Consider the following 144,179-nt stretch of genomic DNA (forward strand, 5'->3'; position numbering starts at 1 on the left):
TATGGAAAAGTAGAGGTAAAAAGGGTATTGAATTGGAAAATGAGGAAAATGTAGGTATAATGAGGGAAATTACATCTCACAAGGAAGCAAAGAAAACTTATAATTGAGGGAAAGAAAGGAGAGGGATAAACATTTTGTGAATCTTGCTCAACAGATTTGAGTCAAAGAGGAAATATCAAACATATTTGATTTCTCAGAGAAACTTGTCTCACCTTATAGGGAAATGGTCAAGGAAAGGAGAAAACTAATAGAAGGGAAAACAGAAGTTGTAGGGAAAAGGTATAAGAAAGTGGGAAGACTGTTGGAGGGAGGTGGTGGTCAGAAGCAAAATACTGGAGAGGAAGGAAAAGGGGAAAGGAAAGAGAAAAGCATAACTTAGGGTAAATAAGATGGCAGAAGATACGGAATTAGTTATTTTACCTGTGAATGTGAATAGGATGAACTCTCTCTAAAATGGAAACAGATAGATGACTGAATTAAAATCCAGAATCCTACAATATATTGTTTGCAAAAAACATTTAAAGCAGAGTAAAGGTAAAGGGCTGGAGTAGAATCCATTATGCTACAGGTGAATTTAAAAAAAAAAAAAAAAAAAAAAAAAGCAGGGGTAGCAATCCTGATTTAAGATCAAGCAAAAAAGATCTAATTAAAAAAAGAAAAGCAAGGAAACTATATCTTGTTAAAGAGTACCATAGATAATGAAGTAATATCAATAATAAACATATATGCACCAAGTATAGCATATACTATACTATACTATACTTTAGTATAGCATCTAAATTCCTAAAGGAGAAGTTAAGAGAGCTGCAAGAAGAAATAGACAGCAAAAGTATGCTAGTAGGGTATCTCAACTTTGCTCTTTCAGCATATCATATCGTTTTTATTTTCAGATCATGATGCAATAAAAATCACATGCAATAAAAAGCCAGGGGAAAATAGAACAAAAATAAATTGGAAACTAAATAATCTAATTTAAAAGAACGAATGAATGAAACAACAAATCATAAACACAATCAATAATTTCATCCAAAAGAGTGACAAAAATCAGACAACATAACAAAATTTGTGGGATGTAGCCAAAGCAGTTATAAAGGGAAATTTTATATCTTGAGATGCTTACTTGCATAAAATTGGGAAAGAAAAAAATCAATGCTTGTAATTTAAAAAGCTAGAAAAAGAACAAATTAAAAACTCAATTAAATACCAAATTTGAAATTCTGAAAATGAAAGGGGAGATTAATAAAATTGAAAATAAGAAAAGTATTGAATTAATAAATAAAACTGAGTTGGTTTTATGAAAAAAAATAGATAAGCCTTTAGTTAATTTGATTAAAAAAAGGAAAGAAGAAAATCAAATTGTTAGTCTCAAAAATAAAAAGGGAGAACTTTCTACATATGAAAAGGAAATTAGAGCAATAATCAGTAGTTATTTTGCCCAATTTTATGTAAAATAAGTTTGATAATCTGAGTGAAGTGGAGGAATATCTACAAAAATATAGATTGTCCAGTTAACAGAAGAGGAAATAAATTATTTAAATAGTCCCATTTTAGAAAAAAAGAAATAGAATATCAATTCCCAAAGAATAAAATCTCCAGAACCAGATGGAATTCCATGTGAATTCTATCAAACATTTAAAGAACAATTAATTCCAATGGTATATGAACTATTTGAAAAAATAGGGAAAGAAGGACTCCTACCAAATGCCTTTTATGACACAGATATGGTGCTAATACCTAAACAGATAGGGTGAAAACAGAAAGAAAATTATAGACCAATTTCCCTAATGAAAATTGATGTAAAAATCTTAAATAAAATATTAGCAAAGAGATTACAGAAAGTCATCCCTAAGTTAATACACTATGACCAAATAGGATTTTTACCAGGAATGCAAAGCTGGTTCAATATTAGGAAAACTATTAACATGATTGACTTTATCAATAACCACACTGACAAAAATCATATGATTAGCTCAATAGGTGCAGAAAAAGCATTTGACAAAATCCAACATCCATTGCTATTAAGAAAACACTGGAGAGTGTAGGAATAAATAGACTTTTCCTTGAAATGATCAGTAGCATCTATTTAAAACCATCGGCAAATATCATATGTAAAAGGGACAAATAAAACCATTCCCAGTAAGATCAGGGGTGAAACAAGATTGTCCATTATTACTATTACTATTTAATATTGCATTACAAATGTTAGCTTTGGCAATAAGAGAAGAAAAAGAGATTAAAGAAATTAGAAAAGGTAATTAGGAAACCAAATTATCATTTTTTTTTGAAGATGATATGATGATACTCTTAGAGAACCCAAGGAAATCAACTAAAAAAACTACTAGAAACAATCCACAATGTTGCAGGACACAAAATAAATGCACATAATTAATCAGCATTTTTATGTATTATCATCAAAGTACAGCAGTAAGTGATACAAAGAGAAATTCCATTCAAAATAACTTTTGATATTATAAAATATTTGGAAATCTATCTGCCAAGGGAAAATCAGAATGAATGACTACAACTACAAAACACTTCACACACAAATAGTCAGATCTAATCAGTAAGAAAAATATCAAGTGCTCATGGGTAGGTTGAGCAAGCATAATAAAAATGACAATATTACCTAAATTAATTTACTTATTTAGTGTCATACCAAACTCCCAAGAAATTATTTACAGATCTAGAAAAACATAACAAAGTTGATTTGGAAAAACAAAAGGTCAAGACTTTCAAGAGAATTAATGGGGGAAAAAAGCCAATGAAGCTGGCTTAGCTATGCCAGATCTAAAATTATATTATAAAGCAGTGGTCATCAAAAACACTTGATTCTGGCTAAGAAATAAAGTAGTAGAACAGTGGAATAGGTTAGGTTCACAGGACAAAATAGTTAATAACTAAAGTAATCCAGGGTTTGGCAAATTTAAAGATCCAAGCTCATGGGATAAGAACTCATTATTTGAGAAAAACTGCTGGGAAAATTGGAAACTAGCATGGTAGAAACTACGCACTGACCAAGACTAATACCATATTCCAAGATAAGGTCGAAATTGGTTTATGATTTAGACTTAAAGAGGGATATTATTAGCAAATTAGAACATAAAATAGTTTACTTATCAGTGTACATATGTGGAGAAGGAATTTGTGACCAAAGAAGAACTGAAACTCATTATTGACCACCAAATAGATCATGTTGATTATATTAAGTTAAAAAGTTTTTGTACAAACAAAACTAATACAGACAAGATTAGAAGGGAAGCAATAAACTGGGAAAACATTTTTACATCCAAAGAATCTGATAAAGGTCTCATTTCTAAAATATATAGAGAATTGTCTCAAATTTATACTAGTTCAAGCCATTCTCCAATTGATAAAAAGTCAAAGGATATCGACAATTTTCAGATGAAGAAATTGAAACCATTTGTAGCCATATGAAAAGATGCTCCAAATCACTATTGATCAGAGAAATGCAAATTAAGACAACTCTGAGATACCACTACACACCTGTCACATTGGCTAAAATGACAGGAAAAGATAATGATGAATATTCGAAGGGATGTGGGAAAACTGGGACACTGATTCATTGTTGGTTCCAAATTTTTCCCTTCTTCCCCTATCCCCCTCCCCTAGATGGCAAGTAACTCAATATATGTTAAACATGGTAAAATATATGTTAAATCTAATATATATATATAAAATATACACAAATATTTATACAATTATCTTGCTGCACAAGAAAAATCAGATCAAAAAGGAAAAAAAGATAGGAAACCAAAATGCAAGCAAATAACAACAAAAAGAGTAAAAATGCTATGTAGTTCATACTCAGTTACCTCAGTTCTCTCTCTGGGTGTGGATAGCTCTCTTCATCACAAGATCACTGAAACTGAACTCAATCATTTTATTGTTGGAAGGAGCCAGGCCAGTGTTGAAAAATTATCCATGCATATGGTTTGAAAATAAAACCTTTAATTAAAAAAAAGAAAGAAAATGGGATGATTGTCATTTATATTATGGAAAAATTCTTACCATATCATATGTGGAGTCATGTGACCTGTACTCATGCAAAAATCATCTATCTGAATATTGAGATAGAGCATACTGATTTATTAGGATTATGACTAATTATTAATATATTACTTTAAATGTGGAATCAATTACTTTTTTGCATGCATGACATTAGTGCCTTTCATAATTGCGTCATGTTTGTCATTGAATTTGTGTTCTTTGAGAAAATTTTCCTCCTGAAAGAAAAGAAAAATATACTAAAAGATAAGCAGTTACTACAACAATTTCATCAAGAGGCAACTGTGGAGAAATCCTACACTTATACATAACACACTAAAAATCCTTCAAACATAACAGCAATAATTACACATTTAACAATTTCCATCCCAAGTCTTAAATACAGTAATATTGTTAAAATTCTAACAGTTCAGGAGCAGGGGCGATGGTTTTCTCAAAAACTGCTTTCTGCTAAAGATGGGCGGAGATGCTCAGTCCAGGGAGTGGGATGGGTGTGATGTGGCGTGCTGACAATCAAAGCTGATCCTAAGTCTCAGAAGCAAGTCAATATATTTGTAATTTAACCAAATCTAGAAATAAACAAACAAACAAACACAAATCTAACAAAGAAAGGTTAGAATAGTCTGAGATAGAAAGACCGATCCACTAGGACTGCTACAAGATATAGCCTCTTATTAATTAAGAAACCTTAAAAAAGAAAAAAATTGGAATATCCAGACACAATATCTAGTAACAGATAGATGACCAGACTAAATACTTATTTGCTCAAGTATTTAGGGTATAATGATTACAGATAACCAGATTGGAAACAGCAAGGTATGACATAATTGAATTGCATTAACAGTTTCCTATTGACCATTACTCTGATTACAGAAATAAGTTACAGGAGGAAACAATGCAGGGACATATTAACTACAAACCCAAGAAATTTTACCTCCAATAACAAAATCCCACTAACAAAGTTTCAGATAAATCCTAAACAAATATTTACCATAACCTTATATTTATACAAATCAGTTTGCTCCTTTTAGCCAAGAACCAGGTGGCTACAACTTGATAAAAAAACATTGAGAATAGTTTAGAGGGAGGGGGGAGGAGAGTAGAGGATTCCACATGGCTGCTCTTCCCCCCACTCCACTTCCAAAGAGGCAGGGGGAAGGGAAGGTGAACTAAACTGCGACCGAGGATAACTAGGTACTCCATAGCTGAAGTAGCAGAGAGCAGTGGTGGGGGTGAGTTTAAATCTTCACCTTTGAAGACAAAGGATCCCTACACCATCCAATCTTTACAGTTGCAGAAAGCAGTGGGGGGGAAGGAGGGACAGAGTGAGATTCCATAAAACCCACATGTCCAGCAGAGCTGGATTTAAAGCATAACTTACAATATTATAATATAGGTAACAAACTCTAAACCAAAATACAGCTTTAAATTCTCAATAATATAAAACTACTTTTCTTATCAAATTTCAAATAATGAAACAGCATAGTTTTTCTTTCTCTCTCTCTGGCCCTGTGTGGCCATTATTCTCAATGGACTCCTCCTAAGCTCCAACATGGCCAGAGTTGAAATCTTCACAAAAGTCAGATCCATTTTGCTACATACTTTACCTAATTAGAGGCACATGACTCCTTTGAGGCAAGTTAACAGAACTTCTTTAACAAGCTTTTGTTCTTTTAAGATCTTATCCTTAAAGATAACTAAATCTAGCCTACATAGGCAATAGTAAAATTATTTCCCAGTTTTAAAACTGCCCAAAAGAATATTCAGAGCAAATCTGTCATGCAAAAGCAATAGTAACATTATTTCCCAAATTTAGAACCATCCTAAAATTCCTAATCAAATGTTTTTTGTTTTTTTTTTTTCCAGCTGGAGTTCAGAGGTAATTATACTAAGTGTACTTGCAACATTGAAATAACCACTTTCCAAATTTCTTGATCATTGTTCTTAAACTCAACAGAGCTCTTAAATGAACAAAACAAATAAATCACACAGAATACACATAGACTGTGCAGTCAAAACATTTAACACAGACCAGGAGCTATCTGGAAAGAATAGCCCTGAGGGAAGTTGTCAGTTCCAGAGTCTTTCCTCCCATAATCCAAACAAAGCCTTTTTAATTTTTAATTTTTTTATTTTTTTAGCCAGATGGTGTCTTAAAAAGACACCCAGATTTATACTCTGGAATGCCCAGAGTTGTACCAACTGGCACACAGAATCAGATGTGTCTTAGACACCCAGGTAGGGTACCCTGCGTCCAGAAGACTCTACTCCCAGAATTTATGCCCATCAGCATTTTATAATTCTGGGAATCCAGATGCTAGCATACAGAACAGAACAGAACAGAACAGGTCTTAAAACTTAACCAGATGGTACCCCAAAAGGTACCCAGACAGACTTACTCTCCTGTGGCTGAAATGGGGTGTCTACCATCAGGCTGTTGTGGCTGGAAACTGCTTTCTTTCCCAAGGGCTCTGGAAAAAAAAAATCCAGGGGGCCGGCCTTTCCAGGCCAAGAATTCAGATCCCCAGCCATCCTGAGGCCTAAGCAGAGACCCTGAAGTCTCTTATTTCTAATCCTGCTCATTTTCTAACATCTCAGTGGGAAGCCTCCAAAATGTAATGCCAGAGAAAGTGAGGCAAAATAGAAATTAGAGAACAATTTAATATTTTATTTAAAAAGGAGAGATTTACTGGGACCAAATGGATCCATGGTTTGGTCTCAGGGTTGAATGAGACTATCGCCTCCAAGAATCCAGCAGTGAATGTCCTATACAAGATTCTTTTATAGGATAACAAGAACAATGACATAATGGGGGAGGTACCTGGATGGGGATGACCTAATGGGGGAGACATCTAGGGTGAGGATGACATTATGGAGGGAAGCACCTAGGATAACAAAAGGGAGGAGAAGCTAATGATGTCTAAAATGGAAAAAGACCTTTATCCCATCAAACATTAAGAGGGTAGCCTAAGGCAGAGGTCCTCAAACTACAGCCCTGACCCCTTAGGCCCTAAGGTCTAAGATAAAAGACCTTTATCCTATCAAAGGTTAAGAGGGAATGGTTATAACCTGAGGCAAAGTAACTGAATAGGACAATTAGGGCAACTGGATCAGGACATTAAAAGGGAACTGTGACTCAATAATTCTGCCTACCATCTTTATTGACAGATCACATTTATGAAATGTACCTTTACCCCCTCCTGGTAGACATACATGTTTTGAACCATATACTATACTGGAGGTTGCATTGACCTTGGGCTCAGAAGATTCCTGAGTTCAAGTTACCATTTTCACATTTAATATTTATGTCACCATGAGTCTGTTAATTTCATATCCTTGGTGTCCTTATCTGCATAATACCAATATTACCTATAATTTCTGCATCAAAAGAATTTTGTGAGGATTAAATAAGATCTTTAATGTAAAATATTTTGTAAACATTCAGATTCCATATAAATATCAATTAATACTACAACTTTCTACCATTTATAGAAGATCATACTATTAGACCTCAATAGTTCAATATCCTTCATCTCACTTTTGAGTAGAGATTTGAGATTTATCCTCAAGTATTTTATTGTCTTTTAACTTTTTGTTTAATGATGTGCATTTGTGGGATTAGTGGCTGAAAACTGGGGTGTATTTTCTTCTCTCTCAGAGGAATTTTCTCAACTATTCATACCACAAACTTGTCTTAATCAGAATTATGTCACCACTAAATGAATTAGACATGGCCCAGACTAAACCTCAAAATAAACTGCAAAGAATTGTTTTGATTCAATGGCAGAGAAACCCACTTTTCTTACCCTTAAGCAACCAATATTGCTAATAGCTGCACATAAATCTAATATGTAAGAAGATCTTCCTGTAGAGGTTACATCTGTTATAAGAACTGTACAGTAATAGCTTTGTGAGATAATGTGTCACTTTCTATAGATAAGGACAGGAAGCATAAAAAAGTAGACTGAGGAGAAAGGGAAAGGGAGGGGCAGAATGGGGTAAATTATCTCAAGTAGAAGATGAAAGACAAAGCTTTTAAGGTGAAAAAGATAGAAGTGGTGAAAGGGGGAGTGGGGAATAGCATATAAATTAAATTTGGTATAGAAATCTATCTTAATCCTCCAGGAAACTGAGAGAAAAGAGATAAGAGAAGGGTAGGGGGCTAACAGAAGAAAAGGCAAATTGGAGGAGGTGGTGGTCAGAAGCAAAACATTTTGAGGAGGAACAGGATTAAAGGAGAGAGAGATTAGAATAAAAAATATTTAATTAAAGCAAGTTTATCTGATAAAGAATTCTCATTTCTTAAATATATAGAGAACTGAATAAAATTTATAAAAAATAAGAGCCATTCTCCAACTGATAAATGATCAATACATATGAATAGTTTTCAGATGAAGTAATCAAAGCTATTTATGGTCCCAGGAGAAAGTGTTCTAAAGCATTTTTGATTGGAGGTTCGCAAATTGGAACAATTCTGAGGTACTATCTTTTATCTTTTAGATTGTTACTAGGAATAGAAAAGGAGAATGACTAATGTTGTAGGAGTTGTGGGGGGGAGGGGGGAAATGAGATATTAGTATATTGTTGAAGTTGTGAACTGATTCAACCATTCTTTAGAGCAATTTGAAACTCTGCCACTCTGCCTAAAGCACAATAAAACTGCACAGCTTTTGATTGATCTAGCAGTGTCACTACTTATTATATATCAAAAAGGAGAGAGAGAGAAAGAGAGAGACAGAGACAGAGACAGAGACAGAGACAGAGAGATGAGAGAAAGAGAGAGGAAAGGAACTGTATATATGAAAATATTTAGAGCTGTTCTTTTCTAGGGGCAGAAAGTTGGAAATTAGAAGGATGTCCAACAACTGGGGAATGAAATTATTGTATGTGATTATGATTTAATATTATTGTGTTATAATAAATGATGAGCAGGTTGCTCTCAGAAAAATCTGGAAAGATTTCCATGAGCTGATGCAAAGTAAAATGTACAGTTTATAAAGTAACAGCAATATTATAAGATGATCAGCTATAAATAACTTAGATATTCTCAAAAATAATGTGATCCAAGACAATTCTGAAGGAATTATGAAAAAATATTATCCATCCCCCAGACAAAGAACTGATGGTGTCTGAATATAGATTGTAGTATTCTTTTAGCTTTCTTTCTTTCTCTTATTTTTTCACAATGCAACTAATATGGAAATATATTTTAGATGACCACACATGTATAACCTATACTGGAAAGGAGAAAATTTGGAACTCAAGGGTATAAAAAATAGTGCTAAAAATTGTTTTTACATTTAATTAGGAAAAACAAAACAAAAAAAAACAAAAAAAAAACAAAAAAAAACATTTAATTAGGAAAATAAAATATTAAATAAATTAAAATAATAATAATAAAATTAGGTTTATAGCCTTCATTTCCTTCTATTAAAGACTTTCACTAAGTGAACAAAAAAAATTTAGAAGTGATTTGTTACAAAGTTTTAATTAGCCTTTTTTGGTTATTTTGGGTATATTATTATACAGTAATGTCAAAGATTTACATGCACTCACATAGATATAACACATATTTGCATGTATGTTTGTGTATATATGTATATAAACACATATATGTATGGATATATAATTCATTAATATATTTCTTCAGTTGTTTCAGTCATTTCTGAATGTTTATAATTCCATTTAGGACTTTTTTCTCCATTCTTTTTTCTTTTTCTTTTTGCAAAAATACTAGAGTGGTATTTTTCAAAGTGAGGACACTGGGGCAAATAAGGTCAAGGGATTTGCCTAGGGCCACACAGTTACAGTATCTGAGTTTGGGTTTGAACTCAAATCTTCTGACTTCAGCCTGGCATTCTATCTATTGCAATACCTAGTTACCCATATATTTTATCCTTATTCCCCCCTGGAAATTACAATTACTGATAAGTCTATGGCTATTTAAAACCAAGCCAAGTGTGACAGCAGTTTGTAATGCTGAGATGATGTATTATGCCTGAAAGAGTATAATTATTTCATTGGAAGGCTTGGATGATTCATAAAAAGCATTAGAAAAGGATTGAAATATTTTAGCTGTATTACTACGATCGAGACCCTGAAGTAATAGCTACATAACCCAAGAGTCATGGGGTCAACATATTTGTCAGGAAAGGTAATGTCATATGTGTTTTACTGAAAATATTCCTTTAGGCAATGATACTTGATAAGTTTATGTGGCTTACAGGGCTTACTTTCCAGATACTAAATTCAATCATTTTATAATAGATGATTGCTAATATTCATTGCTTCTAATTATTTTTCATCTTTGAAGATATAATAGGCTTGACATGTATTTATCTCTCTCTGTAGATTTATCTTTTTTATATCTATATATGTATTGCAGAGCTGTTATTGTCTCTCTTCTTTTATTGTATGATATTTGACAAGATGGGGGAAAAAACACAACACTTTAATTGCACTGGCATGATACTTTCTCTACCAGCCCCGATCATAAAAATTATCAGCTTTTTCATATTTTCTCATAAATATTCTTAAAGGTACCATCGAATGTATTAGAAGTCTCTAGCCAACTGAAGAATCTCAGAGTAGAAGTGTGTGTGTGTGTGTGTGTGTGTGTGTGTGTTAAGGGAATGAAACAAATAATTATTGTATCTATTATTTACTCAGTGCTGCACTTAGTAATTTACCAATATTATATCATTTGGTCCTCTTAACAACTTTGGAAAGCAGGTATTATTTTCATTTTATAATTAAGGAAACTGAGGCAGTAGGATGATCCAGCTAGTAAGTATTTAAAGCTGGATTGGAACTTCTAGCCTGTGTAAAAGTTCCCATGTATCATAAAGGGAGTATTTGTTCTTCTGTAGTGATAAATGACAAACTTACTGCCTTGTCTGGCTACACATATCTTTGAAAATGTTATGTGCTATATTTCTTCATTATATTACCATAGCCAACTTACAGTCACCATGTGTCTTTCAATTGCCTTTGAAGTCATTTGCAATTTCATCTCTTTTTAGATCATTGTTTTTCATGGTTTTCAGTAATATAGCTTTCTTGAGAGAATACTACTATTAAAGATGAAGACTTTTGCAATAACAAATAGTTCAGATTCATTGAAAGTACTTCAATTTGCCCCAAATAACCTCTTGTTGTCTCCCCTCGTCATTGTAAAGGAGAAATTATAAAATATAATGTAATATTTGATCTTATTTTAAAAATCATTTTTTTTCTGGCAAAAATTATAAAAAATTAAAAAAAAAATTATATAGCCTCTATCTGATCTCCAGCTGCAAGGGCCCATGTTTCATTTTCTTGTTTCATTTAATTGTTTAACTAATGATTTCCCTTAAAGCTTGCAACTCTACTTCATTCTGTCATCAAGGTTTTATTGAATTATACAAATATGTCCATCAGACCTGCAAGTTACTTGGAAATAGAAGTTGCCCCCATGATGTTCTTATTTAGCTTCATTTAAAATATTTCATTTATATTGCATCCAGTTAAAGATACCTCTGAATTGATAAAAATCATGATATATTCCATAATAGTATGCCCTCCTTTGATGTACTAAGGGTAGCAAAGGCAATACTGCTTCTATGACAGAAGATAACATATTCAAATTGTTCTTTAAATTGTTAACAGTTGTCAAATAAATAATTCCACTACAGCAGCAGCATAATTTTATAATCTAGTACTTATTCAATGTTTATTGACTTGACTGTTATACCAAAAACAAAATAGTTATCCTCTACAAGTGCTATTTGATCAACATTTGTATTACACGATTCAGGCCTCTTTAGGGGTATGAGGAAAGTTTTCTCCACAATTTCAATTTTTCTAACTTTGGAAATAGTGAAACAACATAAAGAAGAAAACTTCCATGTCGGTAGGTCACATAATCTCTTCCAGTCTCACTTTCCTCATTTTAAAATGAGGGATAATAAAAGCATCAGCCTCACTTTCTTGTTATGAGAATCATATATATTATTATAAGAAACATGATTTACAAACCTTCAATCACTCTATAAATGTTTGATATTACTATTATTGTCTTAATGGGTCTTCCAGTTCAATGTCTTTATTTCACTCATGAGGCAACTGAGGTGAAATGCCTTCCCTAAAGTCACATAGGAAGTGAATGTTAGAGACAGGCTTCAAAGTCAGGTTCTTTGCAAATTAAGCCCTTTACATTGTAATGTTGGGTCACCATTCAATATGTAGACCATTCTTTATTTGCATGCTTAATTCCTGACTTTCTGTCAGTTTTCCTTCTACAATATCATAGTACCTTTCCCAAAACTAAATGGATTTGCATTGTCCAAAAAGAAAAAAAGGAAAAAAAAAACTACATTACCCCCAAGAGAAATGAGACTAAAAGTGAATAATCTGAACCATTAAAAGTTCACTTAGTAGATCACTTTTAGACTTTTAGATTTTTAGAACTTCAATCTGGTTCTAGTAAATAATCTAGTAAGTAAACTGACTGCTTTTGCTGAAGGTTTTTTTATTTTCCCCTTTTTGTTTTTGGATGATAGGTTTCCAGTGAAAGAGAGGAATGAATCTAGCAACTTTACTTTGTCCTATAATTCTTATATCACCTATAGTACATATGCATATAACCTCTCCCCAATGAAAAATTTTACTTTTGAAACTTCTATTCTCTATTCCACTTGAAAAGTAGTCTCTTCTCCCAAAAGGGTTGTGATCTCTACTCTGAAACATTTCAAGTTTCCTTTATTCTTGCATTATCACTGTTATGTAAAAGATAAAACTCTTATTTATTTCCTAGGCAATTGCAAATTATAGCTCAATTTCAGAAATATTTGGGAAGCCAGTAGGAAACATCTTGCATGATTGTCAGGTTTCTGAACCACAATTTATGGACTGCCTGTTTATCAGCAGGTTGTGGTTATCTCAATATTTTATCAGAACATTCATATTCAGCCTTGCCAGTCAGACTGTCAGTTGTAAATGCAAGTTTAATATGCAAATAAAATGATACAAAGTTGATATGAGTTGAAGAATGAATACATGAATATTTATTTTCTAAATTTAAAATTCTAGTTCAAAACAAATAACCAAAATTTGTAATACAACTTCCTCCTCCCCTATTTAAGAAACTTAGATATAAAACAATTGAGATCTCTACCTCATTTAGATAAAAACCTAAATAGAAAACAGCAATATTATCTTCAACCTTTTCAATATCTCTTTCTTATATGTAGTAGTGTTTACTATTTGATATATAATGAAAATAGTGATGAAGATGTTTGTTTTTCTATGTCCATTGTAATGAAAATTTTTAAATTTGGACAGCAACCTGGTTTTTAACTTATAAAATTATCAGCATTTTAATGTTTTCTTCCACAACATAAAATATGAGACAATGAAAAAAAAACCCACATTGATTTTAAAATAATAGTCAATTCAATAATTACAAAATGATATACATTTAAGGTATATCCTAAATCTGAAAATTCTGAATAAATGCTATTTAGTTAATGAAAAGAAAAAGGAAGAAGAGAAGAAAAAACAAAGGCAGATCCTATATCAGGCTTTAAGCCAACTAGTTAGTACAGTGTTAAGTCTGGAGCAGAACTATCCAATTTCAAATCCAGCTTCAGATACTTAATAGTGGTGTGATTTTAAGCAAGTCACTTAACTTCTGTTTGCCTCAATTTCCTCAACTATAAAATGAATAAATAAAATCACCTATCTTCCAGTCCTGTTGTGAAAATCAATGATATAATATTTATAAAGCATTTAGAACAGTACCTGTTAAATATTAGATGTTTAATGAAATGTTTTATTCTTTTCTTAAAGGTTTTCAAAGTACTTTGCATAAATTGTCTCATTTGATCCTCTTATGGGGATCTGTAAAATTAACTCTGTGAAATTAAGTCCTATGAAAATTCTAATGAAAAATCTAAAACTTAGGGTAAGTGACTTGCCCAAAATCACACAGGTAGTTATGTGTTAAGAGATGAGATTTGAGCTCAGGTTTTCCCAACTCTAATTCAAGTGCTATATCCTTGACATTTTGCCACCTATTATATTGTCTATTCTGTTCCTTATCTAGAGCTTAAGAGGAGTTTTGTTTGTTTTGTTATTGTTGTTGTTGTTGTTTATAATGGAAATAATACCAGATTAATGTCAGGAGATCTGTGTCCCACTTTTTGACTATAGCACTAACTAGATCCTATTGACTTGCCTTTTCTGGGCTTGATTTCCTTCATCCTTAAAATTAGGAAATTGAATTAGAAGGTTACTACAATTCCATTCTAATGTGTGATTCAATTTTCTGTGAATTTAATTGGACTTTTCATCCCAACAAAAATTAACAATATATTATTTTCTTTGTTTTTGTTTTTTAAACTAAAACCTCAAGACAATAGCTTTCAGTACAAAGTGTCTTTCAGTATCTTATTTATTAATCATTCTGCATGAGAATTGGGAGATTCCATTGGCTTAATTTCATCTAAATTTCAGGAATACATTTTGGGAAATTTTAAGACTTTGTAAGATATTTAGCGTTGTTATTGTAGAGATAAAACCATAAATAAATTATTTCTACCTGATCTAAGAATCTCTCTAAATATATAGTTGATATTTGATATTATATGTACATGAGTTATTTTATAGAATTCTCATTTGGAACAATTCCACTGAGGAAGAGAAAGAAAGATAAACATGTAGTGCCAGATAAATAAACAAATACAAGTTGATTAATTAGATGTGTTTCACTATCAATGCACTGTGTTATACCTACCAGAAGCTCTTCCATATCACCACCTATTCCACAGTCCTTGTACTTTCTAATTCTATTTGTTAGTCATCCATGTTTCCATTAAAACTATCTGATGTCAGATTCTTTTTGTACAGCAAAATAACGGTTTGATCATGTATACTTATTGTGTATCTAATTTATATTTTAATATATTTAACATCTACTGGTCATCCTGCCATCTGGGGGAGGGGGGGAAGGAAGGAGGGGAAAAATTGGAACAAGAGGTTTGGGAATTGTCAATGCTGTAAAGTTACCCATACATATAACCTGTAAATAAAAGGCTATTAAAATTTAAAAAAAATTATCTCTGATACAACTGTTAGGTTCTGCACACATATATTGTATCTAGGATATACTATAACATATTTAACTTGTATAAGATTGCCTGCCATCTAAGGGAGGAGGTGGAGGGAGGGAAAAATTGGAACAGAAGTAAGCTCAAGGGAATATTGTAGTAAAAAATTACCCATGCATATGTACTGCTATTTAAAAAACAACAACAACAACAACAACAACAACAACAAACTATCTCTGATATAAAGTATGTAAAGATTAGTTCTTCCCTATTACAATTGGACAGTGTGTCCATATTCTCACCCATTTGGGTATTTCCTGCAATAAGGGAATTCACAACCGATCTATATCTACCCATTTTGTGAGTCTCTTCACTAAGTTCATTCCAGCAAGTCCATCCAGCATTCTAAGGCTCTTTATTTCTCCTGGAATTGCAAGTGTATCACTGGAGCATAAATGTTATAAGTGAGTTATACTTCACTTTTTCCTCAGAATCAGTCTGTTTTGTTTTTATATTATAAATTATTTGATGGTATTCTTTATACATCTTCTTCATAATTCTTTTGTATCCACTAAGTATTGTACCATTCCATTTTGAATGATGTATAATTTCAAATCTTTACATGCTATGGAATTACATATGTAGTAGCCATATAATATCAATAAAATAGTGTTGTATTAAAAAAAAAGATGTATCTTTATTTTAGTAAAAATCTTGGAATATTGCTTTCTTTTAGGAAGGAAAAAACAGATTTTTTTTTTCTATCCATAAACTGTTTTTGTTATCGCCAAAACAAAATTTTAAAATAAAATCAATGCACCGCTTACTCTGGTTATAATGCCTTCTTGGTTAATTTCCTAGGTTTTAACTTTGGTTGGTGTTGCTGAGGACTGACGTGCTACCTATCTATGGTCTATCATGAAGCAATAGACATGTTTTCTTCAAATATAAAATAGGATAGATAAATCTTAGAAATGGATATTTACTCTTATTGCCCCACTGGCAGAAGGCACATGCCTTGTTCTTGAAATGAAGTTTGTACACACTATGCCATGGGAACCCCCAAGTGCATAAATGTTAAACTATTTAATCATCTCCAGGCATATGTCACTTAATCCTGGAGCCAATGTAACCATCTATGGACACTTAGAGGTCTCCAGAAGAGAGAGCCAGGGAAGATGAAAAGACAAGGTGAACTTGTATTTGCCCTCTCATTAAATTTTGCAAGTTGCTATGTTTAAATTTCTGTTTTATGGACCACTTAGGCAACTATTAACCTTTTAAAAATACATTAGCATTTTTATTTCACTCTTCTCTGCTAGTGGAAAATTCTGATTTTTAAATTAATCAGTCACCCATGCTTTAAATTTCCAAGGTTTTGTGTCCTCCCTCTCCATAATTCCCTACTGATGATCACTTAGTGAGCAACATTCTTGATACCTCCATGATATCTCTTTCATTTATTCATTTCTTTTCATTCTCACTGCCATCACAAGTGCAAGCCCTTATTCTCTATTGCCTGGACTATAATAATAAACTTCTAATAAGTCCCTCTGCTTTTAGTTTCTAGCTTTAGAAGCCTTTTTTTTTTTACACATTCTTGCTAAATTCAACTTCATGATACAAAGTACTGATCTTGTAACTCCTCCAGTATACTATTACTACTACTACTACTACTACTACTACCACCACTACTACTACCACTATTACTATTACTATGAGAGAAAGCTTAGCTAATAGAGTCCTATATCTAGAGACAGAAAGATATATGTTCAAATCCAACCTCAGACACTCATGAGCTATATAATCATGGGCAATTTCCTCAATCTCTACCTCACTTTCCTCATCTGTAGAATGCTAATAATAATAGAGTCACTCACCTGTCAGGGTTGTTTTGAGTATAAAATGAAATAATAGTTGTAAGGCTTTGAAAAACCATGAAGTGCTAGCTAATTAATAATTTTCAACAGCTCCCAAATTACCAATTGAATAAAACCCAGATTTTACATTCTAAAATTCAAGATCCTCCCAAGTTGTTCCAAAAATTATCTTTTCAAAGATTTTATTTATCACTACTACCCTTTAAACATTCTATCCTGTATTCTCACTGAACAATATTCTATTTCATAAACATGAGATGTGATTAACACTTTCAAAGGATCTAGAATAATGTTTCCCTTTACCAAGTCAGTTGTTGTTTCATGGACTAGTTGAAATGTCATAACTTTCAATTCAATTAGACTCAATTGTACCAATATTTATGTGGTATGTTTCATTAGTAAGGCATTATGTTAGTTGCTGATTATACAAAAAAAAAAAAAGTATAACAACAACAACAATAATAACAATAGCAATGACCCAACAATCCAATTCCTCCAGGAGCTTTTACATTCTATATGGCATGGCATGGAGATGAATATATATGTATGCAATACATACATAATAGTAGGGAATAATTATTAAGAAAAAGACAGTGTGACCTACCAAGGAGGGGTTTGGAAGAAGAGGAAATTCAAGGAAAACAGTTGTAGAGGAGGTGAAATGAAATGAAATTGTTTCTTAAAGAGAGATAGTGATTCCAAGAGACAAAATAGAATAGGGAGTATATTCTGGAATCACCAGTAATAAAGTAGAAAGGGAATAGTGGAATTACATACATGGAAAAGAGCTTCATTGGAAACCATTTCCCTAGAATTAAATTGAGTTAAAGAAAGTAATGTGAAATATGACAGTAATGATAGATGGGAATAAAATTGTAAGGAGACTTAAATGCCAGATCCTTATACTTTCCCCAATTTACATTCTACCTTGTATAAATATTTTACAATGCCCTGCATTATAGTCATTTTTACACGATGTCCCTTATAAGCTAAGGATCATGTCTTAAATTTATTTTATTCCTCCATAGTACTCAGCACAATATACTTCACATAGTAAATCTCCAACAAAAAAATGAATTTAATAAAGCATATGAATAAGTGAGTAAATGGATGATACACATATAAAAATAAAAAAAATTGCTTTCTACCAATACAAGAAATCCATGGTCTGAATAGCTCTCATATGACTCTTTTCTGTATAACAACTCCCTATACTTCTGATCTAAATGCTATTTGTATTTTGTTAAGTATAGTGTTCTTGCTTTAAAAGCAAAATTAGTGAAGAATTACTGATATTCTATCACATCTAAATTGAAAGATGATAAAGACATAAATGAGCACTGGGAGACTCATTTAACTAAGTGGAGTAAAAACAATGGAATCTCTTTTGCCTTGCTAAGAACATAATTAAATTAGATTTTTATTAGACCTTTTAAAATTTCATTTTAAATTTTTGCCTGGACAGAAATTAGTGTTCTATGCCATAGATGTTTTAAGCAAATTATGCAGAAATCTATAATTTAGTGTATTTGTGTATTAATGAAATTATACTGTGTCAAAATATGAATTATCTCACAATTTTTCCCTCCAGATTCTCATATTAGCTTTGAAATAATTTTAAGGAGCTATGAACAAAAATTTTAAAGGAAACAATTATTCTCTCTCAAATATTTTAATTTTTTAATTAATTACATGTATTTTCCATTGTTTTTTAAAGCATTTTATATGTAGATATTCATTTGTATGTATATTCATATTTGTATATAAAAACTTGAAAGTAAACATTCCAGCCTCCCTTCTATGCTCATTATCCCCTTATACACTCTACGATCCATGCTGCTATTATTTAGATGCAATGATTCATCTTCTGTTTTTATGTCTTTGAATAGGCAGTGAATTATGCCTGGATAGATGGCATCCCTTTTCCCCTCCACCTTGCATCACCTGAAGGTTCCTTCAATGCTTCTAAAAAGTTCTGACTCTTACATCCATCTTTTTTAATTCCCATGGTTTTCAAGCACCTTCCCAGATTATTTTGTATTTCATCAGAATGAAAATTCTTTGGAAGTATGAACTGTTTTATATTTGTCTTTATATCCATTATCTAGCCTAGGTTTGATACATAATTCCAGTAAATGAATACTTCTAATTCAAGCCTTGACTGACACCACTTTCCTCAGTCTCCTAACTCTTGTGATTGGAGGATAGAGTATCAAACTCCTCCTGATGCCTTCCTTTTTGGAGAATAGAAACTTGATTTTTCAGCTCATAATGCTCTGTATATGCTCCTTAATCTCATTTTCACTGCAGGGAACAATTGCCTCTTGGTTTTCTCTTCCCCCCCTTTCTGACTCCTTTTGTATGTTGTCTCCTGTGATTAGATTGTTTACTCATTGAGGGTAAGGATTGTCTTTTTAAAAAATGTATCTCCAGGGCTTAGCATAGTGCCTGTCATATAGCAGATACTTAACAAAGGTTGATTGGATTGATATTTACATGTGCATGCACATATATCTACATATACATGAATGTACACATGCATATTACTCTATTGACATATACATGGATAAATAAGATAAATGCATGCAAAACTACAATTTCCCCAAATGAAATGCAAGCTTCTTGAAAGTAGGAACATTTTTGTTCTATAAGTGAAATAAAAACAAAGCAAAACAAAAAATCCCAGTGCTTTACAGATAGCAGACATTTAATAAATGCTTGTTGATTGATTGACAGATTGCTTTGGGGAGGAAACAAGACTCCCTAAGGAAAAAACATGCCATAGAAATGCATTCCTTGATGAAAAGTCTAAGTTCTCCTGTTCCCAATCCCAACCATCAGCTAGTTATTCCTCTGCCTGGGGGTGTAGGTAATAGATTCAGAAACCTATTCTATGACAAATGAAGGGGACATATTTTCTGGGTAGATTTTCAATAAAGCAGCTATGCACTAGCCTCCAGAGCTGTATTCAAGACCTTTCTGTTTAATTCATGTAAGAAATGGTACTCCTTCAGATTTCACTGCAGTTTGCAGAAAAGTTTGGCATTTTATTTTATCTCTGTATAAGTTACTAACTGTATTCTCAGTGTTTCGTGTATAGCATAATAAAACAAAGCAAAGGCAAAGCTGGGCTTATGATGTCTTCTTTTGTTGGAAACTGTTAGACTCTGAAAAACAAAAACAGCCTAAAAATTCATCACTGTTTAGGTTTGGCCTAAACCATTCAATATGGCTTTAATTAGTTTTCAGAGTGTGAAGACCAAAACAAAGTGGTGGCAGAAATAAATTGTTTAAAGGAAAAGTACAGACTATGCTGAATTGTGTGTGAAGTTTGAGCTACAAGAAATACTATACTCTAAGTGCAATCTGCTGTTGTCTTTGATTTACTTTGGTCCTGTTTTTATTCAAAAACTAATTTTTTTTCCATTTTCTATAAAATATAACTAGCTTTAGAAGCTTAAGGTTAACTTTGAAAGCCATGATTTGCAGTATATTTCCCTGCATGTTTGTGAATCCACTGTTAACCATGCAAGTAAGGTAGTATTAGGTAAATTGGTCTTTTTATTTCATTTTTAACTTTTTTTAAATTTTAAACTTGAATACAAAATGGGAAAAGAAAAAAAATTGCCATGAATACTGCAGACTATAAAAGAGAATTCAATATAAAATAATAAATGTACATGTCAGGACAGGAAAACCTATTACAATAAATACTATAACAAGTGTCCCCAGCTTTTCTTTTGTTTTCTGTTGTGCACGTTTCACTTTTTTCCTTATCCTCCCCCCACCATTCTAAAGAAGGGGAGGAAGAGGGAAAATAAAGGCAGGGAATGTGCAGGGGTCAAGGAGCAGAAGAAGTGCTTAGAGTGGGATTAAAAAGGAACCAGATGGAATACCCAGCAGACCAAGTCCCATATCTATCTAAAGATATACTAATCAATATGTCAAAAAGTTGTTTAAAGATACCCTGAGATAAGATGCAAAATGTAGGCTGATTAAAAGTTCCTCACAATCACTCTAAACAAATAGGGTAGTCTGGGTCTTCCCGAAAGGTGAAGAGATTAAGTCCACATCAATATTATTCTTATTTCTATCTGTCCTCTGTTTTTCTCAAGGTAGATAACATCTTCCTTCATAGGTTCAAGCCTTTCCATGTATTTCTAAATCAACCAACTCATCATTTCCTATACCAGAATAATATTCCAACCCAAACACATCTTATCTGAGAGATTATGATTTCCTTCTTTCAACCCCAATTTTTGGCATTCCTTCTATTCTTGGCTACATAGGTTTTATTTATATAAGAAAGAATAATTTTATTATACATATATATAAAAAGAAAATCTTATTAAAATAATATTAATTATACTTTTTACACTTCAACAGTGTTCTCCCTTATAATATATTTTAAGGTCTGATTCTGCTGAATATTCTTTACATCTTGTTCTTTTGGTTTCTTTGAAATTCCTGACCTTTTGCTCTTCCAAAAGAACTTCTTATCATTCTAACTGAGTAAAATATTTTTTTTCAAGTGAGTTGACATTGAATAAATAGGTTAGGTAAAATTGTCATTTTAAAAATTATATTGGCTTTACCTACTGTGAAGGATGTGGAAGACCCTTACCCAAAATGACTACTCAGAGATCATTCAGTAGAAATAGAAAAGTTGTTTATTGGAAACCTCGGGAGGATGAGCCATCCTATTGCAAGATAAGAAAGAGAAAGCTCCTGATAGGAGGGCTAAAGAAGTAGTAAAGATACTTAGCTTTTATACAAATAATTACATCACAAGTAAGAGAGCATTGAGAAAGGGAGAGGGAGGCATCTAATTGGTTGTTGCTATTTGGAGAGATTGAAATGGAAGGTTTCAGTTTCCCCCAAATCTCCTGATTTCTAGGAAACTGAAAGTCAGGCCTTCAGACTTAATCAAGCAGATAGTGGTCCAGCTAATAGACTAAATATCAATAAATGTCAAATACTAATAAATGTCATCAGCTCAGGTTAAGTAAATATGTTTCTAACTGGCCAAGGCTCAAGTAAATATGAGCCTGCACATATTATATAGGTCATAGGGGAAACACAGAAATAATGAAAATAAAATACAGAAAAAGAATTCATACATTCCTGGAAGTTCTTCACCTTATCTCTTTCTATTCCATACACTACCCATGTACAACAAATATTACTTTAATTATTTGGATCTGAGTTTATTTGTATAAAAAGTGTTTTGTATTTGTGTTCATTAAATCTCCATGCCTGTTCTGGCAAGTATACATTCATATTTTATACTACTTAGGTATATTAAATGGTCTAAAACAATATTGAATTATATTGCTGAGACACAGAATAGTTTCTCTGTTCTTTTTTTTTTTTATTAAATCTATTTTAATTTAAACTTTGCCAAAGATCATGATTACCATACCTGTTTTTTGTTTGTTTGTTTTTGCATAATAACTTCTGTTTCTTATTTCATCTCTATGTTGTCTCTTATTTTTAATAATGTTTCCTGAAGGCAACATCTAGTTGAATTAAAATTTTTAATCTGCTATTCATGTCTGCTTTATGGGTAAATTCATCCCATTTATATTCTCAGCTTCAATTACTTTTGTATTTTCCTCCTTCCAATTTTCCCCATTCTTTTCATCCTGTTTACCCTCTCTCTCCTCATTCTTCTGTTTTATCTCTACACACTACCTTGCCCACCCTATTCTTAATTACCATTCCTCTAAAAGTCCCTACCTTATCTCCTTCCCCCTTGCTCACTTATTTCTTTCTGATTTAGAAGACTTCTATGGCGGCAGCTAGGTGGTACAGTGAATAGAGCACCAACCCTGAAGTCAGGAGGACCTGAGTTCATACCTGATCTCAGACACTTAATACTTCCTAGTTGTGTGAACTTGGGCAAGTCACTTAACCCCAATTGCCTCAACAACAAACAAACAAAAAAAGATTTTCATGCCCTTCTAAACATATATATTGTTCCTTATTTAACTTATTCCTGATAAGAATAAGGTTTCAGCACTACCCCTCCCTTCACTGTTTGCTTCTTCTTTATCAATTATTTTTCCTTTTATGCCTTATTTATATGGCATAAATTGATAAATATATACTCCTTTTTCTCTCTCTAAACAATGTTTTAAAAAGAATTGCTAAGTTATACTTGGCTCAGCCCATGCCTTTTTTTTTAATTATCCCAATAATGATGACAATCATAAGAGTACTGTTAATTTTTTTTCACATATATCAAGTAAATAATTTGATTTTATTAAATCCCTATTGATTACTCTTTAATGTTTACCTTATATTTCTATTGGATATTATATGTCAAATTTCCCCTTAAATTCTGCTGTTTTTGTCACAAAAACTTGAAAGACTTTGTTTGTTAAATATGTTTTCTCTCCTTTAGGATGATACTTTGTTGAATGAGTAGCCCTTGGTCAAAACCCCTGCTATTTTGCTCTGGAGTATAGTACCTCAAGACCTTTGGTCTTTCAATGTAGTAGCTAGTAGGTCATGTATAATATTTATTGTAGCTACATGATATTTAATTTTTTTCTTATTGCTTGCAGTATTTTCTCCATAATCTGGAAGATTTAATTGGCTATTATATTCTTGTAACTTTTTCTTTTCAGATTTTTTTTCAGGTCATGATAGGTGAGTTTTTCTCTTTCTGCTTTGCCTTCTTATTCTAGAACTTCAGAGCAGTTTTCCTTAATAATTTCTTGTAATTCTTTTTTGAAATCATATTTTCAGTTATCTGACTATTCTTATATTATTTCACTTCTATTTGTTCTCCAGATCCATTATTTTTCTGATGAGATGTTTTACTTTTTTGTTTTGCTGATGCAATTGGGATTAAGTGACTTGCCCAGGATCACACAACTAGGAAGTGTTAAGTGTCTGATGCTATTTTTGAACTCAGATCCTTCTGACTTCAGGGATGGTACTCTATTCATTGCGCCACCTACCTGCCCCTTGTTTCCCTTTCTTTTCTATTTTTCCCATGTTTTTGGCTTTGTTTATGATTTCTTGGCCATTAATTTCACCTTGCTCCATTGGAGTTTTTAATGGAATTATTTCTTTCTTAAGCTTTTGATTCTTTATTTCAAGTTGATTGCTTTTCTTTTCATATAATTTTTTTTAGATAACTCTTATTCCCCCCCCCCCCATTTTTCCTTTCTTATTTGATTTTTAAAAGTCCCCTTTAAATTCTTTCAAGAACTCTTTGTTCTATGGAACATTTGATGATTCTCTTTGAAAAAGAACTTTTTAAGCTCCATGTTTGTTTCTGCTGCTCTGAGGTGATCTTCTGTTTTACTTTGGGAAGGAAATTTAGAGAGTCAAAAGTCTTCTGACGTATTCCTGATATTGCTAAAAATTCTCTTCATAGGTGAGTTGGTCTAGAGAAAAACCATCGATTTAGAATTAGAAGAAATTTTTAAAAGGAATTGAGATACCTCCTCTTGCCTCACTTCACCTTAATTTGTTCCTCTATAATGAGGTCCTGAATGGTGGGTGTAGTGAGCAGAGAGAAACTGAAGAATTGATAAAAAATATTCCCTGGGGCAGACAGGAAGAAAACTCAACCAAGATCAGTTTAATTCCGTGGTTCCACCCTCTGAAGTTTCTCTAGTCAGAAATCCAAATTATGTCAAGTTTCTGAGGCTAAATTTTCCCTATAAAACAACTTCTGGTATATTACTTAGCTACTGCCCTCCTTTGCTACGGCATTATATCACTCCTGGTGCCAATTGTATCCAATTGTAAGCTCTTCCCCTACATAAACCTATCTTTTACCAAAGAAGGGCCACTGTGAATTCTTCTTATTACTGGACCCCAATATTTGGTGTCTCCTATCATCTGATGTCTACATCAATCACATCACTCTACATATATCCTATATCTCTTTGATATGTATTTTACATATTCTATATATTTATGTGCTATCACTATAGTGATGTGTGGGAAGTAGCAATCAATAAAACAATCAGAAGTCCCAGTATGACCATAGGGAAAAGTTTATTCTTTTCTCAAGAGCAAGGATGTGCAGTCTCTGACACACAAAAATGTGATTTGAGAGAGATAGAGACACACACACAGCTAGGTAAAGAGCATTCTCTATTTTATTTTATTTATTATTATTCTCTTTATTTTATTTTATTAATATTCTCATATTCTATTTTTTATTTATATCTCCAACTTCCTAGCTCCTTTCCCATTGGCTTGGGTTTATAAAGTGCAGTTTTTAAAAATTATGTAAAGCCTAAGCTTATCAAATGATTGAGTAGAAGATTCTCCATTCAATCTAGTTAATTGTATTAGGTCATTCTAAAGTCATTTGAAGAGCCTCTGAAAATAATATTCTTTTTGGTCCTTTTGAAAATGTTTCTGTTATACACAATATGTAATTTGGTGAAGAATGATTAACGGATCTAGTCTGACTCCCTCCTTTTTAATAAATTGACAACAATAAAAACAAAAACAATAAGAGCATTTTTAGAACTTCGTAAGTTTTCTAAAGCTTTGTACAACAATCATGAAGTTGGCATTTAAATCTACAGTCATTTATTCATCTTCTCTCTATATATTGTATTTACAAGCCAGAATATTCAATCTTCTCACTTTTTCCTGCCACTCTCTCTACTTTTATATCTTTGTTCATTTGATCTCCTAAGCCTGGACTCTCTCCAACTTAAGCATGGCCTTTTAAACTTCTCATCAATTATTTAGGCATGTTTCTTTCACATCTATTGTATAATAATCTCTTGGAGAATAGTATCTGCTTTGAAGTTATATTAGCATCCTAAGGAGTTTGACATAGTGTCTTTCACATAGTAGGCATTTTATAAATATTTGCTGAGGTGAATTCAATTCATTGCCCTTTCCCTTTCTATCCCCCTTCCCTCTCTACTTCTGTCTAATTTCTACATTTGTAAAATAGGGTTAATAAAACTACCTCATGGGGTTACCATGAAGATCAAAACAGATTACATCAGATTGGCTAAGATGATGGGAAAAGATAATGACAAATATTGGAGGGGATGTTGGAAAACTGGAACACTGATGCATTATTGGAGGAGTTGTGAACAGATCCAACCATTCTGGAGAACAATTTGGAACTATGCTCAAAAAGTTATCAAACTATGCATATCCTTTAACCCAGCAGTGTTACTGCTGGTCTTATATCCCAAAGAGATATTAAAGAAGGGAAAGGGACCTGTATGAGCAAGAATGTTTGTGGCAGCCTTTTTTGTAGTGAATAGAAATTGGAAATTGAATGGATGCCCATCAATTGGAGAATGGCTGAATAAATTGTGGTATTTGAATGTTATGGAATATATAAGAAAGAATATATAATATTTCTATAAGAAATGACCCAGCAGGATGAATACAGAAAGGATTGGAGAGACATACATAAACTGTTGCTGACTGAAATGAGCAGAACCAGGAGATCATTATACACTTCAACAACAATACTATCTGATGATCGATTCTGATGGATGAGGTTCTCTTCAACAATGAGAGCATCCAAATCAGTTCCAATTGATTTTTAATGAACAGAGCCAGCTACACCCAGAGAAAGAACACTGGGAAATGAGTGTGGACCACAACATAACATTTCTACTCTTTTTGTTATTGCTTGCTTGTATTTTTGTTTTTTTCTTCTCAGATTACTTTTACCCTCTTTTTAAATCTGATCTTTCTTGTGCAGCAAGATAACTGTATAAATATGTATACATATATTGTATTTTATATATAGTTTAACATATTTAACATGTGTTGGTCTAACTGCCATCTAGGGAAGGGGGTGAGGGAAGGAGGAGAAAAGTTGGAACAGAAGGTTTTGCAAGGGTCAATGCTGAAAAATTACCCATGCATATGCTTTGTATATAAAAAGCTATAATAATAATAATAAAAGACAGACTACATATATTCAAAGGTGAGATCTTAGAGTTAGTATTATTAAGATAGAATGATAATGTAGGACATTGATCTTCCAAGTGGTGTGCCCATACAACAACCAGATAATGTACAAAATTATTCTTTGGGTTGGACAAAGGGAAAACAAAAACAAAAAACAAAAAACCCCTCAAAATGAGGAAATTAGGAAGGCTATTCAGCCTGTGCACAGACAACTTCCCTTGTCTGTCCTTAATCAGGCTGGGTGTTTTTCCTCAGTAAGGCACCTCCTCTTTGTTCCATTTCCTGACACCAGCCCTCTCTATCACTGAGAATTTTCTTCCTAATTCTTCCTCTCTCACCTCAAAATAAACACCCACATTTTAAATTGCTTGAATCTGGCAAGAAAAGGGAAGGGAATGGAGAGGAGAGAGGGGAAAAGGAAAAAAAAAAAGTTTAGGTAAGAACTTTTATCTATAGATCAATAACTAACCCTAAACCATACCTAATTTAAAATATAAAGAAAATTATTTTAAAATGTGTCATCCTTGTCTTTTAACTTTTTCTTCAGATTTTATAAAGCACATTCTATATTAATACAGTTTGGCATACATATCAATCAATGGACCAGCATTTTTTTCCCCCTGAGGCAATTGGGGTTAAGTGACTTGCTAAGAGTCACACAGCTAGGAAATGTTAAGTGTCTAAGAGCAGATTAGCACTCAGGTTCTCCTGACTTCAGGCCTGGTACTCTATCCACTGCACTACCTAGATGCCCCTTGTACCAACATGTATTAAGCAACTACTATGTAATAGGCACTATACTAAGTGACAGTGATACAAAACCAAAAGTGGAGGAGGATAGAGATGCAAAGTCTTGGAGGAACTTACCACCTATATCATCTACAGTTATACCTATCATATCACTCGGTTAGGAGCATGGTGCTCTCACAATCTGAAAAACCTGTGTAAACATTTTTGTCCTTCCCTTTGTACTAGAAAAGTTAAATTACTGTGGTATTAAAAGATAAATATTTATACCATATAATACTATAATCTGTATAATATTATATGGTATAAATATTTATTTCTGAATTTCTAAATTTTTTATCTGCTAGCATTTGTATGTCATCTGAAATGTCTGAAAAACTCCCCACAAATTCCATTTAATTTCTTTTGCAGCCCAGAGATATATAGAAATTGTAAGTGGGAAAGTCATTATAGGGAAGGAATAACTATATATCTGTCTACACATAATTATATATGTGTCCATGTGTATACACATATATACACACATGCTTATACATACATATACACATATATGCATCTATTCAATATAGTTATAAAATAGATATAATTCATTTGTGGGAGACAATACAAGTGATCGGGAGAAGGGTTAGAGATCAGTAAACACTTTGTAGAGAAAGTAGGACTTGAAATAAAACTTAAAGGGAATTAGACTTTTTTAGCACTATTTATAAGGTGGGTATGCATTCTAGGTATGAAAACTCAATGATTGATTTGTTCAATTTCATCCCACTTAAAGTATGTGACAAGATGCCCAATCAATCAATCTTACTCATAGTCCTTCAGGGTAGTGTGAAAACTCTTTGAAAGTCATTTGATAAAAATGAAATGATGCCAAACAGGAAGTCTGTTCTGGATGACTCAGAGATTTCTTTAGTCTTGTATAAAAGCACTTTGTTAGCTGGAATTAGGAAGTCTAGCAACGTATGAGAGTATGAGAGAGGTTTCCAGCACACTACACTGACAGAAATTTGGCTCTTTGGAAGAGGGAGAGTGAAAGCTAGGGATATCGGGGGATAATTTTTTGACCTAAAGAAATAAAATATTTCATAAAATGCATATGAAAAAACAAAAATATAACAAACAAAAATCCTTCACAATATGGTCTCAACCAACCTTTCAGCCTTATCACATTTTGCCATGTATGACATATTAGATGGTTCCTCCAAACTAACTGTTTATTCATTTCTTATACTTGACGTAGAGTCTAGCTAGAACCTGGAGAGAAAGATGAAGATAAAACTAACCTTCCCTTGGGATTTCTCTTAAGCCTTGACTTCTGCTTTGAGCTGCCTATAGATAGTGAGGAAAGGTTTTGACTCTATAAGTATTTAAAAATCCAAGTCTGGGGCCAGGGAAAATTCACTTAATTTATATAACTCAATTTGTTTAGCCATTTCCCAACCAGTGGGTATCAACTTCATTTCTAGTTCTTTGCTATCCAAAAAAATGTTGCTATAAATAAAATATGTATGGAAATTCTTTAAAAAAAGCAATGGCCAATGTATGGCACTAATACAGTAGTGGAAATCACTGGACCAAAGGGTATATGATGATATTGGATTATTTATTTATATATTTCCACATTTATTTCCAAAATGATTGTACTGATTCAAATTTCCACCCAAGACACTCATATGCCTTTCTCTTCAACCTTGATCTGTCCCATATTTTGTTGTCTTTACAACAAGCTATGAGGTCACATCTTGAAATATGAAATAGGATTTATCCTTAATTCAATAAATATGCATATATTGGAGTAAGGTTTTTTTTTTTTTGTAAATATATTCATATGGAGAGTATGTTATTTGAGCAGCTAGATAACACAGTGAATAAAATCCTTCTACTAACACTTAAATTGCCCCATTTCTGGTCCCCAAGTCTTGTTTTCTAGAATAGTGGTTTCCACAAAAATGCAAAAGGCATTGAGGAAAAGAGAATAAAACCCTTGAGTCAAGAAGAGCTGAGTTTAAATCCACTCTTGGATGCTAATTGTGAGACATTTTGAAAATAATGTCCTTTCTATTCCTAAAATATAAAATTGGGATAATAATAGAAGGTATTTCTCAATGTTGCAAGAATCAGAATTGATAATATTTTATATCATTTAGTACAGTACCTAGTATATATTAGGCATTTAAAAAAATATTTTTTGTATTTTTGTGGAAACCACTATGCTAGAAAACAAGGCTTGGGGACCAGAAATGGGGCACTTTAAGTGTCAGTAGAAGGGAGAAAGTGAATTTGAGAGATAGCACAGAGGCTGAATTGGCAATAAGTGATAAGTAATTGAATTGGTAAAATGGGTGGTAAAGGCAAAGAAAGTATAAAGAAAACCTTTCCTGACAGGAATCCTAGAAACCTGGAAGCCTCAATTTGGCCATTAAAGTACAAAAGACCAGCTGGAAGAAAAATTGCATAAAGCATTTTCATAAAGGAAGTACCTAATCTCATATCTTCCTATCCATGTTCCTGTCCTGGAAGTGCCAGACTCAGCATCAAAAACCAAAATAAAATAGAAGTGACAACTGATGTAGGCACATTCTATTCTATAAGCACATCCAAATATACCTGGGAATTTTCACAGCTGTTCTTTGTGTTGTTGAAGCCCATCATGAAAAATAATAGATTTTGTTCCTTCTAAACTCATTCTATAGGTACAAAGTTCAATTGTATATTCTTGTTGGAATACAACAAGTGTTGCTAGTGTCTTCTAAATTTCATTACTCCGATTATAAAGCCCCTATCTTCCCACACTAATTATGGTTTTACTTTGATGTCCAAAATCTTAATTGAAGTCTCAGCTTTGACATTTTATTTGCTTGGCTGTGGGCAAATTGTTGAATTTCCCAGGACCTCAGGTTCCTTATCTGTGGAATGACAGTTTTAGACTATATAATCTCCTTCATCTCTTCCAGTTTTAAATGTTAAAATGCCTACATTTATGGCTCATTTATTCATTTCCCCCCTCTATTTTGGTGCTGCTTATAATTAGATTGGGTGGATTTAATTTTTTGATTGTTGGATTATCTGTGATCACAAAGGAAATGAATCAATAAGAACTCCTCCTACCCTTTCTCACATCTATTTCTATTTAGCATGTTATTAGAGGTGTGTCTGGTCTCACTGAATATGTAAGAAGGAAGAAGTGTGCTCTCACAAACAGGAAGCAAGAAGTTAAAAGTATTTTTATAGGCATTCAACCCTCCAGCACTACCCCCACTGTTACAGAGTAATGGTACCAATATTTTAGTAAGATTTTTTTTCTTTTGTGAATTTAAAATCAAATGATAGTATGTAGGCTAAAAAAATGTATTTAAAAATTCTATTTACAAAGCATATGCTAATCATATATTTTGAGAGTTTTGAATTGTACTATATTAGAGTCCCTACTTTTGGAATTCTTATTAGTCTATCAGAGTATTCAGTTCCTTCTGCCTATTTCCCTAACTGATGAGACTCATAAATACTGAGCCCACATGAATTGTGCTGATTATAGTAACTGTGCTCAGAATTCTTACTGTTAATTAAGCAATGAGACTTGTAAATTCCAGGCCATGAATGTCCGGAACCTCAGCTTAGAATTCTTATAAGCCAATCAGGTCACTTGATTTTCTCTTTTTTACTCTAAAATGATTAATAATGTGAAATGCTATTAGAGTGTATATTTAAATCAGAAAGACATAAACTATATAATAAATATGCTCTCCATTTTTTGCTATCATTGATACATTAATATGTTACATAATAACTAGTTCATGACAGTTTATTTGACTTGATTATTTTTATTCTCAGGATATTTTGGGAAATTTATTAAGTAACAATGATTCCTAATTTGCTATTCTGATCCAGGAAAATAAATATTTGTGGATTCAGAAATATTGTCTGATGCCTATAATAATCTAACAATTTCAGGAGGAAAACTAATTATTGATTACCCTTAGGGACTTGGAGAGCAACTATGCCTCTGTATACTTAATTGTACCCCCCTAGTCCTACATCACATTTTTTTTTGCAAGGTTCAGCTCAATTTATTTAGTGAAAGTATTACATTGTAAGATTTGTAGATAGATCCGTTAGGCATTCATTAATTGGGTGACCATTGGAAATGTGAACTTACCCAGTTGGGAAATGGTAAATTATCATGACTAATGTTTATGAATTCTAGCATTAATGACAACTCAGCATTCCTCCATTTATCTAAAGGAAAACAAATCAAAGAACCATTTAAGGAAAAAAAATAGATTCAGCTGCATTTGGAGTTTTGTTAGCAGAAAGATAAAGGTTCCCTATTTCAAAGAATATAAATTAATGTATCATGGGCTCTTATTAAAATACACAATATTTTGCTGGATTAAAAAAATATTTCATAGTGGAGCTATAGCTTGTTGTCATTGTGAAAATGCTTGTAATTTTGTTGGGAAAATGTGTGTATAATTTTCTATATGTATACGTATTCTACATCTATATAGTCTACATTTTTTAATATATAATTCTAAATCTGATATCTAAAGGCAATTTTTTTATTATGGAATATATACATAGGTGTTTATAGAAATACATAGAATATTGCAAAATAACATGATATATCCATATATTTGATAGAATACATATAAAGATTATATATATATGTATTATAAATGTGATATGTATACTTATATACACACACATATATATATATATATACATATATATATATTTTATATTTTTTTCATTTTAGAATTATGTCATGCTACCCATTTTAGGACATTAAGATGAAAATACATTATCCAGTTCTCCACTGGCTCCACAAAGACAATTTCCAATTAGTATAATTACTAAAATATGGGTGGACCCCATAAAACAAAACAAAACATGGAGAATATTGAGTTAAGTGCTTAGTAATAAACAAAAGAAATAAAAGATATGGTCTCTTATGCAGTAATATTATTGGTGATACAGAAACACAGACTTACACAGTAACCTATTGTTTAGAACAGATTAATACACAAACCCCAGACTGAACATTTTTCTCTAAGCTTATTTTGCTTAGATCTTGAAACATGTTTTTGGGCACAATTGGCAAGACCTGACCCAATGTTAAATGATGAATTCACTAAAATTATTCAGAGTCATCTTCTGGTGTTTAGACAGATTATCTATCCTGCCCCTTTTTGCTTTTTCTATTTTTGACTTCCTACTAAGTCATTTGGATGCCCCATTCTATATTATGCTCGTCGTCATAACCATCACTCTTTTTTCATGCCTCTGAGCAAGAAGATGCTTTTAACTCATCTGTGATGATATTCTATGGAGTTCCTCATTTTAAAGTTTAATTCAATTCAATAAACCTAGCTTAAAATATATGATGTTGAATAATATGTAAAAAAGGCAAGAAGAGTTCTTATATTGTTCTTTTTTTGGGGGGAGGGGGCATCATTCGATGTATAGATTCTTACAGAAAACACTGTGGAGTGGAATAGTTTTTCCTAATCCTCATATATACCTCATCATTTGTCAATTTAATGAATATATATGAAACTAATCTTGACCATAATGTGAGTTTTTCTTTAAATCAATTTTCCCATACATTCAAGCCACAATTCTGTGAAGTACATGGTTAACTTCTTCTGTCTTCAAAATTGTTTTCTATGGGAAATATTCATTGCACTTCCACTTTGTTTTATTGAGTTAATAATCTAATTTTGTTAATTTAGATACCCTGTGCAATTTCTATATCACCCAGAGATCTAGAATTTTATTCTCCAAGGAAAAAGCAAACCTATTATCTACGAAAGTCTAAAAGGCAAGATTTTTTTTTTTAACCATCTATTCTCCTATCTTCATGGCATTTGGAAAACATATCACAAATAATTATGCATAATTTTAATGTAGATCATATTTTCTTATGGAAATCCAAAATCTCAGAGTTGGAAAAGACCTCAGAAGATATCAGTCCAATATCTGCTTGAAAAAAGTATGTTCTGTACCAAATACCTACCCCCATGATTATTCAGACTTTGAAGACCTCTTCTAGGAAATAGAAACCTGCTACTCAACCATTTGCAAATAACTCTGATGATAAAGAAATTATTCTGTAGATCAAGTTCCTCAAACCACTCAGAAATTTCTGTCTATTTTTCTATTTTTATCTATTTCTATTTTTCCCCCATTTCTACTACCTTTCAGATGACAACCTTTTAGATGCTTAAAAATAATTATTTTGTAGGCTTTTTGTATGTCTAGGTTAATTTTTCTTAATTTCTTCATCTACTTCACATCTGACATACTTATGAGAGCTTTCCCCATACCAAGCATGTCAAATATTCTGGGGGGAAGGGGGAATCCTCTGAGGAGTCAGGAGTGATTCTCTAATCTATTAGCTTAAGCATCCAATATTGTATTTTCCCCTCTCAGTCATCTGTTGTGAACAATTTTAGACAATATTAACTAGATTTTTATAAAGACAAACTTAATAAAATGTTAAAGTATGAACATTTGGCACAATATAGTTTACTGCCTCCCCTTACCTCCCATACTCTCATTAATATAGAATCTAGAGGAAAGGGTATTCAAGTTTGAGATCCTGGGTTGTTCAAAAACTTCCCCTTCTCCATGTATAATTTCTTACTAAGCTTCTTATAGGATTTTGAATCTATATTAAGTAAGTTCTTGCCATATACCAGTTTATCTGAGTACAATGCTGAGAAAAACAAAATCTTTCATACCTTTTGAATCTGGCAAGTTTCTCTCCTGAACAAAGTGGGATGGGAGAGGGGATGTGGCCTAATATTAAAGTGAAGGACTGTCCTTTTTCATGTTCCTTTTCATGTTGTGTAGCTAGAATGTCAGATTAATTCTAATTTCTGGAATCAATTCACTTCTAACTTAATAATTTATAGACAAATCCTGAGACATAATCAAGTTTTCCAGACCTAACATGATTTTTATGTGCCATGTCACTCCAGTTCAAAGAGTTTTGACACTTAGTTAAAGACTGATATTGATCGGTTGAAGTAAATTCTAGTGAAATTGGGTGACTTGATTAAAAATCAACCACTTCACTTATATGAATATGAGTTAGATAAGGGTTAAAGTATTGTTGATTTAGAGTTGAAGGAGTTCTTAGAAGTCATCAAGTTTACCTCTCTCATTTTGTAGATAAGGAAACCAAAGAACAGAGGGGTTAAGTGTCTTGCTTAGTATCACAGAATTAATAATTATGCAAGGTAGGATTGAAATCCTTGTTTTCCTGACATCAAATCCAATATTTCTATATGTCGTTTATTTACTGTATCAAGATGCTACTCTACAACTTATCAAGTGTTTAGGTGACAAACTCAGTAGGGATAAATAAATACACCAAATTAAAAAAAAATCAAGCTTTCAGTGATATTGGCCAATTAGAGTATTTGGTTGAATCTAATAATATGAAATTCATTTTCATAAAATAAATTCATACTTTGGCTTACACAATAAACTTTAAAAGTACAAAATCAGAAAGTCGTGGTTAGACAACAATTTGTCTGACATAATGAAGTGGAAAAATGGATAGCAAGATAAATATTCCTGGTTTCAAGAAGATGTGAATGCAAATACAGCCTCAGATATTTACTGCCTGTGAAGCTGAACAAGTCCCTTAAATCTATTTATCTCAGTTTCCTCAGGTGTAAAACAGAAATAATAACATCATTTAATTCAAAGGATTGTTGATAGAATAAAATCAGGTAAGACCACAGCTAGAGTATTGTATTCATTTCTGGGTTTCCTATTTAGAAAGAATATTAATAAATGGAGACATTAAAAAATGGAGACAAACTAGAATAATGGAAGAGCTTGAGTCTAGGTCATAGGAAAATTAATTGAAAGTACCAGGTAGATTTAGTAGCCCAGAGAAGAGAAGACATGCAAAGCAGTATTGGTAGTGATGGATTGGAGAGCTTGAAAACTACTTTTCAATATTTGAATGTCAGTTATATAAAATATAGATTATATCTATACTATTTGGCCATAGAGGGTAGCATTAAGAGGAATGAGTAGAAATTGTAAAGAAGCAAATTTAAGTTAAATGTTAGAAAAAATAAGCAAAAATATACTCCCAATACTTAAAACTATCTTAGAACTATGGAACAGATTGTGGAGTCAGCATTTTCTCCAGTTTATAGAGTAGTGCAGTGGCTAGAGTGCCAGGCTTTCTTGAGTTCAAATCTAGCTTCAAACATTTACTAGCTATGTGGCCATAGGCCCTCTTTGCTTCAGTTTTCTCATCTGTAAAATGATCTAGAAAAGAAACTGACAGACAACTTCAATATCTTTGCCAAGAAAATCCCATGAAAAATGAGACAGAACCGAAAATGACTGAACAGCAAGCAGTAGCAGAAATACATTTTCAGAGTATCCCAGGTTTCACGTTTATGTGACATCCATTATTACTGGTACATGTTCAATAGGAGTAATAGAGGCTGGATACATTAGATATTTAAAAGATATATATATATATATATATATATATATATATATATATATATATATATGTGTGTATTCTCATTCTCTAATCCTTTTTACATTCATATGCATTTACACATATATGTATGTGTATACATATATATACACATGTGTATATGTATGTATAGACACACTGATTATTGAATTCAAAAAGCATGGCTTAATCCTATGAGAATAACTTATAAGAGAAATTAAATTTTAGGATGAAGTGAAGTTGGCAATCAATGTTCCCTCCTCTTTAACTAAAAGAGATCAATAACATAAAGAATAAATTTGTGTCTAGGTAGTGGTGGAGATAGAATGATTACAACGAATAAAGGAAAGACTCATCAAAACCCAACAAACATTTATTTCATTAATGTTATTTGCTGGACAGTGTGGTAAATGTTTGAAGTAAAAAGAAAAAGCAAAAACAAAAGGCAAAATAAAAATTTTGTGTATGTGGGAGAAATGTTAGGATTATTTAGATGGAAAGAGGCAGAATACATAGAGACTTAAAATGCACAATAAGTATGGAAACACTATTGAAGTTTCTCTAGTGTCTAGCACAATGCTTGACATATAGTGAATTTCTTCCTTATTTCTTTTGTTCCTTCCTTTGTTCTTTCTTTTTTAATTTCTTTCTCTTTTCTTCTCCTCTTCCTCATTCACTTTTTACTTTTTGATAGATCACTAATTCTGAGCAAGATTTTTATTATGATAAAATGCCCTTCTTCCTACCTCTTCTCTACCCCACTTTTCAAATCCCAGAAAAAAAAAAACTGATTATTTTTTAGACCTATCTAAAGAAAAGAAAATAGATAACATGCTTAAATAACTTCTTATGTATATACACATACATTAAAAAGAATGGGGAAGAATAAAAAAATTAGTCATAGGAATTAAAAGTACAACTTGAGGCTTGGGTTGAAGGGATCACTCCTCACTATCTGCCATCAAAGGGAAAGCAGTGTCTGAAGACAGTCACATTTGCCTGTTGAAATCATCAAATGGTGAGGATGGCTTATATACATTCTATAAATGATTATGCAATCTATTTGAATAAGTCTTTCCAGGAGAGAAATACTTTTTAGTCTCAGCTTTCCCAGTAGTTGGCATGCCAGCTTACTATTGGAGGCATTGTGCTTGCTGCAGCCCAGACTGAAAGTAGTCAGCTTATCTTTTCTCCAAGGGAGATTTTTTTTATTTTTATTTATTTTTTTTTTTTGCCGTGCAGCTTAGAATCTTAAATAAAACATGTTATTCAGCTGTGACTTTGCATGCAAGGAAATCTTCTGTAGAGCTCTCATATGAAACCCACAGCACTGAAAATCTTTAGACTTACTTAGAAGAAAAGGTTTTGTTTTTATTTTTATTCACCTTAGTTTTTAAAGATCTATCTGTTTCCAATATCAGGGTTAAAAATGTATCTTTGTGTTGGTTTGTTTTATTTTTTTTTTCAGCACTAAACCCAGCTACACAGAAAGATATTTCAAAACTATCTAAATACATATTAGCCAAAAAAAAAAAAAATCCCAAATAAACAAAATAGACTAATGAAATTTCCAGATGATGCTGTCATTCAGTTAATTTCCCTTAGCAATTCTCATCATGCATATCATACACACACATACATACAACAGATAGTATAACTTGTTAACAACATAAATATCCCAATTGTGTCACTCTCCTATATATAGTTTTGGCCATTGATGTGACAGGTCACAATGCAATTTAGAAGCAATTAAAAGGTAATGAATGTGCTAAGCTGAAATGCCTGCCTAGAAGGCTTTTTTCTGCATACAAGGGAAAAGCAGATAGATTTCTGTGTCTCTATTTCATCTTTTAGTCATTACTAGCAGTTCATTGGGTTAGTAAAATCTTGCCAGGGGGCTGAATGACCATGTTAGTGTTTTGTATATGTTTGTAGGTGTATATCTATATGTCTTTCTGTTTGTGTGAAGGGGAGCAACAGAGAGGCAGGAAATATATACATATTTTCCATGCATACTTCCCTATTGAATTAGTATCAGTTTTATGGCAGCTAAGTATTAAGCATGAAATAATCAGAGAAGCAAAAATTTTGTAGTAATTTATATGTGTATGTATTTTCACACAATCATACCCATAGATTCACATAAACACATATTTATATTTCTTATATGCACACATATGTTTACACACATGTATAAAATGTGTCTGTGTTATTTTACATAAATGTGTATGTGTATACACACCAGTATTGCATGTAAACATATATGAATGCAATGAAGATTAGATAATGTGCATATATGTATGTATAAATATATAGATATGTTTAAAATATCAAATGTATAGTATATATGAATTATATAATATATATAAATATACAATATATTATATGTGCATGTATATATATATATATATGTATGTATAATTTAAGGTATGTACAAAGCCATCTGAGAGACTCAAAATTAAATGATGATTATCTTTAATGTTTTATGAAGAAGTAAATGAGTGTTATTGATTGGATACCTGCACATACTCTACAGGCCACTACATTGCTTCCTACAGGATTAATGTTCTAGTAAATGAGGTTAATTAATGACTGTACACATCAGGTCCTGATAAAATTAAAATAATGGGTGTTATTAAAGGCCAATCAAGGTCATATTAGCTTGTTTTCAATGAAAAGGGTTAGCTAAAATGGTTTATTAATATCACTGTATTTTAGTAAAATGATGTTCTATTTTCATGCCAAGAAAGTTTTTTGGAGTCAGTAACCTATCATCAAGTGCCCTATGACAATTTCAATGAGAAATTTCAGTGATGCTTTGTTCTATTGGCCACCATGAATAAAATAAAATGAAGACTTTAGAGCTTTAATAAAGAAATGTGCTTTCCTTACAACTCTTCTCCACATCAGGCTTCTGTCATTAATAGCATAATCTTTAGCAAATAATTTAACTTCTCTGATTTCTTCTTCTGTAAAATAATTACATTGAACTAGATAATCTCTAATAGCATTTTCAATTTTAGATCCATGATAATGACTTATTTTAATAGTATTTTATTTTTCCAAATACAGGTAAAGATAGTTTTCAATATGGTTTTTGGTAAACCTTGGCAAAATTTCAAATTTTTCTTCCAAAATTTTCACCCTTCCTGCCTTATGTCTCAGCAAAGTCATTCACAGATCGTCTCATAATATTGCTATCACTTTGTACAAAATAAATTTAACTTTGCATCAGTTCATGTAAGTATTTCCAAGTTTTTCATTTTAAGAGAATGTTGACCATCATTTCTTATGGCACAATAATAGTATCTGATCAAAATCACTTGTAATAATTTGTTCAGCCATTCCACAGCTGATGAACATCCCCTCAATTTCCAATTCTTCCTCCCCCCCTTCCCTTCCCCCAAGAAAAATATTTTGCTATAAATATTTGTTTATATATAGGTCATTTTCCTTTTTTAAAATCTCTTCTGGAATACAGATCTAGTGGGGGAATTGTTAGGTCAAAGGCTTTGCATGATTTTGTAGCTTTTTAAACACAATTCCAAAATGCTCTTCAGAATGGTTGAATCAGTTCACAACTCCATCAAAAATGCCTTAATAGCTAATTTTCCAGATATCCCCTTCATCTTTTTTTTTTTGTTTTTTGGTGTACTATCAGCCAATCTAATAGGTATGAGATAATATCTCAGAATTTTTTTTTTAATTTGCATTTCTCTAATGAATAGTGAGAGAATTTTTTCCATATAGTTATAAATAGCTTTGATTACTTCATCTGAAAACTGTTTATATCTTTTCATATGAACAATTGGGGAATGATTCTTTTTTATATAATAAATTTTACTTAGCCCTCTATTTTTTTGAGAAATGGGATCTTTATCAGAAAAACTTGCTTCAAAGTTTTTCTTGCAATTACTGTTGCTAACTCTACCTGCTCCCCCATTTTTTGTATTCTCTCTCCTTCCAACTTGTCCTTCCTCAAAAGTATTTTGCTTCTGAATATACCATAATCCAATCTGGCTTCCTTTCACCCCATCTCTTCTCTTATTCCCTTCCTCACCTACTTTCCTGTAAGTTGGGTAGATTTCTATACCCAATTGAATTTGCATAGTGTTTCCTTTTTAAGCTACCTTACCTCTCTCTTACCTCCTCTTTCTTCCTCTCCATTATACAAAACATTTTTTTGCCTCTTTTATGTGAAATAATTTACTCATTTTTCCTTTCCCTTTATATCAACACATTCCTTTTATTCCTTCACATTTAATTAACACATGTGCTCCCTGTATACATTCACTCCTTACTGCCCAATAATGAGAAATTTCTTATGAATTACAGATTTCACCTTCTCATGTAGGAGTATCAGCAGTTTAATATTAAAGTCCCTTGTAATTTCCCTTTTTGTTTCCCTTTTCTGTTTCCCTTGAGTCTTGTATTTGAAAGTCAAATTTTTTTATTCTGCTCTGGTCTTTTTACCAAGAATGTTTAAAAGTCCTCATTTTGAAGAGAATCAGTCGATTTACCAAGAAAAAGGACTGTGGGAACTGAATCTATCACAACATAGCACTTTTCCTCTTTTTGTTGTTGTTTGCTTGCATTTTATTTTATTTCTCATTTTTTCTTCCTTTTTCATTTAATTTTTTCTTGTGCAGCAAGATAATTATATAAATATGTATGCATGTGTTGGATTTAACATATATTTTTTGCCATGTTTAACATATATTATGCTACTTGCCATGGGGGAGGGAGGGAGAGAAGGGGAGAAAACTGGAACACAAAGTTTTGCAAGGGCTAATGTTGCAGAATTATCTATGGATGTGTTCTGAAAAATAAAAAAAAAAAAAACTTTTAAAAAAAGTTCTCATTGAATATTGATTTTCCCCTTGAAGAATTATACTCTGTTTGGTTGGGTAAGTGATCCTTGGTTTTAATCCTAGCTACTTTGTCCTCCAGAATATCATATTCCAAGCCCTTCACTATTTTAATGTTGAAGCTGCTAAATTTTTTGTTGTCTGGATTGTGACTTGAATCATTTGTTTCTTGTTACTTGAAATAGTTTCTCATTCACATGGGAGCTCTGGAATTTGACTATAATATTTTGGGGAGTTTAAATTTTGGGATCTCTTTCAGGAGGTGATTAGGGCATTCTTTTATTTTTCTATTTCACCCTCTGGTTCTAGAATATCAGAGCAGTTTTCCTTGGTAATTTCTTGAAAGATGAAAGATGATATCTACATTCTTTTTTTTTTTTTTTTTTTTTTTTTTTTTTGATTCTGGCTTTCATGAGTTGATGTCCACTAATTCTTAAATTATTGCTGCTGGATTTATTTTTCAGGTCAGTTGTTTTTCCAATAAGATATTTCACATCCCATTTTTTCATTGTTTCTTGTTTTCATAAAGTCATTAGCTTTAGAGTGCTCAATTCTAATTTTTATGGGATTATTTTCCTCAGTGGGCTTCTGTATCTTCTTTTCCATTTAGTCAATTCTTCTTTTAAAGACATTCTTCTTGTTGGCCTTTTGTACTTTCTTTACCATTTGGCTTCATCTATTATTCAAGATGTTATTTTTAATATTGTGTGTGTGCATGTGTGATATATATCTATTTTACCAAGGTATTGATTTGCTCTTCATGATTTTCTTACTTCATACTCATTTCTCTTCCCTTTTTTCCTCTCCCTCTCTTACTTGATTGTCAAACTCCTTTTTTTTTAAGTTTTTCCATGCATAGAAAGCAATTCATACTTTTTATTGGTTTCTGAAATTATAAAAATTTTGACTTTGTTATCTTCTTATGAGTGTCTATTTTGATCTTCCTTGTCACCCTAGTAAGTTTCTATCATCAGAATTTTTTACTCTTGATTGCTAGTTTTTCTATTCCTTTAAATCTTTGTTGTAATAGGGCTCTATTTCCAGGGTGGAAAGTGCAATGTCTCAAGCTTCAGAGGTTTTGTGCAGATGTTTTCAGAGATAATTCTAAAGATCTGTAAGTTTTCAGTTTTTCTAAGGTATGAAAAGGAATAAATTTTCTGATTTATGCTCTTGTCTGTGAGTAACCACAAGAACTCTTCTCTGACCTGGAACTATGTAGAGGGTCTCTATACCACTCTGGCTGCAAGCTCTGGTACATTAGTGCTCCTCCTCACTCTGAGACTGCTATCCAGGTCTGAAGCCTCCATCTGAGAATTGGCAAAGCAACAGAGTCCTATTTAAGTGACAGCAAAAAGTCCCTTGTGATCTTCTTACCAGTTATTTGACCCCCTTATAATCTGTGGGCTGAGGGCTCTGGAAGCAGCTGCTGCCTTTGTTGATTCAGTGAGTACTAAAGACTTGTTCTTAGTTTGATGAGGCCAGAAATATGGTAGCATAGCCTGTATTAGACTGAGCTCCACTCTCATCCAGTGGTAAAAGATATTTCCTGTTAATTTTTTAAGTTGTCTTGGTCTAGAAAATTGTTTCACTCTACCTTTTTATGGGTTGTCATTTAAAAATTTATTTATAGTCATTACTTAAACATAATTTTCAAGTCCCTGCCTTTACTTTGCCATCTTGGCTCCATCCACAAAACTTGTTTACAAGTTGATTTTTAATACCAGTATGATTTGGTATTCTCAAGGATTTAACCATGTTTCCTGTCTCATTAAAGATAAGAGAACTAAAAAAGTTTCATTTCCCTTTCCAACATCAACCAGAGGTATTCTGGACCTTTGCCCTATTTTTTTTTTTTTTTGATATACAAAAATTAGTAAAATATTTACAATTTTCCTTGGCTATTACTTGAAGAAAATTGCCAAAAAAGGATGGGATTAAGGGATTAAGGGTCTATATGCACATAGGGCTAATACAATGCTTTTAAATGAAATACTAACTTATTAAATTGATTACTCAATAACAAGATATGATTAATTTAGTTGGAATTAGCCTTGAAAGTATATGAAAAGTTGTATAGATTTTATTATTATAATTATTAATTGGAAACATATTAATAAGAGTTATCCACTATGCAATACTTTTAATGTTTATAAAGTGATTTACACATGTTAACTCATTTTAGGCTGGCAGATTCTATCTAACATGAAGTATATTAGCCTTTTTCTGAATGGAGATTTGCTCAAGATCAGAGTGCTAATAGAAGTAGCGCTGGCTATCAAGACAAAATCTTTTTTCCAATACTACTTAAGTGATTGTAGGTAAATCATTTAAATTTTAGTCTTTCTTTTTCCTTATCTCTAAAGTAAGGGATTGGAATAGATTTAAATAAAAAACAAACAAAAGATCAATAGACATAAATTCATTAAGTGGCAAATTTCTTCTATCCTAGATATACTATTTGAAGACAAAAATGAAAAATATTTCTTCCTGAAGTCACATTCTATTATATCATAGCAATAACTGATCAAACAATATATATTTACTATTAAGCACCTACTATATGCCAGCAACAGTGTTAGGCAATGTCAATATAAATTCAAAGATTGAAGAAATCTTTGCTCTCAAGGATATTTTATTCCAATAATCTATTAATTAACAATAAGAATACATTAATTTGTTATTTATAATTTTATTTGTATCATGAACTGTTTTCAGGTCAAAGAATACAAAGACAAGGAATATAATTAATTACTTTGAAAAAATTCACTTTGTGGGATATTATGTGTATTATGCTACATTCTATAGAAATTTTTCTTCAAAGTCCATTTGACCCAACATTTACATTTTGTAAGGTGAGATTAAAAAAAAAAAATGAATAGTTGCCTTCTTAGCTTATTGCCAGGGGAAGCTGAAGGTGAAAAATTCTGAGAAGGGCATTTCCTATGGTGAGTAATCACAGTTTCTAGATTTGAAACAAACAAAAAGAAAAGTATCATTTAAAGCTAGATTTTAGTAGTACCTATAAACAACTTAAAATAGCCTATTTGTTCACTTTCTTTATTTAGTATGTATATGTGTGAACTTTCACTCCAGATCTTTAGATTCCTGTTTGTGAACTTACCATTTTATTAGTGTTTGAAAAGACTAGGAGAAATCAACTCCAGGTGGAAATCAGCTTTTTGTCCAGGCTCTCTAGTCTTAGAGAATCCCTGAGACTTTAAGAGATTGTGTGATCTCCTCAGGGTTAAAATTGGAAGGTTTAGATAGATAATATGTGTCCTAGACAAGGTTGTGATGGAGCAACTCTAACTGCCTTGGGAGAACACAATTAAGTTTTCAGTGATCATTTTCACCTTGGATATAAAAATCTTTACAATTCAGGACTTTATTTATTGTCCCTTTGGCTGTGTAGAACTAAGAAAATGTTAATATTGCAAAATAAACTTTAAAATGTGTGTTAAATTCTTTTTGTGAACCCAGTGTTATATATTTGCCAGTATACCCCAATATTCTTCTACAAACATTGCTAAAACTCAGCCAAAATTAAGTAGAATGCTCAGGGAATTAATAGCCTGTTGGTCTGGTTATTCTCTCTAGTGTGATAATACTAATAACTACAATATCTAACCTTTACATCTTGGTTTAAAGTTTGCAAAGTTCTTTACATTTATTATCTCATTTAAAACTCACAACACCTCTTATCCTAGACATACTGAACCCAGTATTATTGACCCCAAGTTTAGTCCACTACCTAATAGATAATTACAAAGTATATGGCAATTAATATAATCTATAATATAATAATTTGCTATTTTCAAGAATAAAGAAGGAATATGTGTGGTGTGTGTGTGTGTCAGGGTAGGGGTGTGTGAAGTGGAGTCCGATTGTGAGGAGTTTGGAAGAAAAGACAGGCCATTGTTAGGCCTTTTTCTTTTCCTTTTTCTCCCCTTTTCCTCCATTCCTCCACCCTATTCTGTCTACAGCTAGTTTGTGAAGATCTGTATTATTTCACCTGATATAGGAAACATACAGAAAATCCTACTTAATGTTAGGTGACATAAAATGTTTAAAACCAATTTATTTTAGCTGTTTCTAGAAGGTGCCAAAATCCTGTTACAGGAAGGAATTTCAAAACTACGTGTTGTAAATGGTTTACAAATGTATCTAAACGTAATCCTACCTTTATAGCCAAGGTTATCTCCAACATAATGCAATGCTAAACAACTGTCAGAACAGCCAATTCTGGTTCCACACTGAATAAATTTGAGACAACACATCTTGTTTCCTGCTGGAGAATAATTTTGTCTAAATCTCTTTTATTTTTATGCAATGAAAGAAAAATAATGGTCATAGGAGATGAATTTGAGGTGATAATATAAATCCAAAGTCATACCTAGACTATGACTCTATTTTACACAGTCAAATACACAAGTACCCATAGCACTGGATCTGGAGTCAGGAAGATTTGACTACAATCCTGGTTTTAGACACTTATTAACTGAATGACCTTGGACAAGGAGGAGCTTACCATCTTTGACTCAGTATGTGTATGTGTATGTATACATATATGTATATGTGCATTATGTAAATACACACATATTATATGTGATATGTACAGATCCAGATAGAGTGTGTGTATATGTATATATGTATATACCTGCAAATGTATGTATGCAGATATATATACACACATACATATATAATAAGAATAGATATAGAGAAACTGAGAAGAGAAGAGAAAAGAACAAGAATTATACCCCACTTCCCAAGGTAAGGGGTGAGAATAAAATGAAAAATTTGCAAAGAACTTTATAAAACTTTAAGTTCCATATAAATGTTAACACACACGTATATATATACATATGCTCACATATGTACATATGTGTCTATTTGTGTATATCTAATTTGATGTCTATCAGTCAAATGCTCTATCTCACTATCTAGATATATCTGTTTCACCACCAATAACCCCCCCACCCCGCCACACACACACATTCTTACTCTTATCCATGTAGAGCAAAGTGTTTGACTTTTTAAAATTAAAATTGAAAAAAAAAAGTTCTTTGATGTGTTCTGAATATTTGCAATATTGTCTGGACCTGTCTATGCTTTTGCTGGAATAAGGCAGTATTGGATGAGAAATTTCTACAAGGGTAAGCATTTATTTTCTCTTCAACTTAAAGGCTTAAAGTTGCCTAGAGCACTGAGAAGTTAAGTGATTCACCCAGTGATGCATAGCCAGTCAAAGGCAGGACTTAAACTCAGGCATTATTCTATGTGTGTCATTTGCACACATCTATATTTGTGTAGATACGTAGTTATAGCTATATCTATGTACATGATCTATCTTTTTTTAAATAACTTACCAAGGATCGCATTGCTAGTAGGTTTCTGAGATCAAATTTAAACTCAAATTTTTATCCACTGTTCTAACATCTATAATAGGCATATGGAAAATATGTATATAATACATATATTTATTCCACATTCACACATGAATTTAAATGCTATATATATATGTATACATATATTGATAGACACATACACACACTTATATACATGGAATTAATTTTTTTAGGGGTAATGGATTCCCTTTATTTAAGGTCTTTAAGTGAAACTACAAAACAAGTTATCAGGTTCAATTGGAACTAGATGGTTTCTAAGTTCCCTATTTCATTGCCAGAGGGAAGAACCAGGAGCAGGAAGTAGAAATTATAGAGACAAATTTACTTTTGATGTTAGGAAACCTTAACCACAATTAGAGTCACTCATAGGTACAATGTGTGGCCTTGAGATGTAGTGGGTTCCCACTCCCTGGATGACTGGCAAGGTCACTTTCAATTTAAAAATTCTGTGATTGTTTAATTTCAACTCAGAAATTATATGAGTTTGTGAAGGAGACTGTATCACTTGAATAGAAGAGTCATATTGAGGAATAATGGGAAATTCACTTGGATAAATAGGGTATGATAAAAGAGATACTTGAATGTCAGGATAAATAGGGTATGATGAAAGAGATACTTGAATGTCAAGATAAGTACTTTGGACTTGATTTTAAGAGATATGAAAAGCAAATCTAAAATTTTAGGTAGGTGAACAATATGACAAAAATATTTTTAAGAGGATTAATCTATTAATCTAAATCTATTTTTCTGTTAAACTTTTACATGAACAACAAATATAGAAGTAAACTATGATGTTTGTGTGATGCATAAATTATATAAGACATTTGGTATACTTTTCATAAACTGCAAACTTTAAAAAACTTTCTGCAAAGGATAATTAACTTTGGACTTTAGACCACAAAACAAAAAAGGTGAACAGATAGTTGATACCTAAGATAAGTATGGACATAGTAAAAGTTCCCTTAAATGTCATAGATGCAATTAAGATACAATTAAGTCACTAAGTCCATATTCGTTACATCTTTGTGTAACATATACTGCCTCTTTAAATATCCTTTCATAAGAAGCAGCCAATAATGAAATAGTTAAAATTGCTAGCATTTATTTAGTGATTACTATTTGTCAGAAATTATGCTAAGCATTTTATAATTATTATCTCATTTAAGCCACAAAATGCCCCGCAAAGATAGGTGCTATTATTATCATCCCCATTTTTGCAGATGAGAACCTTAAAGTAAGCAGATTAAGTAACTCACCCAGGTTCACATAACTAGGATCTGAGTCTGGATTTGGATTCAGGACTTCCTTACTCCAAGCCTTGAACTCTATTCACTATAGCATTCTGCTGCCTTAAAAATGGCAAAAACAGGGGAGTAGAGTCAGGGTGACAGAAAGTAGACAGGTCTTTGTCTGAGCTTTTCCTGGCTTCCTCCAATCAAGCCCAAATCAAGCCTCTGGATGAGTTTTGGAGTGACAGAACCCACAAATATTTGGAGTGTAACAAATTTCCAGAAGAGATTTTGAAAGAACTTCAGGAAAGATCTGTCTGTCAGGCAAGAGGGAAGGGGGCCCACCACAGGCACAACATAGGGATCCAGAGCTCTATTGGGAGGCTCTTAGCCAAAATACAGCAGCATTGGATATTCTGTCCTGATTCAGAAGCAGGAAGTTCAACAAATTAGCTGTGAGACCTCCAACACAACTAAAGAAGACAAATAGTGAGCTCCTGAAGTCCAGCATAATGTGGGACTTGGCCATGATCACCCAACCTGGGAAGGAAGCTAGAGCAGCATGAAGCTACTGTTACATTTAGGGATAGCTTGGGACAATCTACCTTTGAGCCACAATGACCCTTACCCAAATTAAAATCAGAGACTCTCAAGGTAAAGAGCACAAAAGAATTTATTAGGCTTTCATGAGAAAGAGCAACTCCCAACAGGTTGAGGAGTACAAAGTATAAAGTAGAAACTGCAAAGCATGGAATTATATAGACCCTAACCAGAAGCCCCCACTCTCCATTCTGACCTTTTCTCCCATTGGCTGGTGAGTTCTAATTTACCCAGAGACTAAATATTGACGCTAGAACAAATTTTATCTATTAGGTAGTTAAATGCTAATGAAAAGGTAGGATGGGAGGAGACAGGAGAGAAAAGTTTATTCAATATAATCAAACGCCTTCAGCTTTTAGTTATAGCTCAATTTGTTATTGCAAAGTCTCAAGTTACAATTACAGCATAAGTCAAAGTCACATTCTTATGAGAGATCCTTTCTAGGTTTATGAGATTCAATTCCCCCTCTTTCTATATTAAACTTTGAAGACCTTTCAAACTATTCTTGATTCATTTCTTTAACATTTTATTCTTAGTCTCCAATCCCTCTGGACCTAGTTTGTCCTTTTTTCTCCACTGGGGGTCCATCCTCATCCTTATAATACTCCCAAGTCTAACTGGACCTTCCCCTCCAGGTTATTCACTCCTTAATATTCTGACCAGTGATGTTCGTATTATTCTTGTGATAAGCTGTATCACACAAGAGAGGTAGACAGAGAGTAGTATGACTCCACTTAAAGCTATCAGCAGGAATCAAAGAATCTGTTTCCACCAGCTGTTTCTAGGCCAAGACCACCAAGAGATATTAAATGGTAAGGACCAAGTTTGGAATGGGACACAGCCTAATTTTCTGATATCTTTGACAATTTCCTTCACTACCTGTCCATTATAATCAATTTTCACACATCAAAACTTTAATTTCCTACAAATCTTTTTTCAGCCAGCAAGTAGTCTAATACTAATGTATACTGAAGTACTGCTTCTCTAGTCTGAGTGGCCTGGTCTGCAAGTGAATCCACTCCCCTCATGAAAAATAATTATTTTTCATTTTTTTTAGTGAAGCATTTGGGGTTAAGTAACTTACTCAGGATCACACAGCTAGTAAGCTTAAGTGTCTGAGGTCAGATTTGAACTCTGGTTCTCCTGCTTTCAGGGCCAATGCTCTATTCACCGTGCCATCTAACATCCTAATCACTCCTGCTTTATAGATGTTACATAACCATTCCTAAATCAGAAACTATATAAATTTCAGAGCAAGCAGTCATCCGTATGTATAAGATCCACACTTTTTTTCTCTTGAAAAATAGACCAACTTCTGTCCCTTTCCAATCCTGCAGTTGTTCTTTTTTTTTTTTTTTTTTCTTCAAAATCTAATATTATGGGGAAAGGAGTTTGGGATTTCACTTTTATAAGGTTTTGGGGAAATATTAATTTTTATCTGTTTCACTTTAGGGTTAGTTTATTAAGGTATCCAATTCATTTCAATAAAAGAAATGTGGTAAAAGTGATCTGTCAGTTCCTTGTCTAGCGAAATATAAAGCCATCTTGTTCAATAGAGTTTTCACCCAAATCATCAGACCAGTAGCATTCATTACCCACCACATGTAGCATTCTATGTGTATTACACTTGGGGTTTAGAGACATCATAAAGATTATCAAAAACTCCACTTATCTCTGGTTTTGTCTGACTCATTTCAATATGCTCTATCAATAGCTAGCCAAAGTTCTCAGAGAAAGACTGCCTCCATTTGGTTATATTCAAATTCTATGATGATTTTAGGGTGACCAAAGTCTTCAATATCTCTTCTCAATTTTCTCTTTGTCCCCTGTTTCTACTGATATTTCTTAAAATAGTTTAAATGAAAGCCTACTGAGTCTTTGAATTTTTTTAAACCACAATTCCCCAAATTTCTTCTAATAAATTAATAGTCTAAATTCCTTTTAATGATAGCTCAATCTCCAAATATTTATGATTTCTTTGTGTGTATGCTACCCTTTTCCACCACAAAATGTATATGGAATTAGCTATGGTACCCATTCTCTGTAGCTCTCTAAAGATTCCAATAAGTCCTCAGTATCTTTTGGAGCCCTTGAAATTAAATTATTTTACGTTCATATTTCTACAAATTTTATTTTTCTCATTCTTTCATTGTAACTTCAAATTATTCCCATATAAGGAAGATATTACTCTATCATAATTACAAAAAGCTCTAAATTATCAAATCTACAACACAGATCATTTTATCTCAATACTTTCCAAATACCATCAGTACAGCTTTTGAATTTATATACATATATTATCAGTATTTATAAAACAGGGTGTTTTTTTCTATTCATATGAATTCTCAAAATATCTGTCTATAACAGCAACAATATACTGTATCCTTTGGCAAGAAAAATATCCTTTGTACAAAATATTGTTTTTGCCCTTTTTTATCTTTTTATTTTCAAAATATATACTAAACATATATATATATATATATATATATATATATATATATATATATATATATTTATATATACAGTTTTCAACATTCACAGTTGCAAAACCTTGTCTTCCAGATTTTCTCTCCCTACTTTCCCCTACCTCCTCCCTTAGACAGCAAATAATCCAAAACATGTTAAACATGTGCAATTCTTCTCTACATAATTTTCATAATTATCATTCTGTGGAAGAAAAATCAAATCAAATTGATGAGAAAGAAAACAAAAAATAAACAAGAAAATAACAATTAAGGTGAAAATATTATGTTATGATCCACATTCAGTCCCCACAATCCTCTTTCTGGATGCAGATGGCTCGTTCCAATCAGAAACCTATTAGAACTGCCCTGAATCACCTCATTGTTAAAAGGAGTTATGTCCATAAGAATTGATCATTGCATATGTTGTAGCTGTATAAAATGATCTCCTGGTTCTGCTCATTTCACTTAGCATCAGTTCATATAATTGTCTCTAGGCCTCTCTGAAATCATGCTCCTGATCATTTCATATATAACAATATTCCATAACATTCATATACCATACTATAACTTATTCAGCCATTCTCCAACTGATGGACATCCATTCAGTTTCCATTTTTTTGCCACTACAAAATGGGCTGACAGAAACATTTTTGCTCACGAAGGTCCCTTTTGCTCTTTTAAGATCTCTTTGGGATATACGCCCAGTGGAAACATTGCTGGATCAAAGGGTATGCACAATTTGAGAGCCTTTTTGGCATAGTTCCAAATTGCTCTCCAGAATAGCTGGATGTATTAGTTTCCCAGTTTTCTCATATCCCCTACAACATTTGTCATTGTCTTTTCCTGTCATTTTAGCCAATCTGAGAGGTGTGTAGTGATATCTCAGAGTTGTCTTAATTTACATTTCTCTGATCAATGATGATTTAGAGCGCCTTCTCATATGATTAGAAATGGTTTTAATTTCTTCCTCTGAAAAGTGTCTGTTCATATCCTTTGACCATTTGTCAATTGGAGAATGGCTTGAATTAATATAAATTTGAGTCAATTCTCTATATATTTTAGAAATGGGGCCTTTATCAGAACCTTTAGATGTAAAAAAAAAAAAAAAAGATTTCCAATTTTTCGTTTCCCTTCTGATCTTGTCTGCATTTGTTTTCTTTGTACAAAAACTTTTTAATTTAATATAATCAAAATCATATATCTTGTGTTCTATTATGAGATTCAGTTCTTCTTTGGACACAAATTCCTTCCTTCACAACAGATCTGAGAATATAAACTATCCTATGTTTTTCTAATTTGTTTTTAATATTACTTTTTATGTCTAAATCATGAACCCATTTAGATCTTATTTTGATATGTGGTGTTAGGTATGGGTCAAGCTCTAATTTCTTACAATACTAGTTTCCAATTTCCATTGTTTTTTTCTGGCTTCTTGTAATATTTTTTCCTTAATATGATAATTCTGAAATTTGGCCACAATATTCTTTGGAGTTTTTATTTTAGGGTCTTTTTCAGAAGGTGTTTGATAAATTCTTTCAATGCCTATTTTACCTTCTGATTCTATTACATTTGGACAGTTCTCTTTGATGATTTCCTATAAAATAGTATCTAAGCTCTTTTTTTTAATCACAATTTTCAGGAAGTCCAATAATCCTCAGATTATCTCTCCTAGATCTATTTTCTAGGTCTGTCATTTTTCCAAGTAAATATTTGATGTTTTTTTTCTAATCCTTCTTTTTTTTTTTTTTTTTTGGTTTTGCATGACTGATTCTTACTGTCTCAATGAATCATTGGTTTCTATTTGTTCAGTTCTGATTTTTAAAGAATTATTTTCTTTCTATATATGTCCAATTGAGTTTTTAAATGAATTGTTTTGCTCTATGGAATTATTTTCCATTTCACTATTTTTTTTTAGTGAGTTATTTTCTTTTCCACTTCACAAATCCTACTTTCTTAGGAATTCTTTATCTTTTCCAATTCAAAAGTCCTACTTTCCTGGGATTTTTTTTACCTTTTCCAATTCACAAATTCTGTTTTCCTGTACTTCCTGTGAATTCTTCACCTTTTCCAATTCACATTTCTTTCTTGCAATTCACATGCTTTCTTGCATAGGTTCTCTTTCCTTTCCCCATTTTTTTTCTAACTCCCTTTTAAGACTTTTAATGATCTCTTCTAGGAGAGTGTTGTGTGATGGGGGTCACTAACATTCCCCTTTGGAGTACTGTCTTGGAGACTGCTGTTAGTTTCCTTGGGGTTGCAAACCTGCTCTCTTTCTGTATAGAAGCTATTGATCATCCTTTTGATTTTTTAAATCATTTTTAAAAGCCTTTAGGTTCTGCCTTCGGGGCAAGGAAGTTACCAGCTTCCTCTGCAAAGCAGGAATAGGTATAAAGGGTTGAAAAGAGCAGCCGAGCTATGGGAGTGCTCTGGGAGAAAGTTCCGCCCTCACCCTCCACCCCACAGAAGTGATTCAAACCTGATTAGCACAGGCCCAAGCTGTGGAAGTGCACAGTGAAGAACCTCACTGTGCAGGTTAGAAACTGCCCTGAGGTTAGATGCTGAATGATGAAAGTGTCATTACCCCAGGCCAAAGCCCAAGGGGAGCTGTGGATATTAGCAGCTGACCAGCTAGTAGTCCCACACAGACTGGAAGAATCTCTGCCCAGGGAAGCACAATCCTGCTGTGGAAGTTCTATTGCCCCAGGCCAAGCCCCCCACTGTGCAGATTAGGGGTTGACCTGGGCTGTGCCCACCTGCTGTGCAGATTTGTAACTGCCCTGAATAAGCCCATACTGTGGAATGTGGCTGCAGGTCTGTGTTATGGTCTGTAGTGAGTCCCTCACTTCTGGTTTTGGGTGGGTATAGCCAAATCCTATTAGGTTCTGGCAGTTTTTTAGGATACTTTCTGCCTTGGCTTTCTCTGCTGGTTTACTGCTTTGCAATCAAGGCAGAGCAGTCAGCCTATACCGGAGTCGCCTCTGTAATTTTGTAACCTCAGAGGCCACCCTCTTTCCCATCAGCTCTGTTTGCTAGCCTTTCCTACTTCCCTGCCTATGCTGGTCTGTTCCCACTCATCAGAACAAACTTTCCTGGAGATCTTCCAGATTATCTTCGGCTGATGAGTTGTTGTACTTCTAATCCTCGTAAGTTTTACCAGTCAAGCACTATTTTTGAGGCTGAATTTAATAATTGGTCATGAGGTTATGAGAGGAGCTTAGAAAGTCATGTGTGCCTTCTCTGCCATCTTGGCTGCACCCCCAAGAAGTAAAATTTTAAATGCAATAGAGGAAGAATGGATTTTTTGTATATGTTCATGGATGTCACTAAATAATTTAATGATTTCTGAGAGGTAAACCCAATTAGCTTACCTATAGAATATGAAATGTCGAATTAGTTCAAAGTTTAAGAGTTGGAAGGATATGTTTTCCAAAATTCTCCTTTTATAATGAGAAAAGTGATGCAGAGGAAAATGAATGAATTTCTCAAAATCTCATTGATAAACAATAAGTAACAGAGTCAGAATTTGAATTCAAATCTTTTGACTAAAAACAAAACAATAGGTAGCATTTGCTGTAAAGTATATAAAAAATTTTTCCAAATATCATCTCATTTTATCCTCTGCAATAATCTCTGTGAAGTATTATTTTATAGGTAAACTGAGGTAAACAAAACTGAGTGACTTTCCTACTCCATACAGGTAGTAAATAATTGAACCATCATTTGAAGTCGTCTTTCTGATGTTCTATCCACTGCTCTACATATACCATCCTTTCAAATTTTCAAATATTTTGAGTACAAATTAAGAACAGGTAATAATATAGTTTAATAGAAAATAAAAGGAAAGGAAAGGAAAGGAAAGAAATGCTAAAGTCCATTTAGTTTAGACACCTTATCTCACATATGAGGAAATAGAGGTTCAGAGAGTTTAAATAACTTCTTTTCCAAAGCCAAAAAGCAAAAGTATTTGAAACCACTTTATTTCTAATGAAATATTATCTGTATAATAATAGCTGGTATTATCACATTAAATTTGCCAAGTGAATTACATATATTACCCCATTTAAATCTCACAATAACCCTAGAAAATAGTTGCTATTATTATCAACAATTTACAGATTAATTAATGGAACCAGGCAAGAGTTAAGCTACTTGCTTTGGATCACCCTATTTACCCTGGATCACCCAACCAGTAAGTATAAAAGGGCAGATTTGAATTCAAGACTTCCTGAGAGGCTTGCCCATAATTCTATATACTCTGCAGTTTTAATGTAGTACCCTGTAACCAGTAAATTGCAAATACCTTTTGGCCCAATGATGTCATTAGCTAGATCTCTATCTCAAGGATAAAGGGAAGACAAAAAATCCATTTATACAATAATATTTATTATAGCAGTTCTATTTGTTGTAGTAAGGAACTGCTAACTAAGGGGAGAACTTTTCAAGTTCATTCAAGGATTTGAATGAACATATTATGATATAAGATGCAAGAACATAATTGAACATTTTTGTTGCTATAGGAAATAACAACATGAAACTATTTTTGAAACATTTGGTAATACAATGTGAATTGGAATGAAATTTAATTAGTAATAAAAATAAAAACAATTTTGGAAAACTTAAGCATTTTAGTTAATGCAGTGGCTGATGACTCTAGAGGGTCCAAGAGAAATGATTAGAAAGAAAAAGAAACAGAGAAAAAGATGGAGAGACAGAGACAGAGAGAGACAGAGAAAAAAACAGAGAGGAAGAGAAGGAAGAAAGGAGGGAGGGTGGGGATACTTGCTCTAAGAAATAGATGTTAGGATAATTTCATTCATTCATCACTACTGTATCATGTACCTATACTGACTTCTGATTTGTTTCCCGAAGGCCTCAAATATTCCCTCTTTCTGTCCACCATATACTTCGGTGACAAAATCATTTTTGAAAGTAATTTTATCCATAATTTAATAGATGAATGAATTTAGGCTTGGTGAAGTTGCAAGATCCATTTACTTTTATCCTTGAATTTATCACTTCCCTTCTCTTCTTGCATATTACTCTTAGAATCTTTAATCTTTCCTTTCTAATGCTTCATCCCCTTCTGCCTACAAGTAGCTTAAGAATTGCATTCTTAAGAAGCAAAACAAAAACAAATAAACAAAAACCCTCTAGAATATAGCTCAATGCCTAGGCACATTGTGTGCTCTCATTGCTGGATGAATACCTAATTTCTGATGATAAAAACAAATAATTAAAATAAAAAGATTCAAGCATTAGTTTCCTAACTAGGTTCAACAACTTATTTCCTATACTGTACTTTACTGATTGAAACATGATATATCTCCATTGATCTGGGCCTGTTACAACATAATCCCTGTTGTATAAAGAGCTTTGTTGATGTCATAATATGGATGTCCTTCTTTATAGATTAAGAAACAAATATCTTCCTGTATGATGATTGATTAATTCTGATGGACATGGCTCTCTTCAATAATGAGATGATTCAAACCAGTTCCAATTGTTCAGTAATGAAGAGAGCCATATATACCCAGAGAGAGGACTATGGGAACTAAATGTGGACCATAACATACAATTTTCACTCCTGTTATTGTTTGCTTGCATTTTTGTTTTCCTACTCAGGTTTTTTTTTTTTTTTTCTTTCTAGATCTGTTATTTTTTTTGTGTGTGTGTGCAACAAGATAACTATACATATGTATACATATATTAGATTTAACATATATTTTAACATATTTAAATGTGTTGGACTATCTGCTATCTGGGGGGGGGAGAATGGGGAGAAGGAGGTGAAAATTTGGAACAGAAGGTTTTGCAAGGGTCAGTGTTGAAAAAATTACCCATGCATATGTTTTGAAAATAAAAAGCTACAATACAAAAAAAATTTTTTAAAGAAATAAATGTCTTCATGCTCATAAGCCAACCAGTTCTATCCTGCTGTTCCCTCCTAAGGTAAAGAACATTTCCAGTGGTGGGGAAAAAAATGATTGATAAAATAATACTTCTGCTGGGTTTTGTCTTTGTAACCTTCTATTAATATTATAAAAATACAATGTTCAAAATTTCATCGTAAACATTGTGTAAAATTTGATTCAGATTATTTAATAGGGTTTCATGTCATTGTTATCTTATGCTTTGCTTTTCACTAGATCATCGTTTAAAACAAAGTTTTTTATGTTGCCCTTTTATTCAAGTGCTTGGCTTAATGAGGGTCACCATTGTCTGCTTCAGCAGAATCCATCAAACTGTACCATTCTTCAGAGAGGATTATTTCTAGCAAGTCTACTACCTTGTAATATCCCTTAACAATCAATTAAGTTTAAAATACTCTGCAAGATAATTAATGACTTCAAACCCTTTTCTCAAATATTTTAATTAACTAAAAACTTTTTTTCCACTAGGAGGGATATTTATAAAGTCTTGGTTTTTTTTTTCCTTATTTTATTTGAAAACATAGAATAAGAAAAATAGAAAAGAATACAAAACAAAATAAAGTAAAAGAGAACATTGTCATGTGCCTAGCAGAACATCAGGAAGGATTCAAAATATATAACAACACATTATCAGATCAAGAAAGTATATATACATTATATGTACATATATGTTTATATTAGTAGAAGAAATTATATTCATGAATGTCCATTTTTTCTTTACTTCCTTGTAAATTGTTCTTTGGTTCTCTGTTGTGCTTCTTATTTATTTTCTCCCCTTTTATCCTCCAAGCAAGCTACAGTTAAGAAAAGATCTATTTTTGTATACATATGTAGATATATACATACACACACATACCTCTATATACACATTGATGATTATAACACATATATAATGTGATTAAAAATAACATAAACCAGTTTTCAATGTCATGTCCTGAATAATGCATTTATAAAGCACTTTCTCTCCCTCTTTTCCTCCTTAATTCTTTCTCCCCTTTTCCTTCCCTCCTTCCCTCTCTTCTTTCCTCTCTCCCTTTTTCCTCTTTCTTTCTCTCTGGCCCACACACATAATTATCTTTGTAAATACTTTCTATTATTGAAGCAGTTTATGACAATGGGGAATAGGGAGCTGGCTATAGAATCAGCAGAACCTGGATTCAAATCCTTGTAATGATATAGATGGCATATTTGACCTTAGACAATTAATTTATTCTCCAGTGACTCAGACTTACTCTCTTACTTAGTCTGTAATATAATTTCAGAAAATGTACCAATGTATCTTGGTGGCAAAGTTATTTCTTTTTATTAAAGTTTTTTTTTTTAATTTCAAAACATATGCATAGATAATTTCCAACATTCATCCTTGCTAAACTTTGCAGTCCAAATTTTTCTCTCCCTTCCCTCCTTCCACCCCTTGCCTAGAAGGCAAGTAATTCAAAATAATATAAACATGTACAATTCTTCTATACTTATTTCCACAACTATCATGTCATGCAAGAAAAATCATATCAAAAAAGAAAACAATAAGAAAATAAAATGCAAGCAAACAACAACAATAAAAAGAGTGAAAATACTATGTTGTGATCCACACTCAGTTCCCATAGTCCTCTCTCTAGATGCAGATGTCTCTCTTCATCACAAGACCATTGGCCTCAATTATTTCATTGTTGAAAAGAGCCACATTCATCAGAATTGACAATCATATAATCTTGTTGTTGCCCTGTAGAATGATCTACTGGTTCTGCTCATTTCACTTAGTATCAGTTCATGTAAATCTCTCCAGGCTTCTCTAAAATCATCTTCCTGATCATTTCTTATAGAAGAATAAAATTCCATAAGTGTTGGAATCTTTACAAACTGTTAAGCCATAATAATTATCTAATTTAGCATGGTTCAATATGATTGATTTGATCTTAGAAGGAGATATTTTGGGCCAGAACTTGAAACAAGGTACTAAGTACAACTGATGGAAACAATGCTTGTGTTCACACCTTTAGAGAGCTCATAAGTATCTAAGTACTCAATGGAGTTCACATGTTTGGGAGAATTCAGGGTTTAGAAAGAGATATCTGAATTCACATCTCCCTTAGGGCCAGAGAGCATGCTGGGAGATATCCCACAATCCCACTCTCAGAGAAGTAGCATAAATACAGCTCCAGTAAGCCACTTGAAAGAGTTACTTGGGAGCATTCCCAGGAGTCGGAGAGGAGCACTCTGGAAGAAAGCCTACAAGCCCTATTTTCGAGGCAAGAGAGATTCATTGTATCTTCTACCTTGGTGCTGGCTGGAGTCAGAAGGACAAACCTTTGGATTTGGAGACATTCGGAGGGAGCTGTTGGAACCAAGTGGAGAGATAGGTCTCTGAGCTAACCGGGCTATATTGAAGGACACAATAAAAGATATGAACTCTTTTATCACCTGGCCGTGTTTTGGAAAAAGAACACCCCACATTTAAATTCATTTACCATAACTTATTCAGCCATTCTCCACCTGATGAGCTCAATTTCCAGCTTCTTGCCACTATTCAAAGGGTTCTACAAACATTTTTGTACTTATTAGTCTTTTTCCCTCCTTTATGATCTCTTCGGGATACAGATCCAGTAGAGACATTATTGGATCAAAGGGTATGCACAGTTTGATAGCCCTCTGCGCCTACTTCCAAATTGTTCTCTAGAATGGTTGAATCAGTTCACAATTCCATCAATAATATATTTAGTGTCCCAGTAACATTCATCATTATCTTTTCCTGTCATTTTAGCCAATCTGAGAGATGTATAGTAGTAACTCAGAATTTTTTAAATTTGTTGCAAAGTTCTTTAATAGAATCTCTCTAAATTGATGGTCAGTGGTTGGCTAAAATGGTGCTAATAATAGTAGCTACTTCCCAAAATTGTAAGGATTAGCACAGTGCCTATCATATGTTTGATGCTTAATAAATGCTTGTTTCCTTGCTAACTTTAATTATTTATTTTCCTTGCTTTAATTAAAAAAAGAATTTTATTCTTGCATACAGTTTATATGCATATTGCATTTCTGTTTCTCCCTAGTTCTACCATGAAATTGCTTGAAAACAAAATTTTTATTACTTCTTTGGTCTCTAGTGCCTAGGACAGAAGGTAAAGTATTGTACTAAATATCTATGTCCAAATCTTTTTATCTATTAAAAATGATTTAACATAAAAAGATAAAAGAAAAACAGACCTAAGAGTCTACATTTCCCTAACTAATAGTTTCCACCTACAATCGTTTATCCTACTACATTTTTTATTATGTCTTTCTTTCTTCATCTAACCCTCTCATGGAAGATGTAATAATTTGATTCAAAGTATAATATAATGCTTATAATATTGTTGATATGAACATTTTTGGTGTTGAAATAAAAACAAAATACTTTTAAGTCCTCTAGGTTTACTCTCCATTACCTATTGGCATTGATGGAACAAATCCCCAGAGAGGTACTTAGCATTCTAGGAATAACTTGGGGAATAAGCCCCAACTAATGTGATTCATATTGCCATACTTAGCAATAACTGTTAGTATAGAGACAATTCCTCCAAACCTAAGAAACTGCTTTCTTGCTGGTTTGCTGTGATTCCCTTTTAACCCAAATGAGGCAGATATTTGATGAATTTCTGAATTTTCTACATTATCATAAACTGGAAAAATGTTTCAATTTGATGTTTTATAGGGTCTATCACTCCTGAATCCGTTTAACAATTTAATTGTTTTTAAGACTATGTTGTTTCCAAGGGAAACGGGAGAAATCATCCAATTTTCTTACTTTTCTCTGCCATGTTGCCTCTACCTATTCTTCTTCTTATTATTCTTCTTGTTTTTTTCATTCTTCTTCTCCTTCCTCTTTTTTTCCTTCCCCTTCTTCATTATTAATTTTCACTCCACATATCCAGTTGTCAAATCCTGTAATTTCCAATTCCATAACTTCTAAACATTATATCTTCACTTTACTGATTCAACTATCACCATATTCTGATATCTAATCACTTCTTACCTGGACTCATGAAATGAACTGCTACTTGGTCTTTCTACCATAGATCTGCCAAAGTGATTTTCCTAAAATGCAGACCTAATAGTCTCATCTCACATACTAATTTAAATCCAGTTCTATAGCTCCCAATTACTTCTAGTATCAAAAGTAAACTTCTTTCTCTTTCAGTAGCTCCCTTTCCCCCAGGGCCTCAATTTGTGGGAAAGCACAAACCTTCTAATCTTTATTCCTTTTTTAGTTTTTCTGATTTTATAAAAGTCAAAATCAAAACTCAGATAGTCTTACTAGAGTAAATTTCTTAGCACCGCCACACTCAGAAATAACAATTTGCTTCTGTGACTTTATCTCCTTGAAATGTATCTTTTTGCTGCCAAACCCTTTCTATCCTAATTTTATGGACTTTGTTACTATGCCTTAATCTCCCTACACTTTGTAAGTTCCATCACGGTCTGAGTCCTTTTTACTTTCTTACATTTCCTCTGCCATGCTGCCTCCTCCCTTCTCCTATTGATAAATTCACCAAAGAACTGGGTTTTCATTTTTTTTTTTACTAGTATTTTGATCTTCATTGCTTAGCACAGTGTCTGATACACAGTAAGTCATTAAGAAATACTTATTACCTTGCTTTGCCTCTTTCAGAGTGAATTTTTTTCTATAAAGGGCTGAAACTCTTGAGTTGATGCACTGGGGTTGGACAACCCAGCACTTAAGGCCAATTACCAATTGAACAGAACTCTATTAGCATATGATTGGAAAATGGCCCTTCCCACTATTCTGTGCTGGCTCAACCTGTTGGTGTATCCCAGAGAATTGTAGGAGGGATTAGAAGGTGGAGTAAGACAAGTAAGAGTAACTTTTGGCGGTAGAGGAAAAGAAAGTGTGGAGATTCTTATAGCCATTCCCTTTACTTCTACCCCTAAAGACCAATAATAAAGGCCAAGGACATTTGCTTATCCTGACTCTGGCTGATTCTAAGGTATCCAGGGTGTTAACTCGGTCTTCACAATTTTCTTCTTAAAAATGAGTGAGTTGGATCTCAAAGGCTGCTTCAAGTTCTAAATGTTTGATACTATACATATTTGAAGATAACTATAATGTAGTCCCCTGATCCTCATCCATAAGAATTTTTTTTTCTTCAAGCTAAACATTCCTAGTTCACTAAACTATGTCTCATGTAAAGCTATCTCAAGCCTTTTAGCATTCTGGTTAGTCTTTTCTGAACATTCTTCATCATATTTATATTTTTATAAAAATTTGATGCTCTGAACTTAACACAATATTCCAGATGTGGCACAAAAAGACAGACTATAACAGAATTAACAGATTATCACATTTGCTTTCCAGGAAGCTTTGTATCCTGTTACTGGAATGGAAGTGGTCCTCAGTTTTCTTTCTGTTCTTTTTTTTTTTTGACTGACATCTCAGTGTTGAATGAAACTTAGGATGTGTCCAATAACACTTGCCTTATCTTTATTAGACAATTTGTGGTCTGGTCAGACCTCTTTATTTGTGTACCTAGGATGTTAATTTATTAAACCTAATTTTAAGCTTTTATGTGTATTCATAGTAAATGTAACCTCATTCAATTAAGGTCACCATTCCACTTGTCAAGATCTTTTTGGAACTTGATCCTGTCTTGTTTGACATTTTTGTTTTATTTGAATAATTAATTAATGCCAACTATAAGTCACATAATTCTTAATAAAAAGGCCAAATATTATAGGACCAATGGCCATATCATTTGGGAATTCCACTAGAGAGATCTTCCAAACTGGCACCAAATCAGTAATGATTACTCACTCTTTGGCTTAGTCATTTAACCAGTTCTGAATCAATTTAATTTTTCTATCATTCAGCAAACATTTAGAAATATTAGCATATAGCATGAAAGTTTTTTTTTTTCTCAAAACCTTATCAAAATCTAGGTTTGCTGTATTTAATGCATTATTCTCACTTACTAACTTTATAACCCCATTTTCAAAAAAGGAAATATGGTCAGTCCTATTATGCTGTACTTGATGGTAATTTGTGGTCTTTGTGGTCTCCATGTTTTCTAAATATCTATGAATGAACTTTTTAAATATATAGAATTATAAAATTAATTAAATTAAACTTATTAGTTTTTAATTTGCATATTTTATTCTGGTCCCTTTAAAAATGTCACAGGTTTTTCCTTTCAGTTCCATGATATTTCTTCTCTTATCCCAGCAACTCCAGAATCACATTCATAGATTTTTTTTTTTCTATAACAAAGGATGTAGTTTGTCTGGGCTAAATAACTTAAGTTTATCAAAAATAGCTAACTACCCTTTCATTTCTCTCTTTAATATTTTAAGTATCAATTTCCTGTCAGTCATGTCTGTTCTGTATTTTTCAGTGCAAAGATCATTTAAGGGGAAAATATATATAAAATTTTAAAATAAGTAGCTCTATTCCCTCTTTTGAGCTATCATCTTACTATTCATCCTAATAGTAGTCCAATCCAATTTTTGATTTTCTTTTGCTTCACCTTCATTTTCCTAAAACATAAAAAAACCACCTTTTCTTATCCCTATGTTTTATTTTCATGCCCAACTCTTTCTAAATTTTAGAATTCCTGATAACATGCTTGCAAAAAGATGCATGTTTTTCATATTAATTATCTCTTGCTTTTCCTTTGCCAAAAATGTTTATACATCTCTTTAAAAACCTAAGTTTGTTGATGAGTTTTCTGAACATTTTTATCAATCTGTTTACAAACATTCCTTTTTTTTCCCCCTTCCTTGATGGGTATTGTTTAGTTTTTATATTTTCAGAATTTTAATTCTGAAAATTTCTCATTCTTTCTCAACTAATTGTCCACCTAAAATTTTAGCCCATGGGATCCTGTTTTGCTTTACCCTCAGTGCTTTAAAATATGGCTTTCCAAAATCTAGGATAAATGTTAAACTGTGCATGGCTTCTTTCTTTTCTATCACAAATTCTAGTAGGGAATATTCATTTATCTCAGTTCCCCCAGTCTTGATCATCTTAAGCCCAGCAAATAGGTCCTCTGTGCTGTTCAAAATCAAGTCCAGGTATTCTCTTTACTTATTGTTCTCTCTACTTTTTTGATGATTATTTATGGGATTATTGATGTTAATATTATAGTTTATGTGATAAAATACTCAATTGTAATTTTAATATAATTATAGATGATGGGGAAAGAAATTTGTGTGTCAGTCACAGAGGATAAAAATACAGAAATGAAGTAACCCCTGGTCTTAAAGAATTTATTATTTAATGGTAATAAGTAAACATATTACTAAGTAAATTTTGGAGGAAATCATCAACTAAGGGGAATGGAATCAGTCAGACAAAAATGAGTTGTTAGCTGTTCTGCTTTTGACAGAAACAGAGTTGTGGTCAATTTAGTTCAAAGAAACAAATATTAAACAATTACTGTTGTAAAATAGCATGCTAGGGATAAGGAATAAAATCCAAATAAAACAGTTCCCATTTTAAATGACTTACATTTGTGGGAAGGGGAGTGATGGAATATGTGCACAGCTGAGCAAATTGTAAAGTATATGCAAAATTCTATTAAATATTTTCAAGGGGAAAAAGACATTTTAAAAGAAGAACATTAAGTGCAGGAATTAGTAAACCTTAAGCATGAAGTAGCATTTAAATAATGAGTTGAAGGACAATAAGGATTCTCAGAGATAAAGATGATAAGAGAGAGTAGTCCAGACTTGGGTAATCTTTGTAACAAAACATGGAGGTGGAAAGTGGAATGGAATGCAATGCATATTATTAGCTACCACATCATTTTGAATAGAGAAATACAAAGGAGGTGAGTTTAAAATATGATTTATTTATGGGTGATAATCACAGAGGGTTAGGGTTAGGGTTAATTTTAATTTTAATATAATAACCTGAATATTTTGCATTTTAAACTAGAGACAATTGGGAGCACTTCAGGTTTTTTCAATCACTAAGGGAAAGTCAGATTTGTCTTTTTGTAATATTGGGTTGGTAATTTGGAAAATGAATTGAAGAGAGGGAGAAATGAAAACATAGTTTCCCCTCTCTGGATTATTCTAACAGTGTGGTCTTCTGGTTCATTTTATTGTCACACTAATTCTCCATCTTTTTTTGCTAGATATTCTTCAGAAAATGCTCAATAAGAGTAGCTAGTTCCCCCAAATTCTCTCCTTGCCTTTCTTATTTCTTTTTATACTATCTAACTGTTGATAACATAAGCTCCCATAGATTTAATCATTATTTCTATAGAGATAATACTGATATTTGTTTTTTTTCTAATCCCAAATTCTCTTCATCCATCTAGTTTTATATCACTCACTGATTTTTTTTTTTTACTTCTGAACTCTTGAGTCCTATAGAACTCTTCAATTCAATATGTTCAGAACAGAATTTATTATCTTTCCACCAAACCTCCTATTTTCTGAATTAAAACAAAATTTGTTCAGGAAATAATTATCCTCCCAGTAATTCAAGCTTGCAAGGTTAGTATCATACTTACAATTTGTCAAAACATATATTGCATATGCATCCTTCTCTCTACTTATATAGCTATCACCCTGTTACAGTCATCTTCACATTTGTATTATTAGAGTATACTTCTAGTTTTTTCCTTCCTTAGAATTTCTCTTGACACTCTAGTTCATGCTCTCTACTTAATAAACTGCCATGGTTCCCTATTACCTTCAGAATTAAATATATAATCCTGGTCAATTTTGAAAGTTTTTCAAAATATGGCCCTCTTTTACCCTTTTCAGCCTTCTTTCACTTTAGTCCTTTTCAAGTGATCTTGGATCCAGCAACATTATCTTCTACTCTTCCTTATTTATTTCTCTTTATCTCCTGAATCTATACTTTTTCACTGTTTGCCTCTCACTTGGAATGCTTTCCATCAGATCCTTGCCTCCTAAATCCCCTAGCTTTTTTCAAAACTTAGATAATATTCCACTTTTTACTAGAGGACTCTCCTACTCTAATCCCAACTCAGTTGCTAGTATCTTTTTCTTCCTATTTATGCTACACTCATCTAATATTGTGGATATTAGCTTCTCTCTTTTGATATAAAGAGAGGATATGGAATATGTTTTGTCTTTCTTTGTACAAAATATACTTAATATAGTATCAAACAATTAATATGACTAATTGAGAAAATGAGAGGTAATAAATCTTACTTGTTCAGTCCTATGACTAGGATATATAGGATAACCTTTTGAGAGAGTAGTAGGATTAATTAAAATATATTCTTTTGTTTATTTTAAATATGGGTATCTGTGAAGGTTTCAGTGGAAAAAAACATTGAATAAGGAGAAACTGAAAATGAGAGAAAGGGGGATGATAAAGGTTGCAGACTGAAAAAGATGAGAGGTGATAAAATTATGAAAGCAATTGAAATGGTTGTCTTTGGAAGAAGATACCATTTTTTCCACTACAGTTGGAAACAAAGGAGAAGAGAATGAGTGTTGTTAAGGTTTTCAGACACAGAGTATAGAATGGATCCATCATGATGGAAGGATTTCTTCTTGATTTCTGTGGCAAAGTTCCTGGTGATTTCTCTGTCCAAAGCATTCTAAATTGTAGAATGTGCATAATATAGACTGCTGGATTTGAGACATAGAAATCTAGATTCTAGAATATATGTTTATAAGACAGAAACAATGACATTGGGCTACTATTAAAAAAATCTTTCCTGTTTTTAGAACTTGATAGAACTGGTCCTTTTTGCTGGCAGAGCTTTAGGGAACTCATGGTTACTTTGATATTTCAACAAGAGATCAGTAGGAGACTTATTCAGAAGCACATGGAGAACTGCATGCATTTGTTCATTATTCTTCCTTGTTAAAAATAAGTCAAAAATTGCCAAAATTTAAGAAAAAACTGGAAAGACTTACATGAACTGATGCTGAATGAAGTGAGTAGAACCAGTAGAACACTGTACACAATAATAACAAGATTGTGTGAGGATCAACTATGATGAACTTGGTTCTTTTCAACAATGTGTTGATTTAAGGAAATTTCAAAAGTTGGGTATGGAAAATGACATCTGCATCCAGAGAGTGAAACTATGGAGACTAAATCTGGATGGAAGCATAATATTTTCATCTTGTTGTTTGTTTGCTCATGTTTTGTTTTTCTTTTTAGTAGTTTTTTCCCCTTTTGATCTGATTTTTCTTGCATAACATGACAAATATGGAAATATGCTTAAAAGAATAGCATATATTTGACTTATATCAAATTATTTGCTGTCTTGGGAAAGGGGAAAATAAAAAAGGGAGGGTGAAAAATTTGAACACAAAGTTTTACAAAAATGAATGCTTAAAACTATCTCTCTATGTATTTTTTTTTAAATTTTATTTAATAGCCTTTTATTTACAGGATATATACATGGGTAACTTTACAGCATTAACAATTGCCAAACCTCTTGTTCCAATTTTTCACCTCTTACCCCCCACCCTCCCTAAATGGCAGGATGACCAGTAGATGTTAAATATATTAAAATATAACTTAGATACACAATAAGTATACATGACCAAAACATTATTTTGCTGTACAAAAAGAATCAGACTCTGAATTATTGTACAATTAGCTTGTGAAGGAAATCAAAGATGCAGGTGTGCATAAATATAGGGATTGGGAATTCAATGTAATGGTTTTTAGTCATCTCCCAGAGTTCTTTTTCTGGGTATAGCTAGTTCAGTTCATTACTGCTCCATTAGAAATGATTTGGTTGATCTCGTTGCTGAGGATGGCCTGATCCATCAGAACTGGTCATCATCTCTCTATGTATTTGGAAAAATAAAATAGTAAAAAAAAATAATAAAAAAATCATGGATTAAAAAAGAAGTAAGCCAAATGGAAATGTTGTATTAGTCTGCATTTCAGGGGACCCAAAGAAATCAACTTCTAAGTAAAGGTAATGGAATGAAACCTTTTGTTTCATTCCTGTAAGTGTAAATCAAGACATTTAACAAAACTATTTTCTAAGAAAACTAATCTATTACAGAACTTCTTTGTTATTAGTTGGATACAGAACAGAGAGATTACTCAAGGAAAAGTTAAATGGAAAACAGAATGATCAGAACATTTCATTACTGATTTATTCCTGCTAGCTTATGACATGTGTTTCTTAGTTTTCAATTTTACATGATGTAATAATAAGCAAAATTTTTTAAATAGCTTTTTATTTACAAATTATATGCATTGACAATTGCCAAACATTTTGTTCCAATTTTTCCCATCCTTCCCCCCAGCTCTTCCCCCAAATGGCAGGTTGACCAGTAGATGTTAAATATATTAAAGTATAAATTAAATACAAAGTAAGTATACATGACCAAACCATTATTTTGCTGTATGAAAAGAATTGGACTCTGAAATATTGTACAATTAGCCGGAAGAAAATCCAAATGCGGGCAGGCAAAAATATAGGGATTGGGAATTCAATGTTTGGTTTTTTTTAATTTAATAGCCTTTTATTTACATGATATGTACATGGGTAATTTTACAGAAAAATTCCAAACCTCTTGTTCCAATTTTTTTCACCTTTAACCCCCCCCAGATGGGGAGACCAGTAGATGTTAAATATATTAAAATATAAATTAGATAAAATAAGATACCGACCAAAAAAGTTTTTTTGTGAAAAAGAATCAATTTAAATTGTACAAATTAGCTTGTGAAGGAAATCAAAAAATGGGTTTAAAATATAGGATTAATTCAATGTGATTTTTAGTCATCTCCCAGAGTTCTTTTTCTGGGCATAGCTAGTTCAGTTCATTATGTCCATTAGAAATGATTTGTTTGATCTTTGCTAAGGATGGCCATCCATCAGAACTGGTCATCATAAGATTGTTGTTGAAGATATAATGATCTCCTGTCTTGCTATTTCACCAGCATCAGTTCATGTGTTCTCCAGGCCTTTCTGAAATTATCCTGTTGGTCATTTCTTACAGAAAGTATTTTCCATAATTTTCATATACCACAATTTATTCAACCATTCTCCAACTGATGGACATCCATTAGTTTCATTTTTAGCCACTACAAAAAAGGGGCTGCCCAAACATTCGTGCACATACAGGTCCCTTTCCTTCTTTATAATCTCGATATAATCCCAGTAGTAACCTGCTGGATCAAAGGGTACAAGTTTGATAACTTTTTTAATAGTTCCAAAACATTCCAAAATGGTTGGGACGTTCACAACCCACCAACAATGCATCAATGTCCCAGTTTTCCCGCATCCTCCAACAATTATTTTTTTTTCCTGTCATCTTAGCCAATTGAAGGTGTTTAGTGGTATCTTAGAGTTGTCTTAATTTGCATTTCTTTGATTAATTAAACGGGTCTTTTTATGACTAGAAAAGTTTCCATTTTTCATCTGAGAATTGTCTGTTCATATCCTTTGACCATTTTTTTCAATTGAGAATGGCTTATTTTTATAAATTAGAGGTAATTTATATATTTTGAAATGAGGCCTTTATAAACCTTGACTGTAAAAAATTTTCCCAGTTTATTGCTTCCTTCTAATCTTGTCTGATTAGTTTTGTTTGTAAAAAACTTTTCAGTTTGGTATAATGAAATTTTCTATTTTGTGATCAGTAATAATCTCTAGTTCTGTTTTTATGCAAAGACCTTCCCCCTTCCACAGGTCTGAGAGGTAAACATCCTATGTTCCTCTAATTTATTAATAATTTCATTCTTTTTATGTCGGTCATGAACCCATTTTGACCTTATCTTTGTTTAATATGGATCAATGCTTAGGCCCATATTAGTTTTAAATTTTCCCCAGCAATTTTTATCAAAAGTAAGTTCTTATCCCAAAGCTGGGACGGGTTTGTCAAAGACTAGGTTGGTTTATTTGTTGATGTTTTATCCCTTGAACCAATCTATTCCACTGATCAACTAATCTATTCCTTAGCCAATACCAAATAGTTTTTAACTGAGCCTATAATATAATTTTAGATCTGGTACAGCTGTCATTTGATTTTTTTTCTTAATTTTGAAATTTTGACCTTTTTTTTCCATATGAACTTTTTGGTTATTTTTCTATCAAAAAAATAGTTTTGAGAGTCTTTGATTGGTTAGGCTAAATAAATAGATTAGTTGAGGTAATATTGTCATCTTTTATTATATTTGCCGCCCTATCCAAGAGATTTAATATTTTTCCAATTGGTTAGATCAGACTTAATTTGTGTGAAAAGGGTCTGAATTTTGCCAAAAGTTTTTGATTTTCCCTTGGCAATAGATTCCTAAATATTTTATATTATGTAGTTACTTTAAATGGAATTTTCTTTGTAACTCTGACTGTTGAATTTTTGTTAGTGATATATAAGAATGCGATGATTATGTGGGTTTATTTTAAACCGAACTTTGTAAAGTTGTGGATTATTTCTAATAACTTTTTAGCAGAATTTTTCTAATATAATTTCATGTCGGCAAAGATAAATTTCTTCCCTATTCCTATTCTTTATTCCTTTAATCTCTTTTCAGCTCTTAGTATATAGCGTTTTAATACAATAAAGGGTTTGGGATAGTGGGCAACCTTGTTTCACCCAGATTTATTAATGGTTCAGTTTGTCTCCATTATATATGAGTTACATGGTTTTAAATAGATGCTGTGATTATTTTAAGGAAACCATTTATTCCTATCTCAAGTGTTTTTTAATAGGAATGGATGTTGGTTTATCAAATGCTTTTTTCTGCATCATTAAGATGATATATGGTTTTTGTTAATTTGGTTATTAAATCCAATTATATTGATAGTTTTCCTTATTGAACCAGCCCTGCATTCCTGGTATAAATCCACTTGATCATATGTATTATCTTTGGGAATGATTTTCGTAGTCTTTTCAATTCATTTTAAATTTTAGCATCAATTCATTAGGGAGATTGGTCTATAATTTTCTTTTCTGTTTCCAGCCTACCTGGTTTAGGTATCAGTACCATGTCTGTGTCATAGGGAATTTGGTAGGACTCCTTCATTCCCTTTTATAAATAATTTTATAGCATTAATTGTTCTTAAATGTTTTAAAAAATTCAATGAAATCTTCCTGGGGATTTTTTTCTTAGGGAGTTGTTTAATTGCCTGTTCTATTTCTTTTTTCGAAATGGGACTATTCCAATTTACTTCTTCCTTGTTAGTCTGGGAAGTCTGTATTTTTGGGGTAGTCATCCATTTCATTAGGTTATCAAATTTATTCATAAAGTTGAGCAAAAATAACTCCTTATTATTTTTAATTTTCTTTGGAAAGTTCTCCCTTTTCATTTTTAAGACTACTAATTTCATGGGAATTCAATGTAATGGTTCTTAGTCATCTCCCAGAGTTCTTTCTATGGGTGTAGCTGGTTCAGTTCTTTACTGGATCACTGGATTACTATTGGTACTGATTTGGTTCATCTCATTGCTGAAGATGGCCAGGTCCATCAGAATTGATCATCATATAGTATTGTTGTTGAAGTATATAATGAACTCCTGGCTCTGCTCATTTCACTCAGCATCAGTTCATGTAAGTTCTCCCAGGCCTTTCTGAAATCATCCTGTTGGTCATTTCTTACCAAACAATAATATTCCATAATATTCATATACCACAATTTATTCAGCCATTCTCCAACTGATGTGCATCTACTCAGTTTCCAGCTTCTAGCTACTACAAAGAGGCTGCCACAAACATTTGTGCACATACAGGTCCCTTTCCCTTCTTTAAGCTCTCTTTGGGATATAAGCCCAGTAGTAACACTGCTGGATCAAAGGGTATGCACAGTTTGATAACTTTTTGAGCATAGTTCCAAATTGCTCTCCAGAATGGTTAGATATATTCACAATTCCACCAACAATGTACTAGTGTCCCTGTTTTCCTACATCTCCTCCAACGTTCTGCATTATCTTTCCCTGTCATTCTAGCCAGTCTGATAGGTGTGTAGTGGTATCTCAGAGTTATCTTAATTTGCATTTCTCTGATTAATAATGACTTGGAGCATCTTTACATATGGCTAGAAATAGTTTCAATTTCTTTATCTGAGAATTGTCTATTCATATCCTTTGACCATTTATCAATTGGATAATGGCTAGATTTCTTATAAATTAGAGTCAATTCTCCATATATTTTGGAAATGAGTACTTTATCAGAAACTTTGACTGTAAAAAAATATTTTCCCAGTTTATTGCTTCCCTTCTAATCTTGTCTGCATTAGTTTTGTTTGTACAAAAACTTTTCAATTTGATATAATCAGAATTTTCTATTTTGTGATCAGTGATGATTTCTAGTTCTTTTTTGGTCATAAATTCCTTCCTCTTCCACAGGTCTGAGAGGTAAACTATCCTGTGTTCCTCTAATTTATTTGTAATCTCATTCTTTATGCCTAGGTCATGAACCCATTTTGACCTTATCTCATGTATGGTGTTAAGTGTGGGTCGATGCCTAGTTTCTGTCCTACTAGTTTCCAATTTTCCCCACAATTTTTGTCAAACAGTAATTCTTATCCCAAAAGCTGGGGTCTCTGGGTTTGTCAAACACTAGATTGCTATAGTTATTGACTGTTTTGTGACACAGTGATAGGAAGTCATTCTAAATCAGATGGCTTCAAGTTGTACAATTTACAAACACTGGATCGTCATAGCTCAGTCATTTAATGTCTCAAGGTTCTCAGAAAATCTCATAACTACAAAATTAAGGGAAAGTGCAGATCTATATTGATAGAAGGAGTTTCTTCACTTGGGAATTCCATATAATCACAAAATCAGTCATCCAGACCACAATGACAACAAAAACAAAAGATCATAATTGAGTGGAAAGAGAGCTAGCTTTGGAATCAGGAATTTCTGTAGTCCAGCATTACCTGAGCCTGTTTCCACATCCTGCAAAATGGCAATATAGCTCCAAGCTAATTACTTAAACTTTCAGAATCCCAGTTAATTCATTATGACTATAAGCTCCAGAATAATTAATGACTCACATTGGTAGAGGGAGTTTTCTTACTAAGAGTTCCCTACACTGATCATATGATAGATACACATCTTCCCCCTAAACATGAAAATAATTGGATATATTGAGTTGTGATGGAGAGAAACCTAGCCTTATAGTTAAGAATTCTTTTGTTCAATATTTGCCTCTAATACGTATTAACTCTGATTATAGCTAAGTCTTTTGTTATCTTAGTGACTTCCTTTCAATTCTATGAATAAGTGACTCAATCTCTCTGTCTCTCTGTCTCTGTCTCTCTCTGTCTCTCTGTCTCTCTGTCTCTCTGTCTCTCTGTCTCTCTCTCTCTCTCTGTCTCACTGTCTCTCTCACTTTCTCTCTCAATTCTAACCATTTCCTCTGCCTGTCTTTCAGTCCTGGAATGTGCTTCACTCTCATTTCTACCTTTTAGATCCTTTAGCTTACAATGATAATCTCATCTTCTACAGAAAGCCTTTCCCAATTCTTAATTATAGTGTCTTTGATTTCTTGATTATTTCCCACTTATCTTTCATATAGTTGTTTGTAAATATGTTATTGCATGTTGTTTCCCCATTTGGTTGTGAACTTCTTTAGGACAAGTACTATCTTTTGTCTTTCTTGTATCTCTACTTATTGGTAGATATTTAATTAATACTTATAGTCTTATTATATATAACATATTTTATATATAACATACTAATAATATTATATTATAGCACTTATAATATATATTATGTTATAATACAATAACATATTTGTTAGAATTCTTACAAGGTACTAAGTCACTGGAATTGATAGAGACAATAATTATCTAATTTAGCATGGTCCTTAACAGTTCTCTAGTTCACTAATGAACTTAGTACTTATTAGAGTTCACACCTTTCATACATTAAGAGAGCATATATAAGCTAGGAGCCTCAATCAGGATGCAGTCTAAAAGATTCACAAGTCTAAGAGACAAGCCCACTCTCAAAGGATTGAGTCAGATTCATTCCTTCTTTCACCTTTGAGCTGGCTGGAGAGATTTGGAGGGAGCTAGAGGCTGAAGCTGGAGAGGCAAAGGACTAGTGGCAAGAGCTCTTTGAACCAAGGAGAGAGATAGACTTCTAAGAAAGCTAACCGGGCCCAAGAAAAGAGACAAGACTTGGAAGAAGAAAATAAAGGATTTGGACTTTAACTCCTGGCTGCATTTGAGGTGATTATTACTCTGAACTGAAACTAAGACTACTTCCAGAAGCCCCCCAAGAAACTGCTCCCAGAGAACATTATATTTTAGAGAAGAACATTACACATATTATATAAATAATATAGATATTTAATTAATACTTAATATAATCAGTACTATATACTGATTTAACTCTTGATGCCCAATAAAATTTCAAATGTTAAAGTTTCAGAAGGATTTCCAGTCTCTCTTGGTGGGAAGCCTTTTAACATTATTATTTTCATGTACAAATGAAATCCCAGGCCTAGGCTAAATAATAATGCTAGTATTAATAGAAATAAAAATATATTCAAATTGGTTGTATTATAAAATTAGAAAATGATTACATAGAAAATGAATCAACCAAATCTTTTTGACAAGATTTTAAAATGTTAGAGTATGAAAAAAACTCTCTATCTATTTTTCTTCATTTCTGTTTAGAGGCTATCATTCATTTAATGACTCTCTGGCTCTTTCTACTTGAATTTTCCTGCCACTGGACCTTATAATCAAATCTATTTTTTCCCTGCCTCTTTTAGTCTTCTTCATCTCCACTCTTTTCTGACATATGACCTGTTCATCATTCTGTTACTAGTTTCAACTGCCTATAAAATGCATTATATTGCAATCCAATATAGTGTGCAAATAGATTCCTCAATAAATTTATTCTCATTTGAGTGTCACTAAAGTATCATCTTGGAATAAAACTTAAATTGCTTTTTTTATACTGTAACCATTACCTTAAACTCAAAATCCTTCCAGACATAAATAGTTATATTAGGTGGTCCTTGTGAATGCTTTTTTTTATGGCCACAGTAATATGCATCTTTACATAGTGTTCTATAGTCTGTAATGCAGAAAAACAAACAACAATGGAATTAGCTTAGCAGAACCTGGAAAAGTAGAGTATAAACCTTTAGGAAAGGATATCCAGCTAACTTCTTTCTGGGTGAGGAATGGATCATTTTGGGAAGAACATCAGTATTCATAACCTTTTTATTAAAAATAGCAAAAGAGAAAATTCTAAAATAAATTGGTATTTCATCTTACAGGAATGTACTGCATATGTATGAGTGGACTGGACATTCAATATAAGTCTGCAGTTACTGAAAATTTAGGCTGTATAAAAGAAGAAAAACATAATATCCAATACTAGGAAAAAAGATAATACTGATGTGAATTCTAAAGTAAATTATTCTTTTTTTTCCAGATTCATTGTGTTTTTAATATCATGGATTAGTCTTGTTGGATGTAAAAATTTGGGGTGTAAGATATATGGTTATTTTTTAAAATAATATTTATTTTCAAAATTATGCAAAGATAGTTTTTAATATTCAACCTTGCAAAACATTGTGTTCTAAATTTTTTCTCCCTCCTTCTACTTCTCCTCCCCAGACAAAAAACAATCCAGCAGATGTTAAATATGTGCAAATCTTCTCTACATATGTCCATATTTATCATGCTGCACAAGAAAAATCAGATCATAAAGAAAAAAAAATTAGAAAGAAAACAAAAAGCAAGATAACAACAGCAACTAAGGTGAAAATTCTATATTATGATCAAAACTCAGTTCCTGCAGTCCTCTCTCTGGATATAAATGGCTCTTTCCATCACAAGTATATTGAAATTGGCCTGAATCACCTCATTGTTGAAAAGAGCCATCCAATAGAATTGATCATCACATAATCCTGTTGTTGCTATCTACAATGTTCCCTTGGTTCTAATCATTTCACTTAACATCAGTTCATGTAAGTGTCTCCAGGCCTTTCTGGAATCATTCTGCTGATCATTTCTTACATAACAACAATATTCCATATCATGCATATACTATAATTTATTCAGATATTCTCCAATTGAGGGGCATCCACCCAGTTTTCAATTCCTTGTCACTACAAAAAGGGGGAACTACAAACATTTTTGTACATGTGGGTCCTTTTCCTTTCTTTATGATCTCTTTGGGATACAAACCCAGTAGAAATATTACTGGATCAAACGGTATGCAGTTTGATTGCATAGTTTCATATTGGTCATAGTTTCATATTGCTCTCCAGAATGGTTGGATCAATTCACCAACTCCACTAATAATGTAAAGTGTCCCATTTCCCCCACATCCCCTCCTACATTTATCATTCTTTTCCTGTCCTCTTAATCCAATCTGAGAGTTATGACATGGTATCTCAGAATTGTCTTAATTTGCAATAGTGATTTGGAGCACCTTTTCATATGACTAGAAATGTTCCCAATTTCTTCATCTAAAATTTGCCTATGCATATCATTTGACCATTTATCAATTAGAGAATGAATTGTATTCTTATAAATTTGAATCAATTCTTTATATATTTTATGAATGAGCCCTTTATCAGAATATTTGTAGATAAAATATTTTATCCAGTTTCGGTATCCCTTCTAATCTTGTCTCCATTGGTTTTGTATGGACAAAATCTTTTTAATAATATAAACAAAATTATCGATTTTTTATTTTATAATATACTCTGGTTCTTCTTCAGCTTATAAATACCTTCTTTCTCCACAAATCTGAGAGGTATACTATGTTTGTTCTTCTAATTTGCTTATAGTATCACTTTTTCCCTATTAATTACTTTTTTTTATTTTTAACACACTTTGGTTTATGAATCATGTGGGGAGAGAAAAATCAAAGCAACAGAGAAAAACATGGGAGAGATTAAAAAATAGAAAAAAGAAGTGAACATAGCATGTGTCAATTTATTCAGTCTCTTTAGTTCTTTTTCTGAATGTGGATGGAATTTTCTGTCCAAAGTCTATTGGGATTGCTTTGAATCACTGAACCATTGAGAAGAATCCAGTCTTTCATAGCTGATCATTGCAAATTTTTGCTGTTATGGTGTACAATGTGTAGATGGCAGTGACTCTGGAGAAGTATACTTGAAACAAGGTGTTAATTCAGTAGAATTGATGAGATGATAGTTCCTTAGTTCACATATATATTTAGTACTTAGTATGGTAATGTGATAGTTCTTTAGTTCACACATATTCAGTGTTCTGTAATGGTGCAATTGTACTTAGGTATATAAGGGCTCAGAAGGACTGGATATGAGACATTCCATCTTTGACCATCCTCCTGGTGGCTCTCCTGCCTCCTGCACTCCTCCACTAAGATCAAGCCTGGGGTCAGACTGTGACAGACTATAAAGGACACGATAAAGACTTTAGATTATATTCCTGTCCATCCTCTTGGTGACTATCCTGCTGAGACCAAGGCCTGTCGGAGGTCCTCCAGAAAGCTAGCCTGGACATTACAACAATGTATTCCTAGTTCTGCTGGTTTCACTCAGCTTCAGTTCACGTAAATGTGTCCAGAGCTTTCTAAACTCATCTTGTTCAACATTTTTTACAGAACAATAATATTTGATTACCTTCATATACCACAACTTGTTCATCCATTCCCCAACTGATGGCCTTCTACTCATTTTCTATTTCTTTGCTATCACAAAAATAGCTGCCAGAAACCTTTTTGCATACATGGATCCTTTCCCCTCCTTTATTATTTCCTTGAAATATAGACCCAATAATGGCACTCTGAGTCAAAGGGTATGCACAGTTTTATAGCCCTTTGGGCATAGTTCCAAATTTCTCTCCAGAATGGTTGGATCATTTCACAACTCCACCAACAATGATTTTATTTCCCAGTTTTCCCACATCCCTTTTCCTATCTTCTTAGCTAATCTTGAGAGGGATGAGGTGGTACCTCACAGTTGTTTCAATTTGCATTTCTCTAATCAAGAGTGATTTAGCATTTTTTTTCATGTAATTATAGATAGCTTTAATTTTGTCATCTGAAAATTGTCTGTTCATATACTTTGGCCATTTAACCCCTCTCTTCTTTTGCACTTGTTCATGTGAAATAATTGTTTCATTATACTTCCCCTTTCATCTATTTCGAGTACACACATTTTCCCACTCCTTAATGTTTTTTTTTTTTTATTCTTTGATATCATACATCAAAGTTCATTCACAACCACTTCCTCAGTCCATGTGATTCTTGCCTCTGTCTGCTCCATTGACAGACATAGTTCTTAAGACTTACAGATATCATTTTCATATCTAGGGATATAAACAATTTAACCTTGTAATAATATATATTTTCTCCATGTTTACCTTTATGTGCTTCTATTGAGTCCTGTGTTTGTAGATTAAAATTTCTGTTTAGTTATGGTATTTGTAATAGAAATGATTGAAAGTCTCTTCATTGAAGATCCATCACTTCCATGAAAGACAATGCTGAATCTCATAGGTAGTTAATTCTTGGTTGTAACCCTAAATCCTTTGCCTCCAAGAATATGGTATTCCATGTCCTCTCATCTTTTATTGTAAAATATGCCAGATCTTAAGTAATCCTGACTCTTGGTCCTGGATATTTGAAATGTTTTTGTCTAGCAGCTTGCAGTATTATTTTCTTGAGATTGTACTTCTGGAGTTTAGCAACAATGTTCCTTGGGGTTTTCCTTAGTGGGATCTCTTTCTGAAGGTGATCAATGGCTTCTTTCAATAAGAATTTCTCTCTGTTTCTAGGATGTTGGGGCAGTTTTCCTTAGTGATCTCTTGAAGAATTCTTTCTAGACTCTTTTTCTTTTTGGTCATGGATTTCAGGTAGGTCAGTAAATTTTAAATTATCTCTTCTGGATCTATTTTCCAAGTTGTCTGTTTTTCCAATAAAGTATTTCACATTTTCTTTCATTTTTTTGTTCTTTTTAAATTTGATTCCTGTTTTCTCACAGAATCATTAGCTTCAATTTGCCCTGTTCTAGTTCTTAATGTGTGATTTTCTTCTGTTAGCTTTTGTATCTCTTTTCCCATTTGGTTAATTCTACATTTTAAGTTGTTCTGTGTGAGTTTGTGTGTGTGTGTGTGTGTGTGTGTGTGTGTGTATGTGCGTGTGCGTGTGTGTGTGTGTTTTGCATTTGACCCATTGTATTTTTAAAGACTTGTTTTCTTCAGCAACTTTTTTCCTTCCTTTTCCAAACTATTGACTCTTTCATGCATATTTTTCATTCTTTTTCTCATTTTTTCTTCTATCTCTCTTATTTACCTTTAAAGTTTTTTTTTTTTTTTTTTTTTTAATGAGCAATTCTAAGAAGTCTCTTTGGGCTTGAGACTAATTCATATAATTCTTTGAGAATTCTTCTATAGACATTTTGTTTTTGGTCTGTTCTATCACCTATCACCATAGTAGCTTTCTATGGTCAAGATTCTTTTCTATTTCTTATTCATTTTCTTTCCTTTTATTTTTATATTTCCTCTTTTTTGTTTTACTTTTATGCTTGAGCTCTGCTTCAGGGGTAAAGGCACTTTCCCAAGCTTCCTGTGCTGCTCTGAGCCTTGGTTTTGACCATTGTGTCCCCTTGTATTTAGAAGGAGTAGCTTTGCCTGCTCTTTTCAGGACACAGCCTGATTTCTCACAATTTTCCTTCTGAGCTAGGATTGGAAGCTGCCTCACTGATTTGCTCCTCTACTGAGTCAGAACTAAGGGTAATAGTTGCTGATTTGGTGTGATTAAGACCCTCTCACCAGCTTACTCAGAATCTATCTAAGCTGGGCTCAACACCCTTTTCTTTCCAGTGAGGCTGACTTTTCTTAAAGTTTTTCCAGTCTATCTTGAGCTGAAGAATAGTTTGATTCCATCAGACTCTGTTCAGAGGCTTGGTTTCATGTAATTTCCAAGGGAAACTGAGAGAGCTTGAGCAGCTTCCTGGCTTTCTCTGCCATCTTGGCTCCACTCCACAAAGTTTTGTCTTGGAATTCCATAAGGTAATTGGTTCACAGTATGCTCAAAGACTTCATTCTTTTTCAAAAGATTAAGAGAAAGTTTTAGAAATGATGGCTGGAAAACTACTGTCTGACATATTTAATGCTATCTTGGCAGACTCCACTTCTTGATTAAACACTCAAAGTTCTGATGGAGACATTGAAATGTATCATTACATTTGGCAGGGGAATTGCTTGTAAGTCTCAAGATGTTCTAGTAGTTGTGCTTAGCTCCAAAAAACAAATGAATGAATATGAGATGAAGCCATAATAATAAGAAAAAAAAAGTGAGGTTGGTGAGGGAAGCAAAAAATTGAGATTTTTCAAAAATTGAGGACAACAACGAAGACTCCTGAACATTATAAGATCAAATTCTTCAAGTCAGAGAATAATGTGAATTAAGGAAATAAGCACATAATAAGTTTGATAGTATTGCAAATAAGCTAGCATCATTTCTCAATACCACCATTAATGTATTTCAACTTTTAGTATTAAAATATTTTTAGTGTAACATGACCACACTGTAGAAGACTATTTAGTTATGCCATTTTTCCTAAAATAGTAATAATTTTATAAGTAGTTTGGCCTAACATTGCCCTGTTGAAGAGTTAATGAGCAACTTTTGGGAAACTTGTATTGTTATACTTTTTCTCGCTTTGATTTTATTTTCTTCACCAAAAATTAAATTCAGAATAGAAAGAATAGTACATAGGGAATGAACAGAGAAATATTAGACAGATGATAAGGAAGTCAGAAAGAGAGAACACCGAAAGGAAATTACTCAGATTCAAAGCTTCATAGTCAGTCACCTTTGACTTTTCTTTTTCCATGTTCACTTTTTAAATTAAACTTATTTAGTATTTTATTTTCCACCAGTTATATGTTTAAACAACTTTTAGCTCATTTTTCAAAAACAGTGTTTTTATTTGTTCCCTTCCTCCCTCACCCCCAGTACTGGTGAGCAATTTGATACAACTCATATAGCTATTATCATGCAAAATATTTCCATAATATTCATGTTGTGAAATAGAATATACAGGACCCCCCAAAAAACTCTCAAGAAAAATAAAGTAAAAATAAATGTGTATTGCAATCTGTATTCAGTTACCATCAATTCTTTCTCTGAATATGGATAGCATTTTTTATAAGCCCTTCAGAGTTGTCTTGGATCATTGTGTTGCATAGAATAGCTCAGCAGCTGATCATCTTGCAATATTAATGTTACTTTGTACACAGGACATTTCATTTTGTATCAGCTCATGTTAAGTAATTCCAGGTTTTTCTGAGAGCATGCTGCTCATCATTCCTTATAACACAATAACATTTCACGATAATCACATCTCACAATTTGTTCAGCAATTCCCCAATTGAAGGACATCCCCTTAATTTCCAAATCTTTACCACCAAAAAAGAGTTCTTATAAACATTTTTGTACACATATATTCCTTTTTTTTTTTTTTTTTTTTTTTTTAAATCTATTTTTGGATGCAAATCTAGTATTGGTATTGTTATGTCAAAGTATATGTATAGTTTTAATGTGCTTTGAGCATTGTTCCAATTTGCTCTACAGAATGATAGTATGAGTTATTAAATTCAATAACTATACATTAATATCACATTTTCTCCAATACCTTCCAATATTGATCATTTTCCTTTTCTGTCGCACTTTAATAAATATAAGGTCGCATCACAGAATTGGTTTAATGTGCTTTTTATACCTCTTTTTACCATTTCACCTAGTTTATTTTTTATTTTGTTTAAGTTTCCCTTTTATTTTATTTTTAAAGCTTTTTTTATTTTCAGAACACATGCATGGATAATTTTCAACATTCATTCTTGCAAAACCTTTTATTCCATTTTCCCCTCCCTTTTCTCTCTCTCCTAGATGACAAATAATCCAAATATATTTTAAGCATGTGCATTCTTCTATACATATTTATATAATTATGCTGCACAAGAAAAATCAGATAAAAAAAATGAGAAAGAAAACAAAATGCAAGCAAACAATGACATAAAGAATGAAAATATCATGTTGTGATTCATACTCAGTTCCCACTATGCTTTCTCTGGATGCAGATGTCTCTCTTCATCATCACAAGACTATTGGAATTGGCCTGAATCATCTCATTGTTGAAAAAAGCCATGTATATCAGAATTTATCATGGTATAGTTTTGTTATTGCCATGTACAATGATCTCCTGGCTCTGCTCACTTCCCTTAGCATCTATTCATGTAAGTCTCTCCAGATGTTACAAACATTTTTTGCACATATGGGTCTCTATCCCTCCTTTATGATCTCTTTGGGATACAAGGTCAGTAGAAATACTGCTGGATAAAAAGAGTATAGACAGTTTAATAGCCCCTTGGGCATAGTTCCAAATTGCTCTCTAGACTGGTTGGATCAGTTCACAACTGTAGAGGGCTGAAGCTAAGCAGATGCACTGAGGTTCAAGCACTTGAGGCTAATTAGCAATTGGACAATACTCTATTAATATATGCTTGGAGAAAGAATGGTCCTGCCCACTCTCTGTGCAAGTTTGATGTGTTGTATAGGAGATTGTGCAGAAGATTTGATGGGTGGAGTGTGAGAGCCAGAGGCACTGCTGGCCGGATTTGTGTTGTGATTGTTCTCACTTCATATAGCCATTCCCCTTCACCTCCGCAAAGAATAAAGATCGAGGATTTTCCCTTATCTTGACTCTAACTGATTTTAAAATACCCTGGGTGCTAAAGGCAGTCATCACATGTAACTCCATGAACAATGTATTAGTGTTCCAGTTTTCCCACATCTCCTCCAAAATTCATCATTACCTTTTCCTGTCATATTAGCCAATGTGAGAGATATGTAGTTATCCCTCAAAGTTGTCTTAATTTGCATTTCTCTGATCAATAATGATGTAGAGTAGCTTTTCATGTTTTTCTTCATCTCAATATTGTCTGTTCATATCCTTTGACCATTTATTAATTGGAGAATGGTTTGAATTCTTACAAATTTTAGTCAATTCTCTATGTATTTTAGAAATGAGACCTTTAACAAAACCCTTGAATGTAAATTTTTTCCCATTTTATTTATTCCCTTCTAATCTTGTCTGCATTGATTTTGTTTACTCAAAAACTTTTTAACTTAATATTATTAAAATTATCTATTTTGTATTCAAAATACATAAAGTACTACTTTGTCTACAAATTCCTTCCTTCTCCACAGAACTGAGAGGTAAACCACACTTTTTTTCTGATTTTCTTATAATATCACTTTTTATGTCTCTGTCATGAGCCCATTTTAACCTTACTTTGGAATGGAGTGTTAGCTGTGTGTCAATGTCCAGGAAATATTAAATGTCTGAGGCCAGATTTGAACTCGGGTCCTCCTGACTTCAATATTAGAAATTATAAACCCAGAAACTGGGGTATTTGGGTTTATCAAATACTAGTCATTGAATATTGTGCCTTGTGAACCAAACCTATTCCACTGATCATTTGATTATTTGGTCTAGACAACTCTATTTCTTAGCCAGTAGTGAATAGTTTGATGACCACTCTTTATCATATAGTTTTAACTCTGGTACAACTAAGCCACCTTCATTTGTATTTTTTTTTCATTAATTCCCTTTTGTTCTTCCAGATGAACCTTGTAATTAATTTTCTTTAGCTCTATAATATAATTTATTGGGAATTTGATTAGTATGGCGCTGAATAAATAGATCATTTTAGGGGGAATTGTCATTTTTCTTTTATGAAATCAGACTATGCATGAGCACTTGATATTCTTTCAATTAGTTCCTGACTTTGTCTTGGAACTTGTCTAGGTTTCCAAATATTTTATATTATCTACAACTATTTAAAAAGAATTTTCATGTTTATCTCTTTTTGCTGGACTTTGTCGGTAACATATAGAAATGCTGATGATGTATGTGGATTTATTTTGTATCCTGTAACTTTGCTAAAGTTGTGAATTGTAGAATTTTTTTGTTTGTTTATTCTGTGGGATGCTTAAGTATACCATCATATCATCTGCAAAGGGTGATAATTTGGTTTCCTCATTACTTACTCTAATTCCTTTATTTTTTCTTCTCTTATCTTATTAGCTAAAGCTAATGTTTTTAATACTATATTGTATAATAATGGTGATAATGGGCAACCTTGTTTCACCCCTGATCTTATTAGGAATGGTTCTAATTTATCTCCATCATATACAAATCTTTCTGATGATTTTAAGTAGATGTTACTGATCATTTTATTTGCTCTCTTTTTCTTTGCTCTTTAGTGTTCTTTATAGGAATGGTTGTTGGATTTTGTCAAATGATTTTTTTCTTCATCTATTAAAATAATCATGACTTCAGTTCATTTAATTATTGATAGTCAATCATGCTAATAGTTTTCCTAATATTGAATTAGTCCTGCATACCTTGTACAAATTATACTTGGTCATGTTGTATTATCTTGTGAAAAATTAGTTATAATCTCTTTGCTAATATTTTATTTAAGATTTTTTTGCATTAATACTCATTAGGAAAACTGGTCTACAACAAGATGATTTCAGAAAGGCCTGGAGAGACTTACATGAACTGATGCTGAGTGAAACGAGCAGGGCCAAGAGATCATTATATACTTCAACAGCAATACTATATGATGACCAATTCTGATGGACCTGGCCATCCTCAGCAATGAGATAAACCAAATCAGTTCCAATGGAGCAGTAATGAACTGAACCAGCTACACCCAGCGAAAGAATTCTGGGAGATGACTAAAAACTATTACATTGAATTCCAAATCCCTATATTTTTGCCCACCTGCATTTTGGATTTCCTTCACAGGCTAATTGTACAATATTTCAGTCTCTGATTCTTTTTGTATAGCAAAATAACGGTTTGGTTATGTATACTTATTGTGTATCTAATTTATATTTTAATATATTTAACATCTACTGGTCATCCTGCCATCTGGGGGAGGGGGTGGGGAGAAGGAGGGGAAAAATTGGAACAAGAGGTTTGGCAATTGTCAATGCTGTAAAGTTACCCATACATATAACCAGTAAATAAAAAGCTATTAAATTTAAAAAAAAAAAAGGAAAAAAAAAAGGAAAACTGGTCTATAATTTTCTTTCTCTGTTTTTACCCTACCTGGTATAAGTACCAGCATCATATCTGTGTAACAAAAGACATTTGATAGGACTTCTTCCCTATTTTACTTATTTTCCAAATATTTCACATAGTTTGGGAATTAATTGTTTTTTAAATCTTTGGTAGAATTCATTTGTAACTCTATCTGGCCTGGAGATGTTTTCTTTTCTTTTCTTTTCTTTTTTTTTTTTTTTTTCTTATAGCTTTTTATTTACAAGTTATATGCATGGGTAATTTAATAGCATTGACAATTGCCAAACTGTTTGTTCCAATTTTTCCCCTCCTTCCCCCCACTCCTTCCCCCAGATGGCAAGTTGACCAATGCATGTTAAATATGTTAAAGTATAAGTTAAATGCAATATTAGTATACATGTCCAAACAGTTATTTTGCTGTACAAAAAGAATCGGACTTTGAAATAGTGTACAATTAGCTTGTGAAGGAAATCAAAAATGCAGACAGACAAAGGTAGAGGGATTGGGAATTCTATGTAGTGGTTCATAATCCTCTCCCAGAGTTCTTTTGCTGGGTGTAGCTGGTTCACTTCATTACTACTCTATTGGAACTGATTTGGTTCATCTCATTGTTGAAGAGAGCCATGTCCATCAGAATTGATTATCATATAGTATGTTGTTGAAGTATATAATGATCCTGGAGATGTTTTCTTAGGGAGTTGATTAAAAGCTTGTTCAATATATTTTTTTCTAAGCTAGGTCTTTTTGAATAATTTATTTCTTCCTCTGTTAATCCAAGCAATCTATATTTTTACAAGTATTCATCTATTTCACTTAGAGTATCAGATTTATTGCCATACAGTTAGGTAAAATATCTTCTAATTATTGCTCTGATCTCCTTTTCATTGGTAGAAAGTTCAGCCTTTTTATGATATTAGCAATTTGACTAAATTTGTATTTTCTGCCATCTTATTTACCCCAAATTATGCTTTTCTTTTTCCTTCCCACCTTTCTTTCCTCTCCAGTATTTTGCTTCTAATCACCATCTCCTTCAAAGAGCCCTCTCCCTTTACAGTCCCTTCCTCTTTTTTATACCTTTCCCCTACTTCTTCTGTTTTCCCTTCTATTAGCCTCTCCCTTTTCTTTTCCCCTTTCTCCTACTACTTTCCTGTAGGGTGAGACAAGTTTCTCTGTAGACCTAAATATGTTTGATATTCTCTCTTTTAGCCAAATCTGATGAGAATAATATTCCAACAATGTTTATCTTCCTCCCTTCTTTCCCTCAATTATAATAGGTCTTCTTTGTCTCTTCATGAAATGTAATTTTTACTTCCATTTCCTCTTCTTCCAGTACAACCCTCTTTGCTCCTCTAGATTCTCTTTTGTTATTATCACAATAAAATCAAATTATACTTGCCCCTTCTTAGTATACACATAATAGAGATACAATTTTTAAGAGTTAAACATATCATCTTCCTATATAGGTATGAAAGATTTTTAGCTTTTAAAATAAACAGTTTTTTTATTTCCTTTTTACTTTTTTATGCTTCTCTTGAGTTCTATATTTGAAGATCAAATTTTCTGTTCAGCTCCAGTCTTTTTTATCAAAAATAAATAAAATTCACTTGTTTTATTGAATGTCCATCTTTTTCCCTTGCAAGATAATGCTTAATTTTGCTGGAGATTTGATTCTTTTCTGCAATCCAAATTCCTTTGTCTTTAGGAATATCAGATTCCAGGTCCTTTGATTCTTTAAAATGGAAGCTGGTTGGTTCTGGGTAATACTAATTGTGGTTTGTTGATATTTGAATTGTTTCTTTCTGGCTGCTTGCAATATTTTCTACTTGACTGATAATTGTGAAATTTATTACAATATTCCTTGGAGTTTTCATTTTGGGACCTCTTTCAGGAGGTAATTGATGAATTCCTTCCATGGCTATTTTATCCTCTGGTTCTATGATATCAAGGCAGTTTTGTTTTCCTTGATGATTTCCTGAAAGATATTGTCTAGACTTTTTTTTTTCATTCTGGTATTCAGAAAGTCCAATAATTTTAAATTATCTTTCTTAAATCTATTTTCCAGGTCAGTTGTTTTTCCAGAGAGACATTTTACTTTTTCTTCTATTTTTTTCATTTTTTTTTGTTTTGTTTGACTGATTATTGATATCTCCTTGAGTCACTCACTTCCATTTGTTCAATTCTAATTTTTAATGATTTTTTTTCTTATTAGCTATTTCATCTCCTTTGTATTTGGCCAATTGAATTTTTAAATGAGTTGTTTTGTTCACTGGATTTTTTCCTTATTTGTCAAATTCTGTTTTTCAATAAGTTAGTTTCTTTTTAAAATCTATTTTGTAAGGAGTTATATGATTTTTTCCATTTTGTTAAATATATTTTGTAAGGAGTTTTCTTTAGATTAGTTTGTTGTTTCCTTTTCCAAACTCTTTTGCAATATTCTCAATTCCTTTTCTCATTTTTCTTCTGTCTTTTAAGATCCTTTTTAAATTCTTTCAAGAGAGCCTTGTGAATTGGGGACCAAATCATATCACCCTTTGGGACTTCATCTACAGATGTTTTGCTTTTAGTCTCCTCAGAGTTTGAGGTCTGTTCTTCTCTTTCTCCATAATAGGTTTCTACAGTCAAAATTATTTTTGCTTTTTTTCATCTTATTTCTAAAAAGTTGCTGTTTATTGTTAGGGCAAAGGGGACAGTGTCTCAAGTTTCCTCTATAAGGAACAGCAGTTTTTCCCCACCCTGGGTCGGTCTTGCTAACTACCTTCCTGTTCTGGGTGGGCATGGCCAAATCCTGTGTTATTCTGTGTTTCAGAGGCTCACTGTTTGTCTTTTATCTCATAGCTAGTCTGCTGATCCACTATCTTCTGAACCAGGAGAGTAGCCACTGCTGCTATAATTTGCCTAAGAGCCTCCCAGTAGATTCCCCAGCATGAGGACACTACATTGCCTTGGGTGACTGCATTGTACTTGCACTCAGTAACCTCCCACCATGCTTTATTGAAACAGACCTTTTTTGGAGTTCTTCCAAAATATTTTTTGCTTGAAATTTGTTGAACTCCAAATATTTGTGGGTTCTGTCATTCCAAAACCAATTCAAAGGCTTGATCTGGTGTCGCTCTGAGTGATACTATGAAAAGCTCATATAAAGATCTGTCTCCTCTCTGCCATTTTGGATCTGCTTCTCATGATTTCTTGAAAGATGTTATGTAGTAGGCTCTTTATTTATCATGGTTTTCAGGAAGTCCAATGATTCTTCAATTGTCTTTTCTGGATCTATTTTCCAAGTCAGGTGTTTTTCCTTTGAGATATTTTACATTTTCTACTATTTTTTCATCTTTTTGGGTATTGTTTGATTCTTGATGTTCCATTGGGTCATTCACTTCCATTTGTTCAATTCTAATTTTTAGTGAATTATTTTGTTTAATTAGGTTTTTAATCTTCTTTTGTATTTGATCAATTGAACTTTTAAATGAGTTATTTTGTTCATTGGATTTTTTTTTATTTCAGAAATTCTGTTTTTCAAGGAGTTGTTTTCTTTTTCCATTTCACCAAATCTATTTTTTAAATTTGTTTTCTTCAAATAATTTCTGTTTCCTTTTCCAAACTCACAGCAAATTTCTCATTTACTTTCCTCACTTTTCTTCTAATTCTTTTATGATTATTTTTGAAGTCTTCCAAGAGAGCCTTGTGAGATAGAAATCAACTCATATCACCCTTTGAGGATTCATTTGTTTTGCCTTTAGTGTCCTAAGAGTTTGAAGTCTGCTTTTCCCTGTCTTCATTAAATCTATCTATGGTCACAGCTCTTTTTGCTTTTTTGCCCATTTTTAAAGATTGATGTCTGTTCTTCAAGCAAAAGGGATAGTATCCCATGCTTTCTCTACAAGCAACAGTAACTTCATACTGCCCTGGACCCAGTGCTGCTGACTTCTTTCCTGTCCATGGTGTATGTTGCCAAGTCCTGAATTATGCTTGGGACCAGGGACTCTTTATTTGCCTTCTGAAGTTTCATTGGAGTTCTCCCAAGTAATCTGCTGATCCACTGGCTTTTGAACCAGGATAGAGTAGCCAATGATCCTATATTTTGGCTAAGAGTCTGCTGCTAGATTCCCACAGTGTATGGAGACTACTCCAATTTGGGTCCCCACACTGCCTATGCTGGGCTGGCTACTTTCCCCTCTCAAGTGGATTGACCTTTACTGAAGTTCTTCCAATATATTTTCTGCTGAAATTTTGTTACACTGTAAATATTTGTGAATTCTGTAACTTAAAACTAGTTCTGAGGCTTAGTCTGGTACTGATTTCAGGGAAGCCTGAAAGACTTCAAAGATCTGTCTACTCTCTGGCATTGTGCTCCACCTCCCAACATTTATTTTTTAAGTATTATTTTCTTCAGCGTGTGTGTCCTTTACCAAATTATTTTTTTCATTTTTTTGCATTACTCTTATTTTGCTTCCATTTTTCTAAACCTCTCTTACTTGATTTTCAAAATCCTTTTTGAGTTCTTCTCTGTCCTGAGAGTAGCTTGGAGGTTTTGGATGTGAGAATTTTTACTTTGTTTTCTTTTTCTGACTTACTGTTTTGTTCTTACTTTTCACCTTAATTACTTTCTATGCCTTTTTTTTCTTTTGCTCATTTTCCAGGTTTATTATTTGACTTAACTTTTTGTTAAAGTAGGTCTCTATTTCCATAGTGGAGGGTCTACTTTTTCAAGCTTCAAATGTTTTGTGTAGCTGTTTTCAGAGATATTTCTAGGAACCTTTAAGTTTTCAATTATTCCAAGACCGCATGATATAAGATGTATTTAATTCATTGCTGCCCTGTGTTCTAGTCTGTAAATGACCACAAGTACTGTTTTTCTACCCTGGAATTGTGAGGATGGTTCCTTCTCTCCTGTTGCCTATAGAATCGAGTGAGTTAGTGCTCCTCCTCACCTTAGAATGTCACTCAGGCCTCTGAAATGAATCTGTGTATGGAAAAAACAACAGAGTCCTCCCTTAGAGATATCAAAGACACCTCTATAATTTTTCTTACCTGTTCTTCAATCCCTTACAATTCTTAGACCATTTGCTCTAGAAGCAGGCACTGACACATTTGAATCACTAACTCCCAAGTTTTGCTCCTGATTTTATGACACTTTGGCTTTGCTAACACATCCTGTGGCAAACTGTGCTCCCCTTTCACCCCTGTGTGATAGATCTTTCCTGCTAATTTTCTAAGTTGTGTTAGGCATCTGAGGACTGAGAGGTCTGGAAACCATAACTGCAACCATTTATTCACTCATCCCAATGCCTGTTCCTGGTTTGCCTGAGACCAAGTCTTCCCTGACACATCCTTTGATGCACCGAGTGAGCTCCATTGTCACAATGGAGTAACATAATCTTCCTGCAGACCTTCTTAGCTGCCTTGGACTTAAAAAGAATTACACTCCATCTTTTGCATGGGTTCTGTCATTCTAGAATTTCTTTGGAGCCTTTATTTGAAGTTATTTGCAAAGTTTCAGGGTGGAGCTCAGGAAAGTTCATGCCTTTAATCCTCCATTTTGGTTCCCCATCTTTGACTTTTCAATTCTTTTACTTCCTCACCAATTATGTCTTACTAATTTCATGTGCATACTATCTCCAATTTTTATTCTTTTTTATCCCTTTCATTTTATTCACATTGTTGCCACCATAATTATCTTGCTCACTCTCTTTCTAAAGAATATTGCAATAGCCTCTAATACAATTTCTTATCCTATGCTCTTTCTTCCTTTATAAATATTTTGCCAAATCAATATTCTTTTTTATTATAGCTTTTTATTGACAGAACATATGCATAGGTAATTTTTCAACATTGACTCTTGCACTTTTGATACTGTCAATATTCTTGATATACAAATCATTTTGGACTACTTTCTTACTCAAAGACCCTTGATGACTTCCAGTTCCTTCCAGGATAAAATATAATTTTTTTAAGCCAGGCCTTCAAAAATGTTTACAGAGTCTCTATTCTATCATTTAAAAAAAAACTAGTAAACATTGAACTGGATGTAGCTTACAGGAGAGCCAAGTTCAAATTCAACCTTAGTCATTTAGTAGTTTTGTGACCTTAGGCAAATCACTTATACTCTACATTTCTCATTTTCCTCATATGTAAAATGAGAAGCATTATCCTTCTAGGGTTGTTGTAAGGATTTTTTTTTAAGATGATGTTTGTAAAGCTGTTTTTTTATTGTTGAGCCATTTCAGTTGTGTATAATTCTGTAACTCCTGTTGGGGATTTTCTTGACAAAAATCCTGGAGTGGTTTATCATATTCTTCTCCTGCTCAACTTAAAAATGAAGAAATTGGTGTAAGTTACATAACCTGTTTGTCTCAGTTTCCTGATTTGGAAAATGAGCTAAAGAAGGAAATTGTGAATCACTCCAGAATTTGTTCAGAAAATCCTAAGTGAAATCATGAAAGGTCAGACATGACTGAAAAACTTGAAACATAACAATACGATTTGAACATGGTTTGCTAGATGGGATCTGGTCAGACCACAGTACAAAGCAGTGATTATCTCATTTCTAGAATGTATGTGGTATAGGATCCTCTACTAATGTACCATTGATGGTGTTGTCAAGTAATCCAGAGTGGGAAGACAACATATGAAGTGGATCTGAAAAGTGAGAAGGTTAGAAAGAAGGGGTGATGAACTCTCTAGGGAAAGAAGATTGGGAGGAAAATAAAATTCAAGGATTAAAAATCTTTTTTGGCACACAGAAAAAAGTATAAAAGATCAAAAGTGAAACCTGGATGAAAGGTTGGATTAGCTATATCTGCTATTCATTCTTTTTTTTGTTTGTTTGTTTTCATTTATTCTTCTATTAGTTTACTCATGTATTCTTTTTTCATGTATCATTTTTTTAGTTCTTTATTTTTCTGATGAGTAAAAATTATTATGGGAAGGAAAAATATATAAAGAAAATATACATAAATTTCAAAGCTCTTAAATAATGAATGTATTTCAGGTATCAACAGTGTGCAAACATTCATTCTACAGGTATCTCTGGGATAAAATTAAACTTGTTCAGCAATGTGGAAGGGTCAGTCAATGAATTTCTATTAAGCATCTATTATATAACAGGCACTATTCTAATTTCTGGAGATTAAAAAAAAAAGAAAAAACAAAGAAAGAAAGAAAGAAAAAAAAGAAGATATTCCTCATTTTCAAGGAGTTTATGATCTAATAGAGAAGCCAACAAGCCAATAAACATTTTTTTAACATACAAACTATGTAGAGGATAGATAGGAAACATATGGGAGGGAAAGCATACAATACACAATTCTAATGTTAGGAGCAGCTCCATGGCAAAGTGCATAGAGAACCAGCCCTAAAGTGAAAAGGACCTGAGTTCACACCTGGCTTCCTACCAATTCTATGTCACTGTTAAAAATTTAGTTTGCCTGTAAATAAACAATTATATAAATTATATTAATTTTTTTTAGAACAAACCATTCTTCTTAGGAAGTTATAAGGTCTAGCTGATAGTTTACCTCATGCAGCTCTATGACCATGAGCAAGTTCCCTTATATAATTAACCGTTTACTCTTTTGTAAGAGGACTAATTTTAGCAACTGTCTTACAGAATTGTTTTGAACATCAATGAAGTAAATTGCTTTGTGTGTGTGTGTGTGTGTTTGTAGATTTGTTATTTTTATTACTGAATGGCATTCACCCTTGAAATGAGCAGTTTTCTAACCCCCTATTCAAAAGAATAATGGAGAAATAGAGCAATCAAAAAGTGAAATAAACAAATGTATTTCATGCTGACAAAAAGATGTTTTGTAAGTAATACTTAAATTGAAGTTGACATATAACAAACTGATTAAACAAATGCATTGTAATATAAAGAAAGGCCACATAGATTTAGAAAACCTACTTTTCCTTCAATAGGAAGAAGACATTCATTTTTACATTCTCTCATTTTACCTCTCTCCCTCCTCCCCTTCCTCTTTCTTTCTCTTCCTCCTTCCTTCCCTCCATCTGTTCCTCCCTTCTTTCCCTCCCTCTCCCCCCCTCCAATCTATAACCCAAGAGAAGACATAAGTATTCAGGAAGCAAGCAGAAATGACCAAAGATACAAATACATAGATATCTCTATTGCCATTAGAGATCACCTCTAAGATATACATTGAGACAGATAGCTCAACTCTATTAAAAGATAGTCTAGGAAAAAAAAAGATAGCCACTATTTCTCAGAGTTGGTGTCCTCATAGGTAATAAATGATGTTTACATATGTAAAAGAAAGCATCTACAAAATACTAAAAAGTAGTTTGCAAATTTTGTTTGAAAATTCCAAATCAAGAAATCTGCTGTCTTTAGGCAGTCCATTCATTCTAGTTTTGGATTACTTTATTTTTCACAATTTTATTTCCCATTTATGAAACTTAATACTTTGAGCCCCTAATTATCCAGGTGACCAAAAAGGACTATATGAGGATTGGCTGTATTAGCTAACATATAGAGTAGCTTGACATACCAATGATCCTTTGCAATGACCAAGAGCAAACTCAGCTGGACTTGCAAAAAATCAGCAACTTTAAAGTCATTTAAGCACATACCAACTCTCTGATGGGTTATGGATCTACAAGAGGCATCCTTATCTTCAGAGACTGCCTTATTAGTTAATTACAGGACTCTTGGACACATTCTTTGTGTGTGTATGTGTGGTTTTCAGAGACATTCTCTAGTTATTTTTGCTCAAACTTTGAACTGTGGACTGCTTATCATCAAGAATGCCTTCTGATTTGTATATCAAGTGGCTTCAGCTTTGAAACCTGGAATTTCTAATTCTCCCTGTTTCCTGTATCCCACTTCCCACCTTGGAAATGGGATTTCCTGCTTATGATGTGCCTAAATTCCTAGCTTTTATCCTTCCTTTATTAGAAATTATAAATACTTCACTATTTCCTATTCCTCTTGGAACAAGTGAAAATATTGACTCATTGTTCCAGCTTGTGAGTTGCTTCTCAGAGAGCCCCTGGCTCCGGTAGCATTAGTGTGAAACTGTTACTGGGATTAGGACCAATATCTATCTTTTACTCAAATAATGGTATTCAGAATTTCACTGAAGAATAACAAGACATATGAGATAGTGCTTCTGTAACTTAAACAGTTAAATTTTGTGGTTCAAGTGAGCTTTATTTGCCAAATGGTGAGTTTGGTAGGTAGCTGTGACTTTCAGTTGGGTATCTGGCATTTTATTTGTTTGTGTATTCATTCATTCATTTACTCAATTATCTATTTATCAATTTATTTATTCATCTATTTATTCATTCATTCATTTATCTATTTATTTATTTACTTATTCATTCATTCATTTATTTATTTGTTTGTTTTCAGTACTAAACCCCACCTTCTCAATGTTTCCCCTTTGGAGGCTTTCATGGAAATGAAATGTGTTTCTTGATATGAGGATGTTTTGGAGAGCAAGGCATTAAAATGGGGACCAATGAAATTAAGGGAAAAACATATCCATACCACACTGAATTGGAAAGCTTATTAAATGGAAAATACAAAGAGAGAGTTAGGAGATTCCATTATTGCTACAAGTACTGAAAAATCCAAGATTAGCAGTTGAGAATTACTTTCAAAGTAAAGAATAACAATTATACTGTGAATGTTATTCCTTCATTCTATTCCTTCTATTAGTGGGCTTTCTGTAATAGATTTAAGAATTTACATAGCTTATATTGAATCCATTTGTTTCATCAAAAATAATTGTCTATCCTCTTTTAATTACAGATTTTACACTGCATGGTCTTTTCCTTCCACTTTCTCTCCACTTACATGTGACCATAACAATATTTATTCTATCATTTATATTTAGAAGAATAAAAATAACATCACCAAAAATACATTAGCTTTTCCTCAATTACCCTTTCCAATGGCTTTTCTATAAACTTGCCTTTTTGATATCTCTCTTGATATTCTTTTTTGTCTTGCAATTGTATCGTCTCCTACTTTTTTGACTGATTCTTTTCTATATCTTTTATTGACTGACTTTCTAATTTATTATTCTTTCTTTGACCCTTTCCTCTCTGTTCTTCCCTTCATCAATTTCAGTCAATACCACCATGATACCTGCTCTGACAGGGTCCTTTTTCATATTTTCTGTCACTAATTCCCTGCCCATGGAATTAAATTTAACAGTTTTATTGGCCATTAAATATCTCTCACAAAATACTATCTTTTTCTTTATGTATTTAATGACCATTATTCCTGGATGATACATATCCTGTGGATGATCAAAATTGAATCATCGTTTGAAAACTCATCAATATTTCTTGGATAAAGTGATTTTTTTTTTTTTTTTTGCTTCTGGTTTTACGTAGGCCTTTTTTTTTTTCACTTAAATTGTCATATTTGTCACTTCTACATGTTGTAATTCTACTCATAGAGGTCCATTTCAAATGTTTCCTCATTTCACCGATCTGTTTTTTTTTTTAATTTTCCTCTTAACCCCAGTGTCTTTAATCTCTTAACATTCTTCTTCCTTCTCCATCATATTGCTTGGTTCTCTTTTATCACATTTACTACTTGGTATAGGTATTTCATAGATATTTTTGTACTTTCCTGCCTCCTGTCACTAGATTGTAAACTTTTTAGAGCAAGGATTGAACCTTACACATCTCTGTATTGCTCATGTGCCTTAAAAATAAAATACTTCAATTTAAGATTGTTGAATTGATCATAAATTTAGCTTAACTTGTTGAAATACACTTAATATATGCCAGATTTCATTTTTCACATTTTGTTTTCCCTTCACCCATAGCTTAACTGTATTTTATCATAGTGCAATTTTTTTCTTTCAGTTTTTTGCTAATAAACATTGTATCCCTTATCTCTTATTTAAAACTTAGTATTCACTTTCATATATGCTGGATAAGGTTGAAAGTTGTCTTCATGACTGGGTCTCATTCTTTATGTTTTTGACATTTCTGCACAAATGTTATCAAAATCAATACAATCTAACCAAAATATATATCTGCTGTGATCACAGCTGTAAATAACCACAGATTGTGTACTACAAAATAGCTAGTGTTATATATTTTGTAAGACTGAAGCATTTCTGAAAGTTCTGTGCTGGTGATTATTCTATACACATCTGTGAAATTCTTTAATAATAAAGATGTGCAAATAAAAAGGGAATACCTGAAATTCTGCCTTCTGAAAGATAATTAAATTTATCTTTAAAAAGTGTGGAACACAGGTGTTGATTTCATACGGCACAGAAGGAGTCCTCTAGTGATTTAACAAAGTTTATAGGAAGAAAATTTCTATCACAGTGACATATTTTCAATAAAATAACACTGACAAAGCAGCCTAAACCAGCACGTCATATTATAATGTATATTTGCTTTGGGATCCAAATCAAATCATTTGACTTTGCCTCTACTGTTGCTATCCCTTTATGATATGGTGTAGTTTATATTTCAAAAGTCAGGAACTTAGATTTTTTTTCATGGATAATAATAGATATAATAACTAATAATGCTTAAAGCAAAAAAAAAAGTTCTTTCTATCAACTATCTAATTGATGATATGATGATAGATCATCAGATGGTGATATAATGATAATATGATATAATGATAGATCGTTATAACTACCCAGTTTTACAAATTAGAAAATTAATGTTGAAAGAGAGTATAGGATTTGGCCAATCACACAGCTAGTAGGCATTTGAAGCAGAATTTAAACTCATGTATTTCTGTCTCCCAATTTTTACTCTCTAGCCATTGTACCATCTAGCTACCTGGAACAAAAAAGACAACTTTGAATCTAGTATATGAAATATGTTTTAGAGAAACATTGTTCCTGTTAGATTAAAATTAAATTACTAAGTAGGATTAACCTTTTTCATAGTTTAGGATTGTTTATCCAAGATAAGAAAGGGATCATGAAACACATTTAAATTAAACAATTTAAATGTGTAGGAATCTTTAAAGAAAAAAAGCCTTATTGTTAGAACCAACTCTGTGCTGGTAGAGTTGGAAGTAAACATAGAATAGATATGATTCTAAAAGAAGGAATTGTAAAATTTCTAATTCTGCCTTCTAAAGTCATACAGAATCAAATTATTCCACATTTTACAAGATATCTCTTCAAATACTTGAGGATATAGTTATCATGTACTCCTTAATGTGCTAAAATTGACAATATGATTCTAATGGGCAGATAAATAAGAGGATTTAATTAAAAAATCTTTATACTTTAAGCACACATATGTAGTCTAAATCTGGCAATAACATCTTTCATAAAGACAGAATCATGGAATCCCACAGTTTCAGTGTGGTAAAACAATAAGTTCTGCTTGGGGCATGTTGAATATAATATACATAGGAATAAGGAGATAATAATTCCGTATAAATACATATGGAAAACTCTTTTCATCTCTGGATACCACATTTCACAAAGGACATTGATATCCCAGAGATTATCTAGAAGAAGTAGAGAAACAAATGGCAGGCCATTCCATTATCTTTGTCAAAAAAAACAAAAATCAAAAACAAATGGGAGTCAAAGAGAATCAGATAAGACTGAATTGACTGAACAACATCAACAATACCGTCCAGAGCATTCTGGATAATATAATGTTTCAAGATCATTTCATATGAGGTTCAGCTGATGGAATTATATAGTTTTAGCTATCTAAAAAGAAGAAACATAAGGAAGGAGCAGGATGACTATTTAAAGGTATTTGGAAGAGTAGGAGAAAAATGTGAAATAGAAATTCCTTTATCTTGTGAAAGAGGGATGCTTTGCTGAATCAGCAATATTGGAAGACATTTTCAAAGACTCAAAATTATGCTTAGTATAAAGAAAAAAATCCCTTCTCTAGGATAAATGTTTTCAGTTCCTTCAACTCATCATTATATGGATTAAAGTGAAGCCATCATCATAATAGTTGCCCTCTTCAATATGTTCCTCATATGATCATTATCATTCCTAAAGTGGGTAATTACAAGCAATACACTCCCAGTAAAATGCAAACTTCTCAGAATACTACCTAGCCATCACCTCTTTATTTCTGGAAGCTAAGCCTCTCAATTTACTCAAAGATTTCATTAGTTTGATGCTTGCTATATCACTTTTGATTTTTATTAAGGATTAAGTACATTAACCCCCCTGGATCTTTATTTAGACTAAGTATTAGTCCCCATATTACTTCTCAGCTTTTTTTTTTTTTTAATACCACACCAGAGATATAAAATGGAAGGATTAGGTTTTATTGATATAACTACAGATGTATGAAATAATATTGATTCCCAAAAAAACTTGTATTCAAATATTCTATCCCATGGACGAAATATGATGAATGTCTAAAATGTTGTAGATCTACATCAGAATGGAATCACAGAATGTCTGTAACTCCTGTAACTCTTTTCAGTGCAAATCTACTTGACTTTAGGTCTTTTAAATTTTTTATATCTTTTTTTTTTCTAGTACCTTAATTTCCAAATATATTCCTTCCAGTTTCCTTCTCTAGAGAACTCTTAGAATGAAAAAAAGAAGAAAAAAATGTTTCATTAAAGACAAGCAATGATATATGAAATATTGCAGTCGTGATCCTAAAATCTACAAGAAGAGAAGAAAATTAATTTTCTCATATCTTCTTCAGGACTAAATTTGATAATTATTATACCATTATATTCATGTTCATTTTTATATTTGTTACTTTTCACATTTATATTATTTTACTAATATTTACTGTTTCACCAATTCCCTTTCATTCATTCTGCTTCTATTCACTCCCCCCCCCCCCCCCCCCCCCCCCACAATTTTTGTACTTTTAAATACATTGGTTCTGAGAGAAACTTAATATAACAGTAAACCTATGTGCATTGAATTAAAGAAATATATTTCTCAGTGAGATATAATTGTTTTTAACATTTGTTCTTTTTTTTTAAAAACTTTGAGCTCCAGATTCTCTCTCTTCCTCCTTCCCTACCCCCATTGAAAAGACACATGTAAAGTTTGAAAAATATTTCCTTAAAAGTCATGCTGCAAAAGAAAACATAATTCCTCCTCCCTAAAAATATTAAGAAAAAAAAGGGAGTAAAAAGTATCTGTATTCAGACACATTCCCTGGGATTGCATTTTTATCATAAGTCCTTCAGAGTTGCCTTGGATCATTATATTGCTAAAAATTAGTCATTCACAGTTGATCATCCCTCAACATTACTATCACTATGCACACAGTACATTTCAGTTTGTTTGAGTTCATGGAGGAATTTCCAGAGGTTTTTTGAGAGTATCCTACAAATTATTTTTTTTATTAAAGCTTTAATCCAATATATGCTAAATATAGTAGAAATACATGTTAAATTTAATATATGCATACATATTTAAATAATTATCTTGTTGCACAAGAAAAATCAAATCAAACCAGAAAAAAAGATGAGAAGCAAAATAAAATGCAAGCAAATAACAACAAAAAAGAGTGAAAATGCTATGTTGTGAATTACCCTTAGTATCCACAGCCCTTTCTCTGGATATAGATGGCTCTCTTCATCACCAAACAAGTGGAACTGATCTGAATCATCTTATTGTTGAAGAGAGCTACATCAATCAAAATTGATCATCATATAATGCTGTTGTTTCTGTGTTATAACAATCTCCTGGTTCTGCTCCTTTCACTTAGTTCAGTTCATGTAAGTCTCTCCAGGCCTCTCTGAAATCATGCTGCTTATCATTTTCTTACAGAACAATAATATTGACATAGCATTCATATATCATAACTTATTCAGCCATTCTCCAATTGATGGGCAACCATTCAGTTTCCCCTTTCTTGTCACTAAAAAGAGGGCTGCCACAAACATGTTTGCACATGTGGATCCCTTTCCCTCCTTTGAGATATCTTTGGGATATAAATAAAAACACTGCTGAGTCAAAGGGTATTCATAATGTGATAACTTTTTGAGCATAATTCCAAATTACTCTCCAGAATGGCTGGATTCATTCACAATTCCATCACCAATATATTAGTGTTCCAGTTTTCCCACATTCCCTCCAACATTTGTCATTATCTTTTCCTATCATTTTAGCAGTAGAGGTGTGTAGTGGTACCCCATAGTTGTCTTAATTTGCATTTATCTGATCAATAGTGATTTGGAGCACCTTTTAATAAAACTAGAAAGTTTCAATTTCCTCATCTGAAAATAGACTGTTCATATCCTTTAGCCTTTTATGAATTGGAGAATGGCTTGAATTCTCATAAATTTGAGTCAATTCTCTATATAGCCTAGAAATGAGACCATTATCAGAATCTTTGAATGGAAAAATGTTTTCCCACTTTGTTGCTTCCTTTTGAATCTTGTATGCATTAGTTTTGTTGGTACAAAAACTTTTTAACTTAATATAATCAAAATTATCTATTTTATGATCAGTAATGATCTCTAGTTCTTCTTTAGTCACAAATTCCTTCCTCCTCCACAGATCTGAGAGGTAAATTATCCTATGTTCTTATAATTTGTTTATAATGTCATTCTTTATGTCTAGATCACAAATCCATTTCCACCTTATCTTGTTATATGGTGTTAAGTATGGTCGAATGCCTAGTTTTTGCCATGCTAGTTTCTAATTTTCCCAGCAATTTTTATGAAATTGCGAATTCATATCCCTAAAGAAGGAAGTTTTGGATTTGTAAAATGCTAGATTACTGTAGTTATTGACTATTTTGTTCTGTGACCTGAACCTATTCCACAGATCAACTACTCTATTTCTTAGTCAGTACCAAATGCTTTTGCTGTCTGCTGCTTTATAATATAGTTTTAGATCTGGTACAGCTAGGCCACCTTCAATTGCATTTTTTCATTAATTCCCTTGAAATTCTTGACCTTTTTTTCTTCTAGATGAATTTTGTTGTTATTTTTTTCTAGGTCTGTAAAATAGTTTCTTGGGAGTTTGATTGGTATAGCACTAAATGAATAGATTAGGTTTGGGTAGCATTGTCATCTTTATTATATTCACTTAACTTATCCAAGAGCATTTGATATTTTTTTCAGTTGCTTAGATTTGAATTTATCTATGTGGAAAGTGTTTTTTGGTTTGCTTCATATAGTTCCTGACTTTCCCTTGGCAGATAGATTCCCACATGTTTTATACTATTGACAATATTTTTAAATGAATCTCTTGTTATTGGACTTTGTTGGTGATGTATAAAAATGCTGATGACTTATGTGGATTTATTTTGTATCTTGTAACTTTGCTAAAGTTGTGAATTGTTTCTAGTAGTTTTTAAGTTGATTCTCTAGGGTTCTCTAAGTATATCATCATATTATCTTCAAAGAGTGATAATTTGGTTTCTTTATTACCTACTCTACTTCCTTTAATCTCTTTTTCTTCTCTTTTTGTCAAAGGTAACATTTCTAATACAATATTGAATAGAAATGGTGATAGTGGGCAACCTTGTTTTACACCTAATTTTATTGGGAATGGTTCTAGTTTATCTTCATTATATATGGTGCTTACTGATAGTATTAAATAGATACTGTTGATTATTTTAATGAAAAGCCCATTTATTCCCATACTCTCTAGTGTTTTAAATAGGAATGGATACTGGATTTTATCAAATGCTTTTCTGCATCTGTTGAAATAATCATATGGTTTTTGTTAGTTTGGTTATTGATATAGTTAATTTTGCTAATAGTTTCCCTAATATTAAACCAGCCCTGGATTCCTGGTATAAATCCTGCTTGGTCACGGTGTGTTATCCTGGGGATGACTTTCTGTAATCTCTTTCCTAATATTTTATTTAAGATTTTTGCATCAATATTCATTAGGGAAATTGGTCTGCAATTTTCTTTCTTTTTTTTCATCCTATGTGGTTTATGTATCAGTACCATGTCTGTGTCATGAAAAGAATTTGGTAGGAGTCCTTCTTTCCCTATTTTTTCAAATAGTTTATATAGTGTTGGAGTTAATTTTTCTTTAAATGTTTGTTAGAATTCACATGTAAATCCATCTGGCCCTGGAGAGTTTTTCTTAGGGGATTGATGAAAAGCTTGTTCTATTTCTTAATGGGAATATTTAAGCAATTCATTTCCTCTTCTATTAGTCTGAGAAATCTATATTTTTTAAAGTTTTCCTCTATTTCATTTAGGTCATCAAATTTATTGGCATTAAGTTGGGCAAAATAACTCCTAGTTATTACACTAATTTCCTCTTTATTGGTGGAAATTTCTAAGAATTTGATTTTCCTATATCCTTTTTCTAATCAAATTAACTAAAGGTATATCTATTTTGTTGATTTTTTTTGGTAAAACGAACTCAATTTTATTTATTAAGTCAATAGTTTTCTTACTTTCAATTTTATTAATATCACTTTTTATTTTTAGAATTTCAAGTTTGGTATTTGATTGGGGTTTTGTATCTGTTCTTTTTCTAGTTTTTTTTAGTTGTAAGCCCAATTCATTGATCTTCTCTTTTTCTATTTTATTCAAGTAAGTATCTAGAGATATAAAATTTCCCCTTATTACCACTTTGGCTGCATCCCACAAATTTGGTATGTTGTCTCATTATTTTCATTCTGTTGGATAAAATTATTGATTATATCTATGATTTGCTGTTTCATCCATTCATTATTTAAAATGAGATTATTTATTTCCAATTACTTTTTGGTCTATTTTCCCCTGGCCTTTTATTGCATATGATTTTTATTGCATCATGGTCTGAAAAAATGCACTTATTATTTCTGCATTTCTGCATTTGATTTTGAGATTTCTATGCCCTAATACATGCTCAATTTTTGTATAGATTCCATAAACTTCTGAGAATAAAGTGTATTTCTTTCTGTCTCCATTCAGTTTTCTCCAAAGATCTATCATACCTAAATTTCTTAGTATTCAATTTACATGCTTAACTTTTTTATTATTTATTTTGTGGTTCTATTTATTTAGTTCTGAAAAAGTAAGGTTGAGCTCTCCCCTGTTATAGTTTTGTTGTATATTTCTTCTTGCAGCTCTCTTAATATCTTCTTTAGGAATTTAGATATTATATCACTTGGTGCATATATTTTTAGTGTTGATATTTCTTCATTGTATATTGTACCCTTTAGCAAGATATAATGTCCTTCCTTATCTCTTAATTAGATCAATTTTTGATATTGCTTGATCTGAGATTGGGTTGGCCATCCCTGCTTTTTTTTTTACTTCACCAGAAGCATAATTGATTCTGCTCCAGCCTTTTACCCTTAATCTATATGTATTACTCTGCTTTAAATGGGTTTTCCCCTTTGTAGTTCCACCCCATTTCTTATACCTTTCCCCTGCTATTTCTCTTTTCATTTCTATTAGCCTCCCTCTTTCCTTTTCCTTTTTTCCACCAAGTCACTGCTCATTATTTTTAAATAACAATAGTATTATGATGTAATACATCAAAATCACATACCACACTTATCCAGTTATTCCCCAATTGTTGGACATTCCCTCAATTTCCAATTTTTTGCACAAAGAACTTCTATAAATATTTTTTGTACATATAGGTCCATTTACCTTTAAAAATATCTTTTGGGATACATGTTTAGAAATGGTGTTATTAGGTCAAATGGTATGGATGGTTTTATAGGCCTTTGGGCAAAGCTCTAAATTATTTTATAGTATGACTGAATCAGTTCACAATTCCACTGAGAATGCAGTGTTTCATTTTCCCACATTCCTTCTAACATTTGGCATTTTCCTTTTCTGACCCATTGGCCAATCCAACAGGTATGTTAGAAATGTTAGTACTTTCAATCCTTTATTGTAGGAGCTGTATTATCCTGATTGCGTTTCCACTATATTTGAATTGTCTCTTTCTGGATGCTTGCAATATATTCTCCTTGACATGGGAGTTCCAGAATTTGACTATAATATTCCTGGGAGTTTTCATCCTGGCATCTCTTTCAGAAGGTGATCTTTAAGTTTCTTTCAATTTTTTTTTGCTTTTTCAGTTTTTTTCAGCTTTTAGTTTCTAATTTATCTCCAATCAGTAATGAATTAGAATATTTTTACTATGCCTAAAAAATTAGTTTGATAGATTTTTTAAAATATCGATATCTTTTATTCATTCATCAATTGGGGAATGGATTATTTTTATATACTTTTGATTCAGCTTCCAATATATTTGAGAATTGAGGCCTACAATAGAGAAACTTACTTCAAAATTCTTTTCACGATTACTACTCTAATTATATTTCCCTCCTGTTTATTCTATTCTCCCTTTTTTCTTGGGCTTTTATTCCTCAAAAGTGTTTTAATTTTAACAGCCCCTCCCATAATATATCTTCTCTCCTCTCACCATCTCCCCTTCTCTTATCCCCTCCCCTCCTAGTTTCCTACAAATAAAATAGATTTCTATACTTATATTTGAACCAATTCTGATGAGAGTAAGTTACACTCCCTCCCCTTCCCTTCCCACTGTCTCCTTCCTTTTTTCTTCTTTTTCACTTTTCTTTTTTTCATCTTTTAGTTTCTAATTTATCTTCTGGTCCTTGAGGATTTAAAAAGTATGCCAGTAGTGTGTAAAATCTGATACTGTGCATGAAAGTGTGCAAAATGTTTAGAACTATATGCAGGTCCATTATCTGTTTTTATTGCTTGTGGCACACACATGGTTGCAAAAGCTTGTATAAGAAATTCAGTGACCACTCAGGCTGTCTCTTTTGCTGCTGGTATTATAAAAGTAAATCCTGAAAAAGTGTCTACTACAACATGGCTAAAAGATAGATGACCAAAAGATTTATAATGGGTCACATCCATTTGCCATATTTCATTAGGTCTCAAATCATAAGGGTTCTTCTCTAGAAGGAGTGTAGGAGCATGGAAAGGAAGGCAAACTGTATAGGCTTTTACTATGCTTCTAGCTTCCTCTTTTTTTTTTTTTTTTTTTTTAATCCTAAATTGCAAAGAGAAAGCTCAAGCAGCCCAATGATATTTTGAATGAGATTCTTGCTAGTTTTGAAGTTCTGAGGTCATTTGAAGTTCAGGGTCATTAGTTAAGATATTTTGGAAGGGAACTTGGGGGAGAGGTCCTTGCCTTTACTCTTCCATCTTGACTCTAAGCCCCACAAAAAAGAGTCAACACAATATTATAGTAAATTGTTAAGGAAAATAGCCCTGAAGTTCTACAACAAGAGAATAAAATAGAAATAGAAAAAAATCACTGATCTCCACCTGAAAGAAGTAAAAAAGAGACCAACTTTTATGGTAATATGACCAAGCTCCCAAGTTAAGGAGAAAATATTACAAGCAACAACAACAAAAAAATAACAAACAAACAATTAATTACTGCAGAGCTACAATCAGAATTTCCCTATATATTAACTTTGGTGATCTCCTGTTGTTTCTAGGATCATACAAAAATACAACAAGTTACTATTTAAGGCCAAGACCACATTTTTTTCAGCCTTATAATACATAGCACCTTCTACACTAAACGATAATAGGTCTTAAGCATTATATTTCAAAATAGAGAAGACCCTGGAATTGTAATTAAAACTATTTTATCCAGCAATATTGAGCATAATTCTGAGTGAAAAAAATGAGAGCATGTAACCCATTGAAATAGTTTCAGTTATTTTTGATGAAAAGACCAAAGCTCAATGGAAAATCCAATAAAAAAATGAAAATAAATAGAAGGTAAACTTTTAAAGCTAAGTACAAAGGACACAATAAGATGACACTATGTACTTCTTATATATGAAAATATAAGAAACTGTCATTATTATTTGAGTAGATTGAAAGGAAGGTTGTAGGTGATCTAAGTATGACGTGGTGATTCTAAAAAACACAAAATAGGAAAAAATAGGGAAAAATATCTTATAAAATAATGTATAAAAGGAAGAGCTGATACAAAGGAAGCAGGCTGGGGTAGAGAACTGGTAGTACCTGGAACCTACTTTTATTGAATATTTCATTAAATATTAAAGAAGGAATAGCATAAACATGTAAAAGTACCTAAAAGTCTTCTAAACTTATAAAGAAATGAGTAGATAAGGAAGAAATTTTTAGAAGGGTGTATTGATATAAAATTCATCATTTCCAGACTCAAACTTAGTTGATGCAATTTCAAAATTTTTCCTTTCATATCTTTTTAAATTATTGTTTTTGATTCACTCTATTTTCCTGTCGTTAACCCATCAGGTCTCTAGATTAGTAAGCAAATTCTCATTTTCTTTCTATGATCAAATAAATTATTTTTTTCTCAAAATTACAAGCCAGCATTATTCTTCAAATTGTTTAAGTAAAACCTGTGACATCTCCAAATCAGCAGCAGTTTTCTCAGAACTCTGAGTTCAAATAACTAACTTCTCTTAAAACTATTAGCAAACAATCTGGCAACAAATCATGTCAAAAATTGAAAAACAATACCTTTTAGAAATATGTATAAAGAAATATAAATAATAAATGTGAGAACTTTTTGTTGTTGTTGTTTTACTATCTTTTATTTATTTATTTTGCAGAGGGGAATTGTATATTGTAGATGGGTAGGGAAAAGACCTGGTAGCAGTTTACTTTAGCACTGAAGGAACTTCTAGGATATACTAAAATATCACATCACGGGATTTCCTAAAGTGCCCTGTGACTCACCTGTAAGAAGATAATGCAACTGAGATATGTGAAACAATTAATACAAAAGCTCAGAGATGGAAGATGATGTGTCTTCTGTAAGAAATAGGAAGGATGTCAGTTTGATGGCTCTAAAGTATACTTGATAGAGATTGTATCATAATGCTAAAAAAATAGTGGTCTGAGCTTTGTTAGAAAAGAATGTTAATACTAACTAGCAATATTTTTGTATGATCCTCAAAATAATATGGAATTACTGAAATTAGTACATTGGGAGATAACAGTCAAATTTGTGCTTTAGAAAAATTAGTTTGGCTGGTGTGGATGTTGGATTGGAGAGGCAGAGATATAAAAGAGGTAGAACAATTAAGCATATTTATGAAATTGTCCAGAAGAGAAATGAAGAGTACTTATAGCAGGACAGTGGTTGTATGAAAGGAAGGAAGATAATAGATTCAATGATTGGGGATTTTAAATAGATAACACTTAGCAACTGCTTAGATTTGTGAGGTGATGGAAAGTGAAGATAATGTCAAGGATTGCAACAAGATTATGAATCATATCTCTGGGGTAATGGTAAAGCCCTTGGAGGAAACAAGGTAACTGGGACTAGGAATGGAGAAAAGATAATGTGTTCTGTTTTGAACATGTTCAATTTGTAATGACTCTAGTATTTACAAATTGCAAAGTCCAATAACCAAACTATTAATCAAAACATTTATTAAAAGCCTACTATATTCCAGGCACTCTGCTAAGCACTGAGGATATAAAAAAAAGCAAAATACCATTTCTGACCCAAAGAGTCTTTTAAGTTAATGGACTAAAAATGATATTGATGTCAGTGTTGGTGAATTTCTTTTGAAAATGCTTCCCCCCATATCTTTTGAACATTTGTTTATTGGAAATGTTTCCAATAATTAGAAATGTTTATTAGATTACTAGTTAAACAATTGAACTCATTATGTGAATTCCTGTCCCCAAATATTCTTCCCAGGCCATCACTCTTTTATTTATGTTGTTTCTCCCTATGAGAATGTAGACCACCTGAGATCAGGCATTTTTTCTCTTTTTATTTGCATTTGCAGAGCTCAACACAGGGTATGACATAGTAATCACTTTATAAGTGTTTTTTTTTTTTTCATTTATTCATTTGTTTCATCATGCTTTAATGGACTTATGGAACTGGAAATTCCCTTCAATGATACAGATTACAAGGCAGCCAAAACCCTTTAAGCTATATGATTTTTTTCCATATTTTCTTTTGAATGCTTAACATATGTTCCATCCAGTTTTCTAGAAGTTTTTCTCCCATCACTGCTTGTTAGAATCCTTATAAAGTGTTAATTGACTGGAATTGATACAAACAATGCTTATGTACTTAAGTTTACACCTTCGAGAATTCACACATTAGCTCACACTTTAGAGTTCACAAATCCAGGAGATTCACAAGTTATACCTCCCACAATCCCACTCTTGGAGGAGGAGTCAACCTTTGAGTTCACACCTCTAAAAAGGCATAAAAGGATGAGCCTCAGTGAGGAGTCAAGGGAGGAGTCAGTTGGGGATATTGAGAACCAAGATTCACAGAGAGCTGGAGGCTGAAGCTGGCAGAGGCAAAGGACAAGCTACAAGAGCTCTTGGAATCAAGCAGAGAGGCCTTTAAGAAAGCTAACCAGGCTATTTTTGAACTATAAAGGACTGAACTTTTAACACCTGGCTGAATTTGAGGTGATTATTACATAGAACTGAAAGGAAGGCTGACTCCAGAGGGTCCCCCATCCCCCGCAAGAAAACTACTCCCAGAGAACGATCATATATTAGAAAAGAAGAACATTACAACTGCTAATTATTGGTACTGATGATGAGGATGTTAACAATACTAACCATTATCTTAAATGTCATTTACTGCTTAGAAGGAGATTTCTTTTCAATCATTTTGTATTTGTGGTTAAAAAAAAAAGTCAGTTTTAAAACAACTTCAACCTTTCATTAGCAGTCTTTCAAAGACTTCAGTTTAGACTTATTTATCAAGACTGTGATTAATAAGGCTTATTAGGATAATATTGGATCTCAAACAAGATTTTCCTCTAAAACGAGATCTTAACCATTATTTTCAATAATGTGTACCTCTTGAATAATGTGATGAAGTGAAAAGATCTTGTCACATAGTAATGCTAAGAAAAAGCAATCAAATATGTTAACAGTGAACAAATTATATATTTATATATACACATACATATATAAATAGAGATTAAGAAATAATTCTCCAAAACTATTGTCTGTAGCTTACAGACTTATCATAATTAATGATATTACAATAGTTACAGAGATTAATAATCTCTTTCTCCCCTAAATATTCCTGGACATGAGCCATCATTCTTTGTTAATCTATACCTGATATTTATTTTCCAAAATTTCACCAAATACTAAATAATGGTGATTTATTGTCCACAAATTTTGCAATAAGTAGGCTGAAATGATAATGATAAATTAATTAGATTAAAACCAACAAACTTTTTAATTTTTGAATTGATAATTAAGATTTATATGATAGTGGACACTAGTTTAAGTTCTTGAGAATTAAAGTCAGCTATATCTTTTATTTTTGATTTCAATAAATAAATTTATCATTTCTATATGATTTCATAGATTAATACTTTATCATTTCTATATTATTTCATAGGTTAATATTTTCAAAGAATTGCAGAGCTATTTTCAGAGAGTCTACACATCCCCTCCCCTAAAAAAATTCTGTCTTACTTATAGATAAATATAAGGTTCACTGCCAGAGATTCCAAGGGGTCATATATGTTTTGTCTTTTTTGCAATGAGGACCTGAATGGTTAAAGTTTTGTATGTGTGAGTATATTTATAAACATAAGTGTCTATTTAAAGATCTGTATATATACAAACATATGTGTTTACATATATAATATGAGCACATATAGACATATATATTACACAGTGTTTTATATTTATATGTATAGAGATAGATGATAAATATAAATATAGATGGTTCGCTAGATGTTGCAGGTGAAAAAGTGCCATGCTTGACATCAGGAAGATTCATCCTCCTGTGATCAAATCTGGCTTCAGACATTTATTAGTTGTGTCATCTTGGGCAAATCACTTAACCCCATTTGCTTCAGTTCCTCATCTATAAAGCAATCTGGAGGAGGACATGATGAGCCATTCTTTAATAACAAAATATCCCAAATGGGTTTATGAAGAGTAAGACATGACCAAAACAACTGAACAAGAACAGCAATAGATATTAATATATCCATGTAATGTCCAAATATTTAAAAGAATGTTCACAGAGATTTGATATCCATCCCCAAAAAAGAATTAATGGAAAAATATTCATAGAGTAAGAAATAGGAAAAAAAAAACTTGTTGATTTAGTTGATAGCTGTATGAAGGAGATCATAAGTCTGAAGTATTCATGTAGATACTTCAATCAACAAACTTTTGTGCTAAGCACTAGAAATGCACAAAAAAAAAAAAAAAAAACCCTAAGCATAATTAGGCTTTTGCACTCAAGGAATTTGCATTTTAGTTGTTTTGTTTGTTCATTTTCTTCTCACTTTTATTTGGATTATTTTTGCAATTTTGAGTTTCAAATCTGTTAATCTCCTCACTACTTCTTTGAAATATTCTTCATTATAGATGCCACTTTAGTCTAATTTTTATTTTAAATTTTTATTGGATTCCATTTTGAGTAGTTAAAGGTAAAACTTTTGAAATATGTTCATTCCCAGTTTCTTCTTTGAATTTTATTCATTTTTTCCCCAAACAATTTTATAATTTCTTTGTTGTTTCATAATTTCTGAGAAGTCATCAGGATTCTGTCTTCCATCACATACTTTTGGAATAGTTTCTTTCATATAATATTATTTATGAAGTATAATTTGGTTTTTAAGTTTATTCTTTATTTGACATTTTCAATATCATTTCTATGTGTAGTAGTGAGCATTTATAAAAACACATCTTTTGAATTTCTACGTTTTTCATGTACTTATTGTTACTTTTTGACTCTTCTCCCTTTACTGATGCTGAGGTTTTTCCATGATGAGTCTACGAATTGCATTGTTTCCTCTTCTTAGTGGCTTTGTGGGCCACTCCATTAGGTCTCTGCTTTGAATGACCTTGGCAAAGATAGGACTGACTGAAATTAGTTTCCAGTCTTCAATCTTTTGTTTTGTTTTGTTTTGTTTTTAAATTTAATATTATTTTATTTTTTTCCAATTACATGTAAAGCTAGTTTTTAGCATTCATTTTTGTAGATTTTTGAGCTCCAAAATTTTCTCTCTTTTTTTCCCACTCATCTCCCCCAAAGAACAAGCCATCTGATATAGGTTATATGTGTACAATCATTTTAAATATTTAGGTATTTGTTATATTGTGAAGGAAAAATCTGATGAAAAGTGAAAAAATCAGGAGAGAGGAAAAAAAGTGAAAATAGTGTTTTATGATCTTAATTCAATCTCCATAGTTATTTCTCTGAATGTGGGTGATAATTTCCACCAAAAATCTATTAAAATTGTTTTGGATCACTGTCTTGCTGAAAAAGACTAAGTCAATCATAGTTGATTATCACAATCTTGCTGTTATTGTGTACAATATTCTTCTGGTTCTGATTATTTCACTTAACATCAGTTCATGTTAGTCTTTCCAGATTTTTTTTCTGAATCCTTTCTATTATCACTTCTTACAGAGCAATAGTGTTCTGTTAAATCCATATACCACAACTTATCCAGCCATTCCCCAATTGATGAGCATCTACTCAGTTTCCAATTCCTTGCCACCACAAAAAGATTTGCTGTAAACATTTCTGCATATGTGAGGTCTTTTCCTTTTTTTTTTTTTTAATGATCTGTTTGGGATACAGACCCAATAATGCCACTACTGGGTTAAAGGGTATGCACAGTTTTATAGCTCCTTGGGCATTGTTCTGAATTACTCTAGAGAAAAGTTGAATCAGTTCACAACTCCACAAACAATGTATTAGTCCGAGTTTTCCCATATCCCTTCCAACAATAATCATTTTCTTTTCCTGTCATCTTAATCAATCTGATAGGTATAAGGTGAAGATTCAGAGGTGTTTTAATTTGCATTTCTTTAAACAATATTTAGATCATTTTTATATGATTAAAATGTCTTTGATTTCTTGATCTGAAAGTTTGTTGTTCATATCTTTTGACTCTCAATTGAGGAATGCCAGTTTTCCTTCTTTTAGGCCCAATGAATTTATATGCACTGACACATTTACTACCTCCTTCATCTTCTTATATTTCACTTTTTTTCCTTCATTTGACTGGAAGAATCAGCACCTACGATTTCTACCTTTCTGAGGAATTATTTGTTCATATATGCTGCAGTCAAAGGAAGTTCCTAGATAGGGATTTCCAGGAATAAGCCTGTGGAAATGGTTTGTGTAAACTGGGATGGTTTTTATAAAGACTTCTAGATATTAACAATGTCTGGTGTTAATTCATAAGGTTTCTATCTTATTCCAGGAGTACTGTCTTCTTGACTTATCTATTTAGTTATAATTACTTTACATTTGGCACATAATTGCTTTCTTTTGAGGTTGAATATTTAAAGAGATTTGTAGAAAAAGACAAATTCCCCATCTTGCTTACTCATATACATTCTGCTAAAGAAAAATGACATTGTGATTTTATTCAGAAAGTCACAATATTTTGTCCACTGTTTTCTACTTAATAGTCAATTTCTACTTGCTATTTATTATGCAAATATCCATAGTTAATATCACATTTAGAGGATCAAATTATCTAGTTAAATTTTTAATTTATTTTCTTTAAGTCTTGAATGTAGTCTATGTTGCTATTAATGTCTTCAGTTAACAAAAATGGTGAAAAAACAAAGCTCTTGGACTAATTATTTCTCTATGTAGATTGAATATTTTCTGTTATCAACAAAAGTCAATCCTGGAAAGTTATATTTGAAAATACCAAATCCTGGAGAACACACACACACACACACACACACACAAAGGAAGCTATAATGTTTGCTATCAAATCTGCCAACCATTACTTGTAATGGCAGTTTCACTTTAGGGGTGTAATGTATGTCATTATTTTAAAGTTTCTCTAAAACCTAGAATATAATTCTGATATGTCACTATAGTTTTAAAAAAAAATGACTGTCAAGCTTTGCAGAAATATCTTTTAAATTTTGATACAAAGTGTTTTTTTTTTTTTTCTTCTATCAGGCTGCTTCATATTATTTGGATTTTCCCTTTGCTATCTTCAAAGTGACCATCTCCTTTGAAAATAATCACACTAGAGTATATTTGCCCAAAACACCCAAACTGGGGGAAATGGGGATAATTTTGTTTGATGGATAATCAGATGTCTTTGATTTATTTATTGTTGCCTATGGCATTGCAAGCATAATACACATATACACAGATATACATATACATGTATTTGTGTATATACATGTATACCTATATATACATATATGCTTATGTATATTATTTTCAGAATATATGTATATATCTGTGTGTATATATTTCCATATATATATAATATATATTTCATAATGTAATTTACATTATGAGCCTTAATGATTGGGATATAATGTTCAGGCTACAAAGAGAAGGCTGAGCTACCTAAACTGCATAATAATAAGGATCTTTTGTTTTTTTGTAGATAACAATGATGATTATATTCACCAATAACTATTATAGCTCAACTCTCATACATGTTAAAGTTTCTTTTACCCCTTACTCCCCAAAAAATAATTTGGCATTTTAATAATGATAATAATAACAAAGTCTTAGTTAAATATGGTAGGGATTTTTCTTGATTTGTGTTCCTATTATTAAATTAAATGGTGAAACAGATATTTTATTGTTAGTTCTGTAATCACAGTATATATTATATATGGAAGCTATAAAGGAACAGCAAGACACAAGGGATATAAAATTGGCTTCACAGTTAGGAAGTCCTGTGTTTAACATTCACAATAAACACATGGTGCCTTAGTAACTCTCTCCAAATTACTTAATCTCTTATTTCTCTAAGTAAGTATTTTGTGAACTTTTTACCACTTGTGACCCCTTGTCCCTCATTAAATTTTGTCTTAACCATGGACATATAGGCATATAAGTACACAAATCAAATATTTACTGATAACAAATCATAATTTCATGATCCCCATATTGAGGTACAAGATTTCATATGGGACTGCAGACCACAGTTTAAAATGCTTGGCTCTAAGCAACTATCTAAGAATTTAAGTAACAGAGAGGTACCAAACTGACAAAGGAGATGTTTTTCTTTATTTTTTAAATAATAGATTTTTATTTTCAAAATATAGGCAAAGATATTTTTCAACATTCACCCTTGTAAAACCTTGTGTTCCAAATTTTTTCTCTCTACCTTCTCCTGAACCTCTACCCTAAATAACAAGTAATCCAATATATGCTAAATATGTGCAAGTTTCCTATAAATATTCCCAAAATTACTGTGCTACACACACAAAAAAAATCAGATCAAAAAGGAAAAAAAAAGAAAACATAAAGAAAGTTATTCCTTTCATTTTAGATATTAAAATCTGATTTCTTCTTTCCTATTATCAAATTAACTAAAGTTTTATTTATTTTGTTGTTTTTTCATAAAATAAACTTTTAGTTTTGTTTATTAGTTTGGCAGTTTTCTTACTTTCAATTTTATTAATCTTCCATTTTATTTTAAAAAAGTTCAATATGATATTGAATTGGGTATTTTTAATTTGTTCTTTTTTAAGCTTTTTTAGTTGCATACTCAATTTATTGATCTTCTCTTTCTCCATTTTATGCAAGTAAGCATCTAGAATATAAAACTTCCCCCAAGAGCTGCTTTGGCTGCATCCCATAAATTTTCATATGTTGTCTCATTATTGTTATTCTCTTGGATGAAATTATCAATTGTGTCTATGATTTGTTGTTTCATCTACTCATTCTTTAAGATTAGATTATTTAGGAGGGGCAGAGGTAAGATGGCAAAGAATAGACATGAATTTATCTGAACTCTTCCTAGACCTGGTTTTAGAGTGACAGAACCCAAAATATTTTGAGTGTAGCAATTTCCTGAAGAATATACTTTGGAAGAACTTCAGAAAAGGTCTGTTTTAATTGGGCAGGGTGAGAGGCTGCCTATTCAGCTCAAGGAGCTTGGGGTGGGGAACCAGGGCTTTGCAGTGTCCTGCACTAGGGAATCTACTGGGAGGTTCTAAGGCTACTCTGTCCTGGTTACAAGCTAGTGGATCAGCAGATTAGCTGTGAGGCATCCAAAGCATATACAAAAGGCAAATACAAATAGTGAGCCTCTGAATTCCAGAAAAACAAAGAATCTGGCTATATTTGCACAGCATCAGAAGTCAGTTTGCAGTACTGGCCCCAGAGCAACCTAAGGCTGTTGCTCCTTTGCTTCAAGACTAGACCTCAACCTTTAAAAAATGAGCAAAAAAGACAAAAAGAACTATGATCATAGATAGTTTTTGTGGAAAAAGAGAACCAAAAACCTCAAACCCTGAATATCCTAAAGATAAATAATCTCCAGATGAACCCCCAAAGGGTGATGTGAGTTATTTCCCATTTCATAAGGCTCTTTTGAAAGAATTTTAAAAGAGAGTTAGAAGAAAAATGGGGAAAGTAAATGAGAACTGTGCAAGAGAGTTTGAAAAAGAAAAAAAAAACTGAAATTATCTGATGAAAACTCCTTAAAAATAGATTTGATGAAATGGAAAAGGTGTTTATTTACTTACAAAATCAATTTGATGAAATGGAAAAGGCAAATAATTTCTTACAAAATAGATTTGACTAAGAAGGAAAAACATAAAACTCCTTATAAAATAGATATGAAAATGATTAGATTATCTAATTTCCACTTAATTTTTGGTCTACTTTTCCCCTGTCCCTTTAATACATGTAATTTTTTTTTATTACATCATGATTTGAAAAAGTTTTATTTATTATTTCTGCTTTTCTGCATTTGATTGTAAGGTTTTTATGCCTTAATACATGGTCATTTCTTTTTTTTTTTAGATTCCATGTACTGTTAAGAGAAAAAAAATATATTCCTTTCCATCTCTATTCCATTTTCTTTTTATCTAACTTTTAAAAAATTCTATTTACCTACTTAACTTCTTCCTTATTTATTTTGGGATTCAATTTATTTAGTTCTGATAGAACAAGGTTGAGATACCTAGTATAGTTTTGCTGTCCACTTCTTCTTGAAGCTCTCTTAACTTCTTCTCTAGGAACTTGTATGCTATACCACTTATATATGTTTAGTATTGGTATGACTTCATTATCTTTGTTATCCTTTAGCAAAATGTAGTTTGCTTTCTTCTCTCTTTTCATTAGATATATTTTTGCTTTTGCTTAATCTGAGATCAGGATCACTGTTTTTTGTTTTTGTTTTTATTTGTTTGCTTTTTACTTCATTTGAGGCAAAATATATTCTGCTCCAGTCTTTTACCTTTACTCTGTATGTATCACTCTGCCTTAAATGTGTTTTTTGTAAACAATATATTGTAGGATTCCAGCTTTTAATCCAGTCTGCCATCCATTTCCATTTTATAGGAGAGTTCATCCCTTTCACGTTCACAGTTAAAATTATTATCCTCTTCACCCTGGGTTTCCCTGCACTGCATTTACATCCACACTGATTTGCAAACCCCATGCCCTCAGTGCCCTATTGAGACAGACCTTTCCTGAAGTTCTTCCAAAATATCCTCTGCTGGACATTTGCTAACACTCCAAATGTTTGTGGGTTCTGTCACTCCAAAATCAATTCAGAGGCTTGATCTGGTATTGATTCTGAGGGAAGCCAGGAAGTGCTCAGAGAAAGACCTTTTTATTCTCTATCATCTCCACTTCACTAGGAAATTTTTCAATTGGCAGGTTCTTACATTAAATAAATACCCTAATCCAGAGCATATTCTATGATAGGCAGTATTTGGATTTCTTTAATTTCATTTTCAATCTTTTGATTTAATTCAGTCATCTTTTCAATTCATTTCCATCTTTCTCCTTTCTGTTTTTCTTTGTACCTTTATTATTCTTATCTCTCTCAGACCTTGCTTAAATATCTTTTTTTTTAAATTCCTATATATTTTGGGTTTAGATTGTTTTTTTACTCTTTACTTTTTTCCTCTTCATCTTCCATTTCTTAAATTTCAAGTCTCAGATTAAGTACATTTTCTAAACAAGTTCTGTTTCAATCATTTCAATTGTTAGTACATTCCTCCCTGTTACTTTCCTGATATTATTTTGTATTTATTTATTTTTGTTTAACTATATGTCAGCTCCATTAGTGATGAGGACTATATATATATATATATATATATATATATATATATATATATATATTTGCACTGAATTCAATTTGTGTTTTCAATTCAAAAATTAAAAAGAAGTGATTTAATTCCACTTTTTCACTATGAGAGGGAAATTCTAGTGCAGAAACTCACTTTGATAAAAAAGATTGAAACCTGCTTTGATAAATTCTAGGGAGTTTCTTAAGGCATACTGAGGTACTTTTTTGTATAAGGCACTTTGAGTTCTTAAATATATTATTTCCTATCCACTGCATTGAAGTCCTACTCCTTCTTCAAAGCTTAGTTTATGGCTACCATCTAAATTTGTGTCAAATAATTACCAATTCACATGGCAAATAAGTTTCCATGAGAATAAAAAGAAAATATATGACATAATTTTATTCCTAAATTAAAGGGTAATTTTATGGGACAACCTTGAGTTTTTGTCACGTTATTGACCACATTGCCCATTGCTTGCTTTAAAGGATATATTCAATTCATTTTTTCTTTTGAATCTAGAAAGTTCTCCTTACTGAATGTGGAAATGAAATCATGATTCAAGAGATCATTGTTCACTGATTTTACTCTCAGAGGAAATGAATATAAGTTCTTGTTCTGGTATCTTCTCTGTATGATTTTGGCTGGGTCATTTCATCTCTCTGTTCCTCACTCTGAAACTCACATAATACATTTGTTCTGCCCTTTCTTATAGTTGTGATTTGTTATATAAATCTAAAATTGTTCTATAAATTCATAAGTAATGAATTATTGATGCTAATAAAAATTTTGGTGTCTACTTTTGAAATAAATACAGACATCTACAAATTTACATTCAGGGTTATTTGCATATACTTTTATTAGATTTTGAAATTCTCAGGTTTCATTATGTAACAATCTTTAGATATATCATTGTCATCACTGAATTTAATAAAAAATATGAAAGTGTCAATTATTTGCAAGGCATCATATGAAACCATGGGAGCACATTAACAGAAATTTAAAACAGTCCAGATTTAGGTCCCCAAGGAAGTTTCATTTTGACATGGAAAAATAACACATTTATAAAAAAGTAACACTATATGTATATATGGATATCCATCTATAGCTATCTGTGTATGTGTGAGCATGTATATGTATGATGTGTAATTTTTAGGTGGGGAAGGGAAGAAAGAAACATCTTATAACAGTATGACTGGAAAAATGTCTCTTCTAAAATTTTTGTTTTATATTTTTATAGAGTTTTGAACATATATAATTATTCTCAATGTGAAGAAAAGGGACTGATTTTTGGAGCAAGAACCACAAATGATGAAAAGGAAATTCCCCAAGGCAGCTTGTGACTGAGGTCAATTCCAAAAGAAATTCCAATGAAAAAAGTCTGGGCTTTGATATATTAATAAGAGAATTCTTTTTAATTTTAGAAGAATTAAAATCATTACTAAATAAATTGCTTCCAAAATAAGAAGAAAAATAAGAAATAAAATAAAATAATTGCTTCCAAAATCTTTTAAAAAACAAATATATTTCTTATATTTAAATCAGTAAAGAGCAAAGCAAAAAAACAAGCAAAAAAAGACCCTCATAGACTAATATTGATATAAATTCCAAAACAAAGAAATGGAAAAAATAACTTTAATTGATATATAGTAAATCCAAACAGTATTAATAGAACAAGTTAGTTTTTATTAGGGATGTGAAAATGCTTCAACATGAAAACCATCAACATAATTGATCTCATTAAACCAAAATCAACCAAATCACATGATAAATCACAATGTGTCCAGTAAAACATCTTTAACAAAACTCATTTTTTTAAACTAACTTTGTTAACATCCTCACAAAATATGGGAATAAAAAGATTATGTGTGTTTATGGTGATATGTGTGTATATATAAAATCAAAAAAATTAAGCATCATAGGCAATGTTTCTATCCTTATTCCCAAAAAAGGAATAAATCAAGAATGCTCCCACTTTTGTTATTATTTGATTTAATTCTGAAAATGCTAACAATATGACAAAAAAATTAACACCATAAAGATCAACAAAGAGATTATAAAACCATACCTACTTGTGCATGTTAGTGTTTTACTTAGACAATCCTGGCCAATCAACAATTAAATTAACTGAGATGAATAATAACATCAACAATATTTCCAAGTCCAAATTTTATAAAAAAGAATCAGCAGCATTTCTATATAAAAAATCAAAATCTAACAGGAAATAATAAGTGGGATTTTATTCAAAAATAAGTACAAATATTTTTAAAGGTTGAGCGTCAAGATACTTACATAGCAACAAAGAATAAACAAAATACCTTGACTAACAGTATTCATGCCTGGATTGTTACAACATTGCAAAAATGACAACATTGCCAAAGTTAATTTTTGATTAAATGTTATGTGAATCAAACTACTGAAGGATATTTTATAGAATGTGATAAAATAATAACAAAAGTCATTTAGAGGAACTAAACATTCAGAACAGTAAAAAAAAAAAAAAAAAAATACTGAATAGGATTATAGGTGAAAAAACACTGCCAGAGGTAAAAATTTGTTGTAAGGCAGAAATTACCCAATTTTTTTTTAAATAGTAAAATAGATAAAGGAATGGATTAGACCATTACATATCAGTAATACTAGAACCCAATAACTCACTGTTTTATATCTCCAAAACAAATATTATGCACAAATAATTCCACACATTATAAGAACTGATGGAAAAAACTACGAAGTAGTCTGGAAGAAATTAAGTTTAAAGCAGTATTGAAACTTAAATTTCACAATAAGTTCAAATCATATATACATACACACTTTAATGAATATTAATGATCTTATTCTAAAATGTTAGAAGTGAAGTAAATTATATAACTTTCCCAGCTTTGATGAAATCCTCAGCCAAGCAAGAAATGGAGGCAATTAATAAAAAAAGGTAAAAGAGACAATTTTGATTGCATTAAATTAAGAATTTTTTTCATGAAAATAATGTATCTAAGTTAAGAAGGAAAATTGTTATCTGGGGGAAATAATTTTTATCAAATACATCTGAAAAGATTTTGACTTCCAAAATATATAAAGTGGAATTTAAAATATCAGAAACCATTCTCAAAAAGTCACAGATATTTACAAAGAAAATATTCTTTCATGATGAATACAGAGAAACAGGAAAAATTTTACATGAACTGAAGTGAACAAGACCAGAAAAAGCATTTGCACAGTGATAACAATGTAAATATAAATACATCAGAAAATAATAAAAAATGAATGTTATGAAACTGAGACTTTTTGACTACAAAAGAAAAGAGAGAAGCATATATATTCAGCTGCTTTTTTTGCACAAGTTTATATGTGGGGAAGTATGAAGGTTCCAAATGTGTGGAACAATTCATTTAATAATAGATTTTTTCCAAAATTTTTTTTTGGTTCTGATGAATTACTTTTTCTTCTTTTTGCTGTTTTTAAAAATATTATCATAAATTATGATTCTCTGAGGAGGAATGGGAAGGAATAGAAGGAGAAATTTTGGTGGCATATCAACAAAGTATCTTTTAAAATACCAAAATATGAATTTTGTATTCGATCTTAAAAACATTACTTAGTCATAAAATCATAGATATTTAATCCAGAGATTCCATTATAGTTTAGAATGGTAGAAGAAGTTTAATAATGCAGATGTAGATGCAGAATTGTGCTCATAATGTTTCCATGCAAACCCTATAGGAAGCAACATTCCTTTATGTCTGTGATCCGGGATCTTTAAAAATCACTATTTTTCCCACTATCCTTTCTCCTCCTTGCTTCTACAATAATGCAATTTTGAGTTAATATGACTTTTAACACCATCACGAAAATTTCTTAATGGCAAATTTTGTCTAAAAATGACATAAAAAGTCATTTTCTTAAATTGCTGTGCTTTTTCTTTCCAAACAAAAAGATTAATGGCACACTACTCTTCAAAGTTTTCTAGATAAGCATACTTTCTCAGTCCTCTTCATTTCAATATTGTAATGGTTTAGGTCATCAATGTTGCTATTTCTTTCATGCTTATCGACAGTATCAGAATTGAAAATGGTACTATGATTAAAAGAGCCAATATGCACAGTTATTGTACCAGAAGTATTTGTAAATTTACAAATTACTAACAAGGACCACTAACCCTCATTTGTACTAGTCTGTTGGTACCTATCAGGGAATTACTTCCCTTAGAGCAAGTATCTATAGATCAGAAACCCAAAACAATTCTATCATAGGTATTTCTTTCAGGCCTGAGTTCTTATCAGCAATACCTACATAATTGATAAATGCCTGCATTTCTAACTCATTGGAATCCTTTTAATGTGAAGTGACCTTTGGTATTGATTTCCAATTCCTTTGGAGCTTTGCTTAAAAAAAAATAACTGAAAGGATTAATGAGTTCCTGGAGCTTTTACCCAGCTGGGTGTTACTGACTGTATAGATCTTCTTTTCAGACCAGAGGGATGATTAAAACAAATTATGGTCCTGCACTGATATAATGAACCAACCAACAATGAAATAAAGGGCTTCCTTCAAGAAATACATATTTCTCATTTTGATGAGTATCTCATTATTTGGGCACCAGAAATACTCATCAATCTTTATAGGTCCTAAGGATGCACTTTTGGTGATATTTTTTCTTGGGGAGGACATTTCTTGCCTCTGAAATTATGAATTCTCTTCAACATAATTATCATAGTTTGCTTTTATACCTTCTATTTTGCTTTTTGACACATTTCACAGTATCATCAGTTGAAAGTCTAATAGAATTCATCTATCCAACCCCCTCCTCTATTTATAGATGAGGAAAAAAAAAAAAAAAAACAAAGTCAGAAGGATAGAATTCTACAAAGCTGATATTCAAAGCTGAGAATTCAAAACTAGAATTTCTGAATCCAATCCATAACTTTTTATGAGGCAACTGACCTATGAATTAGACAGGGCTGATGTTCTCTGTTAGAAAATACAGAAATTATGTTTTTTATTTGCTAAGTAGGAAAGGTTAAAAACAGTAAAAAATGCATATGAAAAATATTTTGGATATGATGCCAGATAGATTGTACTTGCTTTCCAGGCATATTTCTAACTAAAAAGACAGAATGAAATTACTATGTCTAGCTCTAGATGTAACTCTACAGACTCTGTCCTTTTCTCCTTTACCATAAAATCCAGTGACCCTCTATTACTTCTAAAATGATTATAAAACCTCCTCTGTTTCTCTCTTAAAGCCCATCATGAATGAATTACAAACTACATTTCTTAGTTTATTCTATATTACTCTTCTTCCTCATTGTGTCATATACCACAACACACTTACTATTTATTGATTACTCATACATGACTTCTCTGATCTCTGCACTTTTGAATGGGCCTTCGCCCAAGCCATTCAACAGAATAGAATCCCTCTTTCTTCTTCTTCAAAAGAAATCTTAGGTAATACATTCCTCCTTTAATCCAGAAACTCAGTTCTTCTTTCAACTCCCAGAATAATAAATACATCATTTCTTAACTCCTGATCTCTTCTCTGGCTTCCCTCCCCCTCCCCCCCCCCCAACCTGGGATGTTTTATCTCTTCATCTCTGACACTAATTTCAAGTCCCAGATAAAATCTTCAAAGCAAAGACTTTCCCAATCACATTTAATTCTTGTGGCTTGTCTGTGTTGATTATATTAAGTATATAGCTTGTTTATACACAATTTTTCACATGTTGTTACTTTCATTAGACAATGGACTCCTTAAGAGCAAGAACTATCTTTACCTTTCTTTGTATTTCTGAGACTTAGCACAGTGACTAGGACATAGAAAGCAAAGTATATTGACTAACTGACAGTTGACACTAAATCTTTCCTGAGACCCTCAACTGCTACTGTCCTTTCTTCCATAGTATCTTATATTTAACAACTTTATATTTATTAGTAATTTTTCTCTTTATATTTATTCTGTTTGTATTTGTATGTGTATTTGTTCCCTCCCACTTGAATGTGATCCATTTGAGTACTATCCTTTAGAAAAGTCTCTATAAGAAATGATCAGGAGGATCTGTAAACATATTTACGCTTATATATGTGTGTGTGTGTATACACACACACACACACACACACACATATAATAAAGATTAAATGTATGTAAAATCTCCAATACTTAGAGTTTAGTAAATGCTTGTTGAATGAGGTGTTACAATTGCCTCATTTTACACATAAGGTAAATGAGTCCCACAGAGATTAAATGAATTTCCCAGGATCACAGAAATATTGTTAGAAGAAATATTTGAACCCACATTTTTGAAGCCTATTTATTTTACCCCACTATTCTGTGTTGCTTCTCAACTAGGCTAATGACTAGATGATTATATTTTTGTTCATGGTGATCACAGGTGGGAAAGGCAACAAAGGACTGGCATTATTTTACTTACATTGAACCTAAAATAATATGGAAAGTCAATTAATGTAATTCATCTTTGGTTATCTTACCATCTGTAATGTAGAAATTAAAGTAGTCATAGTGTCTGCTTCACTGGGATATTGTAAGATTCAAGTAAGATATAAAATACATATCACATACATTTAAATATAAGCTATTATTTTTAAAAATAAATACTCTTTTGCAATTTTAAAGATTTTTTTAAAATACATATTATTTTGATTGATGATCATAGGATGATCATAGGATGATCATCAACTATTCTTTCTTATTCACTTCTTTCCATTACAATATTTTTCTACATCTAGTTTAATCAAAATTTACCTTTATTTTTCTCTCCATAATTTTAAATTTCAGTTTACCCTACTAGCTTATGCTTCTTTTCTTTCTCTGCATTTTTTGTCTTCTATTCTTTCTATTTTGTTCCTTATTTTCCTATTTTAGATTTCTTTTCCAGTGAACTCATTATCTCTAGTTTCTGTTATACAGAGAGTTTCTTGCAGAATATCCAAATACCTTACATATTTGTGGCCATAAAATTGGTTCTCTTTTCCAGCTATTCTTTTCAAATTCATAAATATTCTCTCTACTAACTTTGATTAACTCATGTAATGACAGTTCTTTGAGACAAATTTAGTAGGTAGCCAAAAAAAAAAAAAAGAAAGAGAGTAGGTGGATGCTTTTCTGGGCATAATGAGTTAATTCTTTTTAAAGAATTGTTAAATTTTGCTCTTGTTAAAATTTGCTTTTGTTAAAGAGCAATTCCAGAGGAGAGCTATTTCACATTATATTTTCATTAAAATTATCAGGAAATGAGCCCAATGCTTTTATGAGGCTTTTGTTAGTCCTGAGTCATTCATAAGAGCATCAAGACAAAATATGGCTTTGTGCAGATTTAGTATCATCTTTTCTAGAATTAATTTGATATAAGGTTGACTAGTGAATTACCATTTAAATGTGAGAAAACATAATAAATAAAATTCTTGAGTTGGTTGTCATTGGACATAGATTTATTTATTTCCAATTTTCAGTTTCATTTGGAAAAATAACCATTTCTTAATGGTAAATGTAATAAAAACATTACTGTGTTAGAAATTAAAGGTACATCCCACAAATATTGTGACCTAATTTTTTTTCATTTATGTGATTTCAGACTTTGGGACAAGTGGTCCCAATGCTTTCAGTGGCAAATCAGAACTTAGAAAGCCTCACAAACTGAATACTTTTTTTTTTTTACATTTGTTTTTAAAACTTTGAGTTCCAGATTCTCTCCCTTCTTCCCTCCACATATTTCCATTGAGAAAGTACATGTAAAGTTATGCAAAATGTTTCTGTTAATGTTATATTGCCCCAAAAATATAGATCTTCCCCCAACCCCCAGAAGAAACCCTTAAGAAAAAAAAAAAAAACTCTGATTCTATCTATATTCACAAGCAATCAGTTCTTTGTCTGGGTGTTGATAATATATTTATTATAAGTCCATCAGAGTTGTCTTGGATTACTGTATTGCTTGAAAATAGTAAAGTCATTCAGAGCTGATCTTTCCACAATATTGCTATTGTTTTGTACACAGTACATTTTATTTTGAATGAGCTCATGAAAGCCTTTTCAGGTATTTCTGAGAGCATCCTTCTCATCATTTCTTATAAAACAATAGTATTCCATCATATTCACATGCCCAAATTTATTTGCTCATTTCCCAATTGATGGGCATCCCCCAATCAATTCTTTGCTCTGATAGAAGAGCTGCTATAAATATTTTTGGGTATATAGGTCTTTTTCCTTTTTCTTTTTTAAAATATAGTTTGTGATGCATGTCTAATAGCAGTATTATTAGGTCAAAGGGTACGCATGATTTTATAGCCCTTTTGGCTATAGATTATATGTTTTTTATGATTTACCTTTTTAATGAAAAGGCTCTTTAAAAATAAATTTCATTTATTTTATATTATAACAATTATATTATAAAAATACATTTCCTATGCATTTGAGAAATGAGGCCTCCAGAGAAGCCTCCTTCAAAATTCTTTTCAAAATTACTATTGCTAACTGTATCTTTCCACCCTCACCACCTACCCTGGATAATTCTATTTTATGAGATGGTATTTGTGAAAATGGCACAGTGCTTGGCATACAATGAGCCCTCAATAAATGTTTATTTCCTTCCAAGAACCTGAGGTTCATGAAAAGTGAAAGTATTAGAGATAATAATAATAATGTGATGTGACTTGGATATTTCCTTATGTGATAATTTTGCTATAGGAAGACTGTCTTATTATAATGAGAACACATGTGCAGTCTATTAGTTATCTTTCACCTTTATCATGTGACAATTCTTTTTTCATTTTCCATTATGCTTTCCTTGATTGATATCCTTTATTTCAATATTATTGTAAGTTTTCCAGTCCGTAGAACACTATAGTGTCCAAGGAAAAAAATTAAAATGACTATTATTCAGAGATTAATATCTGATTGCATAATAGGTATTCAAATGCTGTAGAACACATAATAAGGAACTAAATAGAAGTACCAGAATCAAGGTTGAAAAATTAACAAAATAACAATAGCTGTCACTAATTCAGTATTTTAAATTTTACAAAATATTATTTCATTTGAATATCTCAATAACTCTGTTAGATTAAGTACTACCAGAATTGTATAATCCTTATTTTTCCTATAAGGTAAGAAGTTTAGATAAATGAAATGACTTGCCTATCACAAAACTAGTGTCAAAGATGGAATTAGAACTCAGATTTTCCTGGCATGTTAAGTTCAGCCTACTGAACTTAATCTACTCTAAGATTCTAGTTGATAACAATGATTAAAAAAAAATGTAATGGCAGTTAGATGGTACAGTGGATAGAACACTGGTTCTGAAGTTAGGGGAACCTGAGTTTAAATGTTACCTTGGACACTTCATAAATTTTAGCTTTGTAACTTGAGCAAGTCACTTAACCCCAATTGCCTCAATAATAATAATAATAATAATAATAATAATAATAATAATAAAGGATAGCTATCTAGAAAAATAGATAATATTTATAGAGGGATTTGAAATTTGCAAAGCATTTTATAAATATTATTTCATTTGATCTTCACAACAACATTGGGAGTCTGGTGTTATTACAACCCCTATTTTAAAGATGCAGAAAGTGAGTCACAATAAAATGTTTTAAACAACTTCCCCAAGGAAACACAGGAAATAAGCGTCTAAAGCAGAATTCAAAGTTAGGTCTTCCTGTCTCTCCAAGATCAGATATTAGTTAGTACATTTTTGTTCAGATATTACATTCTCAAGTCTCACAATCTTGTGTTCTATCAGTTGTAGCACTTAATTACCAAATGAAGTATATAATCAACTAAAATTTTTGAAGTATCTCCAGAGCATGTTCAGGAAGTCACTGATTGATTTTTCTCTATTTATTTGTTTTTGTGAGCCAAGTGGGGTTAAGTGACTTGCCCAGGGTTACACCAGTAGGAAGTGTTTAGTGTCTGAGATCAGATATGAATTCAGGTCTCTCTGATTCCAGGGCCAATTCTCTATCTATTGTGCCATCTAAATGTTACTTATTTGTTTTTAAAGATCATTTTGATAGTAAAACACATTTTAAAGAGGACTACAATAACAAATAATTTAGAGTATTCAATTTCAGGAATCTAATTTTGTTTATTTTGGAATAAAAAGTAGGTACTTCATATCTTTAGGTAGAATAGAGCAACATGAGCTATAGGGAAAATCAATATTCTTTCTCTGGCTCTGCAAGTTAAGTTGTCATGTGGCCTTGGGCAGGACACTTAGCATTTGGACTTCAGTTTCCTCAAGTATACAATGATAGGTTTGGTTACATAATTCCAGAGGTGACTCCTAGCTCTAAAAGGGTCCTTAGTGATTTTGTTTGTCATAGACATCTTTGACAACCCAGTGAAGCATAGGAAACTCTTCTTAGAATAAAGTCTTATAAAAAGTATAGAGGATTATTAAGAAAACCAAATATTTTGAAATAGTTCATCCACCCATCTCTCTCTCTCTCTCTCTCTCTCTCTCTCTCTCTCTCTTCTCTTTGTCTGTCTGTCTGTCTCTTTGTCTCTCTCTCTGTTATTGTCTCTGTGTCTCTCTCGGTGTGTCTGTCTCTGTCTGTATGTGTTTATTTGTGAAACAACTTTTTAATACCTATTTTGATTTGTAGCATGATATATTAGCCAGTAACTAATTTCTGTACACCACTTTCCTACTTTCACAGAGGATGTTATTCAAACTGTGAGTCTTTAACACACTAAATTGGATCTTACCTTTGTCAAGAATTCTGTTATTGTCTTTATTCCTTTCTGTATGTTGTGCAACTAATCTATTCCACTGGTTAACTTCACTCCACTGGTTGCTATATAAGGGAAGGAATAAGGGCAAGGGGGGGGGGGATTGGAACACAAGGTTTTTCAAGGGTCAGTGCTGAAAAATTATCCTTGCATATGTTTTGAAAATAAAAACCTTGAATTATATTCAAAAATAAAATATTAAAATTGGAAAAGGATAAATAAATAAAATAAATTGGTATTAGATTTTGTCAGATGCTTTTTCTGCATTTATTGAGATAATCATTTGATTGCTGTGTGTGTGTGTGTGTGTGTGTGTGTGTGTGTGTCGCATAATAAAATACTTATTCTCAAGTCCTAAATCATTACTGGAAAGCTCAGTCAACTTCACACTCTGAGGTTGTTAATTCAGAAAGTCTCTGCTACCTCAAATTTTAGGGATAAAACTGTGGGTTAATTGTATTCCTGTAGCTTATGAGCACCCTGTGGGTTCAACTAATAAACCTCCAATTATCTTCCAATGAGCATTCCAAACACATTGAATTACATAATCAGACCTACTCAACTAATGAAAGACAGAGCATCAAGGTGGCCTATGAAGACACATTTTTAAAACCAAAAAGTAATACAAAGAGTTACCTGGAGGAAGTAACCTCAAGAAGTTCAATATCCCTGGAGAAAGCAACCTGAAGAAGTTCAATCTCACTTAGCAGCAGAATTACCAGGTAATATATTGAAGGAAAAAAAAAAATAGATTCTTGGACTTAGCAGAGCAGTCCATTCAAGGTAAGTCATTGACCCCCCAAGGAGAATTGCATTAGCATTCTGAATTGATGAAGGATTTCTAGCCCCAGTAGTGCTAGGATTTATGACTTATCCTTTTTTTTTTTTTTTTTAATATATGTATCATGCACTTGTGTTTCACAGACATGGTACTCTATTTAGTCTCACCTTTCCTATAGACAAATAATGTATTTCAGGGAGAATTCTCCACAGATTCTCTGGGGAGGATGTTTTGTATCAACTGTCTTTACTATATAATCTTAGTAAATTATATTTTGATAAAATCCAATTACATATACATGATAATTAATGATGCAAAGAATGTTGTTGGGAGCTTTTGAGCTATAGTAATAGGAGTAGACACCCGTAAGATTGGCAAACTAGAAACAGCAGTTAGCAGCACCTCTCTGGGCAAACAAATTGGGAATATGTGCCAATTTGGAAGGATATCCAAGAGTGAATATTATACGGTTGAAGATGTGAATTATTAGGAGTTTATTATTATTTGATCTCAAAAGTAGTCTATATCTTTTATCAAATTCTATATTTAGATATTTCAAAATATACTATTTTTGTAGTGGTAAAATTATTTCAACTACACTATATTTATCCCTGTTAAATGTCATTTCATTTTACTCATTCTAATTTTTTAATGTTTGAGAAGTATCTTAGGGGTGTATGGATGGTAACAGGTTGTCATTAAGGGTGTTAACTAGCTTGTCCATATCTAATTTTCAGTCATTTCAAATTTAGTGGTAAAGATGAAGAAATTAAGGGTAAAAATGAACAAAAAGTAGGAAGGAAGGGAAGGGAATTTATTAGCAATATATCGCTAGCTATATCATAAATCATTAAGGTTAAAAAATTGAAATCATTTAAAAAGAGGACGTTAACCAGTGGAATAGATTAGTTGCACAACATACAGAAAGGAATAAAGACAATAACAGAATTCTTGACAAAGGTAAGATCCAATTTAATGTGTTAAAGACTCACAGTTTGAATAAAATCCTCTGTGAAAGTAGGAAAGTGGTGTACAGAAATTAGTTACTGGCTAATATATCATGCTACAAATCAAAATAGGTATTAAAAAGTTGTTTCACAAATAAATTAGAGGATATAAGAAAAATTACCTTGAAAACCTCTAAGTAGAAGAGTTTAAACAATAGGATCAAAGATCTCATATTCAAAATATATAAGGAAGTGATTCAAAGAAGCCTAAAATTTCTTCTAGCTAGCAGATATGGAATTTGAGATTTCAAGGGAAGAAATTTAAAGTATTAAAAGTATAAAGAATTTATACGAGGAATGCAGGAATATTTCAATATTAGCATACTATGGACTTAATTAACTATATCAATAACCAAACTAATAGCAATCAAATGATTATCTCAATAGATGCAGAAAAAGCATCTGACAAAATCTAATACCAATTTATTTTATTTATTTATCCTTTTCCAATTTTAATATTTCATTTTTGAATATAATTCAAGGTTTTTATTTTCAAAACATATGCAAGAATAATTTTTCAACACTGACCCTTGAAAAACCTTGTGTTCCAAGCCCCCCCCCACCCTTACTCCTTCCCTTATATAGCAAGTAATCCAATATATGCTAAACATGGTAAAAATATATGTTAAATCTAATATGAGCATACATATTTATACAATTATCATGCTGCACAAGAAAAATCACATTAAAAGGAAAAATGAGAAAGAAAATAAAATGCAAACAAACAACAAGAAAGAGACTGAAAATTCTGTGTTGTAATCCACTCTCAGTTCCCCAGGCCTTTCTCTATATGTAGATGGTTCTTTTCATCACAAGGTCATCAGAACTGGCCTGAATCATCTCATTGTTGATAAGAACCACGTGCATCAGATTTGATCATCATATAATCTTCTTGTTGCCATGTATAATGATGTCCTGGTTCTGCTCATTTCACTTAATATCAGTTCATGTAAATCTTTCCAGGCCTCTCTAAAGTCATCCCGCTGATAGTTTTTTTTAATAGAATAATAATATTCTATAACATTCATATACTATAACTTATTTAGCCATTCTCCAATTGATGGGTATCAATTCAGTTTCCAGTGCAAACTGGCCACTATAAAAAAGGGGTGCTACAAACATTTTTGCACAAATGAGTCCCTTTCCCTTCTTTAAGATCTCTTTGGGATATAAGCCCAGTAGAAACACTGCTTGGTCAAAAGATATGAACAGTTTGATAGCCCTTTGGACATAGTTCCAAACTGCTCTCCAGAATGATTGGATCCGTTCATGATTCTATCAATAATGCACTGGTGTTCCAGTTTTCCCACATCCCCTCCGACATTTGTCATTATCTTTTCCTGTCATCTCAGCCAATCTGAGAGGTGGGTAGTGGTATCTCAATTGTCTTCATTTGCATTTCTCTGATCAATAGTGATTTAGAGCACCTTTTCATACGACTAGAAATAGTTTCAATTTCTTCATCTGAAAACTGTCTGTTCATATCCCTTGACCATTTATTAAATGAAGACTGGCTTGAATTCTTATAAATTTGAATCAATTCTCTCTATATTTTAGAAATGAGCAAGGGGCTCATTTCATGAATAAGAAAGAAGTTAAGGAGGTAAATAGAATTTTAGAAAAGTTCGGTATGATACATTTTTGAAAAAAATTGAATGGAGACAAAAAAGAGTATACTTTTTTCTTGGCAGTTCATAGAACCTATATGAAAATTGACTATATATTATGGGATAAAAACCTCAAAATCAAATGCAGAAAGGCAGAAATAGTAAGTTCATCTTTTCCAGAACATGATGCAATAAAAATTACATGCAATAGAAAGGTCGGGGGTGGGGGTGGGGGATAGACCAAAAATACATTGGAAACTAAATAATCTGATCCTAAAGAATGCGTGGGTGAAACAACAAATTATAGACACAATTGATAATTTCATCCCAGAGAATGACAGTAATGAGACAACATATGAAAAACTATGGGATGCAGCCAAAGCAGTTCTTAGAGGGAGTTTTTTAATCACAAGATGGTTGCTTACATAAAACAATGAAAGAGAAGTTCAATAAATTAGGCATGCAACTAAAAAAGTTAGAAAAATAACAAACAACCCCCCACCAAATAAATACCATATTTGAAATTACTGAAAATAAAAGGAATATTGACAAAATTTAAATTAAAAAATCCATTGAACTATTAAACAAAACTAAGAGCTAGCTTATGAAAAAACCAACAAAATAAACAATACTTTAGTTAATTTGATCAGAAAAGGAAAAAAATCAAATTATTAATACCAAAAAATGAAAAATGATGAACTTTCCCCCCATGAAGAAGAAATTGGAGCAATAATTAGGAACTAGTTTGCCCAACTTAATGTCAATAAATATGATAATCTAAGTGAAATAGAAGAATATTTAAAAATATAGATTTTCCAGATTAACAGAGGAGAATACAAATTACTTAGTCTCATTTTAGAGGAAGAAATGGAATGAGGTATTTACTTCCTAAGAAAAAAAAATCTCAAGGACCAGATGGATTTACATGTGAATTCTATCAATTATTTAAAGAACAATTCCAATATTATACAAAATCTTGGGGAAAAAAAAGGAAAGAAGGAATCTTATCTTTTTTTTTTTTTTAATGACACAGACATGGTGTTGATACCTAAACCAGGGAGGGTCAAAATAAAAAAAGAAATTATAGACCAATTATCCTAATGTAGATTGATACATCACAACTTTATTAAAGTCACATGATACAATATATGCTATTGCAGGGTGGATAGAGCACCAGCCCTGAAGTCAAGAGGAGCTGTGTTCAAATCTGGTCTCAAGCAAATACTTAACATTTCCTAGTTGTGTGACCCTGGGCAAGTCACTTAACCCCAATTGCCTAGGGGGAAAAAGAAAGAAAAAAAAATATTAGAAAAGGGATTATTACAGCAAGTTATTCCAAGGATAATACACCATGACCAAGTAAGATTTATAGTAGGAATGCAGAGCTGATTCAATATTAGAAAAACCTTTAGCATAATTTGCTATATCAATAATCAAACTAACAAAAAACATATGACCATCTCAATAGTTGCAGAGAAAGCATTTGACAAAACCCAACACTCATTCCTATTCAAAACACTAGATAGCATAACAATAAATGGAGTTTTCCTTAAAATGATCAATAGCATCTATTTAAAGACATCATCAAGCATCAGATGTAATGAGATAAACTAGAAACATTCCCAATAAGATCAGGGGTGAAACAAAGTTTACCACTATCACCATTACTATTCAATATTGTATTAGTAATGTTAGTTTTGGAAATGAGAGAAAAAAAGCAGTCAAAGGAATTAGAAAAGGTAAGGGAATAATCAAATTATCACTCTTTGCAAATGATATGATGATATACTTAGACAATCCTAAAGAATCAACTAAAAAAAAAACTACTAGAAACAATTCACAACTATAATAAAGTTACACAATACAAAATAAACCCACATAAATCATCAGTATTTTTATCTATTACCAACAAAGTCCAGCAGCAAGCGCTACAAAGAGAAATTCCCTTTAAACTAACTTTCGATTATTATTAGGATTCTTACAAGATACTAAGTCACTGGAATTGATAGGCACTTTGGGAGATTCATGAGTCCAGGAGATTCACAAGTTTAGTGGAGAAGATTCACAAGTCACAATTCCCACAATCCCACTCTCAGTGGAAGAGTCAAGCTTTTAGTTCACACCTTTAAGAGATCATATATAAGGAGCTCCCACAAGCCAACTAGAGACTTTTGGGAGATTGAGAAGCCAGGATTCAGTTGGGCAGAACAAAGGATTTGGAAGAAGAGAGGCTGAAGCTGGAAGAGGCAAAGGACTAGCAACAGGAGCTCTTGGAATGAAGGAGAGAGATAGGCCTCTAAGAAAGCTAACTGGGCTAAATGGGCTATTATTTTGACAATAAAGGACTAGACTTTAATCCTTGCCTGCATTTGAGGTGATTATTACTCTGAACTGAAAGGAAGGCTACTCCCAGAAGCCCCCCAAGAAACCTGCTCCCAGAGAACGATTATACTTTAGAGAAGAGAACATTAAGATAATATCAAATATTTGGGAGTCTACCTACCAAGACAAAGTCAAGACCTATATGAACACAATTACAAAACACTTTCTATACAACTAAAATCAGATGTTCAATTGGGAAAATATAAAGTGTTCATGAGTAAGCTGAGCTAATAAAATAAAAAGACAATACTACCTAAAGTAATCTACTTATTCATTGCCATAACAATCAAACTCCCAAGAAATTACTTCATAAAGGTAGAAAAATAATAACAAAATTCGTCTGGAAGAACAAAAAGGAAAGGATTTCAAAGGAATTGGTAAAAATACTAATGAAGGTAGACTACCTGTAGTAGATCTAAAACTATCTTATAAAGCAGAGATTATCAAAACCATTTGGTATGGGCTAAGAAATAGAGGATTCAATCAGTGAAATTTGGTTCACAGGACAAAATAGTCAATGCCTAATGTAATCTAGTGTTTGATATGCCCAAAGACCCCAAGTTTTGGAATAAGAATTCAGTATTTGAGAAAAACTGCTTGAAAAATTGGAAATTAGAATGCAGAAATTAGCATTGACCCACACAACACCCATTTTTTTCTTTTTTTTCTTTTTTTTTATGTAATAGCCTTTTATTGACAGGTTATATGTATGGGTAACTTTACAGCATTGACAACTGCCAAACCTCGTTTCAATTTCTCTCCTCCTTCCTCCCACTCTCTCTCCCAGATGGCAGGATGACCAGTAGATGTTAAATATATTTAATATATTTTTTATTTATTTTATATAATAATATATTATTATTAATTTATATTTTAATATAAATTAGATAAACAATAAGTATACATGACCAAACCGTTATTTTGCTGTACAAAAAGAATCAGACTCTGAAATATTGTACAATTAGCCTGTGAAGGAAATAAAAAATGCAGGTGAGCAAAAATATAGGGATTGGGAATTCAATGTAATGGTTTTTAGTCATCTCCCAGAGTTCTTTTGCTAGGCATAGCTGGTTCAGTTCATTACTACTCTATTGGAAATGATTTGGTTGATCTCATTGCTGAGGATGGCCAAGTCCATCAGAATTGGTCATTATATAGTATTGTTGTTGAAGTACATAATGATCTGTTAGCCCTGCTCGTTTCACTCATATCAGTTCTTGTAAGTCTCTCCAGGCCTTTCTGAAATCATCCTGTTGGTCATTTCTTACAGAACAATAATATTCCATAATATTCATATACCACAATTTATTCAGCCATTCTCCAACTGATGGACATCCACTCAGTTTTCAGTTTCTAGCCACTACAAAGAGGGCTGCCACAAACATTCACCACATAACACCCTTTACCAAAGTAAGGTTGAAATGGATTCATGATTTAGACATAAAGAGTGATATAAGCAAATTAGAAATACAAAGGATTGTTTACCTCTTAGATCTAGGGAAATAAAAACATTTGTGGCCAAAGAAGAACTTGAGTACATTACTGAATGCAAAATGAATAATTTTGATTATATTAAATTTAAAAAGTTTTTGTACAAACAAAACCAGTGCAGACAAAATTAGAAACTAGAAAAAAATTACATATAAGGGTTCTGACAAAGGCCTCATTTGTAATATATATAGAGAATTACCAGTTATCACTGCTGGATCAAACACTACTGGATCAAAAAGCTTGATAACTCTTTGCACATAGTTCCAAATTGCTCTCTAGAATAGTTGATCAGTTCCCTACTCCACTAACAATGAATTAGTGTCTCAGTTTTCCCACATCCCATGCAACATTAGCCATTATATTTTCCTGCTATTTTAGCCAATCTAGGAGGAGTGTAGTAGTAGATCAGAATTGTCTTTGGATTTCTCTGATTGATAATGATTTAGAACACCTTTTCATATGACAACAAATGGTGTTTATATGGACACACCTTTGCAAAAAAATGTTATTAAATCTGCTGTGGTAATTATCTATCTATATATATATAAGAAGTACATGTTACAGATAACTATATAGTCACATGTCAGGATTATTTTTTTTAACAGAAAAGATGACATGAAAAAAAATTAATCTTGAATCTAACAAAAACCACAAGACTTGATGTTTTTCTTGAAACATTATCATTGTTTCCTGTGTTGTTCTTACTCATATATATTTTTCATAAAATAAGGAAGTTTGATGTGTTATTTTTTTTCAATGATGGAATATCTTTCTTTTAGAAATATCCCACTTGAATTTTTAAAATTAATTAATTTTTTTATTATGGATTTTTATTGACAGAACATATGCATGTGTAATTTTTCAACATTAACCTTGCAAACACTTCTGATCCAACTTTTCCCTTCCTTCTCTCTATCTCCTCCTCTAGATGGCAGGCAGTCTCATACATGTTAAACATGTTAAAGTATATGTTAAATACATTATATGTATACATATTTATACAGTTCTCTTTTTTTTATTTAATAGCCTTTTATTTACAGGTTATATGTATGGGTAACTTTACAGCATTGACAATTGCCAAACCTCTTGTTCCAATTTTTTCCCTCTTACCACTCACCCCCTCCCCCAGATGGCAGGATGACCAGTAGATGTTAAATATATTAAAATATAAATTAGATACACAATAAGTATTCATGACCAAACCGTTATTTTGCTGTACAAATAGAATCAGACTCTGAAATATTGTACAATTAGCTTGTGAAGGAAATCAAAAATGCAGGTGGGCAAAAATATAGGGATTGGGAATTCAATGTAATGGTTTATAGTCATCTCCCAGAGTTCTTTCACTGGGAGTAGCTGATATAGTTCATTACTGCTCCATTGGAAATTATTTGGCTGATCTCATTGCTGAGGATGGTCAGGTCCATCAGAACTGGTCATCATCTAGTATTATTGTTGAAGTATATAATGATCTGTTGGCCCTGCTCGTTTCACTCAGCATCAGTTCGTGTAAGTCTCTCCAGGCCTTTCTGAAATCATCCTGTTGGTCATTTCTAACAGAATAATAATATTCCATAATATTCATATACCACAATTTATTCAGCCATTCTCCAACTGATGGGTATCCACTCAGTTTCCAGTTTCTAGCCACTACAAAAAGGGCTGCCACAAACATTCGTGCACATACAGGTTCCTTTCCCTTCTTTATGATCTCTTTGGGATATAAGCCCAATAGTAACACTGCTGGATCAAAGGTATCACAGTTTGATAACTTTTGACATAGTTCCAATTGCTCTCCAGAATGGTTGGATGTATTCACAGTTGCACCAACAATGTATTAGTGTCCCTGTTTTCCCACATCCCCTCCAACATTCCGCATTATCTTTCCTGTCATTCTAGCCAATCTAACAGGTGTGTAGTGGTATCTCAGAGTTGTCTTAATTTGCATTTCTCTAATTAATAATGACTTGGAGCATCTTTTCATATGGTTAGAAATAGTTTCAATTTCTTCATCTGAGAATTGTCTGTTCATATCCTTTGACCGTTTATCAATTGGAGAATGGCTTGATTTTTTATAAATTAGAGTCGATTCTCTATATATTTTGGAAATGAGGCCTTTATCAGAACTTTGACTGTAAAAATGTTTTCCCAGTTTATTGCTTCCCTTCTAGTCTTGTCTGCATTAGTTTTGTTTGTACAAAAACTTTTCAGTTTGATATAGTTGAAATTTTCTATTTTGTGATCAGTAATGATCTCTAGTTCTTCTTTGGTCATAAATTCCTTCCCCTTCCACAGGTCTGAGAGGTAAACTCTTCTGTGTTCCTCTAATTTATTTATAATCTCATTCTTTATGCCTAGGTCATGAACCCATTTTGACCTTGGTGTACGGTGTTAAGTGTGGATCAATGCCTAGTTTCTGCCATATTAGTTTCCAATTTTCCAAGCAATTTTTGTCAAACAGTAAGTTCTTATCCCAAAAGCTGGGGTCTTTGGGTTTGTCAAAGACTAGCTTGCCAACTGTTTTGTCCCTTGAACCTAATCTATTCCATTGATTAACTAATGTGTTCCTTAGCCAATACCAAATGGTTTTAGTAACTGCTGCTCTATAATATAATTTTAGATCTGGTACAGCTAAGCCACCTTCATTTGATTTTTTTTCATTCCCTTGAAATTCTTGACCTTTTGTTTTTCCATATGAATTTTGTTGTTATTTTTTCTAGGTCATTAAAAGAGTTTTTTGGGAGTCTGATTGGTATAGCGCTAAACAAATAGATTAGTTTGGGTAGTATTGTCATCTTTATTATATTTGCTTGCCCTATCCAAGAGCATTTAATATTTTTCCAATTGGTTAAATCAGACTTAATTTGTGTGGAAAGTGGTTTGTAATTTTGCTCTTAAAGTTTCTGATTTTCCCTTGGCAGATAGATTCCTAAATATTTTATACTATCAGTAGTTACTTTAAATGGAATTTCTCTTTGTAACTCTGACTGTTGGATTTTGTTAGTGATATATAAGAATTCTGATGACTTATGTGGGCTTATTTTATAACCAGCAACTTTGCTAAAGTTGTGGATTATTTCTAAAAGCTTTTTAGTAGAAAGAATCTCTGGGGTTCTATAAGTATGCCATCATATCATCAGCAAAGAGTGATAATTTGGTTTCCTTGTTGACTATTCTTATTCCTTTAATCTCTTTCTCAGCTCTTATTGCCAAAGCTAGTGTTTCTAATACAATATTAAATAATAACGGTGATAGTGGGCAACCTTGTTTCCCTCCTGATCTTATTGGGAATGGTTGCAGTTTGTCCCCATTACATATGATGCTTACTGATGGTTTTAAATAGATGCTACTGATTCTTTTAAGAAAAAGTCCATTTATTCCTATACTCTCAAGTGTTTTTAATAGGAATTGATGTTGGATTTTATCAAATGCTTTTCTGCATCTATTGGAGGATGAATCATATAGTTTTGTTTAATTTGTTATTAATATGGCCAATTATATTGATAGTTTTCCTAATATTGAACCAGCCCTACATTCTGGTATAAATCATACTTGATCATAGTGTATTATCCTGGGGATGATGTACTGTAGTCTTTTGGCTAATATTTTATTTAAGATATTAGCATCAATATTCATTAGGGAGATTGGTCTATAAGTTTCTTCCTCTGTTTTCAACCTACCTGGTTTAGGTATCAGTACCATGTCTGTGTCATAAAAGGAATTTGGTAGGACTCCTTCATTCCCTATTTTATCAAATAATTTATATAGCATTGGGACCAATTGTTCTTTAAATGTTTGGTAGAATTTACATGTAAATCCATCTGGTCCTGGGGATTTTTTCTTAGGGAGTTGATTAATTACATCTCTAGTTTCTTTTTCTAGAAATGGGACTATTCAAACAATTTAACTTCCTCCTCTCTTAGTCTGGGAAGTCTATAATTTTGGAGGTAGTCATCCATTTCACTTAGGTTATCAAATTTATTGGCATAAAGTTGGGAAAAATAACTCCTTATTATTTATCTAATTTCCTCTTTGTTAGTGGAAATTTCTCCCTTTTCATTTTTAAGATTACTAATTTCATTTTCCTCCCTCCTTTTTCTAATCAGATTTACCAAAGTCTTATCCATTTTATTGGCTTTTTCATAGAACCAACTCTTAGTTTTATTAATTAGTTCAATAGTTTTTTTACTTTCAATATTATTAATTTCTCCTTTTAATTTTAGAATTTCAAATTTAGTATTTGATTGGGGGTTTTTAATTTGGTCTTTTTAGCTTTTTAGTTGCAACCAATTCATTAATCTTTTCTTTCTCTGTTTTATTCAAGTAAGCTCTCTAAGGATATAAAATTTCCTCTTATTCCGCTTTTGGCTGCATCTCACAAATTTTGGTATGACGTCTCATCATTTGTCATTATCTTGAGTGAAATTATTAAATTGTATCTATATTTGCTAGTTTCACCCAATCATTTCTTTAAGATGAGATTGTTTAGTTTCCAATTACTTTTTGGTCTTTTTACCCCTAACTTTTTGTTGAATATAGTTTTTATTGCATCGTGATCTGAAAAGAAAACATTTATTATTTCTGCCTTCTTGTATTTAATTTTGAGGTCTTTATGTCTAAATATGGTCATTTTTTGAATAGGTTCCATGAACTGATGAGGAGAAAGTATATTCCTTTCTGTCTCGCATTCAATTTTTTCTCCAAAGATCTAACATACTTAATTTTTTCTAAAATTCTATTTACCTCTTAATTTCTTTCTTATTTGTTTTGTGGTTTGATTGTTAATTCTGAAGGAGTACAAAGGTTGAAATCTTCCACTATTACAGTTTTGTTGTCTAATTCTTCTTGCAACTCTCTACTTCTCCTTTAGGAAGTTGGATGCTATACACTTGGTGCAATATATGTTTAGTATTGATATTGCTTTGTTGTTTATGCTGCCTTTAGCAAGATGCTCAGTTTCCTTCCTTATCTCTTTTTAATTAGATCAACTTTTGCTTTTGCTTGATCTGGGGAGATAAGGATGGCTACCCTAGACTTTTTGACTTCACCTGAAGCAATAATGGATTTTGCTCCAGCCTTTACCTTTACTCTGCATGTATCTCCCTGCTTTAAATATGTTTCCTGTAAACAACATATTGTAGGGTTCTGACTTTTGATCCAGTCTGCTATCTGTCTCCTCTTCATTGGGAGAGTTCATCCCATTCACATTTACGGTTAGAATTACTAATTCTGCATTTCCTGCCATCCTAATATCCCCAGATTATGCTTTACTTTTTCTTGCCCCCCCCAACCTCTTTCCCCTTTTTAAATTTATGTACCTCCACTTGGTATCCACGATGCTCTACTCTTTAGAGATCCTCCACTCCCCTTTGAGATCTTTTCCCTCTCTTCCCTTATTATTCTTTCTTTTCCTATTTTCTCTCTTCCCTTTTTAATGAGTGCGAGAGAAATTTTCTCAAAAACAGATATGTCAATTATTTTCTCTTTGAGCCAACTCTGATGTAGAGTAAGATTCAGACAGTGTTCTTCACCCTCTCTAAATTCCCTCAGATATATGATAAGTTTCCTTTGCCTTCTTTGTGGGATGTGGATTCCTTCTTTTTATCCCCAACCTTCCACCTTATTCTAGCCATCATCCTTTTCCATATCTATGTTCCGCTTTTTTATGTTATATCAGTAAAATCAAATTATACATGTAGTCTTTTGTATATCACAACAGAAATGCAATTCTCAGAGTTCTGTTTACCTTTTCTGCATCTCTTGAGTTCTTGGTTAGAGATCAAATTTTTTGGTTAGTTCTGGTTTTTCTTAGAAACAAATGGAATTCATTTGTTTTCATTGATATCCATCTCTTCTTCCTGGAAGAAATGCTCACATAGCTGATGGTAGTTTATTCTGGCTGAATCAAGTCCTTTTGCCTTGGAATATCAGATTCCAGGTCCTTCAATCATTCAATGTGGAGGCAGCCAAATTTTGGGTGATCCTTATTGTGGCACCACATTATTTAAATTGTTTTTTTTCTGGCTGCTAGTAAAAAATTTTTCTTAATCTGATAGTTCTGAAATTTGGCCACAATATTCCTTGGGGTTTTTATTTTAGGGTCTTTTTCAGAAGGTGTTCGATGAATTCTTTCAATGCCTATTTTACCTTCTGATTCTATTACATCTGGGCAGTTCTCTTTGATGATTCTTGTAAAATAGTATCTAGGCTCTTTTTTTCATTATAATTTTTGGAAAGTCCAATAATCCTCAGATTATCTCTCCTAGGTCTATTTTCCAAGTCTGTCGTTTTTGCAAGTAGATAATTCAAGGTTTTTTTTTTTTTCCAGTTTGTCATTTTTTTTTTTTTTTTTTGGTTTGTGACTGATTCATGCTGTCTCAATGAATCTTAGATTTCTATTTGTTCAGTTCTAATTTTTATGAATTATTTTCTTCATTAGCTTTTTTATTTCTTTCTGTATGTCCAATTGAGTTTTTTAAATGAATTGTTTTGCTCTATGGAATTTTTTTCTATTTCACTAATTTTTTTAGTGAATTATTTTCTTTTTCAATTCACTATCCTTCTTTCTTAGGAGTTCTTTTGTCTTTTCAATTCACAAATCCTACTTTCTAGTGAATTCTTTATTTTTTCAAATTCAAATTCTTACTTTCCTGAGATTTTTTGCTTTTTCCAATTCACAAATTTTGTTTCCTGCACTTCCTGGGAATTTTTATCTTTTTCAATTTGTATTTTCGGAAGTTGTTGCTCTCTTATTAAAGTTCCTCTTTCCTTTCCTATTTATCTTCTAACTCTCTTTTGAAGCTTTTTAATGGTCTCTTCTGTAGAGCATCATGTAAAGGGGACAGTGTGGATTCCCCTTTAGGGTATTGTCTGGTGCCTGTTTGCTATTAGTCTCTTCAGGTTTGCTGACCTGCTCTTTTTCTGCATAGAAACTGTCAATCATTCTTTTCATTTTTTTCTTCATGTTTTAAAGCCTTTAGGGTATGCCTCCTAGGCAAGGGGGTTACCAGCTTCCTCTGCAGAGCAGGGAGAGATGTAATCCGGCTTCCGGTTCGGAGGTATGGGAGTGGTCTGAGTGAGAGTTTTCCCTTCCCCCAACTGGAGGTGAATTCAGCACTGACCAAGCTATTGAAGTGCCCAGTTGGGCTGTGTGGGTTAACGACTGCCCTAAGACTAGAGACTAAGGAGTGAAAGTGACACCGCCCTAGGCCAGAGCCCCTTATGGGACTGTGGGTATTAGTAGCTGACCACAGATAGCCGGCTCTACAGGAAGTCTGCCCAGAAGTCTCTGCCTGACGCATATTGGCCCTGCAAAAGCACTATGGCCCCAAGCCAAGTCCCCCACTGTGCAGATTAGAGGCTAACCTGGGCTTTGCCCTCCTTCAGTGCAGGTGCGCAACTATCCCAAGGAAAAGCCCCGTACTGTGGGTTGGGGCTGCGAGCTTATGCTGCCATATGTGCTCTCACTTCCAGTTTGAGGCTCTCCTCAGAAACTAATTTCTCTCCCAGTCTGTGCTGATCTCCCCCTCCTACCCCCTTCCCCCCCACCTCCCCGTGGCCCCGGAACAAACCTTTTTAGTGAAACTGTAGACTTTCTTCGGCTGGTGAGTTGTTATACTTCTTATTTTTATGAATTGTAGCAGTCAAGACTATTTTTGAGGCTCGATATAATATTGATAAACAGGGTAAGAGAAGAGCTTAGAAAGTTGTGTGTGCCTTCTCCACTGTCTTGGCTCTGCCCCCCCCCCCCCTACAGTTCTCTTGTTGCACAAGAAAAACTGGATGTAGAAAGGTAAAAATAACCTGGGAAAAAAACAAAAATGCAAGCAAAAAACAACAGAAAAAATGTAAATGCTGTGTTATGATTCACACTCATGGTTCTGTTTATCATTGATCAATTAGAATTGAATTAGATTCTCTCTTTGCAGAAGATAGACACTTCCATCTGAATTGATCTTCATATAGTATTGTTGTTTAAGTGTATATTGATCTCCTGGTTCTCTGCTCATTTCACTTAGCATCAGTTCATGTAAGTCTCTCCACGCCTCTCTGTATTCATCCTGCTGGTCATTTCTTACAGAACAAAAATATTCCATAGCATTTTTATACCATAATTTACTCAACTATTCTCCAATTGATGGGAATCCATTTAATTTCCAGTTTCTAGCCACTATAAACATTTTTTGCATGTATAGATCACTTTCCCTTCTTTAATATCTTTGGGATATAAGCCCAGTATTAACACTTCTGGATCAAAGGGTATAAAACAGTTTGATAACTTTTTAAGTATTGTTTCAAATTGCTCTCCATAATGGTTGGGTCCATTCACAATTCCACCAACAATGCATTAGTGTCGCAGTTTCCCCACATCCCCTCCAACATTTGTGATTATCTTTTCCTGTCTTCTTAGCCAATCTGACAGGTGTGTAGTGGTATCTCAGAATGATTTGGAGCACCTTTTCATGAGTAGAAATAGTTTCAATTTTATCATTTGAAAATTATCTGTTAATGTCCTTTGACCATTTACCAATTGGAGAATATCCCATTTGATTTATAAGCAAATCTGAATAGTTTTATTACCTGCTTTATTAATTGTATTTTAGTTAAAAATATATATCACATATGCACACATATACACATGTAAATAACTCATGCAAACAAATAAGCCATGAAGCAAAATGTGTTCTCGTTATTTTCCTTCTGGGTTCAAAAGAATCCTGTGGTCTGATACAATGTAAAATAATCAATTAATATGCTAGTGTAGAATTTATTGAAGGATACATGGAGACAGAAAGAAGTAAACTATAGCTAGAGGATCTTAAGCAGTAATATAATGCAATTTTCATATATCCTTACATCCTGATCAATCCTAAAGATTTTGGCAAAATAGTTTGCTCTGTGCAGACCAAGATTGGTACAAAATTTGAAGTACATATATCACTGGGACTGGGATTGACTTAAATAGGATGTTTTGGCAAAGGGTCACAGATAGTCAGGATCTGAGAACTCACCTTGTCAAGTGGGGATTACTACATGTAGTTTTCTTCACCCTGAGGTTAAATACTGGGCATATTAAAGAGGTCATGATTGATATGCACAGATTCAGGGAAGCTATATTATCTCTTTGAAAGTTTAGTCCTACTTACACAGTTCTCCTCAACTGACCTTTGCTGTGAAATTCAAGATAGTATAAATTTCAGCCAAGCTACGGAAATTTCCATTTTAAGCCCTAACTTTAATCACAGTTTGAAAGATTTGTGCTCTCTTAAAAGCAGTTTCAGTCACAAGGATTATAATTTGTGAATATAGACTTAGGGGAGGATGTTCCTGATATGTTTGAAACTATACCACATTATATTGGCCTATTCGTAGAGCTAAAATAAACTGTAATCAGCTGTCTCTAAATTTCTCTCTCTACCTCTGGTGTTTCCTTTTCTTCTACAATCTATTCCACACTCAGCTTCAAAAGCAATTTTCTTAAAGCAGTCTGATCACATCACTCTCCAATTCAATAAACTCTAATGCTCTCCCTATTATTTCCAGAATCAGATGCAAACTCCTCTATTTGACAGTGAAAATAATTTAC

Source organism: Sarcophilus harrisii, chromosome 4 (genome assembly GCF_902635505.1).
Source record: "Sarcophilus harrisii chromosome 4, mSarHar1.11, whole genome shotgun sequence".
NCBI lineage: Eukaryota > Metazoa > Chordata > Mammalia > Dasyuromorphia > Dasyuridae > Sarcophilus > Sarcophilus harrisii.